This window comes from Euleptes europaea, chromosome 3 (genome assembly GCF_029931775.1).
Source record: "Euleptes europaea isolate rEulEur1 chromosome 3, rEulEur1.hap1, whole genome shotgun sequence".
NCBI lineage: Eukaryota > Metazoa > Chordata > Lepidosauria > Squamata > Sphaerodactylidae > Euleptes > Euleptes europaea.
In genome coordinates, this window is record NC_079314.1 from 83,070,320 (window position 1) to 83,214,498 (window position 144,179).

The following is a 144,179-nucleotide window of genomic DNA, read 5'->3' on the forward strand; positions in this document are numbered from 1 at the left end:
GTTGGTATGTTCTTTTCCTTTTACAAGGGTCCACTAGTATAATCACAATCATAGAACTATTGAGACACTGTTTGATAATTAAATGTTTACGCATTGAAGTAAACAAGATCAGCCTGGCTTACGTGCACATATGCAAGTTTTATGAGTCCATGAATACGTGTGTATGATTAAGTAGCTCTGGTAACTCGAGCTATCACAAATGAACACAAGAAGAGGCTGAAAGATCTTGCTCCTCTAACATCCAAGAGCAATGATAAAAGCAGCAGCTCTGAAACTGAGCTGATAATAATGCTGCAGCAGACCGAGGACCAATAGTTCATTGTAGCTTTCTAACAAAACAAAACTCTCTTCTTAAGGTCAAGGGCACTTTGGAATTCAACAGTGAATTTCAGAAATGATTCTGACCATTAAGTAAAACAGTGGCAGAGTTTAATAAATAACACTTTTTGTATCACAAAAAAGACAAGTATACACATTTCTTGAAAAAGTATTCGGACTAAACAAAAAAGAGGCAGCATCTCCTAACTCTGATAAACAATCTTTGTAGAATTCTATCACTCTGTTTTAAAAAAAAAATTGTAGTATGTCACATTGTCATTTGATAACAAAGGACACCACCAGCCATGCTACAATATTGTCGCTTCTTGAAACGCTTCTATCCACCTGTTGAAAAAGAAAACATTATTTAGGAGCAAACAGTATGTTGTCTTCAACACTTGCATAATTGATAGACAAAGTTTCATTAAAATGTTGCATTATTCAAGTTTGTCATGAATGCCCTTCAGATTTTCACTTATTTTTAGGAACATACAAGGTGTCTTAGGGCTACTATATTGCCATTAATTTTATCGATATACAATAAATGCTTTTACTTGCTAGGGTTTGAGAACTAGTTTGTTAAGACTGTTTAAGATATCTTTTGGAAAATTTTGTTTTTATCTGTAAACTACTGCCAGCGATTATTAAATGTTGCAAGTTGACTGAACATCTCTGCAAAGAAAAAAAAATCACCCCAAATAGTGATACTGAGAACCAAACTATCACTCCATTAAACTATATGATTTGCATTTTAGGGGAAAAAACTGCACTTAACTATTTTGTTTTTGAAATAAATTCAAAGATCTCCCTTTTCCAACTCCAGAAAGATCTAGTGGGAATGGGGACAAAAAAAACCCTGATCTTGTTTTATCTGAGCTACAGATAATTGTAATTCTTTACAGGAGAGGGTGTAATTCCTATGTTTCTTCCTAGGTTTTTGCAGTAGTGGTAGCAAAGCATTGCTTAGACCTTCTATGAAAGCTCAGAGGATAAACAGTAAAAATATCCCCCCCCCCAAAGTGCTTTGTAATTCATAGAGCACTCAGGAGGAATGTTGCTGTTCGGTACACAGGACAAGGAGAAGGGCTCTTACTGCTGGCAACCTGCAAGTAGGTTTCTAGAACCTCAGTTTATGCTCCAAGTGGAGACCCAAATCATAACTATACCACTATAGTACAAAACTTAAAGCAGTGTCTGTATAGTACTTATTCACTAACAGAAAACAGAACCTTTATTGGCATTAACGTATAGTACTTATTAGCATATAGATTAAATCAATACAGTAGCCACTTACTTTTGGGTTGAATGGATGTCATCTGCTTTGAATATGTAAAATAAGGTATTTTTATGCAGTAAATGGAATACTTTAGACTCTGTGTTTTCATCTCTGACTTCAGCAACTGTAAATCCCAGTAAAGGCTGACTTTCCAAAGCAGCTACATCCTAATTTTGCGAAGAAATCCAGAATGAGGCATGGCTTTCTTATAAATTCAACTTTCTCTTGATTCATAGACATTTGAAAAATAATCAGAACTCTCAATGGTATCCAATGTGCATGATAGTGTCAAATCCTTGTTCTTATTCAGTTATTTTGCTTTTGGTTAAACACCCATCTCTATTGTGCAATTCCCACAATAGAGAACACTACACTTATTGGTTTTCAGATGGCTCTTCATCAACAACTTGTTTAGGCACACTAATATTTCACAGTAGGTTAACCCTTGAGGCCATCCCCAGAAATTAACACTAACAAAGGTTTCCCCATAAGATAAAGACAGACTAGACGCAGGTACCAGAAAAAAGGGACTGTCTCTGGTAACATATAGATTGAAGTTACCTTTGGGTCCAACTCTAACATTCCACCCACTCCATGCAATTATCTACAGAACTTGGCTCTCAGGTTTTGGTTCTCACCTCACTAGCAGCATATGTGTACAGCACCTTATTTTTTATCACAAACCACAGGTGTTTCCAGGGTTTCTTACTGCCCTTTGATCTATATAAATAGCCACTCATTGAAGAGTCTTCTGTATTTGCAGTTACCTAAGTTCAAAACAAAGCAAAGTGGTGTAAGAATACATGATAATGTAGCACAACTGGTCAAATTATATAAAACTGCCAGGCAATACCAGGCTTTATATATTTCTGCTAAAAAGAGAGAGGAGCAGGTCACAACCAACTCATGGCGACCTCAGAACCATGGGGTTTTCAATGCAAGGGATAAGCAGAGGTTGTTTGCCTTTGCCCTCCTCTGCATAGCCATGCAAGTGTTCCTTGGTGAGTGCATATGAAGTGAAAATTAGTGCAGCATTTACCTTCAGAGAAAATATTCAGCTTCACAGTAAGTCATATGACTATGGAACATACATAAACACACATGAAGCTGCCTTATACTGAATCAGACCTTTGGTCCATCAAAATCAGTATTGTCTATCAGACCGGCAGCAGCTCTCCAGGGTCTCAGGCAGAGATCTTTCATATCACCTACTTGCCTAGTCCCTTTAACTGGAGATGATGGGGATTGAACCTGGGACCTCCTGCATGCCAAGCAGATGCTCTGTCACTGAGCCACAACCACTTCCCAACCTAGTGCTGCATCTTCCAGGTCCAGTTGTAACCTTTTTTGCACAGCTCAAAGTAAACAAGTGTGAGCATGTTGAGAAGCACCTCCACTTTCAATATGGCACTAAAAGGCATGCGAGAAGCTCAGCGCATATTATGGGCTAATACCAGGTGGCCAGAGGGCCATCTTTGGCTCCCCTGCTGCCGACACTTGCTCTCCCACCCTCCTAGCTGTTTCAAGAAGTTAAGAGAGAAAGGAGAGAGAATGATTCTCAGCAGACCAGAGAATGAAGAAAAACCAAAGCTAAGGCAGGAAAAGAAGCTAAGAGCAGAAGTGTGTGCCACCTTAGCAAAGACTTTGTTGTTGAGCAGGGACTTGAAGGGGAGAATGAAGCTGAAGCTAACAGCAGCTTTGATGGGGAGTTAGATTGGTAAGGAGTTAAACACTCTCTTCCCCAAGCACTACTGTTTCAAATATATTTAAAGCATCCACCCAACCAGCTGCATGAAAGTAAAGTTTAAAAAGCCCAAATCATCATATCCATCCATAGACCTCCAGGGTAACATGCATTTTAGTCCATAGGTAGTTATGGTGAGCAGTACTTAGGCAAACTGGGAGTTTAAAACGGAGAACAAAGTTCAAGAAAAGAAATTACAAGGCTGCCTGATCAAGTGCAAGGAATTTATATTCTACTTATTATTTTCTAGATAGTTCACAGTAAGAATTTTAAAGCAATGTAGAAAGCGGTATTAAAATATTCCTAAAATCTAATTAAACCTTTAGACTGTTTGGTGTGAATAAGCCTGGCACTGCAAGAATCAGACATAATTTCAGCAAACATGGCTAATAAGCTTAGTAAAGTCAAAGTGGATAGCCGTGTTAGTCTGTCTGCAGTAGTAGAAAAGGGCAAGAGTCCAGTAGCACCTTAAAGACTAACAAAAATAATTTCTGGTAGGGTATGAGCTTTATGAGCCACAGCTCACATAAAGCATCTGAAGAAGTGAGCTGTGGCTCACGAAAGCTCATACCCTACCAGAAAATATTTTTGTTAGTCTTTAAGCTTAGTAAAGCTAAGAGTTCTTTTAAATAATATATTCAACAGAAAAATCTAGCGCACACTCACACTTTTCTTGACAGGAATATTTATAACATGGACATAAGACAGATAGGCCCCGTGTCTCTGCAGCTGTTTGCAACGGCCACCAGAACTGGCATTGATTGCAGGCAAAGAAAGGTCCCTCATAAAGAGGTAAATTGGCTGTAAGAAACTCATTCTGCCATGCTTTCCACATTTCAGTTAATAACCAAGGGTAAAAAACAGGATGCAGATAATATGTAGTTTATAGTATAGTGGAACTTGGCCTGCTCAGAGATGGGGAGAAGAAACAGTTATGTATGTGGGTATGAGATTCTTGGAAGAATGATGGGATAAAAATGTGACAAGAATGAGTATAGCAGCAGGGGACAGATAAATTCAAGTGACAAGGGCTGTATCAAGAGTAACATAAACACAAGTACCAGTTACCATATCTGATCTTTGGTTCTAATCATGCCAAAGCGAACAGAAATTTCAAACTCAAAAATGTTTTTAAAATTTACTGGAAATAGTTCAATGTAGTAGTAGTACTGGAAACAGTTCAATAGCAATAAACTTTCCGCTACTAAGCACACACAACTGAATGCTAATAATGCATCACACATACTTCCTTGAGAGCTGCTGGGATCTTTTTCTGTTTTCTTCCTGATGGGATACTGTGCAACACTGTAGACAAGGCACTGGATGGCGATCTGTGGTTTACTGGAGACCCGTTTTTAGAAGGAGTGCACAGATTGTCTAAAATGCACAAGTAAAAGGTTACTTTAATTCCAAAATTTCTACCTCACTCCCTTTCAAAGCAACTTGCAACAACACATTGCAAATACAATAGTTATTGCTATTGTTGTGCTTCAGTCAAAGCTAAGTTTTCTAACTTTATTTACAAATGTTAAGCTTTAACTCTAGCAGATTACACAAAAGGCACCTTTTAGCTTCTTGGGTACTATTTGTCCATGTGTGAATAATTATATTGCAGCCTTGAATGCAACGGAAACTGGTCTGAGAGTGTTACTGTAAGATAGACTACAACTTTCACACAACCTGCAAGTACACATCTTGTACTTTAAAGGGTATTTGTCTACCCCCGGTTTTTATAAAATTGTTCCCTGCCTGGAATGGCTGCTACCAACAGAACAGCCATTTCCTCTTGTACTATTTGGACAGGAGCATTGTGCCCCCCCACCTTTTTAGGGTTCCCCCCCTTTTGTATTAAACACTCAGGTCAATGACTTCTAGGGACCTTGAAAGCTGGTACACGGCTTTGTAGCATTTTAGCTGCTCCTTCAAACAAAGGCATTATGTTGTTCTTGGAATTTGTCTTCTGAAGTAGCCACCCATGTAGCTTCTTGAAAAGAGTAACTGAAGAACACAATTCAAATAAACCAATACACTTATGAAAAAAAAAGAAATTTCAAAATAGCAAGTAGGAAGTTATGCCCCTATTATACTTTAAATCTGAAATGTGTATTTTCACAAAGTTGACAACATACAACTTTAAAATCCAGATTTGTTTTTTGCAGTTTAATTTATATCATGCTTTTCTGCAGCACACAGTTCATGGTGTTCTCAGGTGGTCTCCCAACCAGGCACCACAAGCCACAGACTTGCTTTAGCAAAGCTGATTCCAACCATAATCCAGATTGTATGTTATAAGGGAATGCATTCATAGAGCACTTAGAAGAATTCTGCTCTGTGCCAATGCAAATCCTACTGAAATTAATAGCGTCACGACCTGGGAAACAGCAGTCCATGAACAGAAGTCTAAGGCAAACAAATAAATACAGGAAACTTAAAAACATACCTGGGCAAAGCTTACTGTGTTTCTGGAGCTCTTTAAAGCAAAGATCACATACTCTTGCAGGATGGTTTTTCATATAGTCTAATCCATGCTTATTTGATGAACAAGCTTGGCAGATTATCTGGAAAAAAAGAAGCCTGTGAACCATACATACTAACACTCAAGCCTACATACACCTCTTTCAGGTTTATGTTTTAAGCATACTCAGAGATATACCTCAAAATAATCAAGAGCACTTTCCTAGAAGGACTACCCAGAACTCATTTATTCTGGATCAATTTATGTAAATAAGATTCTTGAATATTATGTTAGCGTCCAAAAAAGTTGGGGAAAAGTAGTGAAAATAAGCATGAGTACTAAAACAAATGACTTTACAAGAGCTTAACTCTGAAGTTCCAATGCACTGATAGGGCATGAGCAACATTCATCCTAGAGGAGCAGATACCCCTTTAGGGAACAACCAGGGATTTAATTCTTTCAATTTAATTTGACTACAGAAGATTAGACTTGCTACAATCTCCTCACTTCGGTAACGTTTTGCTTATCAGCTGAGCAAGCCAAACCACACCTCAAGAGGCTACAGCAGCTGGACAAACTGACAGTGGCCTGAAAAAAACCCAGACAGATAGCTCTGACTGTATACTATGTTTTCTGTTGCCCCAGAAGGTCGGACCAGAACCAATGGGTTGAAATTAAATCAAAAGAGTTTCCGTTTAGACATTAGGAAGAATTTTCTAACAGAACATTGTGCAGGGGTTGGACTCACTAGATGATCCTGGTGGTCCCTTCCAACTCTATGATTTTATGATCAGTGGAACAGGCTTCCTTGGGAGGTGGTAAGTGCTCTTACCACCCTGGAGGTTTTTAAGAAGAAGCTAGATGGCCATCTGTCAGCAATGCTGATTCCATGACCTTAGGCAGTTCATGTGACAGAGGGCATCTTGGCTATCTTCTGGGCCTGGAGTAGGGGTCAATGGGTGTGGGAGGGATGTAGTTGTGAATATCCTGCATTGCGCAGGGGGTTGGACTAGATGACCCTGGTGGTCCCTTCCAACTCTATGATTCTGTGATTCTATGAACTTATTCTTTCTAACTTCTTTTTTCCACTTCACTTTTTCCCAAGTTCCTTTATTTCTTCGACCATTAAACTATAGCTTCAATATTCATGAGGGTTAAATACCCAAAGGAAGAAGGGAGTGAGGAACAAACCAATGAAAAAGTTTCATGATAGCAATTTTTAGTCAGGTGGTAACATCTATGACCCAGATAAGAATCATTCCTACGAACTCCAATCCGCCACAAATCATATTGAACAATTAATATGTGTTTTTTTTAATCTTGGGTTTTTATGCAAGTTTAAATGAATACTGTAAATATCACCTTGAACACTCTTAGAAAGCCTGTTTAGAAAATTAAAAAAAGAAAATCAGCAGTTGAAAATTAGAAGCCTTCAACAGAGGTTTCTCCCTCACTTATTGTACTTTATGCTTGTAGTGACTTTTACTACAATAGCAGATATTTATTACATGGCTGCAGATGGTCTGACACAGTTTGCAAACTGCAGAGTGACTACCGTTGTACTGGAGTACAATCATTTTGCAAACTGCAGAGCTATGTTAACAGGGTCCAGGAACAGCCAAATCCAATCTACTGACTGAGAGAGATACAAGATCAGCTGTAAAACTTTCCCAACCTTTCCACATGCTCTACAGTGGTGCCTTCTCCATGTCAGTGTGAACTCGCTAGTACATATCATACACATGGTTGCTCTTGTATCAGGAATCCAGATGGGAGCCTTTGACCCTAAAGGACTGTCTTCCTCCTCTTTCTCTGGGTCTGCCTAAGGAAGAAAGGGAAAGATACAAAAAGCATGACAATACCTTCACTATTTACACTGGCTAGATTTTAAAAAGCCAGAATCTTTCATGAATTTCTATTTTGCTAATTAATCTATCAATGACCAACATGATTCCTATAACAAGCTATAGTTCCTGAGGCACCATTTCAGGTTTTGAGATGGAAGAAAATGACAACTACACAATTCTGATTCTGTTCCTTCTAGATACAGCACACTCCCACCAGCTATCATCCTTTCTGGAGGGAGCTGGCAGTTGCAATGTCCAAATGCAGGCGCCTGGGGCAGAGTGGAGTTTCCACCCTACAAACCATAATTCGAAACCATGTTTTAATACCAGTTTCCAAGGAGGAAACAAACTCCAAGGTGCATCTAGATGTTGACATCATGGCAAACGAGTTTGAATGAAGTCTTCCAAAGCCAGGAAGACACTGATCAGGGTCAGTATATAGGCTGGGGGGAAGAGGGACAAGGAAGGATGGAGCACATAAACCCAGCAGCCTTAATTACTCAATCTTTATGTTGAATTTGCTACTTCAGTCTGTGTTTTAAAGTTACTTTATAGTGTCTGATGGTTTAGCTTTTTACATTTTTAGAACTGTATTGATTCTGTTACTCTATTTTACCTTAATTGCTCATTTTGAAAACCATCGCAGGCAGTAATTTTTTTTTAGACTAGTAAAAAGGTATTTAAACAAAGCAAGCTACACAACTAATATTTACCCAGGACAAACATGCAACCGTTTTTGGAGCAAAGGGGAATAACTGATATATGGTCTCATTTAATTGTTTATAAACTACAGTCACTTATTGTGTAGGCCTGGAAATATAAATGCTCTGGAAAAACAAATCATATGAGGTATGAAGTCAGGTGGGACAGAGTAGGGAACCATGCTGAGCTATACTGGTGCAATAAAGAACCCACCTCTTCCAGACTTCTGCTAGGGTTAAAGGTAATTCTTTTCTTTGTATATTCTTCAATTGACCTTGAGATGGCTTCTAACCATTCATCTCTTTCTGTTGCAGAACTGTTGGGTCAAATGCATACTATGGTTAGACTCCTCAACAGCACTCTTGCTCACAAACACAACTCAGCAGCTTTTATCCCCTACTTTGGTCACAACACTTAGCTGTGCATTAAGACAAGTCTGAGGCAATAAACAGTACTTTGTGTGCTTAAGGAAACAACTATGGGCCTGATGCTTACCTGGCTGAAAGAATGAAAGATCGCTGCACGCTTTCTATGTTCAGTTCATTCTGGTAAGCTTCATGAGTTGGCTTTCTAACCTGACAAAGGAGCAGAACAATTCAACTGAATGTGGCTTGCTCTAAAAAAATGAAGCGTTGTGTCAACTTGTCATCTCACGAGGTGAAGCAAAGCGAAAATAGACTAAAACCATACAGAGAGGAAAATGAGATTTAAAGAGCAAAGGGTTGCTTTTTGCAGTAATTCAATACGCTCCAGTAAAGAACCAATGCAAACAGCAAGCCTGTTTAATATTACTTGTGCTCCGAATACCTACACAGCACCTCATCGCTCTACTATGTATATGTACTGACTGAAATATCGATATATTTAAAAAAGCATTTCCTCTCTTACGAGTATTAACTTCACTAACATGGACTAATTTGTTAGTAGAGCTGGCTATAATGAAGGTAATGGCATTACTTATATGTATATTGGCACACTTTGATATTTGTTACAGGTGGGTTTGGTGCAGGAGTGCAAACTGAATTACAAAACACGATAGAGCAAAAAATGTCATTAACTCACTTTCATTCCAGCCAGTGACAGCATGTTGTTGAGTTTGTACATTCCAGACTGAACAGGAGTAGTGTATAGCAGAGCATCATTAAACTGAAATATAAAATGTTTAAAAATGTAGCTGAAATTAGATTGCTTTCATGATATAGAAAAGGTGTATATAGCACATACCAAATAGAAAGGCCATCTTCTACCTACACAGGGATGAGTCCAGACGGCCACTTTGCACCCACCATGTTGTGCACGCAGCAATGCATGAAGGCAGACACAACCTCTCAAAAGTTCTCTACTCCTCCCTTGGGAACAACCTGGGGCCTCTTCATGTTCTGACCCCTTACAAGGCAGACTGCTTACCACAAAAATGTCAGTAAATTCCGTGCATGGAGTGAAGTAAGTAAGACTGGTCAGCATCCATTGGAATGATATTAATTTAAAAGGGGAACCCCAGTTTCTCCAACTCCCGGAACCTCCACTCCCCTATAACCATTCACAAGTAGGACTTAAAATACAAGTAGGGTTTAATTCAACCAGAAGGGATAGGAAAACCAAAGCATACACGTTCATTAAACTCAAACTTAGGCAGCACTACTTAAAGTGGGAACGAAAAGAGGCGACTGGAGTCTTTTAACTGACTCTCTGAGGCTTGTCTCTCACACACTATGCTGCAGCTTGGATGAAGTGTGGTTGTGGTGCTGCTGCTCTCTGAGGGCTTTTTTGTTTTGCTGCAGCTCTCTGAAAACTGCAGAGCTCTTCAGACACCTTCTTAGATCTCAATGTTCTGTGCACCGGCACCCAGATGGCTTCTCTCTCCCTTTCCTCCTCAGAACTCCCCTTTTTTTTTCCCCCTCAGAACCTTCCATTTCTCCAGGGTGCTCCTATGGCTTCCTCTCAGGAAAAAAAATACTTTCCTCCCTAGACTCCAACAGAGGGCTCCACAGGGTTACAACACTACTTGTCAGTATGCTACAGCCAGTAGTGTGAAATATACTACAGGTAGCTGTTTCTTTTTTCTAGCAAAATTAATCCCAATTATGCTGGCTGTATGAAGCTTAATCAAATTTGAACTTGCCAATTTGATTTCAGAAGCCACAAGCTTTTGTAGTATATTCCCAATTTCTTGGCAATGAGCAGATTTTGTATATATTTACTTTATTTGCTATAAAACCTAAATGCTCAATATATGTCTAGGCAAAACTTCAACATCTCTGAAAAAAGCAGTCTATCTGAAATCCCAACCTTGAATTTTGAACACTGAACATAACTATGTTTACAAAGAGGGCTCCAACTGGTTGAGGAAGGATGCCCTAAATGCTTGGATGGAAGATTTAGAAAGCCACAGTTAGAGCAAAAAACAGTAGCATGAAGTAGCTGCCAAGTAAGTTAACCAAAATAAGTTGCTTGCTGTTGGCATTTGTAGTGGGACTGGCTGCAGCATTATGACACAGCTTAGCCTGCAAAAAAACATTTCTGGCATCTTACCAAAAAAAACATTCGTGGCTGCATGATCTTCCTGGACAGCTTCATCAACGTCCCTTCTTTCAAAAAGATCTGGAAATACAATAAAAAAATAAAGTCAGCTGTTGAGTTTACAAACTTTCTCAAAAGGAGGAAAGGGAGCTCCTACCTTTAAAGATTTTGAAACAATAGCAAAACAAAAACAGCAGAACAGCAAAGGGCAGGAGAGAGAGCCAAAAAGGAGGTGAAACTGTCACCATGACAGCGAAGTCTGTGGCCAGGGGATGATGTTGCAGGCCATGAAAGGAAGCTACACATTTTGCGGTATCACACGGAGAGCTAGTGTGATATGGGGTGAGAAGATAAGCTGAACTGTCACAAACTAGCTCAAACTAAGCCAGCTACCAGGGTGAATGGCAAACACTAGGCTGGGGTGGTCCATGGACCGATACAGGGGGGACTGTGATAGTGGCTCCACTTTTCCCCCTACTACCATTATTCGTTTGAAGAGCTCAGCTGCCTCCACACCTGAAGATGGTTGGTGATATGAAGCCAAGAAAAACTCAAGCTTTGTCCCTCTTATGCACAGCTCCAGCCCACAGGGGGGCCTCAATGACGACATGCAGTCTGACTTTTTTTTGGTAGTATCCTTTCATAACTTACCCTTCCTGGCTGTACAATCTCATGGTGACCATTTAAACTGTACTGTATTTGCATAAGCTTCTGAAAGTTATCCTAGAGGGAGGAAGCATGAATAAGGTTACTGTAAACAAATGGCGATCTGAGAATTTTCCCAGAAGTATGGGGGTGGAGGGGAGAAAGACAGACAGGCAATTCTTTCCAAGCACTTAAAATCTGCAATTATTGCTCAAACTGGCTTAAAAAAAAATAGTTCTTTATCTTTCACATTCTATGCAACAAGTTGCCAGAAGCCAATTTCCTGAAGTGCAGAATGCGAGGACACAGGTCTTTAGGTTTAGAATTATAGACATGGTTCCATGTAGACAGAACTTGGAACATGTCCAAAGGAGGGCAACAAAGACAGTGAGGGAACTGGAGACTAAGTCTTATGAGGAAAAGTTGAAGGAGCTAGGTAAGTTTAGCCTAGAAAGGACTAAGAGGTGATATGACAGCCATCTTCAAGTATTTGAAAGGCTGTCATAGAGGATGGAGCGGAGTTGTTTTCTGTTGCCCCAGAAGGTCTGACCAGAACCAATGGATTAATATTAAATCAAAAAAGTTTTCAGCTAAACATTATGAAGAACTTCCTGATAGAGCAGTTCCTCAGTGGAACAGGCTTCCTCAGGAAGTGGTGGGCTGTCCTCCTTTAGAGGTTTTAAAGCAGAGGCTAGATGGCCATATGACAGCAATGCTGATTCAATGACTCACTATGAATTTAGGCAGATCATGAGGGGAAGGGCAGGTAGGGATGAGCCAGTATTCAAATCTTATGGCCCATTCTTATATGCCCAGGGTAATGCCAGTTGCCACTTTGGGGTCAGGATGGAATTTTCCTCCAGGCCAGGTTAATAAAGGGATCCTGGAGGGTTTTGGCCTTCCTCGGATTGAGGAGAGGTCACTGGGGGAATGAGGAGGAGGCAGTTGTGAATTTCCTGCATTGTGCAGGGGGTTGGACTAGATGACCCTTTAGGTCACTTCCAGCTCTATGGTTTCTATGTTTCTAACTTGTAATTTCACTTTCATGCTGCATTAAGCTAGCCATATTTCTCCCTCATCCCCTCTGTAGCACCCATGGGTTTCATACTCTGAAAACTCAACAGCTGGAAAGTTTTTTTTTTTTGTTTCTGAATATCGGTGACAGTTTTCATACAGATGCTATATTTCTGCAAATTCGTGAATGCTGAACTTTCAGATAAAACAGGAACCAAACATGCCTGTGCTCAAAATGTCTGCACAACAGTCAGATTGAAATGGACTATATCTATAGTAACATTATTAGCATTGTTTTAAAAATATTTTGTCCTTAAATTAGTTTTAACTTTGTGTATGCTTCCATAGTTGAGATACTTACTCCCTGTTTCATAATGTCGTTTGCATGGTTGGCCACTTCTATGACAACAGCGAGAGCATCTTAAAAGCAAAAAAAGAACATTTGGTTGTATAGGCTACATAATCAGTATTGAAACACATGCTGATTCTATAGAAAAACATATGGAATAACACTGAAGAGAAATAAGTGTTTATCATCATCATCATCAGTGTGGCACTTTATAGAGTAATGTAAGCAAAAACACGTTATGAGGTTTTAACTCTTTCAACTGGGGGAGGGGGGAAACTAAACCTACCTTATCAATAATTCATGGAAACAAGCTGCCCCAAGGCCTCATTGAGCCCAATTAAGGCTTCCCACGTGGTCAGACTCCATATATGCTTCCTGTCTGCTCCATGTTCTCTGAAAACTCACCTGTATAGTTATTCTCTGAAAACATAGCTGTACCCTGTCAGCTTCAAAGCCCACTTAATGCATCTGTTGCGAATCCTTTCTGCTTTCCAGTAGCCTGGGAGCACTAGGAAATGCTTGTACAGTACCTACACAAGCACTCCCCAGGCTCCTTCCTGATATTTCTTCCTTCTTCCACCCATATGCAGCATTGCAGTATAGTGGCAGCAGGGATTTAATTTACTTTTTTTCACAACTTCCTGCCATGAAGCTGAGAGTTTAATATGTGGTTACCTATTTTATCCTCACAACAACCCTGTGAGGTAAGATTAGGCTGAAAGATAATGATTGGCCCAAAGTCATCAAGTTATCTTCATGGCAGAGTGGAGATTTGAGCCACTTGGATGCCAGACAGAGCTCTCCCAGGTCATGGTGATAACGTCTTAGTTGTTTTAACATAAATCCTGAATCACAGAATTTATGACGCACTGGGGTTGTTTTCTGGCTGGCTGCTTACATTTTAAAACCAACTTTTTTGTTGGGCTCTGTTCAGTGACATGCTATCACTGGCCAGGCTCTGGACTCTGCCCTGGCTCTACCACAAAGACCTCCCTGCACCCACCTGACCAAAAATGTTTATTTCAAGAGTTTGCAACACTGCATAACATTGCTATGGCCAGAAAGGCTGTCATGGGGCATAGGCAAGTCTTTTCTTGATAGAGGTCTGTATACCTTTGTACATAAGCCCACTGCTTAGTTAATAATATTAACTGAATCAGTATTAATCAGTATCATTTTAACTTATACATTTTCGAGTTGAAGGTTTTTCATTAGAAGATAACAATAAAAGGCAATTACCCTGAGTATCTTTGAAGTCAGCTGAATCTTCTAAAAGGTTCTTTAAATAATCTGGGGAAAGAAAAATATTAACGAGGAGAATGAGTATGAGTATTGAGACTGATATTTACAATACTCTCAAGAAACATTTTGATACATGCTTAATTTTCAAATAATGAAGAAAAAGACAGTGGCAATCTGAATCTGCGTAAAAGGTCACTAATGTCTATTTTGACTGCTGGCAGCTCCCCAGGGTTACAAGGGGAGGTCTTGTCACATTATCTACTACCTCATCCTTTCAACTGAAGATGCTGAGAACTGAACCTGGGACCTTCTGCCTGCAAAGCAGACGTTCTACCACTGAACCACAGTCTCTGCCCTAATCTGAACAGAACAGAGTATATATTACACAATTTTCCATTTCTCACACCAAGTAGTCAGGAAAAAAACATAAAATAAATTATACTGTACATGCAAGGAAAAATTGCTGCCCTTTTGCAAGTGGGGAAATTGAAATTGTTGATCACATTTTATTGCATTCCCTTTCTATGGCGATCTCAGATATGTTTTTATTACTCATATCCCCTTGGTATATCGGAGGAATTATCTACTTTCCTTCTCTCAAACCATGAACCTTGGATTACAGATAAAGTTGCCAAAAGTTGTGCAGCCGCTGGAGTCTACTGTAGTTCTGTACTGACTTGATGAATTTGATTTGCTATTTTTATATCACCTACGTATCAGCTTTCTATGCAAATATTTTTAGTATTGTAAGCACTATTGTGCTAATCTGCGACCACAATAAACAATTCATTCGTTCGTTCACAATCCTAATTGGCTTTTCAGAGGTAAATTATTGATTGTCAGAAGACAGCTTCTCACGAGCTTCTCAGTTAAGATCTTTGGTGAAGGTTTTGCTCCATCTTCAGAGGCCAAACAGGTATTCACGAGAGACAGGCCTTTTCCGTCGTAGTCCCTCATCCCTGGAACTCCCTCCTCACAGCTGCTTGTCTGATGACTAGGTTATCTAGACTTAGGTGCTGGGTGAAGACTTTTCATTACTGTTCATTCAGGCTTTTCATGTCACTTTGTTTTGTGTTCTCGTTTTGAGTTTTGTTTGCTGTCAGCTCCATTTATGAATTTTTGCCTTTTCCACTTATTGTTACGTTAAATACAAACTGGCTTTTACATATTGTTACATTTTATTTGATTTTATGCAGCTTGCCTACTTGTTTAATTATCTTTCCTGGAAACTGCCCCAGAAGCCATTTGACTGACGATTTTTGTCTAACATAAATTAAATAAATTCTGTACAGGTGCATTACTGTAAAATAATTAAATGTTCAGGACACAGTCCAATAAAAACTTCAGTTCCCACTGGGAGAGATAAGAACATGCTTGTTTCCTACTGTGCCTAAAAACACTTCTAGTCATGTGGCTGAGTGGATCATGGAGCTGCTTTATCAAAAACAAAACAAGAACTAAGTTTATTTGGTCCATAAATAATGTTGGTTTTGGTCACTAGATGGCCTAGTAGAACCACAAAATCATTCAGCTCATTAAAAAGAGAATCATTTGACATCATGCGAGGGGTTAGGCAAGGCTGCCCTCTGTCTGCTCTATTATATGCTCTATCTCTAGAACCTTTAGCAATCTCAATAAGAGATAATAATTAAATTAAAGGCATATGGGTTAAAGGTGAGGAATTTAAATTAAGCCTTTATGCAGATGACATAGTGCTCTTACTAACAGAAACAGATACATCTGGAACTGAGATTAGAAAAGTTATCACAGAGTTTAGTAAAATATCTGGATACAAATTAAATGCAAATAAATCAGAAGTTATTTTTTTTTAATTTGACAACAAAAAGGAGAAACAAATATGGGCAGAAGATCTAAGAAAAGCAGAAAACGTTAAATATCTAGGTAGCTGGCTAAGTTAAGATAGAACTAAATGTTTAAATTTAAATTGCGGGAAAACAGCTAAAGAACTAAAAGAATATGTCCAAAAATGGCTTCCTCTAAATGTCACAGTTCTAGGTCGAGTCAATTTAATTAAAACGATAATCTTACCAAACATAAATTTTATTTTCAATAACTTATTTGTAGATATACCAAAGAAAATGATTGAAGAATGGCAAAAGATCTGTAATAGATTTGGCAGAATTAAAAAAACAGATTCAGAAATAGCAATCTATATGAACTTAAAGGCAAAGGTGGGATAGGAATGCCAAATTTACTAGTATATTATCAGGTAGCTAGGGTAAAGTGGTTAAAATCATGGGTAGTAAATGATGAAAAGGAACCTTATATTAAAATTGAACAAGACTTTGTTAAATTTCCACTAAACAGATGGCCATGGGGTATAAAAAAAATGATAGGAAAATTTTTATAATAAAGATAATAACTGCATTAATACCATTCTAAAACAATGGGAAGTATTAAGAGAGACACTAGCCCCAGATATTTCCCCACTGTCTTCCTTCCTTTGGAACATTTTAGCCAAGAATCCAGAATTCCAACTCCCTCGCAGAATAAAGACAGATAAACAGAATGATTATCATTATTGGATTAAAAATAATAATAATTTAGAACCTCTAGAAAAAAATTTGGATAAGAAAGAAGTTAATATTACCTTTATAGAATATTTACAAATGAAAAAGTATTGGAATAATTTAAAAGAAAAAGAATTAACTGAAATTAGAGAAAAAACTGAGTTTGAGAAATTAATGCTTCAAGATAAAGTTTCAACTTCAAAAATATCTGCAATTTTAGTAAAAGAAAATTTAAATTCAACATTAGGCTATAGGGACAAATGGAACATTTATTTAGATAAACCATTGAGCGATCAAGAATGGGAATATATTGGTTCTTGTAGGTTATCCGGGCTGTGTAACCGTGGCCTTGGTATTTTCTTTCCTGATGTTTCGCCAGCAGCTGTGGCAGGCATCTTCAGAGGAGTAACACTGAAGGACACTGAATGGGAATATATTTTTTCAAAGGGATTGGATTTCTCAGTTAGCTTGCAAATAAGAGAAAATCTAATTAAGATGGTATAAATGTGGCATTTAACTCCAATTAGAATAAGTAAAATCTACAAATCAATGAATGATAGTTGCTGGTACTGCGATAAAAAACAAGCAGACTTCATTCGTATGTGGTGGAAGTGTGAGAGAGCTATAACGTTCTGGACTGAAATAGTGAAACATCTGTCTATTGGAATGGGGACTGATATCCCATGTAAACCTGAGATACTTTTGTTAAATTTAGCCCCTAACCTAACTAAAGATAAATGATGTATGGGGTTACACATGATAACTGCTGCTAGAATGACTTTTGCCAGACATTGGAAACAAAAAACGACTCCTGGTTGATTAAAGTAAAAGAAATATATGTATTAATTAAGTTAACATATCAGAAAAATTGTGATACAATGAACCTAGACGAGCTATGGTTACAAACTGTAAATAAAATGGAAAATCTTATAATCAAGGGTGGGAAAGGACAACTTTCAGCGATGATAGTCTAGCTATTTTATAGAGGACTAAACCGTGAAGCTGTAATATAGAAAATCAGGGTTTTTTTAAGGTTAAACATAGCAGTAGAGAATCAATTTTTAACTGACCTATAAGAAAATCAAAATTAAATTGAATTACATTTTTACATATTCATTTTACCCACTGATTGTAACGGGGCTTAAAAGTGCTCAGCTTTCCATAGTTGTGCTCTTCATGATTAAATACACAGCATTCTGATCCTAGAGCCTGTGAATGCTTTTCCCAAATGGAGTGCTTCCCTACTACTTACAGGTAGCAAGAATCGCAATAGTGTATGATAGGTGGAGTCAGAATGAAAGAGATCGTGCATGTTTAACAGCCATCTAGCCGAAAGTTACACAAAATACCAGGGACTTGAAACAGATATAAGAGGCAGGAGAGCAAAATAGAGCTGGGTCAAATGGACAGAACAAATAGTCTTTTCAGTAAATGATCATTACAGAAAGTCATTATGTAGAGGAACTAAAAATGATGAAGCAGAAAGCTGAGATTTTCATATTCAAGCAAGGGTACAATCTAAAGTTTTAATGGAAGGGCACCATGATGGGATACAAGGGATACGTTGTATCCAGAACACCTCAGGGGGGCATCTCAAAAATGAATAGATTGATGAGTAAGGTTTTGTGGCAAGAAGCATGAACTTGTTGGTATCAAGCATTCTAATGTCTTGGGTGGGGACAAGGGATGAAAAGAAAGAAAAATAGGTGAAGAATTACAAGTACTTTAACTTTGTTTCAACAGGGGATAAGACAATAATTTTAAGACTAATTTGGAAATTAATATATTTTTACTTATTTCTCTTTACTTATTTCTCTTCCCTTGGTATGGTTGTTGACATTTTATAACTTTTTGGGATGAAGAGGAATTCAGTGAACTAATTAATATATTCTAATACTGCGATGTCTAATAAATGGTTAACCATTAAATGATAGATGTGCTCAGTATGTAAATGATTAATGATCAGTGATGATTCACAGCCAGTTCTTAAACATAAAATGAGAAGTAAAAGCAAAGGGCCAATCTTGGCTTGCCAATAAACCAATGATTTAAAAAATGATTAAGGAAGCCTGAGCAGCATGGCATTGACCAACTCAGCATAAATAATGTTCAGGGCGCTTAGCAAAGTTGACATTTCGGAAAAATATAGAAAACGTTGGCCTCTTTGATAAACAAGAGACCAGAGCACTAGTAGGGCAGTCTTCTTCCTCCATCTCCAGTTTGCACTAATCACATAGCCAAAGAAAAGCAGCAAAGCAGTAGGGTAACCTTATCCTATTGAAGAGTGTCCATTTCCCCTCCCCAAAGGAGGAGGTAGTTTACTGTGTCCTTCCACCAACAATTCTCTCTTACTGGGAGTAATACCCCCCCATTTTCCTTAGATGCTTTAAAGTTCTAATGCCCTAAGGATCCTGAAGTACCAAGAGTCCATTTAGTTATCAGAGCTTATTGTCACTGACTGATCTACCCATTATGATCTTGCTTAATTGTTTTCAAGTCCTTCCAGAGCTATCTGTTGTGTGTGCTCAGTCTAGACCTTCAAATATTGCAAGGCAGCCACATGTTGCATCAACTCCCAGGCTCTCAGGAGTCCCTTCTGATAATCCCTAGATTTGGCTTTGGGGACAAGGACAGGAAGCAGTCTACCATCAACAGTGTCTTATGCAATGGTCCCTGCATGGGGACGGGTCACTGGTATTTCTTACCTTTATTCTACCATGTACTATTGTCGGTTATTCAGATCTTGCTAGAAAACCATTCATAATGGTCACAGATCCACACAAGATAGTTTCAGAGGGTGACCCTGTCGGTCTGCAGTAGAACAGCTAGATTCGAGTCCAGTAGCACCTTAGAGACCAAGATTTTCAGGGTATGGGTTTTCAAGAGTCAAAGCTTCCTTCATCATATATCTGATGAAGGGAATTTTGACTCTTGAAAACCCATACCCTGAAAATCTTGTTGGTCTCTAAGGTGCTACTGGACTCAAATCTAGAAGATCCACTCAAGGATCACTCATGATTTTATAGCTACCTAAACAAAATACTAACATTGTCTTGAGAAACAGAAATTAAAGAGGAAAAATACACACAGCCCAAAATAATCAGATTCGTTGATGATATTCAAATATTTCTACACCACCTCACAGAGGTAGGGAGGCGTTTAAAATATGCACATAGCATAAACAAATCAATAAACCCAAAACACATTAAATCTGCACAACATGACAGCTTATAAAACAATACACCCTTCAAACAGCTATCTAGAGGCTCTTCTAAGTTAAACTTCCTTATAAGCTTGATGGAAAAACTGGCAGGGAAGAAACATTTTCACTCCTATTGGTAGCCGATTGCAGAACATCAGAGCAATCACTAAAAAAGCCCAAGAATAGGGAAGAGCAAAGAAAAATAATCTGTATAATGCATTAAATGCCTACATCCCTATATATTTAAAACAGGTGTCAAAAACCTTGGAAGGAAGCAGCATATTACTGTTTACTTACTGTTGTTAAAATAAAGAGGGGAGAGGAGGAGTGTGAGCAAACAATATATTTAAAAAACCTCTAGCTAACTTTAGCAATGTGGCCAGAATTATAATTCATGGTATAAGCATTTGGTATAAGACAAATATTTGTATTATATCAGATTGCAGACCCTCCCTCTCTTTGAAATCAATACTGTTCTATTCCAAACAACACAACCAAGCCAAACAGCTGTGGAAACATAGTACAACATCACAGGCGTGATGCTTATTACCATCAGCATTTACCTAACTGAAAATGAAGTAGAATCAACAGCATATTTCCTTTGAATATTTTATCAGCCCTGGAGTAGGAGCCAGAAGAATTTCTAGCTGCACAATAAATTTTACCACACATCTGAATTTGAGTAAAGAGTAAGCTGTGACTGCTGCATGGATGAAACAGTTTTTAGCTTGCCAAGTTTACTCTTACCTGTCAAAAGCAGCCTGTATTGAGGGATCCTCTGAACAGGCTTGAGCAAATAGTGTTTGAGTGCCAAGCTAGCACAGCGGGGGCTCATCTAGAATACAAAAAAAATCCCAGAACTCTTAAAAGGAAAGCCAACATTCTTTTAAACAGGCCAAAGCACAATGACACATTAAACCATCTTGCTACTGTGTGTCGGAGAGGTAAACATGGTACAACCACCAGGAAACCGCAGGCTGGCTCCAATTTAGTAGCCGTTCTTAACTTGGGGAGCAATCTTAAGCAGGTCTACTCAGATGTAAGTCATGTTAATTCAGTAGATCTTACTCCCAAGAAAGTGTCCTAGGGATTGCAACCACACTCTGCTAGTCAGCATGCTAGGCCATCAGCAGCTTCACTGTTCTCATCACTCCCACCCACCTGTACCACTCCTCATATAAGCCAAGTATAATTGCTCATTGCTCTGGGCTACATGCTAGGCAGACAGGCAGCTGCAAAGTATTACAAAACACAACAATTTTCTGCCTAATAAATCCAAGGTGCCATGCCTCCAGGTCATTTTATCCTCATAACTCTACATTAAGTAAACTAGGCACATCCCAATAAGAATAAATAGAGGCACAATGCCTTGGACTTGCATTTTGGCAGAAGATTTAATCCCAAAGGAACAGAGCGTTATCCAAGAGCTTGGCTTGTTTCTAGCATTCCATTCACTCCAAAACTGTGGACACATGACTTTAAGGCCAACACTTGCTAATGGGGAAAAATGATCTCTCCAGTTTACTTTCATTTTCTTTACTTTTGTTTTCCATAATTATTGTGGGTTTGTAACTCACCTTTCTGTTCCACAGAAACATCTAAGGCAATGAACAGGGTTGATCAACTTCTATTAATATAGTCATAAATGATAAACTTGGTCACAGTGCATTTGATGCATAAACAGATACACGGTTGTTACTCAGCTGTATATGATGTAACTCTGCTTGCTAGCTCTAGGGACAAGCCCCAGACTGCTGTGACCAAAAAACTTCCATGAAAATAATGATTTTTAGTCCCAAGAATAGTGTTCCTTATCAGTTCCAACAATTACCGTAGTTAAAACTCACGGAAACTTGTTGAAAACTCATGCTCACTAATGCCCCAACAGTTTTGATTCTGAGTTAGACCAGTGTTTTAAACTGGTCTTGTTGAGTAAATTGAGTTCAAGAATCATACTGGAGAAATTTTCATGAGTTTAAAACAAAAAAACAAAACTGAATTGGTATCTGTCTCCATCCTGGAAACTTAAATGAAACTAACAAATATTAATAAACACAAAACTTACATATAGGCATTTTGATTTATTATTTTCCATTTGTTAGCAAAGCATGGCAGCTTTTACGAATGACAAACTCAGTAACCAAAATTAATGATAAAATTTTAGTACACACAAGCTTGAATTTTGTAGTAAACCTCCACTGAGCGGCGAGACTTCCATAATGGATTTTCTCCTCACCTCAAAGTGTTGCTTCTGGGGGACAGGGTACCCATGGGATTAATATGAGAGGGGAGGTGGAGATCTGCAGCAGGCATCTGTCTGTGCGTGGGGGAGGAGGAAATCAGCAAATGTTCAACTCACAGATTCTGAGAAAAGTTAACTCTTATACTGGTCCTTTGGAAAGTGAGTCATTCATAATGCTTAGCTTTAGTTCAAGTTTTAGTTTTATTTCCCTCCTTTTCGCCAGGGTATTTCTGTAGTAGGCAACCTCATACTTGTAAGCCACAAGGAGAGGCAGGATAAATAAAAATAAATAAATACAAAGATTTCGTTTTTAAACTTAGGAATGATACCAAAATATAAGATAGACATGTGAAGAATCAGATTAGGGGTGCATGCGTTTGGCAAAGCTGAATTGGGGGGAAACCTGAAAAATACCTTAATCTGTTTTTTTCCAGATTTGTTCCTCCCAGCACTTTAAAGGGAACCAAAAAGCTGATCCCCAAATCATGCCAAATTTTTTCAGCATGATTTGGGCTGCTTTGGCCCCACCACCATTAAAAAAATAAGCGGGGAATCTCTTCTCTCCCCTTCCCCACTTACCTGCTAATCGGCCAGGCTAGCGCAGAACTCTCTTGCTGCCGCCTCTGGGCTCCAAGGGGGGCTCAGAGGCGGCGACCTGGGCAGAGCTACAAGCTGGTCTTGGCCCAGCATGCAGTTCTGTCCAGGCTGCCGCCACTTCCAGGCTCCACGTGGGGCTCAGAAGCAGCTCCGCGCCCATCACAGCCATGGCGGCCGGACTCCACGCGGGACTCCGAGGTGGACACTGCAGCCCTGGAGTCAAGGTAAGTGGGGAAAATGGGGAGGGGGAAATGAGGAGGTGGTAAAATTCAGGTTCGGGTCAAATAGTCCTGAATTTTTCCCTGGGAATCTGGATCTTCCCGATACGGGGTTTCAGGAATATCCAGGTTTACAAAAAAAAAATCAGGTCCATTAGACCTGAATCTGAATTTTACTGAATTTTTTCTTACATCACTACATCAGATGTCAAGCACAGACTTTTTGGGGGGGCTACGTGTCCCTTTAAAATTAATATGATCTGCTAACACAGGATGGATGAGGCCCCATTTGCTTACATTTTATAACAAGTGAAAAATGTGCATCCACATATAATAGACAGATATTTTCCTCTGATACTGCACCCATGTACAAATCATTTGCATAAAGCAACCCTTAGAAAGAACTATCTTCATAAAATGATATGACAAAAAAAATTATTACCTCAAAATCTCGAACGACAGCAGCAAAACTGGGGTTCTTCTTGCATTGTTCATCTAGGAGGGCTACATTCTTATCAAATTCTTTGATGTAAGTTGAATACATCTTTAAGTAAGGTCCTTCTTTTACAAAAATATCTGAAATTCTCTGATGGTCAACCCTAGAATTTTGTACAATGAATCGTTAAAGCTTGCATCTGCAGTATGCAGCAGGGGGTGGTTATTCCCCTCCACCTCTCTCTCCTACTAACAAGCCTCCCACCCCACAAGTGAGAAGGTTCATTTTTCAACTCCATAGCTGGAGAAACAGGCATCCTTCAAATTCTCAAGTCCAGTACCTGGAAGGACTATCTTTGGAGCCAAAGGATAGAGATTCTCTTCAGCCCAGAACCCAAAGCCTTTTGTCCAGCTGAAGAGAAGCAAGGAGCAGGATACATCTCTTCACCAAACAGCTATTTATGACCCTCTGAAGACTTCGGTGTCTGTTCATATATCTGCTAACCTCTACATTGTGGATAGAAAAACTGCTATATCACAGCAGTATTTAGGCTTTGGGATAGGGAATATTTTTGATCCCACGATTTCTAGGCAAATATGATGGAACCCGACCCTTTAGTAGAGCTTCTCTCCTATGCCCCCTTCCTTCCCTCAGTGTCTACACACTTCATTGGATGGGAAGTATATCAACAGATGATACTCTGATCACTGTAAATCACCTGGTATGTATATGTAGTAAAATTACCTTTAGCTATTAACTCCCAAGTAAAATGGAATTATTTTTTAGGCAAACTGGTGGTTTCCCATAGCCCAGTTTTCGCTCACAGGATGCTACTTTGTCCAGCTAAACATTTGTTTGGGCCACTATATTATTTAATATGCTGTAAAGTTATTCTGCCAGCTGATGTGCTAGAAGAGCCTGTTCACACTTAGCAAAACTTGAAATGCTTGGTTTCACCAGGGTTGAGGACCTGGTAAAAATCTTTGCATGTGTCCTTCAACCTTCCTATCCCTGCTTGCTGGACAGGTAAAAAACCCCTAGGGAGGACTGGTCCTTTAACTTACCGGAAGGTTCCTGGTGGGCTGCTGCCCTGGAAGGCAACTTTAACTTAGTCAGAGTCAAGTAGTCAGGGTCAAGCACAGCAGAGCAGCCGCTATGCTATTGCTAAGTCCAGAGGGGATGCTCAGTTCAAATCTGGCCAGTGGCAACAACAAACACAGGCTCACCTGTTTCCTCCTATGGTACCCCTGGGCCCAATTTAACATCCCAATCTGCCCCTGGCCAACTGATAAGGGCATTCAGGCTTATCTATCTATGAATGAGCCGAGGCTGAAGTATGGAGGAAGCGCGGAAGGGACTTGGCCTCTCAGACCCCTGTTATTTGCTCAAGTTTGTTCAACAGCCTATCTCATTGTAAACCACTAGTGTAAATACCTATGCACTTGCATATACACACACCTGATGAAAAATTCTGATTATGTAATATAGTCATTTGTAATACACCAGATGCTTATACTCAGAACTAACTGTGCAATTTTGAAAAAAAGCATGCATTAGAACTCATTGATTTTAGGACTGCCATCCTACTTCGCCCCCCACCCCCAAAAGGAAGAACAAGAATATATGTTCTATGTATAATTACCAGTGAGCCAGCCTTTCTTCTAGTTCCCTTAAGAGGTCCCGATTTAGCTCGTACAGCTGAGGTAGGTAGTACAGGATCTGGTTCAGGATCCTGTCTTCAATAACTGGCTTTCCAAGTTGCCTGGAAGCATGTGTCACTGAATCCCGGAAATCCTATGACAATACAAAGGGCAACAAACAAACCCTCTGAAAAATGGCCTCCAAAAAACAACGGATACTATAGTATTTCTCTGACACACATGTCGCAAACCCACTTGGCCAGTTTCCATAGGACTGGACACACAGTCTAAGATTAAGCAGATGCTTGAGCTTTGGGAAGAGGAAGTTCACAGAAGCATGGGTGCTTACTTGCTACTGCTGCTGCTGCTGAATAAGCAGGTGGAAGCTGTGGCCAAGAGTGGTGGTGGAAAGTTTCATCAAATCACAGCTGATTTATGGCAACCCCATAGGGGTTTCAAGGCAAGAGACGTTCAGAGGTGGTTTGCCATTGCCTGCCTCCACATGGGCTGAGAGAGTTCTGAGAGAACTGTGATAGGCCCAAGGTCACCCAGCAGGCTTCATGTGGAGGAGAAGGGAATCAAACTCGGTTCTCCAGATTAGACTCTTAACCACTACACCATACTGGCTCCCATTTATAGTATACTGTGCTTTAAATAGTTTGTTTGTCACACTGTTCTCTAATTCAGTAGTCCTTGTCCTATTACATTATTTATTGGCGGTTTTATGCAATCTGATTACACTGCTTTATCTTGGGTCTGCCTCGAGTCTCAGCGAGAAAGACAGAATATAAAGTAAATATGTGTGTTAAATGCCATAAAGTCGCTTCCGACTCATGACGACTCTATGAATCAATGTCCTCCAAAACGTCTTATCCTTAACAGCCTTGCTCAGATCTTGCAAATTGAAGGACGTGGCTTCCTTTACAGAATCAATCCATCTCTTTATAGACTCTTGTTGGGTCTTTCTCTTTTCCTGCTGCATTCAGCGTTTCCTAGCATGGTTGTCTTTTCCAATGACTCTTGTCTTCCCAAAATATATAGATATAGATATAGACATAGATATAGATATAGATATACACACACAGATGTGCAAATCGAAGAGCAGTGATTGGCAGGCACAGCAGTGATTGGCAGGCACAGTTGCATTAATACTGTTCTTCCTCTCTTACATTCACACATCAGCAGATAGACCTGGGACAGAAAAGAGGAAATGCATCTCTGTACCCCACCTTTCACGAGGCCAAAGATCAGAGAAGGTGGTACTCCTTTTGCCTTTGATGCAACAAGACCACTGGATCCTTACATTCATTCACTAAGTGGATAAGCTGGTTTTGTGTCTTTCAAGGGTGATGAAAAAGTGTCACACACAGAGAGGCAAAGAAAGCATTTATTGGTCCACATTTTCCTACATTCTTATTTTCATGCACCTCTGTCAAGACTGACTTGAAGTGACTTGGGTGACTTGAAGAAGGAATAGAAGGGGGCTTTCGACACTGGAGACTTGCTGTGATAGATTTCAATGAACACAGACGGCCTCATTCAGATGGAAATGCTGTTTTATATCTTGTGAACCAACTAGCAACACAAAGCCGTTTTTACATTCTGCCGTTTTTGTGACCTTAAAACGCTGCCTTCACATACACGTAGAACTAAAGTCAAGGGACAACTATGGCTAATAGAACCCAGGTGGAACACAGTAGCTCCACAGAGGCACTTAGGCAAAATGCAACATGCTGAACACAAGAACGCATAGAAATACTGGGGGAAATATGCTGGGAATTTGTGCACTCTTAACTTGCACAAGCCAGATCAGCATTTATGCCCCAATTCTGAACATATTTATTTATGAGTACATAAGCAGTTAAAGACTAAAATGGTGAGCTCTTTGGCTTAAGCATTACAGCAATAATTTCTTCTCTTCCTTGGCAGACATACCTTCCTGCTCCAAAAGAAAACAAAAACAGGCAGTTTTGCATGCCATGTGAAACAACAGAAGTTTGGTCTGAACAAGTTCAGATCTAGTGATCGCACCCCCTGAGGTTGTTAAGTTATACAGCAGGAGCTTTACCCCAAAACATTTAGAGTAAAATCAATCTATAACACAAGTAGGCGGACGGAGAATTTATGTTATAAGCTGCAACTGAAGGTGGACAGCATGTAACCACAGAGGTTTATGAGAGTCAGCAGACTGTCACATTGACAAAATGTGCTAAAGGCTCAAGCACAGAGTCCTAGAAAAGGCTACATTGTGTTTTCATTATTACATATCTGGAGTGCCCTCATTCTCCCCTGATAGAGGTTCAATGTTTTTAGGAGCCTCAAGAAGCAGTTTAATAACACGGCTGTCTTGTACCACTGCAGCTCCATGCCAGAAAAAGTCAGTTTAAAGGCACAGAACACAGGCACACAAATTCACACAACAGGATACTCCATCTTATTTCATGCTTCTAGTGTTAAGACCTTTGCACTGAACAAGTTTCCCTTGTAGGTCTCAGTTATTTTTAAATATTATTTCCTTCATTTATAGACCGCCTTTCTCACCGAGACTCAAGGCTAGCAAAGGAATACTGGCTGCATTCCACTAAGCTCTTTATTCAAAGACACACAGTGGTGTTTTCTACTTCTGCTCTTTAATCAGCCCTAGCATTGATAAAAGGCATAAAGAAAAGTGTCCTGAATTTATATGGTACTGCCTACCATACTATCTATACTGACCTCCATACTATGAAAAGCTTCAGCTGCCTATTGCCATACATTAAGCCTCTATTAAAGGGACAGGGGATTTTTCCTCCAGACCTGTCAGGAATCCAAATTAACAAATGCGTACAGGCACATGCACACACACAATATATATATAAGCTGCTTAGCTAGGTAAGAGAAAATTCTGAATGTAACTTGTATAGGTATTAAAAAGCACTTTTAATGGCTCTACTTTATAAAAATACCTTTCACTGACAATTACTTCAGAAGTTAATTATTTATTTGTTTTGAGTGATAAAAGCACAGCTGTCAAGCTCTGATATCCATAGCTTCATCACATCAAATACTAATATGCACGTATGGCTTTCAGGTGAGTCCCAGGAAAGGCTCAATTACTCTAATAAATGTTAATGGTGTCCAGGTGCCTCATACTTGAATTACCTATTAGCAAGATACAATTTCAGGTATTGACTTCTTAAATAATTTCTCTCTCTTCTAAAACACATGTTAGAACAGTTTTGCAGTCAGCTATAGCCTTTCTATTTTTTAAAGGTACTCTTTAAAGGAGGTTTGTGCATATATAAAGATACCAGACATCCTATGATCTGCACATTTACACACATCTTTCTCCATCATTTAAAAGTCCTTCCTAATGCCTGCAATCAGAAGAAGCCTTGTAATTTTAGAGGAATCAGCCATTACAACCAGTATCCAGATTAAGCTGCAGTCCATTTACCCCAGAGAAGCCCTTTCAGTCTAAAACAAAGTTCTGAAGGAACAGGTTTATGGTTCACTTTGCAAGTCTACCAAACCTGTTTCACCCATTCAGGCCTATACATGTAAAGTACTCCATGGCAAGACTTTCTGCCAGTAAGGTAGGTGTATAAGACAGGCAGCAAGCAATTTGAAAGGGAGACAAAGAAGAGAATGAATGGGGAACAGACTGTGGAAAGTATGTGAACAAAAGAAATATCTATAAAGTTGGAAGGAGAGAAGGAGGCACGGTACAGCCGATCTCATCAGATCTCAAAAGCTAAGCAGGGTCAGTTTGTGGAAGGGAGATCTCCAATGAATACTCTGCAGAGGAAGGCAATGGCAAACCACCTCAGCTTCTGCCTTGCCTTGAAAGCCCCTTGTTGGGGTCACCATGTCAGCTGTGACTTGACAGCACCTTAAACACACACACACACATGTAAAGTTGGAAACTGGTGAGGTGGGCCCAGTCCTCTGAACAGCTTCTTCTGGGTAGGTGGGTGAATAAAATCCAAAGTTCTCCCCTTTGGAGCCTATAATGGTGGTCTAGTTAATGCCTTCCAATGTTTGAATTACTTAAACTCCAATAAAACTCGGGTTGTGCAAGAAGCCATACACATATGAGTACCCCCCCACACTCCACAATTCCTAAATCTGCCGCAGAATTTAATACGAGAATTTGGACTTTGGAGTCTTTGTGTTGATCTATAGTTGCAGAAGGTCAAACTTTTATTATAAGACTGACAATGAAACTGAGAAGCCCTTGTCCAGGTAGCCCCCATACTTTGAACTCTGGTTGCTAAAGAAACAGCAAAACGTGAACAGTCAGATTCAAACCTGGCTGCCCAACAAGTCAAACTCACATACTTTTTGTAATACTTGAAAACAAAACCAGTGGAAAACTATGTTCCTTTAAAATCTACCTAAATAGGAACACGCCCAAATAATTAGAGTATCATTTTCCCTTACTTGGATGCTCTTCAAAGTACACTTAGAAAGAAAGCCTATACTCTCTAAGCAAAGGCAATGAAGGTAACAAGAGTGAAAACATCATCACAGCATGAAATTGGAACAACCCTCATTCGTGTACAGCAATAGGCAGCAATTTCTTTACATGCCTTACAAGAGCAGCTTCTAAAAGGTGACAGTGTCCTTGTCTACCTCATACTTCAATGTATGTCACCGAGCAATTTTTCAGTCATATAAAGCTGATAGGGTATATTATTTTCTTTCCCAGCACAACAGAATATTAGTGATGACAGCCACAAACAAATTAAATCTGTTTTATGCCAGCTTTCCATTTCCTTTGCGTTCACCTGTGCACACAGTGAAGAATCAGGAGAAAAACAAATCATGAAAGGGCACCCCTCTTGCTCTACCGCATTCTGACCTAACTGGAAATGCACATGAATTCCTGACACCCAGCCTTGTGTTTAATTTCAGTGTTTCTCTTTCTATTTACGTTGGTCCAGGCCCAGACACAAGTTGGCCCCAAAGTAATTGTTATGTTAAGAAAGCCCAATACACTTAGTGTGAAGCTTCTGGCAAAGTAAGATTTTCATTTCAACAGAAAAATTAAAGCATCTCAAACATCACTCTCTCTGTACATTATGAAGAGTTTCAAGCAGTTCAGAACATTTTAGGACTACTTAATTGGGTTATTCAGCTGCTTTTACAAGAAGACACTAATAACCTGATTTAATACAATTTCTGTAAGTTTTACAAATAAATTATTTACAAATAATTTCTCAACCAAACACATGAGCAGAATACTTACAATATGCAAGAGCTTTAGCACGTCTACAAACCTGTTAAAAAAATAAAACACGTTATTTCAACTGCAATAAAAATGCATACATAAATAATTGAATTCAGAATAGATACTTACACTTTTTCTGAGCTCATGATTTCTTTAGCAATAAGGTGAGCCTTTGTTTTTTTCCCAGCTGCTTTAGCCTAAAAACAAAATTAAACTTCACAGAATGAAAATATGAATATTTTTAAATAGCTCTGAATCTTATTCATAAAGTCTGTTACAATATTTCATACAGTTCTAACATCCATTTGAATTCAAGGGTTCAAAATGCAAGCAGACTCATGCTTAGACTATAATTGGGCAGAATTCCATTTAAATGCTAATGTTCAGTTAATTGCCAGTTGCCTTCCTTTCTACCTACTCGGGAAAGGAGCAGACCCTGCCTTAAAAATGGCATCTGTCATCTGTTGAAAGAAATGGAGTTAGGATAATGTTATATGTTGGTTCTCCAATTATGGCTCAATAAGGAGAACACAGACATTCCTTCTTTGGTTTCTAAAAGCTGATTGGAAGCAGGGACAAACACTGCTGACTCTACTAAAGGCAGCTTTGTCAGACAGGACATGCTGGGATATAAACTTTCAACTTATTTTCTTGCATTTATTTTTTTGCTTTTCAACAGCCACATGGAAACCTTGTGTCCTCTCCTTTAACCAATGGGAAGAAATACTTGCTATATACACTGTAATGTCAGAAAATCAGCAAGGTCCAAGATATTTGTTAGACCAAGCCGGGTGGGGGGGAAGACCTCAAAGAAACTAAACAGTTAACCATCTATACATGGTTTTGATTTCCTCCACAGCTGCAGATTCTTTTTGCAAAGGTTGAGGAAGAAGCAGATTGTTAGTAAATTTGATCCACCACCACCCCTTTCCAAATTCCATGTACAGGGCAAGCTGAAGCAAGGGGAGGGGGAAAGAAAGACATTTCCCATATATTAATGTAGGTGAACAGAGGTGAAACATAAAGGGCTCTGCAGCAAAGACATAAATTGTCCACTCTGACTTTCCAAGGATGTTTTACAAAAGCTAGTAGAAAGGGGAAAAAAACCCTTTGACAATAGAAAACATAGGCTAGGTATAAAAGGTAATCACCTCATGGAGGAATCTGCAATTCAAGGAAGGACTCTTTCCATGAGTGGAAGATGACCTTGAACAGAGTTGATTAATTATCAATACAAATAGACAGCTGTCAAGGAAAAGGCAGCTATATTCAGAGAAGGTGTGGGAAGTGACAGGGATTTTTTGGTAGTGGCAATGTACTCATCGAATTGCTCTCCCTATGAAGCTCTCCTGGCACCTGCCCTACTCTATTAGGCACCAAGCCAAAACATTTATTTTTACTCAGGCTGTTAACTAGGGGGCTAACCTTTAACATAGTTTTTACAATAAATTTCTAGCCTGTGGATTGTTTAAGAGTACTTTTTTAGGCTGTCAGATGTTTTATGTTCTGTGTTTAATGGTTTGAATTTTATGTTTTTATGGTATTATCTTGTTTTATTTTGTAAGCCACCTTGAGCATATCTTTTAAAGAGGCAGCATATAAATGTTTTAAACAAGTTAAATCAATGTTGTGGGATATTTGCATGACTTATGAAACCTTTACAAGATGAGAATCATGAAGCGACCAAGAGAAAAAAGGAAAAAATGGTAAGAAAAGTCAAAGAAGCAGCTAATATAGCACCATAAGGGGAGAGGATGTGAGGGGTAGGCAAAATATTTTTTGAAATTTGAATTGAAATAAACTATTTTAAAATAAAATGCGCATTTTAATACAGGCTTTTTAAGCCGACATCAAGTTGAGAAAAATCATCTATTAAAATCAATACTCCATGGGTCAGAGTGGGGAGAGAGAAGTTATAGACGGTAATACCACCAACACATTTCCTAAGATATGGGTCTTACACACAGAATGCAGCCCCAGTAGTTGCAAGCAGATTAGTGCCAAGGCTACTTTTACCAATCTTCTTGTCTGAAGATGCAGACTGGTAATAGTATTGCCTTAACATGAGAACATAAGACAAGCCATATGGGATCAGACCAAGGCCCATCAAGTCCAGCAGTCTGTTCACACAGTGGCCAACCAGGCGCCTCTGGGGAGCCCACAAACATGACTGCAGCAGCATCGTGCCTATGTTTCACAGCACCTAATATAATGGGCATGCTCCCCTGATACTGTAGAGAACAGGTATAGGATTCAGACTACCGTTTTTACAGGTACAAGGATTTCCACCCACAAAGTATGGCTTTCTTGCCATCACCCTCCTACAGCATCTTAAAATTTCTACTAAAATCCTGCTTTGGGAGGGGTGTCCCCTTTCCTTCTGCAGCAGAACACTGGGGGTATAGTTCTGGGCTGGTGTGAGAGAGGGGAGCTGAGACAGTCATACTCCATGGGTGGAACTTCTTGTGCCTGTGCAAATACTGAACTGGATCCAAGAATTACCACTAATCCCTTCATAAGGACCAGGGCTACACTCTACATATGGCTAAGGGGGAAAAGACTATATCCAACGGGTTGAATCAAAAGGCTAGCCATCTCTGATTACTGATCTCCTGCCATCACACATTGGCTCACAGATCTACAATAATATTGAACTTAAAAAAAAAAAGAGTATTTAAGCAAGATGTGCACTGTATTCATAATCAAGCAGACTCATCTTCAGGGGGGAAATTAAGCTTTTCAAAATTCAGCAAATGAACACTATAGTCCTACCTGATTATTTTCTTGGGTATCAAGTTCCCCTTTACTAGAGTCTGAATTGCTATCATCATCTTCATCTGAACTGTTGGCATCTCTTGATATCACCTCTTCATCGGAGTGTAGGTCTCCAAGCACCAAACCAGAATCACCAGGATCCTCTGCTGATGGCCTAGAAAACATATGTTCGCTTTGATTTGATTTGGAAGGAGAAATGCAACACTGCTCATTATAGAAACGGTTGAGTTTATTCTGAGCTCTGTAACATAATTCCGAGAGAGAAAGGGACAAAAATTTCCAGGAAAAAAAACCCAAAATGAAGACTGTATCTAGGCTCTCCAACCTCAAGGTGAGGCCTGGAGTTCTCTTGGAATTACCACTTATCTCTACACTACAGAAATCAGTGTCCTTGGAGGAAATGGCAGCTTTGGAGAGCAGACTATGTAGTCACACATCCCCAGCTCCCTCTCCAAACTCTGTCCTCCCCAGGCATTGTCCCCAAATCTCCTGGAATTTTCCAAGGCAGAGCTAACCAGCCCTAGCCAACTATTATCAATAGTAACAACTGGTAATAGTCGTAACTATTACCAATAGCAGTCAATTGTCTTACTATAAAGAGCCAAAATCAGTCACCATGAACATTCAAAACTCAGATGTTTTCATTAACACTGTTGTTTTCTGAGACACAGCAATGTCTTGATTCCAGATGCTCAGTTTTAAGAGGACACCAAAAAGCACCTTGGTACTATACAAGAATCAAGATAAATGCCTCAAAACACAAAGCAGTTAACATACAGATGTGTAGATGGGCTGCAACAGAAATGGAGCTTTGCTTGAGGAATGGAACCTCGCTCTTTCCCTTGCAGCCCACTGCCTCCCTTGAACTCCTGGGTTCACCGCCTCCACTGACATAAGTATTCTGCCAGTGGAAAATCACTGGATACAACCCTTTACCTATTTCATATTATATATACACACAGAAGTCAGCCATAGAATCAGCCAAAGCCTACAAACACAAGAATCTCTAACAGCTGTTATAATTGATAAAAAAGACTTTACTTCTGGGGCATAATATGGTATCGAGTTTTTATTAGACACTCCTATCTTGCCATAAATACTGAGCAGGCACGCTGACCTTGTGAACAGGCTTTGTCCAGACACCATCCTATAGTCAATGTTATAAAACACATACAAGGCTTAGGAACAAATTTACCAAATATTTTGGAGAAAGAAAACAAAGTATTGTACGAAGTAATGTATTTGCACATTAAATGGGCTTTAACTCATTGCCAGTATAGATTTATGTAGGATACAGAACAGAATAATGAAAATTAGCTAGGCTACACTGATAGTATCAGCAAAAACTCCTTTGCTAGTCCTGTTCAGTCTAAAGCTAGTCTGAGCCATGAAAACACAAAGGGTAGCTCCGGGCCCTTTTTCAATCTAATAATCCATCATGCATCTCCCACAATATCAGGTTTATAGAGTGATTGTTATAAATGAAAGCAACACCCTGGCTGCAGACCTTAGAGGCAAAGCATCTATCAAAGCTTATGTACTTCTGAACCAGTATAAAACTTACCACGACAATGCTGACAATTATCTGGCTTGGAAAAGGCCAAGTCTCAGAAATAAACTTGTAACTGCAGCAAGAGACCTGGCTGCACCCTCTTGCAAGAAGGCTCATAACAGAAGGAAACTAAAAAAGATCTTTGCCAAGGAGTTGGCAAAGCTGAGAGGCATTTTCTGATGCTACATCCCTCCCCTGGCCCTAAAAAACAGGGCACACCGCAAACAGATTCAAACAAGTTGGCTGATAGATTCAATGGGACCCTTGTCCCTATTGGCTATGCCTGACATCTGTACACTGGATGCATATAACATGCCTTGTCTGGCGTGTTGTTTTTGTCTTTTTACTTGTGACTTCGAGAATGTTTAATTATAATATTGCATGCTTGGTGGGCAGTAGTGGATCAAAGGTTAAGAATCAATTTTGCCAGGGCATATTGCTTAGGTCTCAAGGAACATATAACTGGGTACCTAGAAGCTTCTGTCAATTGAACAGGGCTGACATCAAAGCTTAGTATTGCCAGCCATCTGTCAAACTCCATAACCGACAAAGCATCCAAATTTAACCAAAGATGCTCGGCCCGTCCACTCCTACTATAAATGGAAGACTGCTCCAGAAGACCTCAGGAGCCTCCGGCGCAATCTCCCATTTTCTGCTGGAAGTTGTACCTGGAAATAGCAGAATGTAGCTCTGTATTTTGTTGTCCTCAACCCCCATATTTGGATGGGAGGCCTCCTAGGAATACCAGAGGCAAGCCATGGCAACCACCTCTGAATGTTACTTGCCTTGAAAACCCTATGGGGTCACCATAAGTCAGCTGTGACTTGACGGCCAAAATAAAAAGGTGGCTGCAGGAAAGAGTAGAGCACCGCCCTCATGCTCCTTGAAGCCCCTTCAATGCTGGGAAGTGGGAAATACATGCTCTGTTTCCTCCTCCATGTGCAAGAGCACACTGTGGGAAGCACTGGAGGGCATCTTGCACAGGGCACCCCAAAGACTGAAGGCAGCCCTGCAATAGAACCTGTCCTACCGTCGTAACCTTCTCTATGTGGATTGTTTAACAACTCCATATAAAATCTGCAGCTAAATGTTTGCCTGTAGGCCAATGTTTATGAGAAACCCTTTCTTCATGTCAATATATCCCAGTTATGCACAAGCTGTCTCAGAAATGTAATAAAAAATATTAAGAGATATGCTACGGAAATCCAGTTTGCATTTAAAACTCAGCACTCCCTTTTTATATCAGTGATTGCTACACTAAGCTTTTTTTTGAAAGAGAAACTTCTGCATTAACAGTCATGTGAAACAAGTCACCAATAAGTCACCACATTAATTCTTTGAGTAAGAATACCCTGTCAGATCATGTGAGCCAGCTGCCTCTCGGACACAAAGTGACATTTCTGGTTTGCTATGCTTAGGAATTTGAACGTCTTTGTTAATACATCAGCTCAGCAACCAAAACAGCAGCAGCATTGTTCTGTGTCCTGCTTTAATATTAGCTCACCCTTCATCTTACGGCAGGTAACGAAAATGAAAAACACTATTGCATTGTACCTTGCTTTTATTCTGTAACCCGCCTCGAGTCTCAGCAAGGCAGGCAGGCAGGCTATAAAGCAAATACATAAAAACAAACAAGCATATAACTAGATTTATCTATTCCCCAAACATGACCTATTCAGTTTTTGTTTTGAAGATCTGAACTATTAATACTTATTTTGCACTGGTGGTTCTGTTTTCTCTCTCTTGCAAAATCAAAATATTTCTTCCAAGGCTGGATCCAGGCTAGGGAGGGGGACTCTAAATGCACAGCTGTCTGTTGTTCATACACACACACCCTTCCTTATGGACAAGGAAGTAGAGTGTAACTCTTTCACATTCACTTAAGCCCCTTCAGCACAAGTAAGGCTGGAAAAAAAGTACTGAAGAGCTGCACCATTCCCTCCAGTAGGAAATTAACCCAGGAGACTATCCGAGAGGCCTATGTGATGATAATCCATTACCTATGGGAAAACAGCCAGGAGAGGAAGTAAAGCATGACTCTCTCATCTTTATTTATGACAACTGCACCAAAAGGGATTACCGTAAATTAGAGTAACAGCTGCATTCTACTGCCCTCCCTGTATCACCCCCACAGGAAACAGAAAATTTACTCAGACTTCTGAGGCCTTGTAGAGACCTCTATTCCTGGTAGGTGCAGATGTGTGTGTTTTGCCATCACAACTGACTTATGGCGACCCCACAGGATTTTCAAGGCAAGATACGTTTGGAGGTCGTTTGCCATTGCCTGTCTCCACATCAGGATCCTGGTATACCTTGGAGGTCTCTCATCCGATTATTTGCCAGGGTTGCGTCTGAAAGTGTGTGACTAGCACAAGGTCACCCAGCAAGTTTCCCACACTGGCAGAGTGGGGATTCAAACCTGGGTTTCCCAGATCCTAGTCCGACACTTTAATCACTACACCACACTGGCTCTCTCAGCAGATGGGAGCAGATGGACCACCCTTATCCAGTTGGTAGTGCGTTCTCTTGGGTTGAAGATCCTGACCTTGGTGCAGGCCCCAATTTCTTCCTTAATCTGTCAGTGGTACACAGGTACTTGTAACAATGGCCATTTTCTGTGATTCACAGAAGGAAATCAAAGAGAACCCCTAACATGAAGGCAACCCCCTATGTTTAAGTATACTAATTTACAGAGGCTTGATGGCACACCTAATACTAAATTGTATCATCATGTACTGTGTGTGATGCATCCCACAGCAGCATCAGTTTCTTTGAGTGCAGCTTTCAAGCTTTGCAGTGCAGCCTTTTAGGGCAGAAATCTCATTAGGGCTGCACCCTCAACAGGAAAAAGCAATTATTGATCAAGAAGCAATACCTGACACAGTCTGGCTCTTTTCCACCAGGGAATTAATTCAGCAGAGCAAGATACAAAATGCTGCATTTTGGACCAACTCAAGTTTCCAAACCATTTTCAAAGGCAGCCCCACATAAGAGAGTGTTACAGTAATCTAACTTGGATGTGACCAGAGCATGGATCAGTGGGAATAGATCATGCTTTGAGGAATAGCTGTAGCTGGAGAACCATCCATAGCTGTTAAAAGGTGCTACGTGCCATGGATTGAGCCCCCAATCTTCAGCCAGGATCCCTTATCTCCAGAGGTGAGGTGAGTGGCCATGAAGGACAAAACTTGCTCAGAGGTCACTCCCAGATGTGGAGTGCCCATCACCTCCCCCTATGCCTTCCACCACCCATGGATGGCTTTTTAAAAGTTTCAGCAGACTTTTTGATTGATAAGTATATGGCTGCTTCCCGGTTGTTCACTGATTTTATTGTTCATTGATTACAGGTTGATTTTATAATTGACCTGCACATGACGCAAACTGCTGTGGGAACATGCCTGTGCAGAGATAGTATAAAATAATTTTAAATAAATGATCAATTAGGTGCACTGTGCAGTCTATTTAAACCCGATTCACAGCTAGGTATTAGCTCTTTAGCCATCACTGTATAAACAAATACTATGACAGCACCTCCCAATCAGAATGCCAAAAGACCAACATGTCATGCAAGTTTGATTTACAACCACCATGGGCTTATTGTAATGGTCCAGCCACCTTCCTAAACATTTGAACCGTCTTGTAACCTTCAGAAGAACTTTGTACATTCAGGTGCAGTCATCTCAAACCCATTCGCATGTTACCATACTAGTCCCAGCAAAGGGAATGGTAATAGTAATAAGGGAAATAGGTCTGAAAGGAACTGCGATTTTGCCTGCTTCAGGTGGTTTGTAATCGCTTTGGGATTTTCTATGCGCTTCTGATAATGTGCTCTGTCTTGATGCATACCTTCCCCAGCACGCCGCATTTCACTTAATATATCCTCAATTCAACACCCTTCCCAATCTACTGAACTGCATTCTAAAGAAGTACAACACCTGAACCTTGACTGAAATGTACAGTATTTTGATTTTCCTGAAAGTCCCTAGACACATCACCATTCATGGGGCAAAACTATTTCTGGATAGTTTGGTTAATTACTACAGGCGAAATATTACATGAACTGAGAGCCAGCATGGTGTAGTGGTTAGTGGCATACTAGTATCTGGAAGACCCAGGATTGAATCCCCACTCTGTCATGGAAGCTTGCCGGGTGACCTTGGGCCAGTAGCATACTTCTCAGCCTGGAGTATCTCACAGGGTTGTTGTGAGGACAAAATGGAGGAGAATTATGAAAGCCTGTTTGGTTCTCCAATGGGGAGACAGGCGGGGTATAAATGACATGAGTAAAAATAAACACACAATGTCAGCAAGAAGTCTGGCTAGATCCACTCTCCCCAAGAACTTATTTTCATAAGCTGGATATTTTTAACAAACAAAAGCAGGGAACCATTAAAACTGAAGAGTCTAGAAACAGTCTTTACCATAGGATGACTTGCTGGTCTAGAAAGCTTCTTAATTGCACTAGTTAGTCTTAGCTATGGTTCACTAATCCCTTCTGTGTTTATTAAACAAGAATAAAACTGTATTCTTACAGTTCAGTTCTTACCATCCCCTTCTCCCCCAAGTTTTATACCCTTTTCTAAAAGTTGATTATACAAACTATTAATAAAAATTAGTCCTCCTAAGTGTATTTGTAATCTCATGATAGGAGAGAAGGAAGAGACATTTCAAACTAATTTGTATTTCCTGAGGTAGCAAGTGCTGAGAATAACATACAAGAAAAAGGCTGTTATCTAGTCATATGAATAAACCTTTCATTCATTCTTATTTTATATGGCTTTCTGATCCTCATAAATAGGGTTGCCAGGCATGGCATAGCATGGCAACTGGTAGGTGATGGGGAGAGGCAGGTACTTACTGTGTGTGTGTGGGGGGGTGTCCATTTTTGTCAGCGTGCAATGACGGAGCTTCTGGGTCACACCAGAAGTGACATCATTACACAGTGACAAAGTTCATCACCCCTGTTTTGCTTCTGCCCACGACCTGATGAGGGTTTGCGGGCATCAGAAAGAATTACCAGGAGTTTGTTCGCCATTAGCGGGCACCTGGTAAGCCTACTCATATACCATTGCACTGCTGTTACAGGAAGATTTGTGTTGGAAAACAAAAAAAGCTCCAGTCCTTCTTCCAGTACTATTTTGATGTTACCATTCCCATATTATACTTTTTGTCTGGGCTTTCTCTACACATGCTGAATAATGCACTTTCAATCCACTTTCAGTGCATACAGCAACTGGATTTCACTGTGTTAAACAGCCAAACCACTTGCAAACAATTACTAAAGTGCTTTGATTTTGGACTGAAAGTGCATTATACAAAGCACTTTTATAGCAGCTGTCATTACATAGGAGCAACTCAGTTCCTTACTGCATGGAACACGACCATGAACTGGACAGAATGAGAATTGAGAAGGGGCATAGGAAGAAAGAATGGCATCATTTTCATTCTCTAAGATAATAAAATATAAAACTAGAGGTGCAAACTAAATAAATATTTACAGCCAAATCCTAACCGCGGGGGGGGGGTTCTTACAATGGGCTCGGGGATGGCATAGCTGCACCGTCTCCTGAGCAGCTTGCAGTGGTGCAGAAACTAAAATAAGATCTCCCCAAGCCCCATGAAACTCCTCCATAGTTTCACAGGTGCCCGCCAAAAGGGGCCTTCCCAGGCTGAAAGGAGTTAGGGAACTGATTAAAGTCAGCTCTATCCCCCAGGAATGCCCTCTTGATGCCAGCACAAGGCCTTGAGCCAGAAAAATGCTGCCAGTGCCTGTAGATTGCACTGCCGCAGCATAAGTGCCCCACCACCGGCACTTAGCACAAGTGGCACTAATACCAGCACCAGAGGCTCCGATCCCTCCCCTCTACGTTAGGATTGCACAGTTAAATTAATCATTTGGCATTTAATTGATGGATTAGATTAAATAGGTTTGTATACTACTACCACATAACTGTAAGTGTCCCTGAGAACACTATTTCCCTTAATATGCAAGAAGATAATTGATCAAAAATGCTAATAATTTGTAGAGAATGGTCCATCACCAACTCTAAACATATTTCCTTGAAAACCGTACAGAGTTGCCGTAAGTCAGCTGTGACTTGATGGCACACATACACACACACTTCCATTGAAGTCAACGGCTTAGAAGGACACATCTCTTGTTCAAAATTGTACTGTAAATTATTAACGAGAGCTGAGGATAGTTTTCACTGAGTCTTATGAATTATCCACACATATACTGAAAGATCACTTCAGACATTTTAGTTCATTACTCGCTCCATTAAAAATGCTTGAAGCAGCTCACACAAAATATACATTGCTAATATTTTAAAATGCAACTGAACAAACAATATAAGTATCAGTTAGAACATTTTAGGGAAAAAAAACTGCATACGTTGAAATAATTCAAGGAGAAAACAGGATCTAAATTCAAACAGGATGACATGAGGGTCTTCGCCAGATAACCCCCCTAAAAATAAGCCATACCCACTCACCAATCTGGCACCTAACATTTAATAAGTTTTGTGCTAGATGATCCACTGCAGGGAAGACATTCCACAATTGAGGGTTCCACAGAAAGGCCTTCTCCCTAGTCTTCAGTCACTATTTCTGAAACAGGCACCAAAAAGAAGGGCCTTTGTTGCAGATCTTAATGAGAAGGTTTTATGGGAATAGGCTGTATTTTTCTATACTTTGTGAAAATACTTAGATGATGGCTCTTCATATTCATGCCTTATTCCTTCCTCTTCTGTCCTGAAAAGTGTAGGTATAGGTTAACCAAATTCTGAAAAGGAAAAACTGGCTTAAGCTGGAAGACGCTAAAAGGACAGATGATCAGCTAGCACCAATGCTGCACAGCAAAAGTAAACAAAAAGAAGGAAAGCTCAGAAGGACTGGAGTTAAAACAACATCCTTTTTCTCTCTTGGGAAATGTCCAAGAATAAACAATTCCACAGACATTTAAAAAACAAAGCTTGTCCATCCCTGCGTTGGACTTGGTCCAAATAAAGTTAAAAGGACATGGGATAGTTTGAAAACCTTTCTGCTGAAAAAGGTACACATCAAAAGCACCTCTTTCACTGGATTTTCTCCTCCATATGCCTACAAAAATTCCAGCTGGAGTAGCAGAAAAAGTACTGACAGAGATGGGGCGGGGGAGAAGGCAACAACAAAAGTTGTCCTGGGGCTGGATGCGTGAGGAGTGATGTCAGAGCGTCAGGACACTGCAAAGTACCTCCTATTCCCCCCACCATGGCCAACCTGCTGAGCATTGGTGGGGAAGAGCTAGCCCTGATATGAAATTACATTAATCTAGCAGCAAGTCTTAGTTCTACCCGTTACTTTTTCTAGTCAGAACTAGATGTGTCAACATACTATACAGAATGTATAATGATATTAAAGCAAGACCATACTATATGGTCTTGCTTTAACAGGTGCAAAGAAAGATTCTACTATTACATCATCCAAATATTCCCTAAAACATGACATGTTCCACAGTGTTTATTCAAAATTCTACATGTCCTTTCTGTTCCCAACCCCAATATATTACCTGCTAAGCTTTGAATTGCTCCTCGTGGCTTCATATAGTTCTTCCACCTCATATATGTTAGCATCATGGTCTTCAGTAGCGTCATGGTCTTCCATACTGCTGGAATTCTGCCACTCAAAACTTGCATTTTTATCAGTGAATACAAAAGGCAAGTTTTCATAGTCTGGAATTTCCTCATAATGGCTCACATTTTCATATTCTGGTGTGAGGTCATGTGAAAGAGAATTCAAGTGCCCTTGCAATGTGGATGGTTGTTCGTTTAAATACTGTGGTTTCTGACTAGCTGTCATTTCATTCCGACTCCTTGATCTTTGCTTTCCCTTTTGTGAGGATGTGCTACATTTTTCTATAGAATGTGCCTTTGAGGTTTTATTTTTTCTTCCACTGGTTGTACAAGTTACATTCCAGTTTTTGCCATGCCTTTCCTTGTTAGAAAAAGTAACAGCAGTATCATCTGCAGATTGGCTGCCTTTGGCCAAAAACCTCTGAAAGTCACTTTTTATTATACAAACAGATAATTTCATGTTTAGGAATTTCTTTAATGCATTTTTCTTTTGAGTTTCTCTTTGTGGCTTGTTTATTCTGTCCATATCAACAGAGGACAATGATTTGGCTCGTGGTTTTGTCACAACAACTGGAAGCTCATTGCTTCTTGAACTCTTAGTGTTTTTTAAGGCTTCTGGATTGCCTGAAAATGGAAGGATAGGATGAGGTAATTTCCAGACAGGCTTCTCTAAAGATGATTTTGGAACATCACAGGATAGTGATGTACTTTGTTCTTTGGCAGATAAATGTCTTACTCGCTGTCTCTCCAGAAGAGTCTCTGACAGTGTTTCCTCATTAAGAAGGTAAGTCCTTTTCTCTACAAATTCATCTGAGGCAGCCTTTTTCAACAGCCCAGCTGCAGGAAGGCTGTGCCTTTGAGGTTTTTTAGGAATGATTTTTAGTAAACTCTCACCTTTTAAGTGTGCATCTTTATCTTCTTTCCTTTGTGCAGAATCAAGGCTATTAAAGGCAGGCAAATGCTGATTGCATGACAGTTTTAATTGCTTAGGCAAACTCATGGAAAGATTATTACACCTTATAAAGCTAGTCTTGTTATCGCTAGCAGTCAATATACCAGTATCATCCACTATACTTTTGGCAGAACATACAGTGTTACAATCTATAGAATGTTTAACATTTTCTTCCAGCTGAGAGGCTTCACTTAGAACCTGAGGCAAAATGTTTTGTGGGATCCGTTCATTAGAATCAGAAGACTCTTTTGCTGGATACATTTTCTCAGCAGCGGAAGTAGTAATATCAGATTTATCAGATACAGGCAAAATTTCTTTATTGTTATAGGAAACACTTTGAACAAGAACATTAATTTTGGCTGTTTTTCTGAATCCACACTCAGAAAGCCCAGCAGAATGACACTTGGAAGCATCTAGTCCTTTTATTTCCTCAGCTGGGAGATCTACACCATCTTGTCGAACAAGACAAGGAACACGTATCTTTCTTGGTTTTGGAACTGGGAGAGCTTTAGTTGATGGAAGTACATCTGTCCCAAAGGAAGCAAGAGACACATCACCTTCTTTTGTGCAGGTATCTGGACACGAATCACCAGTATTCACCTTTTCCATAGGGGTTTCTGACATTTCAGGGGTAACCTCATTTATATTTGTATGGGTATTTGAACTGACTGTAGTTGCTTCCAAACTAGATGCAGACTGGACAAGGTCTGTCAATTCTATTTTAATGCCATTATTTTCAAGTTTATTCAAGGGTTTCTGCCTCAAATGTCCATTATTGGGGAGAACACTATGTGTTAGAACACCTTTCAGTTTTTCTTCCGTAAAATTAGCCTTTAAGACTACCCGGTTTTTATTTATAACTTTTTCATTATGGCTATCAAGTATTGTTTTAGGTTTTAAAGATGATGCTGGTTTTTCACCTATATCAATATTCTCTAGGTTTTCCAATTGTTCAAAAATGGTAGAATTTTTACATGTATTTTCCCCATATTTATGAATGCATTCAAAATTGCATGAACACACTGATATAATATAAGCAGTATTGTCATTTGGTGCTCCATTTTTGTAATTCAAATTAACTAAGTATTCAGAAGAGTCATCTTGGTCTGCTTCTAAACTCTCAGAATTTTTTGTTAAGGATGGTTGTGCTATTTTAACATCAGGAAAAGATGAGCACTTGAGAACCTTTGGCTTTGGTGCTATTGCTGGTTTTGTTTTCTTTGTGGGTTGTAAGATATCTGCAAGAACAACATCTGGCTTCGGTGCAACAGGAGGTGGCACTAGTTTGTGTCCTACCACAAATTTTGGTTTTGGGGCCACTGGTGGCTTCTTAATTTCTAGAAGGGAAAGGGGAGATAGCAAAAAAAGAAAGAGAGAAATTAGTTTCGTCATTATGATTCTAATTAACTTACTCTAAATAACAGAAATACAAGATAAAACAGAAGACCAGTAGTACCTTCAAGGCTCATAAAATTTATTCCAACATAAGCTTTTGTGAGTCAGAACTCCCTTCATCAGCTGTACATCCTTAACACTTTTTCCACTTCAAGTGACAAGCAACAGATTGGTGGTTGTGAGATGTTACAAAGAAAGGCCAATCATACAAATCAATTCAGTGTGGGTCAGTACCACTCCTAACAGTAGAAGATAGCTAGAGTAGGATAAACAAAAAAGCAAGGAAGGTACAGTGTGAAGATAGATAAGCAGAACTAATTAACAACTGCAAAGGGTGGGTCATGCTGAGCTATTAATACCTATAGTGAATGAGGGAACAAAAGCCTGGGAGATTTTACTTCTGTCTCCCAGTACTGAATCTCTTGATTATTTTGATGTAACAATCTAACATGGTTACTCTTCTAGAATTCCAAGACAATCCATGTATGTCCCCCCGAGCACCATGTAGGACGGAAAGGATAAAAGTGTAATAAATAAGAATCTGTAACTCAGTTACGAATGAAATTTAAATTTTAACTATATGCTTGAAGCATCGTGAATTTCAGTTAAGGAGATAATATAGTTCCAGTTAATGTAGCATTAGAGGTATAACATTTTAAAATTAGAAGCAAAACACCCAATTAAACATGACTTGATACATTTTTAAGTTGACCCAAATCTGAACACATGAAGCTGCCTCATACCGAATCGATCACCAGTCCGTCAAGGTCAGTACTGCCTACTCAGACTGGCAGCTAGGATTTCCAGTAGAGGTCCTTCATATCACCTATCACCAATCCTTTCAGCTGGAGATGTTAGGGTTCAAACCTGGGACCTTGTGAAAGCCAAGCAGATGTTCTACCACTGAGCCACAGACCCTCCCCTGAACGGTTCAGATCCAAAAATAATTTCTACTTACGGTAGTATGAAGCCTGAGTAATCTGAGGAACATGAAAGAACTGTCCATTAAGTGATATTCCCCAGTAAGGATTAAGCTATTCAGCATTGTGAACACCCAGTGTTCTGCTGCTGGCACCTACCCACTCAATCACATGAGATACAACATTCAAATCTACTTCTCCAACACAGGAATTCAGTTGTTTTTAATAAAAATATTTATATGTCTCCTTTCCCCCTGAGCATCTCAGGACTCAAGATGGGTAACAATATACAAACAAACAATTTATGAAAAAATTAAAATAGACATGAGTGCATTAAATCACTCTAAAAATACTTTATGCCCCCTCAGGCAGAATATTCTCCCTTTGCCCAGGTTCAGGCTGCCACAAAGGCTCTCTGGGAAAACTTCTTTTTTGCAGCCTATCTGGAAAGCCAGGAAGGTAAAAGCTCCCCAACTATTTCTGGAAGATTGCTCCAGAGGCATGAGAGCCAGTGAAAAGGATCTACATTAGACTGTTGCCAAACGTTCCTCAGAAAAAGGAGGCGCAGTACTTCCTTCTGGGAAAAACAAAACTGATGCATGGGGGATATGCAGGGAGAGGTTGTCCTTCAAGTATGTCAGCCCCAGGTCATGAAGGACTTTAAAGGTGAGCACCAACACCTTGGATTGGATAGCAAAACTACTTAGCAGCCAGTGAAAAGAGCTGAGAATTGGAGCGACATGGTCCTGCTGAGTACCTATCACATTTTGCACTACCTGCAGTGTCTAGATGGTCTTCAAGTGTTACAGTAATGTTACAGTAATCTAGCCTCAAGGTTACTGAAGCATGGATCAGTATGGCTCAATCAGGTGTCTGCAAACAGGGAACCAGCTTCCTGGGGGAAAAAATTTTTTCACTGTCATGGACACCTGTTTCTTCAATAGGATAACTCTGTGAGAGATCAAGTCAACAGAGTTTTTCAGTGAAAGCTGGACACCATTAATTGTAGTGTTTACAATCCCATATAAAGAAGTAGTCTTTCCTGCTAGCATCACATCTATCTTATCTAGATTCAGCTTCAGATTATTCTCCCTCAGCCACTCAACCATCATATTTAGATAATTGGTCAGGGCAGCGGCAGAAGCCGGTGGCTAACCCAGAGTAATGGAGCTGGGTATTATCAGCATATTGATAAAAAATGTGGTCCAAAACTATGGACAATCTCATTAAGGGGCCTTCCACAGATTTTCAGCAACAGGGGAGACAACACTGAACCTTGTGGCACTGCCCACATCAGCACCTCCCACTGCAACCTTTTGTAAACAGTCTGATGGGAAAGACCAGAACCATCTCCACACTGCTCCTACCAGAGCCCATCTCACCTTCCAGGTGCCTCAGCACCATCACAGTATCAAAGGCTCTTGACAGATCTAACAACAACAACAGAGATACTTTGTCTTTGTCCATCAGAAGATGGATAGCTTTTGGAATCTTTCAACAATTATCAGGTAACATGGTTCTCTGAATGTATGGACCAAACAAGTTCAGACATGGCAATCTTTCATCCATCTATTAGAAGAGCATTTGCCTTCCAGCCTACTCTTTTCCAGTCAAAGCAGTGACATAAATCATAATGTCTAGAGCAGCCTGGGAAAGGTTCCAAAGTGAACCCTCTGCAATGCACACAACAGCTTCCTTCCCAATTATCTGTTGGATTCAGCTTCTGTACAGCTCCAGGCTGGGCAAGGCAAAGACAAAGAGTAAGATGAAGTTATAGCTTGCAGGAGTAGGACCTCAACTGTTCAGAACAGCAAGAAAAACTGAAACAGATACTTATACCCAAGAGCTGATGTCAGTAAACTTCCTTCTTTCCCAATTCCAGCCACAACTGGGTGGTAACACGTAGGCATGCCAGTTCAAAAGTGATTCTGGATTCAAATGTTATCAGCGACTGCCTCTACGTTAGTCTCTTACAGGAAAGCAAATCCTTTTTCTGTTTTTTTTGCAATTGCACTCTTACAGAGGTTAACATAAAATACCTGCTTGCCTTTATACAAATTTGCGTCTATGACATCAAGCTTAGTGGTCACCATACACATTTCAGCAGTGTGCATGAACTCTGCTAACTGCACTTAAACTAAACTGTTATAACTTTTAACAGCAAACTGGAAAGCTTGCTGTATCTTTTCTGTAAATATTAATATCTAAACCAAACCAAGAAACAATGATTACCCTATTCACCAGCCAGCCTTCATATTTCAAAGAACAATTGCCCCTTCCTACCCAATCCTATTTTGCAGAAATGTGCATACTTGCAGAAGTCTTCATTGTTCTACTGTCCCAAGGTGAGCTGCAGACCAATATTAATTTCCACTGAGCCACAGACTTAGAATGCAGCTGTGGGTAAGTCACTGTCTCATCTTGGTTCTCCATCAATCCAAAAGAATAACCACCAATGATCTCACAGCACAGTACACTGCTTTTTGTAGAAATCCCTTCAGAATTTTTGAGCAGCCTCAGACAATTCCATTTAATCCAGGTCTAAACTTGCCTTTCGCTTTATTTATATTACGAAGTGCACTTCCCACACACAGCTTTATTTAGCATGAATCACACTCTGCCTGGGTTTCATACACCCAACCCATCTTCCCATCAGAGCACTTCAGACGCCTTGTCACAATCAGAGTATATTGACACATTCTGTTTCAGTCACTCCTCATTTGCATATGTGCCCAGGAGTTTTCGTAGTAAGAGCACCTGTTCATAAACAAAGAGAACACCCCCCCCCCAATGAATGTCTGCCTCAATAGCCTTCTGTCATGCCCTTTATCTCTGGACTTTAACTACGGCATTTCTTATCCTTTGTGGTGCAATACTAAACAGATGCTTCTTCTCTTATTCTTTAGCACCAACTTGCTATCTCCTTTAGATTCCCATTTAAAATGTATTCTTCTCCTTGTAATAGTGCAACTCTGAGTAGTTCTTCAGTAATTGTTGTGTGTCAACAGTACACTGTGCAAAAATACAATTATTCTACCTTCCCAGAGGCTTATGCTAAAACTTCTACAAACTCTTTCTTCCATGGTGCATATTGTTTGTGCAGTGGATGTGATTTTTTCCCAAGTGTTCAACATAAAATACAAAAGGAAATTACTCACAACATCCCGGAAGATTATGACAGTCATTCTTTGAAGCAGCGGGGGGTGTGGGGGTTACCCAAGCACTGTTTTAGAAAATAGCCTAATTTCATCAGAAATTTAAAAGGAAAACGTTAATTGAAAATTTTAACATTTAACTTTATCCCGAGAGAAAAATAGGAACTAAGAATAACTTCAACATGGATACAAAGGAGATGAACAGTTTCCTTAGCTCAGGTGGTGCTGGCCTTGACCTGGATAGCCCAGGCAAGCCTGATCTCATCAGATCTCAGAAGCAAAGCAAGGGTGGTTGTCATAGAATCACAGTTGGAAGGGACCATCAGGGTCATCAAGTCCAACCCCCTGCACAATGCAGGAAATTCACAACTACCTCCCCTCCACACACACCCAGTGACCAAAAGATGGCCAAGATGCCCTCCCTCTCATCACTTGCCTGAGGTCACAGAATCAGCATTGCTGACAGGTGGCCATCTAACCTCTTCTTAAAAACCTCCAGGGAAGGAGAGCTTACCACCTCCCGAGGAAGCCTGTTCCACTGAGGAACTGCTCTGTTAGAAAATTCTTCCTAATGTCTAGATGGAAACTCTTTTGATTTAGTTTCAACCCACTGGTTCTGGTCCGACCTTCTGGGGCAACAGAAAACAACTTGGCACCATCCTCTATATGACAGCCCCTCAAGTACTTGAACATGGTTATCATATCCCCTCTCAGTCTTCTCCTCTTCAGGCTAAACATACCCAGCTCCTTCAACCTTTCCTCATAGGACTTGGTCTCCAGATCCCTCACCATCTTTGATGCTCTCCTCTGGACACGTTCCAGCTTGTCTACATCTTTTTTAAATTGTGGTGCCCAAAACTGAACACAATACTCTAGTTGAGGTCTAACCAGAGCGGAGTAAAGCGATACCATCACTTCGGGTGATCTGGACACTATACGTCTGTTGATGCAGCCCAAGACTGCATTTGCCTTTTTAGCTACCGCATCACACTGCTGACTCATGTTCAGTGTTTGGTCTACTAAGACCCCAAGATCTTTTTCACACACACTACTACTCAGACAAGTCTCCCCCATCCTATAATTATGCATTTGATTTTTCCTACCTAAATGCAGAACTTTACATTTGTCTTTGTTGAAGTGCATTTTATTAGTTCTAGCCCACTTCTCCAGCCTGTCAAGATCATCCTGCATCTTGGCTCTGTCTTCTACCGTATTTGCTATCCCTCCCCATTTAGTATCATCTGCAAATTTAATAAGCATCCCCTCTATTCCTTCATCCAAATAATTTATAAAGATGTTGAACAACACAGGGCCCAGCACAGATCCCTGAGGAACTCCACTAGTCACTTCTGTCCAAGTGGATGAGGAACCATTAACTAGCACTCTTTGGGTATGATCTGTCAACCAGTTGCAGATCCACTTAACAATAATAGGATCTAAACCACATTTTCCCAATTTGTCAACTAGAATACTATGTGGAACCTTATCAAAAGCTTTACTGAAATCTAGATAAACTATGTGTACCGAGACAGCCCCCAGCCCCAGCTGCCCGGCACCACCCAGGCTCGCGGGGACCCCAGGCGACGCAGCGGAACCGGGGAGCAAACCTGCACAAGTTGCAGCGACGCCCGCAGCCGGTGGAGAGGAGCAGGACGACCCCACCCCAGGGGGAAATGTCGTGAAAGAAGGAGCGCGTCAGCGGGCCATGAGGACGTGGCGGCGATGCTCAGCTGGGGATCCACCAACCAGCTGGGAGGCGGATGGGCACGCCCTGGGCGTGGCCGCCTTGCAGGGGACACGCCAGAAGACACCCGGGTGGGGGCTGATTCGCCCTTATAAGGGCTGCAGGGTGGAGCCCAGGGGGCGGGGATGAGAGGCAGGCCCATAAAAGAAGTCGGGGAAGCCGAGGCCGAGGAGGAGCCCAGTCAAAGGTCCTATTGCTGGCTATAGACCGCTGTGTGACCCTGGCGTCTTCTGAGGGAGAGGGCGACTCAGACTGTCCCTCAGAATGGTCTGAGGCCAAGGAGGCTCCCTTGGCCAGACCCTTCCAGCTCACTGAAGAAAAGAGGGCGGTTCCCCTAGAGGCCGCTAGCTCTACACTATGTCTACAGCATTCCCTGATCCAGCAATGTAGTAACTTTCTCAAAAAAGGAGATAAGATTAGTCTGACATGACTTATTCTTGAAAAACCCGTGCTAGCTCTTAGTGATCAGATCCATCCTTTCTAAATGCTCAAGGACTGACTGTTTGATTATTTGTTCGAACACTTCTCCTGGTATAGAAGTCAAGCTGATGGGTCGGTAGTTACCCGGATCCTCCTTTTTCCCCTTCTTGAAGATGGGGACAACATTTGCCCACTTCCAATCTTCTGGCACCTCACCTGTTTGCCAAGACTTTTCAAAAATAATGGACAGAGGTTCTGAAATTACATCTGCAAGTTCTTTGAGTACCCTTGGGTGCAATGCATCTGGCCCAGAGGATTTTGTTTCATTTAAAGAAACCAGATGTTTGTGCACTACCCTAATTCTAGGCTGCAAATCCCTTCCCTCATCACATGTTCTGTTTATGCCATGTTGAGCACCACTTCCCTCACGAGAAAAGACTGAGGAAAAGTAGGAATTGAGGAGTTCTGCCCTCTCTTCATCTCCTGTTACAATTTCATTTTCAGGTCCATGCAATGGGCTTACCGTATCTTGTCCTTGTTCTTACTTCTACTCTGTACATAGGAAAAGAACCTTTTTTTGTTGCGTTTTGCATCTCTCGCTAGCCTAAGTTCATACTGAGCTTTCCTAACACTCTCCCTGCAAGCACTAGTTATTTGATTATATTCCTCTTGGGTTATAAGGCCCTCCTTCCACTTCATAAATGAGTCTTTTTTATTTCTCAACTCTTTAAAAAGCTGTTTATGGAGCCACCCTGGCCTCTTTAGCCTCCTCCCATTTTTCTTTCTCATAGGAATGGTTTGGGATTGTCCTGGTTAGTCATTGGATGGGAGACCTCCAAGTAACTCCAGGGTCACTAGCAGAGGCAGGCAATGGCAAAACACCTCTGAATGTCCCTTGCCTTGAAAACCATAAGTCAGCTGTGCTTAACATCATGTTGTAAAATCTTCATTAATAAAAATTTGGTTAAGATATAAACATTTTTTGGAAACCAGAACACCTTTATGGATCTCTACACAAGAAATACTAACACTATGACCAGTGAGACCATCTCAATTTGTAACATATCAGGACCTTCTATTATGGGAAGACAACAAATGTGTCCTAAAAGATCATGAAGACTTAAAAGAACATTTGACTTGGTTTCAATATATCAAATAAAATCTGTATATATACAGGATATGAAAACAGGTTTTACAAAAGATAAATCAATTCTACAACAAACGCTATTGGATAACAATGATCATTTAATTTCAAAGATGTACAAGTTATTGTTAACTATATATATAGAACAAGATCAAATTAAACCTACGATGATAACTTGGGCACAGACATTGGGTTACAATATTGCTTTGAATAGATGGGAAAGACTTTGGTCAAGAGATATGAAATATATACTTTCACAATCATTAAGAGAGAATATTTATAAGATGATCTATAGATGGTATTTGACACCAAAAAAGTTAGCTAAAATGTATCCAACAATGTCACCAAACTGTTGGAAATGTCAAGATGAGATTGGTTCCTTTCATCATGTTTGGTGGCTATGTGAAAAAGCTAAGAACTTTTGGGATATGATTTACAACGAATTAAGACTGATATTACAACAAAATATCCCTAAAACACCGGAAATGATGTTGTTAAGTATTATCCCGGAATCTATACTGACAGAGATCTTTTTTGATATATGCCACTACTGCCGCAAGGTTGGTTTATGCAGCAAAATGGAAAGTGTCTGAGACACCGGATAAGACTGACTGGATAAATAAAATGTTAGAACTAGCAGAAATGGCCAAACTTACTGCATTAGTAAATCAAAAGGAGAATATGGAATTTGTGGGAGAATGGGAGGCTTGGACAAAATACTGTGTAAATGAATTTAACCTAGGAAATATTAAAGGCTATGTTTTGATCTAATTCAACTGATTAAAATAGAAATAATATTATTGTTAAAAGTGATGTTTTAAGATGGTTGGATATGTAATTAAATTTATAAATGAAATATTATAATGAATTAGAATTTAAATACAAAGGGAAGAACAGAGATATTAAACAGATAGAGGAGGGGAGGGGGGGAGTCAATAAGTTAGAATTATTTACATTGGTTGAAAAGATATTGTTTTTGTTATACAATTATATTAAATGAATGATGGAATTGAAAATGATGTACCGTATTTTTCGCTCTATAAGACGCACTTTTTTCCTCCTCAAAAGTGAGGGGAAATGTCTGTGCGTCTTATGGAGCGAATGTGCGCACAGAGCCGGCTAGGCGCGCTGGAATGACGCGAGCTGGCTCTGTGCGCCCCGTTCCAGAGCGCCCCGCCGGCTCTGTGAGCCCCGCCTGCCTCCCAGCTGGCCGTCGGGGCGGGGAAAGCCAGCTCACGTCGTTCCAGTGCGCCCCGCCGGCTCTGTGCGCCCCGCCCATCTCCCAGCTGGGAGGCGGACGGGGCGCACAGAGCCGGCTTGCGCCGTTCCAGCGCGAGCCGGCTTTCCCCGCCCCGACAGCCAGCTGGGAGGCGGGCGGGGCGCACAGAGCCAGCTCGGGTCGTTCCAGCGCGACACGCACACGCCCAGCCGGCTCTGTGCAGCCCCGCCCGCCTCCCAGCTGGCCGTCAGGGCGGGGAACGACGGCTTGCGCCGTCCCGACGCACACGCGCCCAGCCGGCATTCGCTGCATAAGACAAGTTTTTAGAGGAGGAAAACAAGATTTTTTCTTGTTTTCCTCCTCTAAAAACTAGGTGCGTCTTATGGAGCGGTGCGTCCTATGGAGCGAAAAAAACGGTAACTAGAAAATAATAAAAATTTATTTTTTAAAAAAGAATTTCTCTTCTGAAAAGTGCTCTGTGACTCAAAACGTTTGGGAAATTGTTTTAAAGTAAAGAAATCGCAAGAGCAAGGTTTTTGGTTTGCTTTCTTTCTTATTAACAGACCCTGCATAGTCTCATTGCTGTTCTTCTGAGTTCCTAATTGAAAAAAACAAATTAATAAAATTTTATTGTTACAAAATCAGTGGAAAAGCTGAAAAATAAATTTATAATTATCACCACCATATTTCTGTCATTCTTTGTGTATAAAACTTTATTGCATGGGACAGTCCCCAATTTGTAAAAGTATTTCACTTAGCTGTAGATCCATTTTATTCTCATAAACTGATCCCAATGTGGGTGGGGGCTTCAAAAATTCTACCTTCCTGTCCACACAGTGTGCAGAGTAAGTTCACTGCACTCTTTCCAAGAAGATCCTATCAAGCCAGATTTATGAAAGATCACAGCAAAGCAGTGTAAAATCCAGAAAGAAGATGATTTGAAGTACAACATTTGCAGATGCTCCCAAAAAACCCACTCCAGCTTTGGATGTCAAACAAGAGCAAAATCTCTTTATGGAAGCAGCCTATGTTCTGGCAAATACACACAGGATTGAGCTGACAACTTGGGAGTAAGTGTCACTGAACTTAGTAGAAGTTACTTCCAAGTAAACAAGCACAGAATGAACCTGTTACAGCTTTACAGTACCTTTCTTAGAGTATATGTAAACAGTATCTAATTCACTACAACAATTAACACTTCACTCATGCCTGTAGACCATGTGTCAATCCGTGAACACGCAAGTAAACTTTCCAATATGATCATGTTTACACATGTTTGTTTCTGGGCATATAAGAACATAAGAACAGCCTGCTGGGTCAGAACAGAGGTCCATCTAGAGCAGCATACTATTTCACATAGCAGTCAAGAAGTTGTCCTGGAGGACCAAACAAACAGGGCATAGAGTAGGGTTGCCAGGTCCCTCTTCACCACCGGCAGGAAGTTTTTGGGGCACAGCCTGAGGAGGGCGGGGTTTAGGGAGGGGAGGGACTTCAATGCCATGCAGTCCAATTGCCAAAGGGGCCATTTTCTCCAGGTGAACTGAAGTTGCCTGGAGATCAGTTGTAATAGCAAGAGATCTCTGACTATCACCTGGAGGTTAGCAACCCTAGGAGTGAGATCTGGGCTTTAATACTGCTGCCTCCCTCGGCTGAAGATCAGTTGTAATAGCAGGAGATCTCCAGTCAGTACCTGGAGGTTGGCAACTCTAGCATAGAGGTCAAGACCCTCCACAGCTGCTGCCTCCCAGCACTGGCATTGCTGCCTCTGGATGTGAAGGCACAATTCAAGGTGCTGGATCTTACCTTTAAGGCCCTAAATGGCTTCTGACAGCTAGTAATTAAAGGGCTGTCTCCTCCAAAATGATCCATCCCACCACTTAAGAGCCCCTTTCCCAACCTTACTCTGCACTTCCACTTTATGAGGTGAGGCAGGTAGCAACTAAAAACAGGGCTTCTTCACTGATGGGACCTTGAGGCTTGTCTGGTGCCTATTTTATTGTCCTTTAGGTGCCAGGACATTTGTCTTTACTCTGGACTGTTCTCTCTTTGTTAGCTGTTTTTAGTACACTTCCAGCCTGAGCGCTTTGTGAACTGTTTTGAGAAGCTCTCTGGAGAGGTGGTATTTTCTAAATAAATGAATAGTATTACAAAATGAGGCATTAAGATGTTATACTGGTTTTGCAGCAACACTGACGCTATGGGAAGAAGTATGTGGTATCATGCTTCCTCCAATGCTAAAAATCCCCAACGCAGTTTAAGAACAGGGTTACATCCACCTGAATCTTACTTATTAGTTTTATAATCGTCTTCCAGGTTGAAAGCACAAGCTTGCTTAGTGCCAGCATCTCAGTCACAACTGAGACAGTACAGTAATTCAGAGTGCTCAGAAGGCAAACACACACCACGGATTCCTTCATACTACAGAAACAATAAAACCCTTTGTTTAAACACAAATTCAGCCTCAAGGAAAAAAAAAATGAGGATCCTAGAACTGGAAAAGGTGTGCTTCCTTCCAAGTAGTGATGGGATTTTTCTTCCAACCGCTTGCTAACACTTCCCAATTTGGTATCTACTGACCCCAAATTAATCTGCTCTTTAATATGATTAATATAATCTGCTCTTTTACTATGATTTTCTCTACTTCTGGTGTCTGCCCCACAAGAGATTTGTATGTTCCAGTTAGTACTGGGACAGAACTAAAAAAACTACTATTATATTTCAACACGAAAACAACTATGCATTTCTATCCCGGCAAGCTTGGGTGCAACACCCAGGAGGTTTTTACACCAAGCGCAACCTTAACCTAATTAAGTCTGTGGATCTCCTACAGCTTTCTATATAGGGCTTTGTCATCATGCCCTGCAACATCCTTTTAACGCCTTCTCTTTTTATGTTTTTTCAGAAGCTTGCTCGACATTTTATAACTTGTCAGGTGACTAATAAAGGCATTTCAAATGGGAAAAATAAGAGAATTTTTTTTACTAAAACAAAAATTCAAAGGGACTTACAAAATAAGATTTACAATCAGATAAACTACAGTAAAAAGGACTGAACTGCATAAAAGGAATATAAAACCGGTAGCAACATAAAGAACTAGAACAACAACAACAGCAATAAAGAGGAAGAACTCTGGCTTAGTGACAGCACCTTTGGTTGACATGCAGAAGGTCCCAGGATCAATCCCCGGCATCTTCAGTTTAAAGCACTGGTTCCCAACCAAGGGTCCGTGGACCCCCAGGGGTCCGCAAGACTAAATTAAGGTCCGCGAAGCAAAGTTATAAACCCATAATAAATTAATATTTTCAATTAAAATTTCTCTATTAGAATAATATTTGAATATATATTTTTATAAGTTTAATGTTTAACTAACAGTTATGATTAAAGTTTATTTTCAAATTCTCGGCATTTTTATTTTGAACCTTGGGGTCCCTGCACCGAACTAAAAAGTCCTAGTGGTCCCTGGTCAAAAAAAGGTTGGGAACCACTGGTTTAAAGGATCAAGTAGTAGGTAATGTGAAAGACATTATCCTGGGTCCCTGGAGAGGCAGTCTGGGTAGACAATACTGATCTTGATGGACCAATGCTATGATTCAATATAAGGCAGTTTCGTGTTCATGTGTCCAAAACCAAAATGTCAGGATTAAAAATCCCTAAATCAGCAGGGGAAAATAAAGCAAGCCTGTACCAGGAGGTTAATTAAATAACTACCACATGCCCTCTGGAGTAAAACAGTTTTAATAAGTGTCTGGGAGACCAGAAGCTAGGGGGAAGTTGAGTTTCCTCAGGTAGGGAATTCTAGAGGCTAAAAACAACAGCCAAAAAAGGCATCTCAAACATGCCTACCAATCTCAGCTCAGTTAACATGGAGCATGACAATAGCAGCTTATTTTAGGTCACAGGCTAACTCATATGGGTTGGAGATAGCCCCCCATATCCTGGCCCTATGCCATTTAGAGCTTTAAAAGCCAAATACTAATGGCTTACATTGAGTCCAGTAGCAAATCAGCAACCAATGCAATAAACATAACACTGGTTAAACATCCTCTCCCCAGAAGATTTCCTGTTGAAATTTTTGCACTTTGTGATAAAGTTTCCAAGCACTCCTCAGCACCAAATACAGCTTGCTGAAGTAGCTGAGTGAAGATATTACCAAGGAAAGTTTAACTGTGGCCGGAACCGCCTTTCCCAGGAACACCTACGCAAGGTAAACCAGTCTAATCTGGCGAAACACAGTATTGGCTACTTCTGCCAACCTGATCTTCAAGCAGCAGAGCAGGATCCCAAAGTATCATCAGACCACAAACCCTTATCCTTCAGTGAAAGTGCATCCCCATTCAAAACAGGCTGTGAATTTAAATCATGGTTCAACACTATATCCAACCAACAGAACATCCAGTTTGTTTGCCCGCTTCCATCCCTTCACTGCCTCCAATTTAATTAGGGTTGCCAGGTCCCTCTTCACTACCGGTGGGAGGTTTTTGCTGCAGAGCTTGAGGAGGGTGGGGTTTGGGGAGGGATTTCAATGCCATAGAGTCCAATTGCCAAAGCAGCCATTTTTCTCCAGGTGAAGTGATCTGTCGGCTGGAGATCAGTTGTAATAGGAGATCTCCAGCTAGTACCTGGAGGTTGGCAACCCCAAATTTAATGCTGACATCACTTACCTAGAATTAGATGGAGAGGTAAAGCAAGTTCTATTGGTGACATTGCATCCCAAATACCCAGATAACCTATCACAGCAATCTCACGCTTACTATGCTATTTGACATTGACAAAATGGGGCTTTGCAGAACCATTCAGGAAGGGGCACAGCACCAGTCTCCCCGCACCTTCTTCATGAATGATGCACATGTAAAAGCAGTAGCCAGTACACAGCAGGGCCACCAATCCCATCTTAGCTAGGCAGTTCAGAAGAATATGAAGGTTGATGGAATTAAAAGCTGCAGAGACGCCAGTGTGGCAGGGCATTCTGAAACAATCAAATCCACTGTCTGGGTTGTTTCCTTATTTCAAAGCTCAATCAATGCTTTGAGAGGACAACTAGTCATGTTAAGTGGAAACCAGTTGCCATAGACTGCCAAGAAATCAACTTGACCTTTCATTTTGAGAGGGTAGAACATTTCAATAAGCACCTACCAACCCCTGAAGTGGTTCCAGGCCTCCAAACTTTACCAGTGGTCTGTCTGTGATAATCTAAACTTTATCTCATCCAGAGAACACAAAATTCAGCATACATCCTGCCTTATACATTGGTGTTGAGTATTGATTGGAAGGCCTAGGTTCAAATCCTACTCTGCCATGGATTGTTGCTGCGTGATCTTGTGCCAGTCATACACTCTCAGTCTAACCCAGGGGTGTGCAAACTGGTTTGGCCGTTGAGTGCGGCTCTCCAAACTTGGTTCAGAGCCCTTGCTCTTGCGCTTGCTGGCGCCGGCAGCCAGCGCGCCTAAGAGAGAGAGAGAGAGAAAGAGAGAGAGAAAGAGAGAGAGCAGGCGAGCGGGCGCGCTGTCTCTCCCCCCCCCACCCGCCGTGAGAATGGCCGGGTCCCCCTTTCCCTTGCCCTCAATGGTTGGGAGGCTAAAGCCTCCCCTCCCCTCTAGCCGCGCGATTGCTGGGGAGGCTCGGCGGTTCCTGGGCCCCCCCGCCTATCAGCTGTTGGGCAGGGCGGGCTTCCTTTGGTAGACCTGGCCTCTGGCTGAGTCCCATTGGGAGGCCATGTCTACCCACTGGCTTTCTTGGCGGTAGACCTGGACTCCGAGGAGGGGAAAAAAGTCCCCCTTCAGAGGCCAGGTCTACCAATTGGCTTCCATGGGCCTCCGGAGGCCAGGTCTACGGCCAAGAAAGCCAATGGGTAGACCTGGCCTCCCAATGGGACTCAGCCGGAGGCCAGGTCTACCAATAGGCTTTTATGGCGGTAGACCACGCTTCCAGACGAGGACTCCGGATGGGGAGGGGGAAATGGCAGGGACTTACAATTTAATTTTTATCAATAAATAAGATCACTATTAAGTATGATATCAAGTTTTATTCAGTGTACCTATAGTTTAATTAAGACTTAAAACTTTAATTAAAGTTTATTAAGTTAATAAACAGTGTACCTACCTATATAGTTTAAGTTAAAGAAATTTGGCTCTCAAAAGAAATCTAAATCGTTGTACTGTTGATATTTGGCTCTTTTGACTAATGAGTTTGCTGACCCCTGGTCTAACCGATCTTACCGAGTTGTTGTGAGGATAAAATGCAGAAGAGAATTATGTAAGCTGCTTTGGGTCCCTACTGGGGAGAAAGACGGGGTATAAATGAATAAATAAATGATGCAGTGGTGGCAAAGGGAGCAAGGCAGGGAGGCTGCTGCCCCCACAAGTCTACTACCTGACATTACCACTTCACTTAATTATACAGCCAGCTCTGATCAGTGATAACCAGGGTTCATGCTAGTCAGGGTTAGCATTTAATCACAGTTTGCAACAAAGGTATGTAGGCGGTTTGCAAATCTTGGTGTCAGCTGTATTTGCACTAAGCTGGATCACAACAATATCAGTGAGCATGCAACACATTATCAAGAATTAAAGTATGAATGCTTTAAAGAAGGGTAATTATGTTTTTGTGTGTGTGTAAAGTGCCATCAAGTTGCAACCGACTTATGGCGACCCCTTTCGGGGTTTTCATGGCAACAGACTATCAGAGGTGGATCTTAGTAACCTGGCAATTAAAAGTGCAAGTGTAACACAGAAATTTAACAAACTGAAGCCTGCTATTCTATAAAAATATTTCTGCTGTGGAGTAACTACATGGACAACTATTAATGCGTACTGCTTTCACAACTGTGTGTCTTGGGTACCCTCCCTCTGACCAATATTAATTGTATCCCGCCCTTACACAAACTTCTTATGGTTTAAAATGTCTGTTTCTGCTTTACATCTGTTTGCTTTACAGTAGCTTTGGAGAGAATGATATAGCCAATATTATATTTTTAATTCAATGAAAATTGGCCATTAGTCCAACAGATGGGCAGACATCAATATGGACAATGTATCTTTGTAAGATTAAAAAAACCATAAGCATATACATTTCTAATTTTAAACCCAGAATTTACTAAGTATAGCTAAAGTGAATTATAGTGCAATTCTAAAGACAGTTACACCCTGCTACGTTCATTGATTTCAGTAAACTTAGAAGGGTGTAGCTCTGTGCAGGATTGCACTGTTAGTGACAGAAAGTCCTTATATATTACCCCTTTTGTTACTGAGTAACAGATACGAGGAGTTAGAGTATGCTTTTGGAAAATAAAATATTACTGTCAAAATAGTTAAGGCTACATAATGTGAAAAAAGGCAGCAAAAGTATTTACTTTGCACTAAAGCACAAATATTTAAGGCTGCTTTCCACACAAGAAGAAAGTTCTGCTCACCACCTCCCCACCGAAAACAAATCCAAACTTCTGCTGTGTGCTACCAAGAACGTAATGGCAGTTTTACAAAGTCCAGAGCTCAGTCCAATAGTAAAACTGTGTGTCACCAAAAGGACAACAGATAAGACCAGCCACTTGGGATTCATTTCTGCAAAGACTTAGTCACAGGATTGTTTTAAATACCATCATACATGATAACACTGGACACAGATAGCCTCACTGGGGTGCGATATGAAGGACAAAACAAGGCTCAGTAAAAAAAAACTGCTGGAGTTGAACCTCCCTAATTCCCTTAAAGGTATGCTGTCTATGTCTACCGAAGTGTTATATATGCTTTTGACTTCATGCTTTGTGTAACTCTTTTGCTCATGTACACAACATGCCACCAACATTAACACACACACTCCCATCTGGATAAAAGATGTATATACCACAGGGTGGTGTGGAAACAGCAGCAACCAATCTTTTTAACATGTAAATACATTATTTAGACGGTTCCACACATTTTCAGCATAAAGCCTACATTGTATATAACTGCCTTGAATCACAGAATTCAACTTAGAACCAAGCCTGCCTCCATCCACATAGGTTCAGCTTCATGGCCATGCCAGTACCGTGTTCCATAAACTGCCCTGAGTCTCAATGAGAAAGGTGAACTATAAATGAAGTGAACAAACAGATCCCAAAAACATCCATCCACCAATAATATTTAGCATTTCTATATATCAAAGCAGTACACAAAATATCAAGTCTAATAGCCTTATAGTATAAGTAAACATAATTAATACCATTTATATATTGAGGATTTTTGCTGCTTCATTAATGGCACTTGGACATTGCACATGTTTTTCAGTCGCTCAAGCTGTTGCCAGGAAATAGGAAATAGCTAAAACTGACCTCTTTTATTAGCCAATCTCTGTTGGAGTAGCTTGAACACGTTAACCAGTACTCTCACACAAATATAGCTGTCTAGCAAAATTTTAGCCATGCTGAAACAGTAAGTGCAATCGCATGGACATTACAGTGACGTCAATGCAGCCGTGAACCAAGGAAAATATTTTCAGGATGTCATTTAGTTACTTGCAGTTTTGTACAGTGTAATGCAAAATGTGACCACGAGAAATAGCTCAGAATGAAGGCATCAAAATAAAAGCATATTAACTAATAGCCCTCATAATAGACTAAACAAACTAATAAAGAATTGGGATTTCACAGATAGATGCAAACACTATTCAAAAACACAAACCAAACAATACACAGCATGTCATAATCCAAAACAATGCTAATGTTGTTGTCCCTGATTTAGGCTCTAGGATTAGAATAATGTTATGTTTTTGGTTTTTTTTAACATTTCCACAAATAGTTGATGTCAAACTTTAGCAAAAAGCAAGCCAAAAAGTCAGGAACCCAAACAAGAAAACCTTTATTATAAAACGTTCTATATCACTCGCCACAGCAAAAACTAAAAGTCCATCTTCCCAGGAGCATTTGCAGATTAACTGACAGTAGTATAGATCTCTGCTTCAAAAATATCAAAATTGAATCAATTTAAATCCAAAGAAAGCCTTCCACAGAATATCAGAAAGGCACTTTATCATTGCATAGCTGGCATCACAATGCATTGTATTTCACATCCTACTTTGCCTAACAGCTGGTAGTGACCTCACTCCCTCTGAGTGAGCTGATTACCCTTTTTAATGGATCCTGTTTTAAACCTGCCTCTCTTTGTAACATCCACGTGCCCCCCCCTTTCTGTTAAGGATCCACTTAATGGAGATAGTTTGCTGCATCTGATGAAGTAAGCACTGAATCACAAAAGCTTATACTGGAATAAATTTTGTTAGTCTCTAAAATCACACCAGACTCCCGCTTCATAATGCCTTCTGTTCAAATCAACAGCTTGCTGCATATTTTTTCAACAGCAACGCTGAATCCGATAAAAATAGCTGCCTTACCTATTTGTCAGCCTGTAGCTTTTTGTGCTTGACGAAACCCATGAAGTTCACAGCAATATGCACTACTACCAGAAGCAGAACATAAATGTACCAGTAAAAAAAAAAAACCCCACTATATTGCCCTCAGGAACAAATGGAAAAGGTCCTCTATTGAGTCCGCATTGGCTTTATAGGTATCCTCCTACGGGACGACCACTCTACTGCTGTTTTTTTTAAGAAGGAAGGAGGAGAATTTTCTTTCTTAATAGAAGCAATGCAGGAGTGGGTTCTTATTCCATCTGAATCAGGCAGGAAACCGGGGCTTTGTTTACAAGTTTGCAAAAAAGCAAAAAACCAGCTCAACGACACACACTAACTACCACACGCACAACAGGCGCTCTTCATTTCACCCTCGAACTACACCTCACAAAGCCATTCAGTCTGGGGGGAAAACTCTCAAAAACGTTGTCTCTGAAGACAAGAAATTGGAGGCCAGAGGGAAAATAAGAAAAGAGACTTTTTAGGCGTTCAAAAAGACCCAGGGGCGTTTATCCGCTTCCAGAAGTTAGACTCGCCCACCTATGCTGTGGAGGGGGGAGAGAGAAAAGTTTACAAAAGAGCAGAAGCAGCAAGAGATAGGAGCGCTGAGTAAGGCGAGCAGAGGAAAGAAGACCCTAGACCAACCTCGCTCCCCAGGGCTTTAAGGATGGGGGGGGGGCGATATAAGCCATTTCCTTCTATTGTGTATTCAGTGGGTTGAGGCTGAACTGCCCCCATCCTGTTGTTACACCTTAAACCAGCTGTATTTTCAGTCGGGCAGTAGAAGAAAGTCCCCAGCAAGTTCCCTTGGGCACTCACCGGCTGAGTTCATGGTGCCTCCCTCCCATGCGCCTTTTCTTCCTGTCGGCCCTGTGTTGTTGTTGTTTTTAAGACATAGTGGCTCCTCTCAGGTTCGCCGCCGAGAAGAAAAATGCCCCGGTAGGTGCCGAGAAGCGCAGCCTGCGCCTTCGGCTGCTGTGTAACATTCCCGTAGCTCAGAGCGCGACCGACTGCCCGAACGAATCGGAACAGCCAGGAGCGCTAATCAAAGCCTGGCGAATCCAGCCAGCTGCGCCACTGAGCCCCCTACAGGCCAAGAGCCGCAAGCACAGATCGAAAGCAAGAAACTTCAGGGCCGCTGACTCCCCTCTCTCACCTTCCGCTATAAACCTCCAATCAGCGCTGACTTGCCCCCCCTCGCTCGACTTTCCCCGCCTCCTTTCGCGCGGAGGCGTCTGGGAGTTGTAGTTGTTCATGGATGGCCGGTCGAGCCCCACGGAGGGATTATAGCGCGGGGGCTCGGCGAACTCGGTTTCCCAGAGTGCCCGAAGAGAGTGGCACGGATGGCGGAGAAGGATGACACCGGAGTTTGACGACGAAGTGGTGTTTGAGGTGGGTGCGGAGGGGAGAGGGCTCGGGCGACCGTTTCTGCCGGCCCGCGGGGGTGTAGTGGTCCCTTTCCTCATAGCCTCAGGCGACAGATCTGGGTGGGGCTTCGGTGAGGGCCGCGGGGGCAGTGTGTGTGTATGTGTGTGCGCGTGTGGGGTGGCCCCTACATAGAGGAGAGCCTGAGGCGTCCCAGGATTGAAATCTCACCCCTCAGAGGACCCGGCCCTAGTAGTGGGAGTGGAGGAGGCCGAGAGTAAGACAAAAGGACTGGCGAGGAGGAGGGAAAGGCGCTCTGTCCCAAACGCCTGGCAGTTGGTCTGTCCCAGTTTAAATTAAATAACCCTTTGTGGCCCTGACAAAGAACGCGAGTTTAACACTCAAGTCTAATTTGAGAGGGACGGTGGGTACTCTGCCGGTCTAACTCTTGATGTTGGCGTGGGAGAAACCGAAGGCTGCGCTGGTCCGTTAGAAAAATAAAATCCGGAAACACCAGCGGTGTCATATTTTAGGATCGGTTGAAATGCAAAGCAAGGAGCCAGGTTTCATGGTCCCCCAAGCTCTTCTTCAAGCTGGATGTTCGGTTTTTAAAAGGGGAGGGGAAAGATCTTTCAGGTCATAATGCGAAAGTCTCACAATCTGCAAGCTTCTTGACACAATTTTGAATATCTAGCCTAAGAAACAGCTCCAGGGAGCTCAAAATATTGCTCACTACTTCGTGATTTTTCATTGGTCCTAATAAAGGCTACTGCACTACAGTTGAGTGTGAATTATGAAAACCTACCATATACATTTCTTCGTGGATTTGTGACAATCTTTTTTTAAAAGTTACTGTCTACATAAATTGGTATACATACAAAGATTTAAAAAAAACTGGCTTCTAGTGAAATACTATTGGGGGGGTTACTTTATCCAAATGATTTATGTATTTGTTTTAAGCCCCCCTGGGTTTTCCTTTGCCCCTAAGGATGGTAGAGTTGGCATATATGATGGTTTATTTCCATATTATCAGACAGATTCTTAAATTATCTGTGATCTTAAAACAATTTTAAAAAATGCTTTGAGTAGAATCTCTAAAAATGTTTGAAAGTGTCTTTCTTGCATGTTGGTGCATGCAGTTGCCAATCATAAATGGAAGGTATTATTTTTCAGGTATGAGGGTCTTGAAGCAGGGTTATAATGGGTAAATAGTATTTCATGCTCCTTACTTCTTCAAGCTATATGACACTCCAAAGTTAACCTGCCACATGGTCAGATTTCTTGCAAGGATACTGAAAATGTATGTTTTTTTTAAAGTCTTTTAACCTAGAAACATACACATTGAGCACAGGGGGCCAAGTAGGCACCAAAGCAGTATCAGTTCCAAAAAAACAGCAACACAGTCTTTGACCTTCCCAAGTTTTGTTTTGCAAGTATTACAAAAATGCCTGATTCCTCTTTCTTTAAAGCTACCAAAGTATTTCCTTGGTCCTCATCCCAAGCAACTGGAGTACACCATCTCTCAAGGCCATAAAACAATTGCCTTAAACTAGGAAATAATACGCAGTATTTGAAATGATTTTTCTTGTCCAATGACAGTGCTTACAAGAATTCCAGTACAATAATCCATATTAATTCATTGTTTCCATCTGTTACGTTTTAGTAATATGCACAAATATTGCAGCATGGGTAGGGGGACAAGCAATCCATGTGGCATATTACATGGGTCATGGTATGGGAATAACTTGATATTATGAGATGACCCATAGTAGGAAACCATAGCAGAACTTCAACAATTTTATTGTGCTGTACAGTCTGTATTTGGTGAGAAAGTTTTAACTATATTAGTCCTATGATGTAGATCATGATGGGTAGCCATGTTAGTCTGTCACTAGCAGGGTATATACCCTGCCAGAAATTTTGTTAGTCTTTAAGGTGCTACTGGACTACTACTCTTTTCTAGTCCTAGGATGTGGTCTTGAAGGTACATACATTCTTACCGAAGCTACGGGAAGGCCCAGGTTTGAATCCCCACTACTCCATGGGTTCTGGGTGATCTTGGGCCAGTTATACACTCTCAGCCTTACAAACCTCATAGGATTCTTGTGAGTATGAAATGGAGGACAGGAGAATGATGTAAACCACTTTGGATCCGAATTGGGGAGAAAGGTGTGGTATAAATGCAGTAAATAAATAAATACTGGTCTGGGTGATGCCTGCAGGGAGGCTGTCTTGGTACTTTTATATTCTGCTTCCCCCCCCCCCATCATGGAATTCAATCTAATAACAGTTTCATTGTTTATTTTATTAACCCATCCCTTTGCTCTTGCCAAGATGTCCCCTATGCATTCCTGCTTGTATAATGCAAGCTAGTTGGTATCTTATCCTTTGGCCTGCCTGGTTGTATCATGTATTCTGTGTGGTACTTTTGGCCACATGCCATCTAAATACAAAATAAAATCCATATTTTACTCTTGGACATTGTTTCTAGAAGTTAGTATGTGTGTCACTTTCTCACATTGCACCCATTTTCCTCCGATGTGGGATTTGTCTCAGGCTTTCTGCAGTTCAGTTCCATGCTCCTGTGCAGGGAGCAATCCTTTTGGCTCTATTAATTGTGTCATTAGCAGAAGACTGCTGTGTTGCTTTTTTATCCACCTCACATGTTCCTTGATATCAATGGTTTGTGGGCCTAAACTCAGGTTGAAAGTGGATGCATGTAACTAAAATGAAAAGATGTTTTAATAAACATTTGTTCATATTTGGTATTCACAGCTTCAAATCAAAACAAATGGATGGCCAAGGAGTAATAAAGGTGGAAACATAGTTTCTGCTGGATACAAACTGCTTCACATTATCCTACTGATTTCAGTTGGACTTGCTTTTAGATAAATTGCAGTACTACTGTTGTTTGGAGCATAAACTCTTTAGAGTTACACGTGTAAAAGTTGCAAAGAACTATTTGTATTACCTAAGTGGCTTATGTATAACTCTTACAGTGCAAATCTAAGGAGATTTACTCCAGTCTAGGCCTATTGAAATGGATGGGCTTAGACTGGAGTAACTCCCTTTAGGATTGCAGTGTTAGGCACAAGTCATTGGCTGAGTTCAGACTTCAAAGTCAAACTATAGTTAGTCTATTAGGAATATGCTGTGGGCTCAAATGTTTTTTTTTGGGGGGGGGGTTAAAACTAGGTTCTGATTAGGCCATAGTTTGGCCAATTGAGACTTCTTGGCAAACTGTGATTACCACATATATCAGTAAGTGTGTGAGCTCAGTACACATAGACAAATTAAAGTGTGACACCGGGAAATGAATTGGGCCCTTATCTAAATGCTGGTCCCGAACATTGTAATTAATGGAACTCCACGAAGAAGAAGAAGAGTTGGTTTTTATATGCTGACTTTCTCTGCCATTTAAGGTAGAATTGTCGCGGTTCGGGCCGTTAAGTGCCTACACTCTTAGAATGTACCATTTACTGAGAAATGGAGTTATCTATTCAGCGAGACACCACTAGACCGGAATCAACGGTTCCTAGAAACTTGTTATTGCTTCTAGGACATCTTTTGAACACGCCAATAAATTTATAATAATGGACAAGAGTAGAAGTATATATAAAAACACATTTATTTACATTATACAATATATGCTTTTTGGTTGCAAAGCCTTAAAATATCATATAAGGATAGACATCATTAGTCTTAAACATGTTTATGTAGCAAGTAATCATTCACATTCTCTATGCCTCCATAAAGGAGTATCTTAGTCAGAATATACTCATAAAATATCCTTAGTGCAATGCACCTTCATTCAGAATATAAGGTTACAGAAATCCTGTCAAAATATGGTTAATTCTTTAGAGAAAGATTTGGTTAGAAACATCCTAACTTAAATCATTCAAAACATCATAACATTTCTGTACAGAAGACACACTATACCTTGCTGTGCCAATCTGTGTATGTGCATTGTGCATATCTCACAGAGTACAGAGAGTCTCCTTTCCCTTCTCTGGTCTCTTGCTCTGAGGAGGTTCAGAAGTCCCTCTGTTAAGTAGAGGACGTTCTGACACAATCTCAGAGGTCTAGCTATTATCCCTGTATTCAGGATGCTTCTTAGCATTGGTAAGCCAAATAGGCTTAGTCTGTAAGAATCCATAAATCTGATGGACTCTCAGTGTTCCAATACATGGAAAGATCACTGCACTTAGATTCCCATTCAAAGAATAGGAATTCTAAGGGTCTCTATCCTCTTCTAGGAATAGAGCAGTCTCACAAGAAGACTGTAAGTAAGATATGTTGAAATATCCAGATCTTGATATTTCAAGATATCTGAGAACTTCTGTCCACGCAAGGATCAGAGTTTCAATGTTTTACATCTCAAGCCTTTTGAGATGGAGGTGCTATGCCAGACAGCTGCAGTCTGCCAGCCATAGAACTCTAAAATGCAAGCTGGACTGTGGCTGGTATTTATACTGTTTCTAGACCCATTAAGAGTGAAGAATGTTCCTTTTCCTTCAGGAACTTCTCTTCCTTAGCCCTCGAAAGGATAATTTTATTTCCCTTTCGTATCCAAAATCAGGAGCTTTAGTGGTTTCTTTTCCTGTCTTCTGATATCTTATTGTCCAAATATGGACATCCTTCCCTTTCAGTCCTCTGTGCCCAAAGTATAAACCCTTATTTCTGAGTTACATGATCAAGTTACATATTTAATTTCTATACCATCCTCTTCGTTAGGACTATACGCATTAAATGAGACTACTTAGAAACCTGTAGCACAACGTTTAACTATATAACTCATGAAACACAACTATAGCTGACATTGTCACTTTACAAAGTGTTTTGTTTACATTAGTTTAGCAGGTTTGCATTCTGCTGCATTCTCTACTGCAAGATTACAGTAGAGCAAGGAAGCATATTATTCCTATCGTTGAGAGAACTATATTTTAAGCACACTTCCAACTATTAATGCACTCTTAGTAGATTAAGATTCTGACATCTGGTAGCTAAGGCTTTTACGCTGCCCCTTCAAGGGCAAGCCAGAGTAACTTTAGTAGTTAGCTTTGATTAGAGCTAACCTTGAGTTGCCTGTCAGCATGACACAGAGTTGCCTGTCAGCATGACACAGACTTTATACATTACACAAACCTCTGCATGTGTATGATGTGTTTAAGCCCTATATGGAATTAATTCTGCACATGTTCATAAGATACCATGATCATGTCAGAGACTGCTACAGAATCAAACTGGCTTACAATCACCTTCCCTTCCCCTCCCCACAACAGACACCCTGTGAGGTAGGTGGGGCTGAGAGAGTGTGACTAGCCCAAGGTCACCCAGCTGGCTTCATGTGGGGAAACAAATCCAGTTCAGCAGATTAGCCTCCACTGCTCATGTGGAGGAGTGGGGAATCAAACCAGGTTCTCCAGATCAGACTAAAGTCCAAGTAATACTGCTCTTGAAATTACTGCAAGATTACAAATAATTATTACAAATTATGATGTAAAGTGAATAGTAGATACTACTTCAACACTACTTTGATTTTTTTTCTATGTAATATTTTCAGTTTTCTGGAATTCAGAATCTTTTAAATTGCTGCAGTACTGCAGTCCAAGCTCTGCTCACGACCTGAGTTTGATCCCAACGGAAGCTGGTTTCAGGTAGCCGGCTCAAGGTTGACTCAGTCTTCCATCCTTCTGAGGTCGGTGAAATGAGTACCCAGCTTGCTGGGGGTAAAGGGAAGATGACTGGGGAAGGCAATGGCAAACCACCCCGTAAACAAAGTCTGCCTAGTAAACGTCGGGATGTGATTTCACCCCGTGGGTCAGGAATGATCTGGTGCTTGCACAGGGGACCTTTACCTTTTTAAATGTGTATTTTTGTGCTTTTTTGCTATGCAATTGCTATGATTTTGTAGCAAAAAGGCACAAAAAATGCACATTCAACATATGAGCAAATTTCAGCGTCTTTCCTAAAGCAGCATAGGTTTTAGTTTATAATAGCAAATTAAAATTTTTAAATGGTGTTATTTGTTTATGAAAGGTTCTCATTAGCTTAAAGGGTTTCTTTACTGCAACCACAACCTTTTTTCTTTGCTATCATTTATTAATGAAGCATATTCTGTCACTAGAAACATTTGAGTACTATAGCATTTTTTTTTTGAAATTGTTCATTGAATATCTGTTAGGGGTAATGGAAGCATTTGGAAGTAAACGATACCGGAGCCACTAGAATGAAACACATTACACAAAACTGGCAGTGTTGTCTTTCTCCTTTCCTTTTTTTTTAAGGATTCCCTGAAGTGGTTCCACATTAATCATTTAATCTGGAATTGTCATTTATTTATTCATTCATTTTTAGTAGAGAATCCAGATGACATTGTTGGCAACCCATTGCATTCCAAGGATTTCTGTCATGTATTTCTCCTTTTTTCTGGTCTTCATCTATAGTAGTTTAAAAATGCAGCTGTAACACTAGGCTACATATTGTGTTTATTCCATTAAAAATAGTCTCTAACAAGCCACACTCTGATTGGTGAGAATTCTGATGCTTCACAAGAAACAAGCAGAGATGGTTGCAGTTGCTTATTTTCTCTCTCCTTTACCGCTAAATGTCCCTGTGCTCCCTGTCCCCAAACTTTTAGGGACAAACAATAAGTGAAGATGAGCAGGAAAGTGACTCCTGCTTCCTTGTGTTTGCCTCCTGTCTTTTTCAGTCTTCTCTGCCTGTTTCCAGAGGAGATTCAGAGTTATCAGCTTTCAGTATCTGACTTGCCTATGGCTGTTACCGCACTTGTATTCCCAGCGATGTAATAAGAGTTTGAAAAAGTTATAAAAAATACTGTTCGCACTTTGTTTGGCCCCTTTAGCTGTGAAGACCTCATCCAACCATTTATTAGCCATGGTATCCAAAAACCCTTTTAAAGCGATGTTTTTTACAACATTTTCAAACTCTTAATACATCACTGGGAATACAAAGTGCGGTAACCCTAACCCCCAAAGTCTATTGTTGAGGTGATGAATGTCATGCAGGACCAAGCTGTTAGTCAAATACCCCCTGCTTGATTTCCTTCTCTCCTCCTATCTTGTTTTCCACCAATAAGCCCCTTAAAAGTAATTGTATGCCTTACATGTATATATGAGTAGGTGTATGAGAAATTTAAATGCAAAACATAGAAGTTAGACTGTTCTAGTGAAATGCTAATGGAATCATATACTGTATTATTATATGAAGAAAGAAATGGATGTAAAAAAAATTAAATAGCCTTAAAACATCATATTTAGCTCAGATGGTTTTGTGATGTGGCTGTGAGAAGGGTTTTGAAAGACTTAGCCTATTTTGAATACCTTTGAAAATACTGTATTTTGAGTGAAGCACAAAGGGAAACAAACTGATTTTGACATTAAGAAAATCACAGATCATATAAATTTCCCGAACTTCTCCCCTGAACTCATCTAAGATGAGATTTGTGAGTAATTTCCTGGATGATAAACAGGCTAAGATTATGAGCCAAGGGAATATGACTAAGACCTTTCAGACACAGTTGCTTTGAAAGCCTTTGCAAGGGATTTTATATAATATTGATGTGCATTATTTCTTTTAAGCAGTAGCTTCCTAAAAGCCTTTAAGAATTCATCATCTGATTCTCTGCTCCTCCTGTCATACAGTAGCAAGAGAAATTGCTAAGTCCTACTGAATTACCGGCTGCGTTCGCTGCTGATGCTAGGAAAATGCTACTGTACAAGAGTACAGGTGTTGTCTCCCTGCCTGATACAGTATACTTCTAATTTTCTGCTCCAGTCATCCTGGAGAGACAAGTGGAAAAAAATGGGGAGGCGGGAGAAATTATTTCAGATGCACTGGGGGCGTATCTAAGACAGAGGTGGAATCACATATTCCAGGAGACAAGGATTGTACTGCCTGTAAGTCTTTTTATTTTTTAAAGCCTATACTTTGCTTTTGTTCCAGCCACTGGCTGAGTTCATATCAACATTCGTTGTACCTCAAGGATGAAATGTTTTAATACAGTCATTTAAAGCTGCTGTTGGAAGTTGTTGTCTTTGGTTTAATTGACAGTATTTAGCTTTGCAATGTTTTAAAGCAAGGGTGTTATGGTAAATTTAAAAAATTGTACTGTTTCTTTAGTTAATTGAATCAAAAAATAGATCCGCCAAAGGTACTGAGGTGGGAAAGGGAGGAAATGTGAGAGACCTGATGAAGAAACCCTTAGTCATTTCCTTTATAATGCATCAGTAGAAATTCCTTAGGTGTGGCCTTGATTTTGGAAGCTGTGGTAATGAGCTGAGAAGGTATTCAACTTTATCGTAACAAGTAGATTGTATTTAAACCTTAGCATTTTTCCTTAAATAAGTTTTTTGCTGCTGAAAGGTTTGTCTTTGCTATTTATCATATGTTACAAGTTTATTTTGCATCATAGATCTGATCCCCCCCACTCCCGCTGGATAAGGAGGGTTTGATCTTTTCAGCAAATTAATCAGCTAGACTCCAGTGGATCTGTAACCTGTATAACACTGTATGACTTCAGTTATGAAAACAAGCCTAGAACTGGGGCTAGAGCATGTGCTGTTACTATTAACAATAACATTCATAGTAGTTTTCGCTGTATACTGTGTTGTAATAGCAAATGAAATATTATAAACAATCTGTTAAGGTAGGTTATGTGGAGAGATTATGATGACTAGTTCCAGGGCTCCATTATACTTGATATGTAGTTTAGAGGCTTTGGCAGAAGGAGAAGAGATTGGGGACAAAATGTTAACATTATCTTTTATTTTATGGAGCTGGTCAATCTTTCTGTGGGTGTTCCCCCCCCACACACACACACACACAAGTCTGGAAGTTTTTATGCCAGCACACATAATACCATATATCTGGGAGACCTCAAATAGTGGCTAGGAAAAAGCCCCTGCCTTCAACTATCAGAGCTGTGAGCCATGTATCGAGTAGGTCAGAAAATTGTTCAGGGGATGTTCACCTAGCCATTATCCCTACTACTAGGTTATAACTGCACAAGCCGAGTAGTCAGAGGTCTCCTTAGACCTGAAGCTCAGCAATCTCTGGGAGCAGCTAACCAAAGCTGAGGGGTTTGTTTGGATTGTTTTTTGGGGGGGAGTTGTGCACACAATAATCTGATAGTGTAAACATTCCTGTTTCTGTTTCTGACCGACAATCTGAAACGAGGGACTTTGTTGTTGTATTTAGCTTAGCATGTGACATTCAGCTCCCAGTTTGCTTCCTTGTTAGGATTGCTTGGTTACAATCCTGTGCTGGTAGGATGCGTCCGAATTTTCACTTCTCTGCAACTCCTAAAGGTAGAGAAGTCCTCTTTGGGTCCAGACCTGGCAATCTTGTGCCCCCTTGGCCCATCATATTTCAGCCTTCAAAGCACCTTTGTCTGCCAATTTCCTTCATGTTAGTTGCATACAGTCAGTCTTTCTATCCCAAGGCCCAGTACAATGTTTTGCTCTTGCCCCATTTTGGCCTCTCTCTTTTTCAGCTCTGTTCCTGCATCAGCCACTGTTTTTTCAGACATTTACTTTTCAGCCACCTGTCCCATTTTCTCACCTCCTTCAGCCAGCCACCATTACTCTTGGCTAGTGTCTCTGCCCACTTGTCAGAACTGTTTCTTCCTTCTGCCTACCAGCAGCATACATCCTATCTTTAGAACCTGAAAAGTCTTTTTTTTATAACCTCAGCTTAGCTTAATGTCCTGTCTCCTCCTCTGTTCCTTGGTCACCTGTTTCCTTCACACTCTGCTCACTTTTTCAGTCCCTCGCCTGCTCTGCCCTGACTTTCATTCTCCCTGCTCTTGTAGTTTCTGTTCCCTGAAACCTCTTCCCATTCAGATTTTCAGGTTGTTCGACACAGCTTATATTACCCCTGTGAGGTTCTTTCCTCTTTACTCGCAGCATTTGCACTGCGAATATTCTGATAGCTCCATTTCCTGAAAGTTGAAATGTTTGAAAACATTCTACTATATTACATCTGGCTGGCCAGTTGTTCCATGGGGATCATCATAAAATTCTGCAGTGTATTTAACTCAATTAATCCAATAGTTATAGGTCGAAATGAAAAACATTCTTCCAGTGTGCTTCTATGAGACCCAGTTTAGTAAGCAGACACGACATAAAATGTTCTTATCCTGCCACTACATTCCCAGTAGCAGCAAACTATTTTAAAATGTCACAAAATAGCAATAGGATCAACAGTGTTCAAACCCCTCCACACACCTAGCAATATATTTGATACTATGACAAAGCAAAACTATAACACATAACTGATTGGTACTTGATGGGAGTTGGAGAGTTCCATATTCTTGGTTGTATATATGATCTTGTGGAATTGTTCAAACTTGCTATGGCATTACAGGCTCCTTAGCCCATGAGTGTTGTCAGATGAGCTATCCTTATTTTGTCTCGGAGCCAATTTATACTGTGGCCTTCAGCTGGTTTAGTAGTGATTCTCTTAATCCAAGGAAGCTTTGGAATGGCGCTTTGGATGGAAGGGGCATGTTTAACAGAATTTTTTTGCACTTTTACCAAGTTCTACCAGGTTGGGGTGCACAAATATTCATCCCACTCCAGACTTAACTATGAACAGTTTGGGATGACTTCAGGTTAACTAATAAACATTTAGAGTGGATGGTAATGTTGTTCCATTTACTTTTGCGCTTTGCCAGAAAACCTTAACAGAAAAACAGCTGATTCATATGTTCTGTTTGCTACTAAAGACACAGGAGCACCGCTAAAAGATGCAGTTGGTAAACGTACAAGCTATAACATTTGGAAACCACAGATACGATCTAGGATTGCTGTATCCAAACCTAAGAGGATTCTGTATCTTTTAGATATGGGTAGAAGGGGATATTCTACTAAGTGTAGCTTCTTCAGCTATTCCAACATTATGATGAGAGAAGCCACACTTGATAAAATTATTTATTTTCTAAAGCACAGTGGCTAAGAGATTGAGCTAAAAAGCAGAAAGTTCTAGGTTCAAAGCATCTGTGCTATGAAATCAGTAGATGGCCTTATCCCATCCCCCTAACCTCAGACAAGGTCATGCAGAGTACTGCGTTTAAATAAATAAATATGTACTTTGTGTACTGGATTGTCAAGGCAGATCTTGAGAGCTGAGCTGAGATAAGCCCATGCAGAGTGCTTTGAGAACCTCAAGGTATTTTCTGAGCAGTGCAGCATCAGCTTAATTGGAGTGGTTCATTCTAACTGAAGAAGAGTTGGTTTTTATACCACACTTTTCTCTATCTTAAGGAGTCCCAAAGTGGCTTACAATCACAATCTCTTCCTCTCCCCACAACAGGCATCTTGTGAGGGAGGTGGGGCTGAGAGAGTTCTGAGAGAACTATGATTGGCCCAAGGTCACCCAGCAGGCTTCATGTGGAGGAGTGGAGAATCAAACCCAGTTCTCAGATTACAGTCTGCCGCTCTCCTCCACTACACCACACTGGTTTAACTGGAATAAGATGGGACTTTCTCCTCTATAGTGGAACAAGGGGATCAAGTGGTGGAGTTAGAATCCCTTTACCTATCCTAAATCATGCTTTATATATATCCAGCCACTTTGGACTATTGCAGATGTGATTTCTTGACATTACTTCCTGATACATACATCACATTTATATAAAAGTGTGTACTCTGGGTTGGATCCAGCCAGCCTTTCCACTAGTGAAAGGGAAGGAGTGATCACCTTTGCCCACCCAGAAACACTATGGTGAGGACTATGGGAGCTGCAAGAACAAAAGCCTTGTGGGAGGGGGCAGTAGTAAGGAGGGAAATTGGGGTGATATTAAGTGGAAAAGCTGACTGGATCCAACCCATTGAGTATTACATAAATTGAAAATAATGAATCCACACATTTAAAAAGAAGCCTATTTAACTGTGTTTTATTTTTATATATTTTTTAGAATTCACCACTTTATCAATACCTACAGGACTTGGGACACACTGACTTTGAAATATGTTCACCATTGTTGCAAAAGCCAGAAGAATGCTCATCCAAAGAGGAGCAAAAAGAGCTGGATATGAGTTCTATTCTCAAGGTAAGACCTGAGTTTTTTAATTCAACTGCTATGTAATCTCTCAGTTTAGAAATTCACCCCACACTTTTCTACATAACAATGTGTGTGTCAGCATTACTTTTATAGTGTGTACATTAATGAAACTGTAAATGGCAGTTCCTATCGAATAGACTCTTGAGGAACAGTCCTATTTTTGTTTTTTTTCTGACAGTTGTCCAGAATGCTAGCTCTCAGGGGACAACTGAGATGAGATAATGGATGGGGTTTCCTTTTTTGTGCTGTTATAGTCAAACTGTAAGATCCAAATTAGTATGTCCGTACAGTTGTGAAACCAATATTTTGGCCCTGGTTAGCCATTTTCATGTAATGTGGATAGACATTTTGCAGTTATCTAAAAACTGGCCTCCCAAATCCAGAATGTGGAAAACATCATATTAGTTTCTATTGCTTTCTCTTCAGAAAGCAGCCAGAGATTGCTAAAGGGATAAATCTGTATGGACTTCCTATAATTTTCTAGTGTCTGCTGTGATTTATTGCAAAAGGTAAAATATAATTAGCAATATGAATATCTTACATCTCCCTTACATGGTGAATCAACATTATCAAGTTGATACCTTAATATCAATTTATTTGCTACTTCAGGGTAGATATGCAAATAACTAAAAGGAATTACAACATTTTAAAGTTTTTGAAAGCCAGCATGGTGTAGTGGTTAAGAGCAGTGGTTTGAAGCAGTGGACTCTAATCAGGAGAACCGCGTTTGATTTCCCACTCCTCCACATGAGCAGCGGACACTAATCTGGTGAACTGGGTTGGTTTCCCCACTCCTACACATGAAGCCAGCTGGATGACCTTGGGCTAGTCACAGCTCTCTTAGAGCTCTCTCAGCCTCACCTACCTCTCAGGGTGTCTGTTGTGGGGAGGGGAAGGGAAGGTGATTGTAAGCCAGTTTGATTCTTCCTTAAGTAATAGAGAAAGTCGGCATATAAAAATCAACTCTTCTTCTTAACATGAATTAATCTACTAAATTTTGTTTAGTTGGTTCAGAATGATCAGTCTGCAGACAAATATAATTTATTTCCCAGGCATCAGAAATGTATTTAGTTCTTAAGATAGCAAAAGAGTGCCATGTTGTATGCAGGGAGGCAGGAAAAGAGAAAGACGCAACAAGAGATGGATTGACTCAATAAAGGAAGCCACAGCCCTCAATTTGCAAGATCTGAGCAAGGCTATCAGATAGGACATTTTGGAGGACACTGATTCATAGGGTCGCCATGAGTCGGAAGCGACTTGACGGCACTTAACACATACACACAAGACTATGATGTAATATTTGAAGCTGAATGTTGTCTAACTGCACTGTACTAGGGGAAAGATGCATCTCTTTTCCTGGTTAAAAGGAAAGCAAAGAGGCTGCTGTGACCTATTTCTTTTGCCTGTGATAAATCTCTTCCATTATATCCTATAGAGTATACCTATATGATATATACGCATCTGGACCGGCATAAATGACATGTTCATGGGGCTATCAATGGCTACTAGTCAAAATGAATTCTAATCATAATGTATATTTATTCTCTCTAGTATCAGAAGAGCATGCCTATTATATTAGATGCTGTGGAACGCAGGCAAGATAATGCTGCTGCAGTCGTCTTGCTTGTGGGCTTCCTAGAAGCTCCTTGTTGGCCACTATGTGAACAGACTGTTCGACTTGATAGGCCTTGGTCTGATCCAGCATGGCTTTACTTATTCTTATGCACTAAAGCCTTAAAAAATGAGTACACTTCCAAGCAGTCTAGAATGGATCCAGAGAAGACTAATTTTAGCATTGAAATGTCAGTGAATTGTTGAAAGATTCAAGCTGCTTGACTCCCTTAGGAGTTTTGCTCATCGCGACTTCTGGTAGAGACGCTGATCCCAGCGCCATGTCCCCCGAGATCGCTCGGAGGAACCAAGAGGCATTTTGAACCGGGGCTCCATCAAAAAGCCCCGTCTCCGATCCTAAATAGTGGATTGGAATGCAGGCAACCCCCTGCTGCCGTAGAAGAGCAGTTTGACTCCCAACCCCCTCCCGTGAGAGCTCTCGCCAAGGAGGAGGGTTGGTTGAAGTCCCGCCGGCTGAGGAGGATATCCACCCCCGCGAACTCCTCGAGGATAGAAGCTGTGATCTCCTCTACCTCACACCGAACATTGAACAAGTAAATAACAGAGAACCCCGTCTTCCAATCTCCGTGTAAGTTACATGAACTCCCTTTGCTTATCAAATCTGATTTTGGACGACTGGAACTTTATAAAATACGTTTAAGACTTTGCACCCCATTACCCAGGATTTTAAATGATTTTCCGACTAAAAAGACTGTTTAAGTAGCAAAAATTGAATTAGCGGGCAAATAAAAACAACCTGAAAGAACTGAGTGGCATCGGTAGCTTCCAGTCGGCAGCCGCGGAGTGAAGGGGAGGAGGAGTATTTCTTTGCTTTCGATTCCCCATTTGGTTATCATGGAAGAGTCCTCCAGGCACGTACTCAGGAAGTGACCCTTCTAGGACTTGGAAACCAAAGAGGATGATTGAGCCGGATGTGCCTCACTCTGTGCAGCAACAAAATAGATCCTACCTTCTTTAATTAGAGTGAGAGCGATGGAAATCTCACAACCTCGTATCTTCCTGTTCTGCCTAGCAACAGCACCAAAGCCAATAGACTCTCATTACCTCAGTAGCTTTCTAACACTGGAATGCCTGCTTACATTTACTTTCAGTCGGGGAAAAGAAGAAAAAGCCACAGAGAATCATGGAAGTTAATTATCAAAAGATACAGGAAATGTTGGCCAAGCAAAATGAATTAATAAATGAACTAGTAAAGAAGAAGTTTGAACAGGTCTCCAAGCAACAAGAACAATCAGCTACACAAATGACTTTAATTATAACCCAGAAATTTGATGGCATCATAAATGAGATCAAGGAAATAAAAGACCAAATTATAGCAATGAAAGATGGCATGAACAAGATGGAACTTTCAATTAAAAATAATACGGAAGACTTGAAAGGACTTAAAAAAGACATGAAATCCCAAGCACAACAAATTGAAGCAATACAACTCCTGGAACAAAGAATGAAAGATCAATTAGCCATTTTGGATTTACAACAAAGAGAATTTAATTTACGCATATGTAATTTACCGGAAAGACTTGGGGGTACCAGAGAGGCTATCATAAGATCACTGGCTGACATATTTCATTTAAATGTACAAGAATTGAATGATGCAATAAACAAGATATATAGAATTCCTTTATCAAAACGGGTACAGAAAACAAAAGCCAGGGAGATCTTGATCTCTTTCTTTGACATCAGGATGAAAAATATTATCATGAAATTCCAAATGGAGAATCAACTGAGTGTCGATAATACACCGCTGATAATTCTCAAAGATATCCCACGTCACCTGATTGAAAAGAGAGCCATATATAAAGATTTTGCTGAATTGCTAAGAAACAAAGGAATAAAATACAGCTGGCTGCTACCACAAGGCTTTACCTTTACTTACAAACAAATTAAACATGCTATCAATTCACTGGAAGACGTTGAAAATTTTTTGACAAGAAATAGTGAGCTGTCAATTCAAAATGTTGGAACACAAAAAGAAGATTCAACAGCCCACGGAGCTCAGAGTATTGACTGTTCTAGACAGGAGACCACTTCAAGAAAACAAGCGAATGGTGATAGAAATTCCCGACAGAAGAAAAAGTATAAGAAGAAAGGCTGAGAAAGTTGGAAGAACACTAATTTGACTTTCAATATGGGAAAAGTGGGGGGCGGAGGAAAAATATTATCAATATGATTTTTTATTTGGGATATATAAGGTCTTTTTTTAACTTTAAAAAAAAGATTTTTACGAATTATTTAGAGATGAATAACTGGAGGGAATTATGTTAAATGCGATTTGTATCTTTTTTTTTAATGTTTCTATTTCTCTTTCCTTCTTCTTATTAACACTATATGATTATTGCTTATTGAAAGTTACCAGATAAGGTGAAAGTATAATATGAATATGATGACTTATAACAAATTAGAATGTAAGAATGCAAAGGAGATTTTAGATATTTTAGAGAGGGAGGGAGACAGAGGGGAAGTCAACTATTATTAATCATATATAAATATTGGAGACATACACCAAATAATTTTTTAAGTTTTTTATTATTCTTTTATTGATATAGACTAGAGGATGTATGGTCAAATGATATGTAAGCTATTATTGAAAAATAATAATATATATATATATAAAAAAAGGAGTTTTGCTCATCGTGAATATGTCTGCCACTCCAAAGCAGCCTTTAAAACATTAGAAAGTTTTGTTTAGAATATTTAAGTTTCAGAAGAACAAATACCTCCAAGTTAAAAATTAAAAAAAACATTCAGAACTGTCAAAACTAGTAAAGAGACTTCATTTTGTAATATAAGGACTCCATTGTCTAAACTGCATTGTTCTAGAGTAAGATATATATTTTTCAAACATCAGCTGAGGCCAGATTTTTGGGATAGTGCATGTGTGAGGAGACGGTTATGTCTGCTTACTACAATTCATGCATATCCTGAGCTGAACTTTCACTGCATTCTCCTCTGTGGCAGACTGGGACAAAAACAGAGCCAGAATAACCACCAACCTATTAAGTTGCCATTATGGGGCAACTACAACATACCCACTGCAGATGACATAAATTTGACTTCTTTCTGGAAGGTCATCCGTTTTATATTTTCTTAATCAGTTAAATTATTTTGTTGGAAGAGCTGACTGATATACATACAATTTAAGTGACAGGATAAAATCCAGCTCACATAATAACACAATGCCTGCCATTCAAGCATATAAAGGCAAGATTGATGAAGAGTTGGTACAGGAGATGCCCAGTGATAGTATATAGAGATGGTATTGTTATTGGGGATAGGTCTATGAGATCCAGGATGTTAGAAAAGAAAAATGTTGGCACCTAGGAGCTGAATCAAAATGGCCAGTTTTAGTTCTTCTGCTTTCAAATCCCCCCCTCCCTTGCATAGGACTAACATTTCTCAAGGGCTATGACTCATTGTCATTGTACTAAGGATAACAGTTATAAGTTCTGAGGAAACATGGGGTTCCCAGCTTCAGATTTCCTTTGTCACACTAATGTGGGGCAAGGACAAAACTGCCTGTCAGTAAGGGCATACTCCCCCACCTAATTTATCTCTGCCAAGTCAGCTGTGACTTGATGGCACACTTGCACACACATTGCACTTTGGCTTATAAGTACAGTTTTATTCTTTTCCACCAGCTGCGCTCCAAGACTGGGAAAAGCCTGGATGTTGGGAAAGCGGATAGTTGCAAGGGCGAACTTGCAGGTGGAGAGAGAGTTATATATCCGCCCTCCTGCCTGTCATTTCCTGCACAAGCTCCTCTCCTCCCATGACTGCTTTTTTATTAACTGATAGGCATGTTTTATGAAGTGCTTTTTTACAAGTATAATGACTGTTCTTGTTCTAATCTGGATATCTTTGTGGTGAGCTTTCTTTATGAGAATCTTAGGTTCTACCCTAGATTTCAAAGTGATTGTCAAGCAAGGAACATTGTCTGCTTTCAAATTCACTTTCTGATATAAGCCTTTCTGTGGTATCTGTAGAGCAGGGGTCCCCAAGCTTTTTGAGCCTGCGGGCACCTTTGGAAGTCTGGCAAAGGGTGGTGGGCACAACTACAACATGGCTGCCACAGAATGCGGAGCCAGCCACAAAATGTCAGTGAGTGAGGGTTATGCATAACTCTAATAGTAGCTCTTCAGCATTTCTGGCAGAAGCTCTCTGTAACAAGATGCCTTTTAAATGAACAAATTGTTTTAAAATATTTTCTTGCATTCACCTTTGGTCATGCCAGCGTGGCATAGTGGTTAAGAGCGGTGGTTTGGAGTGGTGGACTCTGATCTGGAGAACCGGGCTTGATTCTCCACTCCTCCACATGAGTGGCAGAGGCTAATCTGATGAACTGGATTTGTTTCCCCACTCGTACACATGAAGCCAGCTGGGTGACCTCGGGCTAGTCACACTCTCTCCCTACCTACATCACAGGGTGTTTGTGGTGGGGAGGGGAAGGAAAGGTGATCGTAAGCTGGTTTGATTCTTCCTTAAATGGTAGGGAAAGTTGGCATATAAAAACCAACTCTTCTTCTTCATGCAGTGAATATCTGTGTGCTGTCATGGAGCTGCTGCCAAAGCAACGATTGAAAAATCTGACTCTACCCACTTTCTAAAAACACTTGGCAGGCACCAAAAAGTATGTCAGTAGGCACTGTGATGCCCAAAGTCACCATGTTGGGACCTAGCTGTATAATTGCAGTTCTAGCTTCATTGTATGTTATAGTATCCACCCTGATAGGGACTTTGCAATTATTCACCAGGCTTTTGCAATTCTGCCTCGGACACTACACTTGAGCACCTTCCAGTGGTAATGAACACAAAGAAAAATATATTTAGCATGCTCTCTGTGGTGAATTAGAGGGTAACAGTACCAGAACTGAAACGTAGTTCCTGTAATTTTAAGGAAACGCAACAGGCTACTTCCTTTTCATCCTGTAGTACTGCTGATTACATTAAAACTATTCCTAATTGCTTATTTCTAAAGGATTTGCATTTTGTAATAAGACATTTTCCTAAAATTAAATTATTCTTACATTACAGTCTTTAGCAGAGCTACATCCTTATAAGCCCATTGAGTTCAAACTGATTTAGAAGGGGATAATTCTGTTCAGGATTGCACTGTCAGTTCTGCAAAGAATATTTAGTATGACATGATGGCATTTATGAGATAGCTAGAGATTCTCTACCCAGGTCAGTATAAAACTGACACTAAGGAAGAATAATACTTTGTTCAGTTCAGATTGTACCCGATTTACACAATGAATGGTCTCCCAGAGCATATTAAAAAGGCTTCTATGTTGAGCTTCCAGAAACCATGGAAGGTAGAATTATTTCAGAGGGCTTTCTAAACTGAGAGCTAAACTTCATGATTGAGGGTTTGGTAATTTGATCGTTAATGGTGGTGTTTCCAGTTGTCAAATGTTGTTTTCCCCCCATAATTTTATCAGATGGTTTTAATATATCATTGTATTCTATGGCCTTCATTGGAGATACTTGATTTAAGAAGTTGTTAAAATTTAAATATTTTTGGATGACAGAAACCATCAGCTGAATTCTCTTTCACTGGTAAAATTGTCCAAAATGGGGCAAATGTAGATGGTTCGGATGTTTGGATAACTTCTTCTGCTTCACTGCTTAGGAAATGGTGTTTGGTGATTTTTCACCGGACTGAACTAAACCTGATCTACTTTCAGTATCCAACACACTTTGCACTAGAAAAAAATAACTGTCATCACTTTAGCTCCTCAGTCATGGTATGAATTTGCATGCTGTTTAACCTGCTGCAAAATAAAGGACTGAGTTTCAGTGGTAGATAAAAATAACTCAGTATCAAACAAGTAAAGATAAATGAAAGATGAGTATTGTGTGCTTATTTTAAAGCCCTCCTTTGCAGGCAGAAAATAGTGAATATTGTATTTTCTTTGATTTAAATCAGTGTCAACTAACTAGCTGTTCCTGTCTCAAAGGAGACTTGTTCTTATGTATTGATAGCTAAATAATACAGATTACATGTTTTCCCAAATGGGAAGTATTCAAGGCAGTATGGCCTGGCATGTTACCAGTAACATTCCCAAAGGAAATAAAATCTGATGACATTCCAAGGCACATAAATATTGTAACTGGAGGCTGAACGCTAATAGGGTACGGTTTAGAATACTGGATTGTCATACTGAGTATTTCCAGGCTTTTTTAAAAAATCTAGTATTTATGCCAATTCAGGTTTTCATTTACAACCCAAATGAAATGAGGTTTATATAAGCAGTTTGTTCAAATGAATTGTGTAACAGATAGGAAAGTACAGGAGTAAGTATGTAGATCCTACAACTGGTTTCATGGTTCTTGGATGCAGGTTTATAATTCCAGTTCATTTGGAATGGAGCCATTTCAGTTGATTTCTTGACTTCCACTTCTGCCAGTATCAGTTTAACTATTGACTCATTTTGGACACTGTCTTCCCTTGAGTTGGCCATTGTAGTTCATTACTTCTTTTAGCTGTTACTACCAGAGTTCTCAGATGGGCAGAGCAATCCTGTGTCTGTGCTACTGCGGGGAGACACTGTGCAACTATGGTGCCACTAGTCCTGTCCCTATAGGGTTTAGTTATGCGGCGGCTGGCAAGAAAGTAGTGAGGGGGGTTGTCTTTCTTTGGGCACAACCACTTTACATAAGAAATAAGAAAAGCCATGAAGGATCAAGTCCAGCAGTCTGTTCACACGGTGGCCAACCAGGTGCCTCTAGGAAGCCCAAAAACAAGACGACTTTAGCAGCATTATCCTGCCTGTGTTCCACAGCACCTAATATAAAAAGCATGCTCCTCTGATCCTGAAGTGAATAGGTATCCTTCATGACTAGTATCCATTTTTACTAGTAGCTATGAATACCCCCCTCTATCTCACTTTAGCATCCCCAGTAGCCACGTCACTGCATTCTGTGTAGGTGTCATGGCAGGGTGGCGGGGCTCTGATGGGCAGGGAAGCCAGAACCAATCAGGGGTCATTAGGCACAGGGGTTGAGCCAAGCGCCCATCACAGCCCAGGGCAGAGAGAGGTGGGACCAGGGAGGCTTGTTCACTGTTTGCCGCACCCAACCACCTCCTTAAAGGGATCAAGTTGAATCGCAAGACCCTGGGCACCTGACAGCGGTACAGGGCTCCCGGGGGGGGGGGGGGTGTCACTTGTTTTTTTCCATTCCATGGGTGCCTATGTGCTGTGCCATTTTTTCTGGGTACAACTATGTGCCTCTCTCAGGGTGTGTTCCTGGGCTGAAAGGCATTGAGGAGCTGACTAACTCCGGCCAGAGTCTTGTGCCTGAGTTGTGCCGGTGCACAGCCGCCATTAAGCTGTGCCAGTTCACAAGAGTGGTGCAGTGGCACTGGAGCCCTGCACCAGCACGGAGATCTTGGAAATACACCGGCATATGGGTCAGCTGGCTCCCTGAGCCTATTCATCCCCCCCCCCCCCGCAGAATTGCACTTTAAGAAAGTTTATAGTATGATTTTCTGCAACAGGCTATGTCCTCATAATATCTGGTTATTCAGTGAGAGGGTGTATGCTGCAAACTACCCCAGTTTTCTTGTACACCTTAGATACATCCAAGAATGCTCATTGCTGAAATCAGGCTACTAGGCTGGATGGAGCCTTAGTTTGTTCCTTTGTAATTTTTATGTTCCTAAGATAGCATTGTTACCGAAAGGCAGTGACAAGCAATAGTCTATCTACTCTGCATAAATCTACTGTCCAGGATCAGATGAGCATGCCTATTATATTAGGTGTTTTGGAACACAGATGGAACGGTGCTGCTGCAGTTGTCTTGTTTGTGGGCTTCCTAGAGGCACCTGGTTGGCCACTGTGTGAACAGACTGCTGGACTTGATGGGTCTTGGTCTTATCCAGCATGGCCTTTCTTATGTTCTTAGAATTAAAAGAGTAGCTGCACAGGATCATATTCTTCAGGTTAAGGGCATGTCGCTGCTCTTCTTAATCAGGAACTCAGGTTAGAGCTAGCAATATACCACTTTTTATTGTACTTTTCAATTGCAACCAACTTTTCATAAGCATGCTGTGTGTGTGTGTAAAGTACCATCAAGTCGCAGCTGACTTATGGTGATCCCTTTTTTTTAAGGGTTTTCATGGCAAGAGACTAACAGAGGTGGTTTGCCAGTGCCTTCCTCTGCGCAGCAACCCTGGTATTCCTTGGTGGTCTCCCATCCAAATACTAACCAGGGCTGACCCTGCTTAGCTTCTGAGATCTGACGAGATCAGGCTAGCCTGGGCCATCCAGGTCAGGGCCATAAGCATGCTAAAGGTTAAGTAATCTTGCCCTAAATTTAGCATCATGGCTCTGTGTTTGTTAAAAAGAATGGCCACATATAATTTAAACCAGATAGAGGTCATTTTAGGAGCCCTGTGGCGTAGAGTGGTAAGCTGCAGTACTGCAGTCCAAGCTCTGCTCACAACCTGAGTTCGATCCCAGTGGAAGTTGGTTTCAGATAGCCGGCTCAAGGTTGACTCAGCCTTCCATCCTTCCGAGGTCGGTAAAATAAGTACACAGCTTGCTGGGGGTAAAGGGAAGATGACTGGGGAAGGCACTGGCAAACCACCCCGTAAACAAAGTCTGCCTAGTAAATGTCGAGATGTGACGTCACCCCATGGGTCAGGAATGACCCAGTGCACAGGGGACTACCTTTACCTTTAGAGGTCATTTTAGTAAAATTTGCCGATTTGTATCATCACTGCCTTCCATGTTATGTTTGTTAAAATTTTGGAGATCTTTTAAAGCATTCTCTTGGATTTCTGGGAGTCATGCAATTATTCTATTGTTGTCCTATGGTAATAACTAATATTGTGGAGAAGGTGGTACAACATAATACTTTTGCAAATCCAAAATCTAAATGCGCAGAGTAAAAAAGCCCTTGTCTTGTATGAAAAGCTTTCTAAATTAGCTTAGTAGTCATCATCTTTGCAGTTAGATTAGACTAGAGGGAATAAATAACGCTTTCTCTGATATTTTTAGGATAATTGCTTATAAACTAGAATCACTCCTTTTTCTAATATTTTATAGCAAGACATCCTATCAAAACTAGCTGAGAGATTTAAAAGCTGGCTTCCTTTTCTACCATATAAGAAAAAAGATGATATACTCCATCAAATGGTAAGCACACTTGATTTCATCCTTTGCTTCTCCTCAAACATCTCTTATTTCTCCCCAGTAATCTTTTATTACATTTCTTAATGACACTATTTATTCCTTAATTTTTTTAAAGCTATATCAGTAAGTCACTACCTGTTCTACAAATTGTATAGTGGACTAAAGTGAGTGTTTGTGTGTGTTACAGTTGTATGCTTTCAACACAAATACTTTCTAAGTGGTTTACATAAAAATGGTAAAGTACTTAAAGTATAATAAAACAGCAGCTCCATTCAAGAAGATGGTCCAGGCAATATGGTGGGGTGTCTACCTGATGGTCCTGTCAGTTGTGGCTGAAGTGTGCCCTTTTTTCCCTTGGTTTGTTTTTTGTAATGTGATCCGCACAGAAGCAGTGCACTCCTGGGCCTCAGAGTTTACAATAGTTTTGCTTTTCCTTATCCACTGTTACAATTGATGCTTAGGCACACAGCACCAGCAATTGGGCTTGTGCTGCAAAGATATATCAGAGAGGGGCTGGAGGTCAATGAGAGGTGGATTGCTGCTACCAAGAGCTGCTGACTAACAAAGTATTTGATGTTTAAATGTACCTAACAGGAATCATACATGGAGACTTCGTAGCTGAATACTAGAGCACATGCTGTCATGCATCATGTTCTGTGTTCAGTTCAGTTTTCTTCTTCCTGTCCCAAACCCCATCTAATTTCAGGGATTATTTATTGAGTGCTATAGTAATTTATAGTGCTTTGTATTTTACAGCTGATACAGCAGGAGAGATAGTAGCTGCCTAGTGCCATTTGACAGTCCTCAAAACATAGCTAATATGTTAGGTAACTTTTATATAGATAACAGATAACTGTGCTATCATTATCTAAAAGTTTTCATTTGAAAAATGTTTGTGGGTGTTGAATGTGCTCAACTGATACTGTTTCCCTTATCTCTTCATGTTTAAGGATGTTGGTTTTCGATCGGAGGTTCTCTGCACCATCCTGCAACAGGAAGTTCTGCTGCAGGAGGATGTTGAACTGATTGAGCTACTTGACCCCAGTATCCTGTCTGCAGGACAGCCCAAGCGACAGGAACATGGACATCTTCCAACACTACACTCCTTAGCAACTCCTAATATTTGGTATTGACATGAGCCATTTATCCTATGCTTTTGTTACATACACTGTTGGATAAAGTGTCATGGTCTTTGCATGTGTGGTCTCCCAATATATAGAAATATTTTCTTCCTATCTTTATTATTTTGAATGTTTTCCCTGCCCTTTCCCATGGATTCAAGGCTGTGACATTGGCTTCCCTTGCATGCGTTCCTTGCTAACTTCCCAGGACTATGTTTTATATTCATTTGCACAGTATGCTACAGGACTACATTTTCTTTATGGGCTTTTTAGAAGACTGCTGTGAGAACTGGGAGAGGATTACCCATAAGTATATGAATCCATTTTAGTACAATTAATACTGGGCCTTTTATTTTGTCAGTACATAATTTTCAAAGAATGAGGCAGGGTCACAATGAACTTCGTGTTGTCCTTTTCCAATATGTCCACGTTCATTTAGATAGGAGAATGTATCTATACAGCCTCTTATATTTGGAGTAATACAGTTCCCTGTGGATTGTTATATGGTATGGTGCACATTCCAGAATGAATACAATGGATTTTGTGTCCCATGTCTTACATTGATCACAGTTGATATGACATAATTGAACTATCCTGAGATTTTTTATCTATGAATCTTTTCATCAGGAAATGTGTTCTGGAACCACATAACTGTGCTCATTCCCCTATCTTTTTCTTTCATCTGCCCATTTTGGAGGCTAAGAACAATCATAAATAGTGCCATACAAAAACTTGGATAAATCAGTTTGGTCTTCCCTTGGGGAAGGATCACTATACAAATTTGAGGCATTTATGGAAGATTATTTAATACCTGATTCTTTGTCTCTTTTTTTGGTGATTCTGTTCTTCCTTTTCTGTTATTGGGATCATAGATGAAATGTTATTGTAAAGACCAATTTTTTTAGAGGCACCTTTAAAAATTGTTTGTACAGGTTAAATGAGTCAGACTCTGGAAACGCAAACTGTTGTTACTATAGTAGGGTTTGGTTACACTAAAGAAACATGCCCTTTTATCTACTGTCCCTTGAACCTGGAAAAATATTAAGTTCCCACCCTTTTTTGCTGAACAGTCACTCTTCAGGTCGTATATTTGAAGGGATAACCATTTCAAACTGGTGCGTTTACAGTCAATTAGTACAAAATCCAAGCAAGTTAACACTTCATAGCTCTACAAGAGCCATTTGGTTAAACAATGTTAATGCTTGTTAATATGGTTATAAGCCATTGCTAATTAACATAAATTTTAATTGATTGTAGGAACAATTTGAATTGGTGTGACTGCTAGTTAAATGCCACTTTACTTTGACACAGTCAGTTAATGAACAATTCATTAATAAAGTAAACATTATTTAACTGACAGTCTTGCTGATGATAATCTCAGAAGTTGTTTTATATGGTAACTTATGTACATTCCAGTTTATTGGAATGTCAACAGTATTATAATTAATTTTGCAGCTTTATCTATTAGTTAACTACAAAAACATGTAGCTCTTATTGGTCTGTTGTTTTGCAGGGATATCTCACTATTGCTTGCCTTCATCAGCACACTGATTATGCTTCCTTCTTGGTGGAATGGATCCCTGGGACTGGTGTGGGGAATAGGCATGTTTGTTTACACATTTGTACGAATTTTGGACACTTTGAGGACAGCCAAGCAGCAAATGTCTCTGAGAAAATGCCAAATTCAGCTAGAAGACACAGTGGTTAATTGCCGAGCTTTCACTAACCTTGTGAGGAAAGCTTTACGACTCATTCAAGAAACAGAAGTCATTTCCCGAGGATTCACTCTGTGAGTCTAAATTTTAGGTTATTTTATGCATTGATACACCTGTTGGATTTTAGATCAATAGATAGTCAAGAAATCTTAGTTCTAAATGTTCAAGTGTCATACTGTGATAGTTAAATCTTGGTACTGAAATACACCAGATTTGTAAAGGACATGGCAGGTAACAAGGGCATGAACGGGATTTAGGTTTTTTTGTTGTCGTGACCTTTGACACATTCTTCCAAGGATATCTGTGAAACAGACAGCGGCCTAGTAGATAGTTCCTGGTATTTGAAGAAGGAAGAAGAGCTTAATAAGCCTATTTAGCAAGTAACCCTTTGAGCCAATTCTAACTTTATTTTTTTGTTCTTGAGTAGCCAGAGTCCTCAGTTTTGCAAGACCTGAGCAAGGCTGTTAATAACAGGACATTTTGAAGGACATTGATTCATAGGGTCGCCATGAGTCGTAAGCGACTTGACAGCACTTAACTCCCTCACACCTCAACCATGAAGGTTATATTAATTTGTTTTTCCTGAATATTCATTTGCATTATTCAGAACCATATTTTCTGCCTATTTATTTATTTGTACATGGTGAGATTATACAATTTAGTTAAAAATATCCCCATGTAATTTTATAAAATTATTTTCAGGATATTATGCAGTTTATGGAAAATCTGCCCCTCCCATTGTTGACTGTACAGAAGTTGAATATCCAATGTAACTGACAACTCGTTTATCTTCAGATGTTATGGGGATTGTTTAGTTTCTGACTTGCTGATGACAAATTACATACATGATCGCAGTGAGTTGTGAAAATAAGTATAGATGTTAGTGTATATGCTCTGTCCTCTTCAGATATTTCTTGCAAAAAATTTCACACAGAATGAAAAAGGCAAAGGACCATTAAAATAATCCATATTTGAGTTGTTTAAACATTGCCATATACACAGAACAGATTGATCTAAACTTGCAGAGCATATGCTTTTAGTAAATTACTGGGAAGCTTGCAAATGCAAGCTGCAACATGCAAAACTGAAACTATATCCATCTTACAGAGAGCAAATTTCCTAACCATGAATGATGAGAAGTCTGTGTTAAGCTTCTTTGGCAAAATCTCTTGTTCTCTTTTAAAGTGTTCAGGCATGTTAGAAGGCAGTCTTGACAAGGTAGCATACAATTACGAATACTTAATTTTATAGTTAAAGCTGTTTTTGAAAACGAGTTTAGTGTTAGCTGCAGTCTGGGCAAAACCCAAAGCAAATACTTTTTCCTTAATTTGAGCAGATAAACGTCCAGCTGTGAATAGAATTATCAACTCTTTAACTTTGAAAATAAGGTGGTAGATTTTATATTCACTGCTTCTGGACTCCCTTTTAAAATAATTTCATTATGGTTAAAATAACCTTTTCTTTGCTGGTGCAGTAACATTTCTGTGGTGATTTACCCCTTGTGTTCTGTGTTTTAGAATTCATCAATGTCTTAAAGTGCTTGAGATACCTTTTTATTCTCAGCAGTAGCTCGGATTCCTGCTAATAAACCTTGAGCTAGAAATCTATTTAATACATAGTCCGTTATTAACATAGTCAAACTTCTCTAATGCTTACTTGAGGACCTTTCAAGCTTCACATATTTCAAATCACCGGTGTTTGGGGGCTTATTGAATAGGCAATAATAGTAAAGGTCTGTTTTCAGCATTCTGCTTTGTTTTTTCTCTTGATTCTTGCCAACAGCTACATTATCAGGTGATGATCCACAGTGTAGTTAAGGTAGTTTATGCACTTGGCTTCATAGGTGAATGGAAGTGGCATAGAAGGTTATGGGTCTGGGCAAGATTTTGTGCTAGTGTTGCATTCTGTCTATGATGTAATGTCTCCTTTCTAAGTATCCTTAATCTTTTGAACACCCTAGACAAAGTGTGGGTCCAGAAGCAGCAATGCTTACAACTTCAAAAATAACTAAATAGTTTCCATTTCTTGATGGTCCCACCCACTCTCACTTTACTTCCCTAGCTCCATCTGAACTTCTTCTTTTTTTTAATAATTTTTTTATTATTTTTCCAGAATTATTAATCACATAGTTTAACAATTGACATAAACAGTAAAAAGTAGAAACAAATAGGAAACATTGTTAAAGATATTTGTGTATAATCAAATAACTATTGACTTCCCCTACACCTCCCTCCATCTTGTGATAAATTAGTAATCTCTTTTGCATAAAATTCTAATCCTGATATTGTTGCTAATTCTTATTAATAGTTATTACTATCATATAAAAGAAAGAAAAAAGGGAAAAGAAAATAAAAGAAAGAAGAAGAAAAATAGTGAATCTCACTAATAATAAATGGATTAGTATTACTTCCATTAAAAATTAATTATTTTGTAAGTCCTCCATTTCTCCCTAACACTCATTTAATACATTTTATATTTCCAGTAAATTAATATCATATATGGTTCTATTTCCATTATAGCCAATCCTTTTAACTGGTTCCTTTTTAATCTCATCCAAAAGAGAAACTAGACTCTTTTAAATTAGTCCCTTTGTCCGGAATTTCCAGCATTTCCTTCTTTTTGTCATTAACAGTAAGCGTCGAAGAGCATCCTCAGAAATTGTTGGTAGAGTCTCTTCTGCAGATAGATGATCTCCATGGTAAATCCACGTTGCAATATCTTGCATCTCAAATTCAAAGAAAAGGATCCTGACGGCCCCAGTTTTTCTACTCATTAAGTCCTCCAAGCAGATGTTGAAAAGTTCATCAGGCAGATTGAAGAAACAGAGGTCAAAGTCACTCACATTCAGATCCATTGTTGTCAGCTGGGCTATTGCAGTTTGTTTATTGTAGTTCTCGATTTCCTTTGCAGGATTCTTCTGTTCTTCATCTTTCTTGTCAACTAGAGGGCCCTCTAGTATCACCTCTGACCTCATTGTGATAATTTGGGTTTTTATGTCTTTAAGATCGTCTAAGATGATATCCAGTTTTTGATTAATAAGTTGGTATGAAATGTTCATCAAAGCAGAGAATTGTTCCATCTGTTTAGTCAGATATTCCATGGTTTCTTCTTCTGAGAATTTCTGTTGAAACTCAGTTGGTAAAATCCAGGCAAATATACCAGTGTAGTAAATAGAGGTGTTGCAGGAATTAAGGTTGTAAACCTTCCGTTCCTTGTGTTCAGGAACTTGGGAGATATTTGCCAGTACCCACTAATGCCACACTTCCGATTCCAAGTTCTCTGGCTCTCTCTCGATGATAGATTGTTTCCGGGAAGGACGTGGCAGGAAAGCTTTGTTTAGTTAGAAAGACAACTCTTCGGGGTGGGGGAGATTTCTCCTCCTCCCTCCCCTTTATATGTAGTAGTTCCTGATTGGTAACTGAAGCGTCTTTCACAAATCTTAGTTGTTATGTCTTCCCACTGATCAAATTGATAAGATTCCTGCCGGGTTATCTGATCTTTTCTTGTTTTTAAAGAGTCATTTAAACATTGAGTGGGGAGATACCGATTCGACAGATGTATTTAGCAGTCTCCCGGGACTTCCAAATCCAGGTAAAACAAAAGAATTCTTTTAAACTTACTCAGATTTTAGGAGAGTAGGTATTCTTACTTCTGTATAGTTGCTTAGATGGTAGTAGATAGGGGAGAGCGAAGCCTAATTCCAAAGAGATGTCTGCGGCGATTTATAACCCCTCAAGCCAGGCGGGACTGCTACTGAATCTCCGAAGTCTTAAAACTCAGAGAGTTCAGGAGTCAAACAGCTCTTCATCGGCAGCAGGAGATTCCCTGACACCCATTCCACTATTTAGGAATCGGGAGGGGCACATTAGCACCCCTATTTAAAACGTTTCTTGGTTCCCCACCGGGAGCCCCTGGGGAGATGCAGTGCTTCGCTCAGCAGCCCTAGCGGAAGTCCAGCTCCAGCTAAACTTCTGAGTGCCTATAATTGGTGGAATGATTTCCTAGATGGAATATCATAGGTTGAATTGAGACATTCCAAAATGCATGCTCGCTCAGAAGTTTATCTGCTGCTACTGTGGGTAAATCTAACATTGATTTGACTTTACTCCTGAGTTTAAAGGCCACAGGCCAAAAGCAGCTGTGACAAAAATGTCACTACTGTGTATTACTAAACATGGCCAGCCCCACCCACAATATTGTGTGAAAATGAAGTTCTTTTATCACTTCAGTAGGCAAATGCTGGACTAATAAGAAAGACACAGATCCTGTAACTTAATTCTGTCAATTCATGCTGTCAGCTCCTTGTCTCTCTCACAAACTCCTATTTATCCATTGAATGAAATCCATCTTATTTCATAATGGATCTCATCTCAACATAACCATGTTTATTGAGGTAGGATTCTTTTTATTTATTTATTTTATTTTAAACATTTTTATTTCCACCTTTCTACCCAAATAGGGTCCCCAAAGTGGTAAACATTAAAACAGCATTTAAATTAATGTATAAATTAATTAAATAAAAACATATAAGCACACAACACCAAAACCAGGAGGAGGGTCAATAACAGTTATTGCGAGTATGCCAAATGACCAGAAAGGTCTTTACTCGCTGGCGAAAGGCAGTGATAGAGGGAGGGAGACTGATTTCCCTGGGGAAGGAGTTCCAGAGTTTTGGTGCTATGACTGAAAAGGCCATGGGCGTGTGCCAAGGGCACTCGAAGCAGGGCCTCCAAAGATGACCAGAGCAGATGGGTCGTTTCATATGGGAGAAGGTTTAAAGTATGCTAGCTCAAATCCATATAGAGCTTTAAGGACCTTGAATTGAGCCTGGATGCAGTTGAGAGCCAGTGTTGATGGAACAAGACTAGAATGATATGGTCCTTATGACCCACTCCAGTCAACATTCTGGCCACAGAATTCTGTACCAATTGTAAGCATCCAGATAGTCTTCAAAGGCAGCCCAGCACAGAGTGTATTGCAGTAATATAATTTAGGATTACCATGTTGCCAGGGTGACATTAACATTGTGCCAGTAGCCGGCAGATCAGGCAGAGGTTGATGTATTTGCGAAATAAAATTGGAGACTATGAGACAGATTATTTTAATATTTCTATCTCTGTGTTCATTCCTACACTCTACAATGAAACCCCTGTTCCTCTCCAGTGTCAGAGCCAAATTGATACACATGAAAATTGTCACCTCCTCCTAAAGAACTACCTGTCCTATTTGTTGTTGTTGTTGAGCTACAGGAGAGCAGTTTTTTTTTCTTGTGGGCAACCAGCTTCAGCAGTTATTCCTGAACCCTTGACTGTGATCAATAGAAGTCTCTTGTTAAGTATATAGAAGATCACTATATGCTTACTTCATTTACCACTCTTGCTTCTGCCACCTTCTTCAAGCTGGAAGCCATTTCTTTTAAAGACCATGAAACTGGGACTGAAGTTTTCATAGGATTATGAGGACGCATATTTATGCAAAAAGCAGGTTATAAATTATTTATAAATTTTCACAAACAGTACAAAGATGCATCTTTTAAAATAGTTTTTCTTTGATTTTATTTCACATTCAAATTACACATCGGATTTTTTCCTTTAGCACTAACTTAATATTGCTATTGCCTCTGTTGGGAGTAGGGCCTTTCCTAACTGAATTTAAAAAATATTAATGGAGTATATTATTTATGTCCGGATGATAAGCTCTTGCTTGTGTTTTCCCCCAATTTGCATAAAGGTGAATTTCATGAAGAGAAAAAAACTTAAGCTAATAGTGTTGTAATTTTTATAATGCTGTAGGACATCTGTACAGTTGTATCACATTTTACTTTTCAAGTTTGCTTGACAGGGTCAGTGCTGCTTGCCCATTTAATAAAGCTGGACAGCATCCTTGTCAGCATCTTATTGGTCTTCGGAAAGCCGTGTATCGATCAGTAAGAGCCAATTTCAGAGCTTCAAGACTAGCAACCTTGTACATGCTGAAACAATATCCTTTCTCAAATAGGTCAGGTAGAAAAATGAGAGATTGTTGAATTGGTTCTTAATTCATTCTGTTTCTAACTCATGAAAACTTACAAGCCTTTGAGTTCACTGCGTCAGTGTGGCTATGACATTAATATCCTACACATTTAGAGCCTTGTTTCTGTTTATTTCATTACATTTCTCCTTGACTTTCTCCAAGCAGCCTAGGGTGGTACATGTGGTTTTTCCCTAACACGTTACGTTCAATAAACCCTGTGAGGTAGATTAGGCCGCTAGATGGTGACTGGTCTGTGGTCACCCACTGAGGGCATAGCTAAGTGGGAGTTTGAACTGAGTGTTCCAAATCCAGCAATCTATCAACTACAGCATACAGGTGAATCACAAGCGGTATCTTCTGGGACTATAAGAATTTGGTGAAGAACTTGTTTCTTTTTCCTCATGAACACAGTCCACTTGTGTTTTTTGCACCATTCCTTCTCCCACTGTTTTTCTCAATCCGCACCCATCTCTGTTTCCAAATAATCATTTTCTTTTTTTGATCTGTGTACTGCCAAATCTTAGGTATATTTGGTCAAAAGGTCTGCTTACAACCTAGTCCTATGCATGTATAATCAGAAGTAATGGGGCGGCAGCCATACAGTACAATCCTGAGAAGAAACACAAATGTTGAAGTCCAGCAAATTCAGTGGGGTTAGAAGGCTAACTGTGCTTAGGATCACACTGTTAGTCACTTAAACTCTCTTTCTGTCCTTGTCCTTGTCTTAGCACTTCTGATCTTTTCTGACCATCCATTCTTTTTGTCTTTGTAACTCTTCTCAGGTAGTCTATTCTTCCTCTAGTCATAAGGCACCACACTTGAATACAGTTTATTCTTAATTGAGCTTATGGAAAGGGAGTAAGCAGAAAAGATTACCCAAAGGCAGATTACTGATCCCTTAAAATACGAAGCAGGACAAAGCATTATTTGGAAGATGGTGTTTGACCTGCTTCATAGTTTTACAGCGCTGAGTAAGATGAATGTCTGTAGTTCAATAGAGAACATTATCTCCCTTTTCTGGATTTGGCTGGAGTTTCTGTCCCCACTTTTCCTTAGAAATAAGGGTGTTTAAGCAGGGCAGCTGCCTGTTTTGGACTATCCATATGGGATGCCTAACTATATAATGGTATAAAGTCATTTTACCCCTTTGCTTGGTTTATAAAAAAGCAGGGCTTCAAATGCCCTGCTTTTTTATAGGCCACAAACTTTCTTTTGAACATCATTCTGTTCAGCTGATGAACATTTTTATGGAACAGGTGGCGTTTACTTTTGTGACAATGTAAACTCATTGTCTATGGCACTTACTGAATTAGTTGTGTTGCAGTATTTTAGCTAGCTAGAAACAGAAACACAGGGCCTTTAAATCGGCCTTATGTGAAAACCCTGACATGGACACTTGATATCATTTAAAGAACTTGCTTGATACTTGGAAGAAATTTCTTTTGGGAGTCTGAAGAGCAAAAAATTGGATTGCAGAGAATTTTTTTGTGACCTAGCTATGTAATTAACAAATGGTCAAGGCATTGCCAAATGCAAACAAAATTTGAGAGGAGTCTTCATATGTACCACATAACATTCAGAATTTCATTTGCTTATCAGAACTTCCTATTCATTTGAAATTGTACATTGAAATTGTACATTGTTGCTTTGCTAAAATCATTCAGGCTGAGCAAGTTGTCTTGATAAATCCTAATAAATTGTCCACTTATTATGAATGGTGTGCTTTTTATATAGTTATTTTTGTCACTTTGTAATGATTTATAATGTGACTGTGCCCTTTTAAATATGAGAGTAAATAAATATTGGCTACTGCTTATTCACAAATGCTGACAGCTTTAGTTTTGTATGTAATATTAGTTTATGACTTATTGGTAAACACAACAATCAGCCACGGCTATTTCTGTGAATTTTCTGCGCTGTGTTTTTTTTTTTTTTTAGGAATGTTGCCCATTGTTGTTTTTCACTTGTGTGTCTCCATGATTCACATAATACAAATGCTTCATTGTTAATGCCTTAACCCCAGCTAAACATATCCACTGAATTCTGAGAGTGACAATGTGACAAACTACATCTGTGAGGTGCCTTTTAAGGAACTTGGCCTGGGACTGAGTGAAGAGCAAGTATCTGAAGAAGAAGCACACAATTTCACAGATGGCTTCAGCCTGCCTGCACTGAAGGTAACCCTGCCTTTTAGTCTTGGCAGCAGCCTATTGTTGTTGTTTTTGTTGTTCTTTAGAATATTTAAACGTAATCCACAAAAACAGTCCAAAATTCATTAAATTATCTGGAAATATTAAATTGTAGTAATCTTTTCCAAAACCAAAGCTTCCCTTTTGGAGACTAATGTTTATTATTGCATAAATTTATTTTACACTCAAATCCAGGCCCATTTCAATTTAACGCAAAAAAAAAAAGATTATTTTTCATCATATTTTTGTAAGCTCATTTTATCCAACAGGGTTAGGATGGATAGCGAAAAGGTCAGTACTGGTATGGCCTCTAAAACATGCATTTAGATAAAGATATTAAAATAATAATTATTGTGGGAAAAGTCATCCAGATCTCTGCGAAGCTTAACCCAGAATAATTTGTGTTTATTTAGGAAAAAATTGCTGTTTCCCCCATCATTCATAATGGTCTTTTTTTTCTGCTAATCAGATTGTTGTTGACTTACTCAAAGCATAATGTGACAAAGTGGAAAATGAAAAAAGGTGATTTTTTTAGCAATAAAGATTATAGTGACTGTTTCTGTGATTTTAGGTTTTATTTCAACTTTGGGTAGGGCAAAGTTCTGAATTCTTCAGGCGGCTGGTTCTTCTGCTGTCTCCCTCCAATGCTTCCCCCAAGAATCTTATTACGCCGGAAAGTTTGCCTCTTTGTATATTTTCTGACGTGACTCAAGGTCTGCCTCATGCTCACGCTGCCTGTTTAGAAGAACTTAAGCGAAGCTATGAGTTTTATCGGTATTTTGAAACTCATCATCAGTCTGGTCCTGATCGTTCAATCAAAACCAACCAAAAGTCACGAGAGCTAAACCATCTTCATACCGCAGTGCGTAGTTTGCAGCTCCATCTAAAGGCCTTACTGAATGAGTAAGTTGATCTCTCTGAGAGTACATCTTGCTAGTAGTCTAATTCTAGTTGTAGTTGTTGGCTTAAAAAAGTTTTAAAGAAGTTTCATGCTGATTTCTAGTGGCTGGTATTGCTGCAACTTTCCCTGACCCCTATTTAACCAAACAATTTAATTATGTTCAGTAAAGCAAAAATAGTTACAAATTAGAATTTGCTGTACCTGGGCAGGAGTTAAGTATAAAATAACATATTGTGGTTTTTTAAAATGTGTGTGACAGGTTCAATATTTGGAACTCATCCCAGAATCGTACAGAGGTCTGATACCTTTGTAGTTACTCCAGTCTAAGACACCTGGAATTGATGAACTTAGACTGGAGTTACTCTGCATAGGACTGTATTGACAGTTAAGTACTATGTATGAGAAGTCAGGGGACACAAAACTGTGGATAAGTCTGTTAATACCCTAGAAAAAATTAACTAAAATCAATGGGCTCAAGCATTCATAAGTCTTGTGTGTGCTTAATTTGGTAATCAGAATTTCCTGTTTCTACACATATTAGTCAGTGTTTATTTCAAAAAGAAATGCTTGTAGTGCACACATCTCATTGAGAGGAAAAGGGGAGTCTTCCATTTGGATTTGCCTATGTGTTTCTTTGCTGTGTGTGTGTGTTCTCTTAGTAATCTGGCAACTTTGTTCTGCTACACATTTTAGCAGACTAATTATGCAGATGCGGGGGCCTCGGTTAGCTGGTCGTCCAGGACTGTAGGTGGGGGTGCCTCCTCTTCCTCATGGCTGACTGTCTTTAATGCAGCCTGTGAGGAGCATCTGGGAACTTCTCACAAGCCTTCATCGTAGCCTCTTTTGAAGGTACCACAGAAAGCCATGCATGACTCCTTGTCATTCCTGGTTTGTTTTTTGTTTTTTTACAGGGAAAAAGGGTTTTGAGAGAGTCTGGGAGTAATTTAGACTGTTATTTCAGTCTCTCCCAAGCTGTTCTGGGATGCTGCCAGTCAGCTGAGGAGGCAGTAATGTGTATATTTTAAAATACATCAGAAAATGAAATGGTTATACCCGTTGTATGGACAAGAGAAAGAATAGGACAAATTGTCAATTGTAAACTATTATCTGGGGGAAGTATACATTATGAGGAGATTCACAAAAATTTTGATTTAGATGTTAATAAGGTCCTAACATTTCTCTTTTGTCCAGAGTAATAATTCTGGAAGATGAACTTGAAAAGTTTGTTAGTTCCAAGGAAAGCCAAGAACACACTTTAGAGGCCTACCAAGTTGTAGAACAAAAACTAAAGTTGATTCAGCCTCACATGCAAGCTAGCAACAGTTGCTGGGAAGAAGCCATTTCTCAGGTGGAAAAAATGGTTCGAAGAAATTCTGATAAAAAAGGTATGTTTTCACAACATGATTAACCAGCAGTTGAAAAATTCCATTATTAAAAAAAGTGGGGAGATCTGCAAGTTGATCCATGTATGCAGCCAAATTTCTGCAGGGCATGAGGCAAGAAACCTTTGCTTTTTGGTGGCACCTAGATTCAGTGAAAAAGGTAGGGCACCCTGCTAAATAAGGACATTCTTGGCTTCATGGTATGTTTCCATGTTATCAGACAATAGACAGTTGCCTGGTAGCAGACTCAGTGGGTTATTTACCTCTTGTTTCTTGTTTACCTCTGGTTGATTAAACATTGTGGGGAGGTTTGCACATATTGTAATCAGTTCACCGTCGCCTGTCATGCCTGAACCTGTCTGCTGTAGATACTATATTTCACAGTCATCTCATTTTAGTAGTATAGTGGTCATCTGGTGTTCTACAATATAATAATATAGTCCATTAATCAAGATGATTTGAATAGTGTACAAGAGCCTATATAGTAGTATTTCTGTCCTTGAAGAATAGATTGGAGTCTCGTGCAAATTGTATTCTCTTTAGACATAATATGCTGTCATTACTCACCATCCCGACCCCCAAAAATATATATAATTTGAGACCTAGGAAAGCTGGGTTTCGCCTGCCAATTGTACCTGGTTGTATAATAGTTTATCTCAAGTTATGTAGGTGTCTTTACATTACCTGATGCTTTCCCCTTACCCTCCCTACTGCTTAAATATTACTCCTCTTGTCATTATGCGAACAGAACTGTATTAAACACTTCCAAATTGTGCATCTGATGAAAGCAACTCTTGCCTCTTGAAATCTCATGCAACAATACGTTTATATAAATTTGTCAAAATACTCTTTGCTATAAGATTGGTCTGCTTTTGGGATTTACTCTTTAGGCTTCGTTGAACAACATCATGCCAAAGTTTAAATATGTGTATACATTCACTGTAATATTTATTAATTATATTAGATTCCCTGGAGCCTTGAAGTATAGCAACATTACCAGTGTCAATATTGATACAATAAAATCTTTGCTAACTGGCATCGTTGATGAACCAAAGTTGCAAGTTAACCAAAAATGCTGGTTAACCAAGCTTTTACTGAAACCATGACTGTGACCCACTGCCTGTTCCTCTGCAGCCTGGTGGGCTCCCAGTATGGGTGCCACCTGCTCAGCAACAGTGTAGGCAAGTGAATCCCGCTGCCGGACACACCCTCTGTCTTCATAGCACTGATGAGATGTGCAGTGGGTGGCCTGGTGGTGGAAAGGGGAACAAAGGGGGACTCCCAGCCATGTGCCACCATCCACTTGTCAGCAGCGTAAACAGGCAGCACACGTGGCTGGGACTCGGAGCCTGCACTGCTACTACTTGTTCTCCCTTCCATTCTCTGCGTCACACCCCTGGTTTTCCTTGGAGGTCTCCCATCGAAATACTCGTCAGGGTCAACGAGTATTAGCTTCTGAGATATGCTGAGATCAAGCTAGCCTGGGCTATCCAGGTCGCAGCTTGAGAACTGTACTGTACTATTATTTCAACTATTGTTTTCTACCACTCCTCTAGTATGAATAGAAAAGTTAAACCTTCTCAGGACAGTTTTCTCAGAAACTTTAAGTATCATTAGTATGTAGTTCTCATTTTTATGATATATTTTGTTATCAGTTTGGCTTGGTGCATTGGTTCTAAATGAGGGGTTCACAGGTTGTGGCTTGGTAGCCAGCAGTTAGTTTATCCCCATCATAATGGGGGTTACCGCACTTGTATTCCCAGCGATGTATTAAGAGTTTGAAAATGTTATTAAAAATACTGTTCGCACTTTCTATGTATTCCCACCGATATATTAAGAGTTTGAAAACGTTATAAAAAATACCGTTCACACTTTGTTTGGCCCCTTTAGCTGTGAAGACGTCTTCCAATCATTTATAAGCCATGTATCCAAAAACCTTTTAAACTGATGTTTTTTATAACATTTTCAAACTCTTAATACATCGCTGGGAATACAAAGTGCGGTAACCCCCAATATTATGTATAACTGGGCCTTTATACTGCGTTTATAAAAGGAAATAATTCTTAAAACTTAATTTTGTTTTTTGTTAACAGGAAGTTGGATTTAATACATAAAATGGATAGGCAAACTTCAAGTTATAAAATATAGAGATCCACCAACCAGAACCTATCCTAAAATGGTAGGCTACTGGGTGGAGCCACAAACAAGATGTTGGATAAGGGAAGTGGCTCACTCATCTTCCTCCTCACAACCTTACCATCCTCCCGCCCCCTCAGAAGTACTTATACACACTTTCCCCCCCCCCCATGATTGGTTCTGTCTTAAGGCATTCATCCTGGGAATTAGCCATAGCTAGCTATTGAATCTATGGTAGTTCATTCTTCATTTGAAGCATTTGAGGAACAGAGCATAGAGTACCAGTTTAAAGCTGGGGAACACTGAAGCTTACATGTATGGAAATAACTTGCATACGAATCCAGCAAGTAAGAGCGCAGAGAATGGCAGCTTATGTTTGAACACATAACTCCTGTCACTTCTATAAGAAAACCAGATTAATGCTGATTGTATGTATATTAATACTTGCAAGTGAGTGCCATTGACTTTAATAAGACTTACTTCCAAGGAACTGTACATGTGATTGCAGCCTTAGAAGTCACACACAAAACCAGCAAAGTTATTGTGAGGCTTACTGTCAAGAAGGAGGATGAGAGATGTTTGACAGACCAATACTGTCCTTTTATATGTGAATGGGGAAGAAAAAGTTAAACACAAAATACAGCATTTGAACAGAGAGTTTGAAACCTTCCCTTTCTGCTGTACAGCAGCCAGGGACCCACATTCTGCCCATCCTTTCAGCGTGTCATCTGCCCCAGGCAGTTTACTCACCAAGATGGAAAGGATCCTAATTCATGGCATGCATGTATACAAGTACTTTGAGGAAGGCTGCTCTCAGTAAAAGAATGTTAGGCCCACATGTTAAATTTTATCTGTATTAATTGGGGCTAATCTTGCATTATGTCAGTTTTAATAGTTACAGTGCAGTTGTACCTCTTTGAAGTTTATTCTAACGTAATGTTAATTATAATTGTTGTGGTTGTAAGTGAAAGTGATTAAAGAATGTATTAATAAATACATATCCAGCCTTTTCTTTCTTGCAGTGGCAGTTAAGTCTCACAAAGTCCAGTGAGACAGTTATTTCCCCAAAGCCATCCCATGAGCTGAACAAGAAATAGGCAGGAATATATACATTCATTTACACTAGAAAGAGCCGGTCTTCGAGTATGTGTTCAAGAAGGAACAATCTTGTTTTGAAGCTTTGTTAGGAAATCAAATTAAAACTTCCAAATACGGAGCACTTTTGCTACCATCAGTGGCTGTTCCACAAGTTTTAATACAAATTTGACTCCTTTTTATCCTCTTTCCTCTAGACAAACCAGAAGTGTCAGGTGAGAACAAGCATTGCACCGTGATACCATTACTACAGCCTGCTGTACATATAGAGGACAAAGACCCAATTCCTGAAGAACAGGTAACATCTCTATTGCCTTGAAAGAATGGTCTCTAGATTTGATGTTTTCAATACTCTTTTTCTTACATATTTCCTTATGCAAGTCAGGGAAGACCCATTTCCTTTGGAACTGTCAAATAAGTAATTATTGATAGGCTTTGTAGTACACACATAGTCCACATGGTGGAGTTTCCAGCCTCGCTAAATAAATACAACCTGATTTAATATTAAACACTGCAATATACAGTACTACTACTGGTATATGCAAGACTTTGGATAAGGCAAAGTCTGTATTAAAAAAAAAACACCTACTTGTAGTAATAGTAAAATATAAGGACTGAATAAATGATGTATTGTCAAAAGTATTGTCTATTCTGTGCAGTATAGAACAAAGTATTTAAAATACGCCCTCAAACCAGTTTTTTACTTCAAGATATTATGGGTTGTGACATTGTCCCAAACTCCCAATAGTATTGTGGCATAGCCCTCTGCTTGATATGCTAGTTTTCTGTGTGCAGGGAACTTTTGATATGGAGTAGAGGACATCGGTCGACAACCTTCTGAAGTAGTGCAGGTTGAGAAGTAAATCTCACATTTTTCTGTTCATGTGAAATGACTTTTACAGGACTGAAGGGTGTGTTTGAAAGGACTGCACTTCTGTAACTGCCCAATATTAGCTTAGTGATTTTTGTATCTTTTCCCCCCTGTGCTGAATCTTTGGCCAAAGGCACTCCTCTGCCATTCTCTCTGTAGTTTTGGGATTGTGTAGGGGGTGAGTGTCTCAGGTCTTTAAGAAAGGCAGACTATAAATGCTGTTAAATACATGTGTAGTTGCACATTTGGATTGGATTTAGATCACTTTTTGTCATTCAGTGTTTATAAAATGGCTCTTCTCTAAGCAGAAGACACTTGCCTTTGTGGAAGGACAACTTCAGATCCAGCCCTTTGTTAATTATATGCACTTTACATATACAGAATAGCTGGGACCCTGAGCTGTAAGATACCCCGTTTCTCAAGGAGGGAGAACTTTAAAAGTATTTGAATGAAGCTTATAAAAATGTGCATCAGTTATGGTGACAGTCAGTGGAGATCAGAAATATTACCACCGTGTAGGGCTTGGGTAGAAAGCAGATCCAACAGGATGTTTGTTGCCTTTTTCCTCAGGAACTTGAAGCATATGTTGATGATACAGATATAGACAGCGAGTATAAGAGAGATGACTTTTATTACTTTTCCCTGGAAGACAGAGAGAGACAAAAGCGTGAAAGAGAAGAATCCAAGAGAGTCCTGCAGGAACTAAAATCTGTGTTGGGATTTAAAGCTTCAGAGGCAGAAAGGCAGAAATGGAAGCAACTCCTATTTAGTGACCATGGTAAGCATTATTTCCAATAGCTTGGGAAAATCTTCATATATCTATCTTTTGACAGTAGTTTTGTTTGGTATGACCAGATGTAATGCTTTAGAGCACCTGTGGTCCTAGGCTGCCATACTTAACAGTATTTCACATCAGCTATGAAGAAGAGGTTTTTGTGCCCTACGCATAGGAAAACACTCTTAAGGTGAGTTGTACACTCAAGGTTTGTGTGTGTCCTTCCACAGAGTAAGTGTTTGTTCTTTGTTCCAGAGATTAGTAACTATGCATTCTAATATCAGCTTAATGATTATTTGGGTCTTTTGAATGCTTTTAACTGGTATTATTCTGAGAATAGATACCGAAAGTTTGGAAAACTGCAGAAATGTCCATGATTGATAACAGAAGATATGCAGATAAGAGAAGGAAAGGGCATTTTATTTTGAACTAATAGTTATAAGTATTGATGTAACATTAATAAATTCACATTTTTTACAGTTGTGGGAGATTTAACAAGTTGGTTATTTAGTTGTGTGTGATTCTTATTGAAAATACTTTATGGGTGGCTTGAGGCTTGCCATTTGCAATTTACTGATTTTGGTTTCTGTGCTTTGCACAATATATTTTGGAAAATACAATGTGAAAAGAAAACAAAGAGGGAGTTTAGAAGAATAAGAACAAAATCCAAACTGCAAAACGATAAGACTTTTCTGGATCAGGGCTATAGCACTAAACCTAGGTGTGGGGAAAGCAGCTCACTGGAAATTGCTTAACTCTTATTAGCATTTGGGGTCTACTTTTCAGCCTTAACAATTTTAGCATCCAGTATTCCTGCATCCATTAATCCATTAATAAAAACTTTTAACTCAGTTATTTCATCCCCCTTTTTTTAAGCTGCAGTGAAACCCTCGTTTACTCTAGAGCCAGAAGAACCTATCAATATTTCAGTATTGCCTACAAATTCAGACTCTGGCATGCAGGTTTACAGCAGAAAAGAGGATACGCTAGAAGAGACAGTCTCCAATCCAAAATCACATGCCAGTGATGATGAGGAAGGCAGGACGGAATACTTATCTGATGGGCCTGGAGTGAGGAAAGAAGCCATTGCTGCTAATGGTGACTCACCAGTGTTTGAGAAAAGAGCATGTTACCAGTGCAATGGAGAAGAAGAATCCGAGCCATTTGATATGGACGGAGTGAATGTGCTGCAGCCACCTGAGAGAGATGTGCTAAAGTCCTCCATCAAACAAAGGTTGGCACAGCTCCACATATCAACAGATTTCAATTTCACATCAGGTCTAGCAGCACAGGTTGCTGCTCGTTCACTCACATTTACAACCATGCAAGAACAGACGTTTGGAGATGGGGAGGAGGAAATACAGGAGAGTGAAGACTTGTTTGTAAAACAAAACAAAGATGAAGTAAAGGAGTGTGAAAACGAAGGTTTATAGATTGTACTTGAACGTTGCCTGTTTGAATATTACAGAAGGCTAGTGGAATAACTGAATCAGCACATGCAAAGAGATTCAGAGCTTGAAAATACTGAATGGAAATGGCAAGATACTACTTGTGCTTTTTAAAATTGTGATATCAATTTGACTTTACTAGTCTTTGGTAATATATACACATGCAAGAATAAACCAAGCTCACGGTATGTAATATGGTTCTTACATGTGTCATGGATGTCTATGTGGAATTTCTTTTAATATTTTATCTTTATTTATTTATATAACAAGGCTTTTCTTCCTAACAGGAAGAGCAAATTGTCTTTGTCACTTCCTAAATACTGACTTTAATAAGAACCGTAACTGTAACACTACTTGAAATTGTTCTTTTACAAGAATATAAATGGCATCATTTGTGTGTCTCCCTATCAGCTTAACTTCGTCTGTAATTTGTTTGGTATCAATAATTAGAGCTTTTGTTCTGTTGGTTCATCGGTCTCTCAGCCTAAGAGAGAGAATGTTTTTACATTTTTAAAAATGAAAGGTATAGAAGGTATGTCTTGGAATGCTGCTCTACACTAATACAGGGTTGCTGGCAAAGGGTTACTAAGCGGGTGGGGAGGGGATTTTGCATATCGTCTTAACTTGTAGACAAAATCTAGAAGTGATTTCTCCATATGCAAAACAATCCTAAATTGTATCTTGTGTTTACTAGTATACCCTTAGCAGGTAGAAGAAGATAAATATGTTTCAAACAGATCCGCCCTCTGGTATTTGTTTCCATTAATGTCCTTCAGTGGGTGAAACAAAATTTGCTTCTGCGACAAAATAACTGGTAATTAGTGACCTTTCAGTTTTAGTTCCTACTTTGTTTTTGTTTTGGGTAACTGGGATTCTTTTTCTGTTGTTTAATTTTCAGTCTGGTCTACAAATATGTTTTCATATCTTATGCTTCTACATCTCCTCCCTGTCATTGAAGAGCAACTGCAACTGCTTCAGTTGACTCTCCTGAGAGCTGAAGATACCATATAAAGGGTGCAGCATTATTTGCTGCAGCATGTGCAAGGGTGCTTCTACATTAAGCATTTATTTATTTTAAATATTTGTACCTTGGCCTCAACCAAACTGCTTTTCAGGGTGGCTTACAAAGAAATTCCAAAATCCAAAAAATTATTGTAGTTGCCTTAATCTTGTGCCCTTTGGGGTGTGGATTCAAGTCAACCTTTTCCCATACCAGAGGGGCTTGCAGGTGACCTAGCAAACATTTTAAAGGAGACAGTTGGCACTGTGCTAGGAGGTACCAGAAATCAAATGAAAAATTAAACAAACGAGCAAGAAATCCACAATGAGCTGAACTGGACATTAGCAGGAGATAACATTTATTTATTTGGTTAGGTTTATATTCTGAAATTATGGCTGCCCTAGCTGATTCCTGAAGGCCATTTGAGGCATATGTAAATGCATCTTACCTGAAAATGTGGGAATCATGGTGCCTGTTTTGCAGCTCCAGATGGAGCTCTCAAATGGGACTTATCCAGCACCAGAGGGACAAATTGATAGAGTGCTACTAGTAAAACAAGTATATCATTCAATGCAATAACAGCCTAAACGTGCATCTAATTATTTTCCCTTATTTTAAAATTGGCAGGTGAATGTTGTCAGAATCTTCTGATGGAAATATTTCTGCTGAATGATGCATTCCTGTTTACAAACACAATAACTGTAGAAAGCTATAGCCTAATGCCATAGGTTGTGTGGAGACAGTGTTCCATTTATTATAATCAGCTTTGACTAGAGCTGATTTGTCTCAATAATAAGCAATGTCAGTAGCTACCAAGCTCTCCAGTGCTATTAAAGTAATATATCAAATGGACTCATGATAAATTGTTCTTTAAGACAGTATGCATATCAGAATTGGGATGTGTCTCTGAAATACATTTCTTGAGCCTCCAATCCTTGTACATGAAAGTAAAGCCTCTCTGGAGGCTTTAACTGCATTTCAAAGGAAGCATGTAATACCCATTTTTAATTTGTCAATACATGCCAATTATGTCTGATCCTTTTAAAATATTCATTCAGATCCAATAGCTAGCATGAAGAATGAACTTGTACTTTTGATGAAAAGTGATAGTCAAGATATTGTTAATAAATACCAAATAGTTTCAGTATCTGTTGCCACTTGATTTTGATTTTTAAGAAAAAGAGAGGCCCCATTGCTCAATAGCTGCCTTAGACTTCCCGCCCACTAGTTATTACATTAGGGAGCAAGACTTGGGCATCTTTCTTTTAAAAACAGTAGAATGTGCACCTTACTCAGGTTTATTAACTTTTATGTTTAATATTTAATAGATAAAAATGTGGGTTCAGTGAGCAGAAGTAATGCATGAAAAATTAACATATGCTTGCTGCTGTAAAACGACAAAGAACATCAAAGAATTCATCCCTTGATTAATCACAGCAAGTATACAGTTGGGCAGCCATTTCATAGTATGTGGCAACTAATATAGATATTGACAGTTGGATGTTCTTTTGGGAAGATGAATGTGAGTTTTCTCAGCCAGCAGGGAAACTTTAGAGACCACGACAACACCTTCCAATGGTATACAAAATTGAAATATAATCTCTGTGTTCTTAATAGCCCAACCTTAACTGTACTACCTGACAAATATTAGATGTACTAAGCTGGATTTTCTGCCAGACTTCTGAAAGTGATAGAGGATTCACTGATGCAAGACAGGAAATGGGCAAATGCTGTTGCCCCCACCTCACTGCAGCTGTCTGTTTTCTGTGGCTTTTCATCCGCACAGGTCCCCAACCACCAGCTTCGCCGTTTGTGCTCCCTGGCAGTTGCCAGGGGAAGGAGGAGGAGGTAAAAGCAGTCCTCTGCCAGTACCTTCCCCTGTTGCTGCAGAACATACAATTCTTTATGTGTAACTTGGCACGTTAAATTGTATTATTTGGTATATTTATAAAAATTTAAGCATAAATGCCTTTATTTTCTTCAAGTATACATGGCACAAGAGATAAAGTCGCATCCCAAAATATCTGAATTAGTTTTTGCCAGTTCGGAAAATAGGAATAGAGTAAAAGTTTTTAAAATAAACCAGACTAACATTGTAGCGAACAAATGAAAAGCTTTAATATCTGTGCTTATAATAGTGTTTACACTTCAGCATATTCAGGCAGAAATAGAAAGAACTCGTGTTTTTATAAAAGTAAAATTCACAAAATAAGCATGTCTACAGGCTCACAGCTATGGAGCTGTCCTCTGAATTCACAGCTTTTTCATCTTTTTAAGAGCTTTTAGCCATTTTTTATTGCAGTTTTTGCCAGACTGCCTGAGAAGGAATGGGGGAGGGGAAACTGCAAGGCTGTTGAGTCAGTTAACACTTTCCTGACAAAATTCATTCTCCTTCACTCTATTCGATCACCTTTTCTCCCATGGCCCTTTCCTTCTTTCTTGTTAGCACCTCTCCCTGTTCACGTCCACAATGACAAGTGAGAACACTGGGCAGAAAAATGGAATGAGGTTTATCCTATTCTAGGGTTGCCTCCTCTGTTAGCAGTGGGAAATTTACCTCAGGAGTAGGTGGGGCATGGGGGCTGTAGGAGCAAAAATACCATTATTCAGTCTAGGTTCTTTTTTTAATCATTAACTACCAATGACCTTGCTGTAACTTGTTTGGGTGAAAGAATGTATATTTCTGCATGTTACCTTTTACTTACCAATGAAAAACCATTGTCAAGCTCTTGTCCGTAACTCCAAAATTTGGGATTAGGGTTTAAGAACTGAAGAGGCATAATACTCAGGCAGGTTTAAACCCCAAATCTTTCACTATAGAAAGGGAAGTATTTTACTATGGAAGGCCAAAGGGCTGAGGGGGGGAAATAACCAGGGCAATCTTAACCCCTTCACTTCTTACTACAGAAAAATAAGATCTTTTGGTGGGTCTGAATTCTCTGCCAAGAATAATCAATTATCTGAATGTTCAGACTGCAAATACTCTGCTGTGCATGTAACTGAGGAATCTCCCATTATAAAAAAAAAAGTTACTGCTTAATTATAGTCTCCCCTCCTTCAGCTTTCCCAACCCAGTTTAGAATTCTATTTCATTCTTATGTCCCGAAATGTCTCTTGAGAGAAAAATGTAGGTAATTTCATCAGCAAAGGGACTCCTTGTATAATAAACTACGGTTGCCAGCCTCCAGATGGTGGCCAGAGATCTCCTGCTATTGCAGCTGATTTCCAGGCGACAGATCAGTTCACCTGGAGAAAATAGCCATTTTGGAAGGAGGACTCTATGGCACTATATCCCACTGAAGTCTTTCCATCCTCAAACCCCATTCACTTCTGAGGCTAGGGCATCTTGAAGCTGTGGGTGTTTACCAATGCTCTCTGGGGAGGCAGGACCAAATCTTATTGGCTGTCTCCTCTAGGCGGGAAACAGCCCTCGGCTTCCCACTTTCCGTCCTGCCTTTGAGGGGAGAGCAGTGTATATGCTCAGCTCTTTGCTGAGTGTTATTTATTTGTTAATTAATTCAAATATTGCTTTTAGGATCTTTACTTACTTCCTTACCTTTCCTTTCCTTTCTCCACTCCACTTGTCTCTAACCTCCTGCCTGTTCCCGTTTACTTCCCCCCCCTTTTCATTCTCGGGCGGGTAAAATGGCGGACAGGAATCAGGCGACGGAAAACGATCTCCTTTCGCTTGGAGATTGTGAGAGCAGGCTGGTCCAATCCCAACCCTATCACAAACAAAACACTTTCCCCTGACTAGCTGATGTGGTGACATATCGTTTTCCCTCGCCTGATTCCTGTCCGCCATTTTACCCGCCCGAGAATGAAAAGGGGGGGGAAGTAAACGGGAACAGGCAGGAGGTTAGAGACAAGTGGAGTGGAGAAAGGAAAGGAAAGGTAAGGAACAGATATATGGCTTCTTCTAAGATTTCCTTGCATGCCTCTGTGTGTATCTACTGTAAATTAGATATGGGAGGCAGTAATCTGGCATTAACAACTCAATTATATTTTACATTTCAAACAGTTAATTTCCATGGTGTTTTTATATTTTCATCTGGTAAACAGCCCTTTTCAAACCCACATGATTGTGACTGCCCATGGATTCCATCTGGTACACACCTAGTTGTGTGTGCAAGCACTATTATTAATATAAGTATTCGATGTGACATCACTAGGCTCCACCCCATGACATCAGGCCCTATCTAATGAGTCTAACCTCCCCTTTTGGTGTACTCATCTTCCTTTACCATAACATTACTGGCTACAGGCCTGCATCTCCATAATATAATTAAGTAGCAGAAATATATTGGAAGAATTCAATGTTGTTTCATCCATCATACACAGGATCAAGGCTGGAGATGGGCAAGCTCCCTGTCTCTCCTTGGATTCAAGTCAGCCTCATGCAGATCATGAATCTAAGAGCCAAATTATGAATGCCCTTTCCTCCCAGTTCAATGGTGCTCACCCTCCCAAGTACATTCACTGGTTTTGCAGTTTCACTTACTTTCATATTTAGGAGAAGCTAAGGCAGATCAAGGAAAGGGAAACATTTGGGTTTCCTATCAAAGTCAAGCCTTGATTATCTTTTCCTCTATATTCCTCCCCTACCCATATTCCAGCAGGATCTCTCTAATATTTATGCATTAAAGGGCAAGCAAAGGAAAGGGAGGCTATCAGATTTCTTGCCAGAAAGAAAAGCTCCCATCTCCTGTGCATAATGTACACACATGAAAAGGGCTGCTTTAGAGTTACTTAAGAGCTCTTCTGATAAATAAGTGTTAGCTGTCCTTGTAATAGTCGAGTGTGGCACAGCTGAGTTTCAAGCTAGAATGTCATATGATCAGCGGCATCTCTATTTGTTGGACCTGCATATAAAATTAGCTGCCATGAACCTGTATTTAATTATTTGATTCTAATACACTCCATCTCACCATGAGCTTTCATGGACTTCAGAAAAACAGTTTGCAGAATCACAGAGTTGGAAGGTACCACCAGGGTCATTGTCCAACCCCCTGCACAATGCAGGAAATTCACAACTACCTCCCCCCCCCACATCCCCAGTGACCCCTACTCCAAGCCCAGAAGATGGCAACAAATAGAAATCAGCTTTTTAACTTTTCATATCAGCTCTTAGTGCTATTACTTTTCTTCACTTGATGTAGAAGACGAAGAAATCTGAAGCAAGCAAAAGGAGTGGTTCAAAAGAGGTTGTGTACAAAGGTCTTGCCATCTTGTTGCAGGAGCAAATATGGTTGGGATGCTCTCAGACTGGAACAAAAATCCACAAACATTATGCTTGACGTCAAGTCCTAGTTCTGGCATATAGGTACCCTTTTGGGTCAAAGCAGTCTTCAGACTTGTAGTAACTGTATCATGCTGAACAAATGTCCTTGCATGGCTTTGTGCTCTGAGAACAGCTGCCCTACAGGTTACCAGGTCAAGGAAGCCTCACCACCCAGTAATACAAAGCAATCTGCCCTGCAGAGACAGTTCATACAATCACTACCAACTTCCAACTGCTGATCATCATTGGCCAGCAGTTGGCTGACCCTGTGCTGCTGCTCCATGCCGTGGAATGGCAATTTAGCAGGTCAGAGCAAGTGCTAAGAATCCCCCCCAAAAAAAGTTCACTATTTTATAAAGAAATGTCCTTGTAAGAGAGCATTTTAAATCATCAGCTCAATTCTTCTATTATTCCAGTGGGCTGGGAGCTCTGAAAGCATAAGATACATAAACATGCCAAGAAGTTTGTGATTGACATTGGCTCTGAACAGAAACTGCTCTTGGTTCTCAGATCAAATTTCATTTTTTATTTTTCTAGCCTCCTACAACCAGCTTAATTTAAAATTTCACCTTGCTTATTTGTCATCCTCTCTAGTTACTACACACAATCACCTAGAAATGGATTCATAGGTAAGTTTGCTCTGTATGTTGAATCTGACTGGTAACATTCTTAAGATTTCTGGCAATTTAAAAACTTTTCTTTCAGGACTGTTTTTTTTTTAAAGTTTTTTGAACATCAGATTTTATATCTGTACTCATTTGTGACATACGGGTCAGTTAACAGAGGTGTTGCTAATACTTCATGGCTAAAGGCAAGAATCTTCAAATAACATGTCCTGTAAAGTCCAGTGAGTCTTTGTGGTTTTGCTTTGGGCACTGGCCATTTTTCTCACTGACTATTTTAGCTCCGTCACAGCCTGCAAGTTCTTAGCCTTCCGCAAATACATTTTCAGTTAATATAATCAGAGTACTTACGAATGTTCAAAGGGTTCTGTTTGAATTATCTCAGTAAATTTTACAACAGCCCTGTAAAGAAGGCTAGTATGGTGACTATACCGGAAAGCTAAAAAAAACAGGCTTGCTGACCTAAAAACTAAGAATCCATTTAAACTGGTTACTTCATATATAATAAACAATGCAAATTGATATACTAGTATTGTTTTCAATAGAATTTAGTTAAGTGTCATCAAATGCACACTTCTATTGAAGCCATTGCAATAATCAGTGTGAATAAAACTCCAAAGGCTTTACATATTTCGTAAAGGTTTTTAGTTTGTTCACTTTCTATAATACAGGACTCAGCTAAATTTGTCCTGTTCTGTTGTACATAACTATTTTTTAATAAAATTTTTATTACTTTTTCCATAAAGTTGATACAATAATCCCATTCGATATACCATCTAGCTTATTTTTCCATATATAAACAATAATAATACAGTGCTGAATGGATATCCTCATAGTAAAATACATATAACAATTTGAACTTCGCCCAACTTCCTCTAAACCATTCTTAATCCAGTCACTTCTTTGTATTACTCTTTGCCTATCCTTCTAGAACATTATATATTTACTTTTATTTATGTATTTCTTTCTTATATCCATGCATACGCCATAACTTTGTAACCCTATCTGATATGATTAATTAACATTGAAAGTAATTAAAAGTGCTAACAGAGTATAAATTATTCCAAAAACTAGGATAGAACTACTTATGTAAATTTAAAAAAGAAAAAAATTATAATTATTTCCCTACACCTCCCTTTATTCCCATTATTTTAATACCCTTTAACCCTTCATCCTTTTTAAAAGACTTCTTCTGTCGGGGGTTTCTACTGTTCTTTTCTTGCTTCCTCGGTATAGTCTCTTGAAGTCGATGGTGTCCAGTTACTACATCTTGCCCAGTTGAGTCTTCATCCCGTCGCATTTCTTCTTGGTCTTTTCCTTGAATTGGATCTGTCAATTCTTTGTGGCTTAATAAAAATCTTTCAGCCTCAGCTGGTGAATTGATGGCACATCTGCTCTGTTTATAGATGAACGTAAGTCCTTGTGGTATTAACCAGGCATACTTTATTCCACTTTTCCTCAGTATCATTGTGAAGTCTTTGTAAGCATTTCTCTTTGCAACCAAGTGGCAAAGTATATCTTTTAGCATTATTAATGGTAATCCATCTACCGAAAGAGGATTATCATATTGGATTTGCATGATTGGATTCCTCATTTTGAGATCAAAAAAGACAATCACAATCTCCCTGGGTGTTGATTTCTGTATGTTTGGTGACAGGGGAACTCTGTAAATTTTATCTATTGCATAGTTTAATTTTTGATCACTTAAATGGAAAATGTCAGCAAGTGACTTTATCATAATCTCTCTGGTATCCCCATATTTTTCCGCGAGATTGCGTAATCGTAGATTTGATTCTCTCGATTTCATGTCCAAAAATGCCATCTGGTCCTTCAAAATTTCTCCTTGTATGTGTAGGTTTTCAATTTGTTTCTCATTATCTTTAGTTTCCTTGTAAATTTCCTTTTGTTCCTCCTCCACTTTTGTTATAGTAAGTTCCATCTTATTCATGTCTATTTTTAATACCTTCACTTGTTCTTTAATTGACTTAATCTCATTCATAAGATTGTCAAGTTTCTGGTCGAGTAGTTGAGTCATATGCTGTATTTGATGTTGAATTTGCTTGTAAGTTCCTCCACTCTTTTGTAATCCATGGTTCCCTGTAGAATCAGTTGCATAGGCGGGCAATATTGATGTAACACCCACCATCGAGTTTCAAGAGTCTTCTAGTTAGGTCTGTAGGGACATCCGGTATGTCTCACTGAGTCTCCTCACTCTCACAATTAAACGTGGCAGGAAGACTCAAAAGCGAAAGTATTTCAAATCGGAAATAAATCTTCTTCCCTCCCCCTTCTGACTCGGAGTCTTCAGTTGCTGCATACAATGTCACTCAAATCCTTAGTTGTTATGTCTAGCCGCAAGAAAGATTTATGATCCTCAGTCCGGTTGGTGATTTGCTCCACGTTCCACCTTTTAGGAACGTGGTCGAGTCACTGAAAGTGACTCGCATCCAAAGCGCCTCCTGGTTCTCTCAAGAGCTCTTGAGAGAAGTTGCGATCAGATCAGCCATCTTGCCGGAAGTTCTGTTGTACTCTCATAGAAAGTCCTTATGTTCTTCCACTTCAGCTTTAAAGAAAATCCCTTTGTAACCTAATAGTTTGTTGCTTGATACTGGTTTATGCTTTCATTTGTCCCTCCTTCTCTAGCAATCAGTGCTCATATTACTCTAGAAGACCTGTATTTCTGTCATGAAACTAGATATTTTTAGTCCAGTTCACTGTAAAATGGGAAGGGGCAAGTAGATCTGCTTCATCAGTGCTGCAGTTTTGGTCTATTTATACAGATGGTTGTTTATAACTTTACTTTCCTCTGAAGATTAATTCCTTGCTAAATTATTTTGGCAGTAGCTAGTTTCTGCAGTATACAGTACTGGCTCACTGTTGCAAGCACTTTACTAATGAACACTGGTTACTCCTGTTCATATACCTGCTGACTGAAATAAGACTGAATATGCATTCCCCACCCCCTCAAGCATTAGCTCTTTGGGACACCTTTAGTGATTCAGATTAAGATCTTAATGTCTCTGCTGTAGTAATGCCTCTGCCAAGAGAGCCCCCCCCCCCCATTAAACGAATAGCTCCAAGTTTAACTGAAGAGGGAAGTGGGTGCCAGCGGAGGAAGCTGAAGGAGAATATTGGTAACATGGAAAGAATGGTCTGTAAAGAATGGTTTTTGTCTCAGTTGGTTTGTGGAGAAGTTATATTGTCCCAGACACACATTGTGAGCTTTGGATGGTACAAAGAGGCCGGGTTGGACATTTTCATATGAACTCAGTATTGCAGCATGTGTACAGACAGATCTTTTCTGCAGAGCAAAGACCAGAACTCCACAGTATCACCCTGAAGTATCTGAAAATTTGTCATTTGTACAGCCTCACTGTGGGGGCTTGCATGATCTCTGCATGAAGACATCTCTCTGTTTCTGCAAGCTCACTGTAAGATTGAACATTAAAATCCTGCTTAGGAGACATTTCTTACCTTTATGTGATTCTTGGGCAATATCCAATCTCTACCTCACTATTACTGATACTGGTACCCAGGAGTGAAGTTCAGTGTCCAGTTATGTCAACACTGACGGTGTTGGAAGTAGGACAGTTTATTTTAACTAATAACCAGGGAATAGATGTGTGGCATCCAAAGCAAACCATCTGAGCGTTTTAATTAATTCTATTTGGTAAGTTTGTTTGCTTAGGAAGTCCTTTTCAGTTTGTTGCCTTTTGCAGCTAGTTTTGAATGCTTGTCTAATATATTCTTACAGTTTTCACGGACAAATATAAATATCCTTTGACTGAGGCATTATATCACCAGTCTGTACTGTCATTCTTTCCTATGTAAAGAAACATACTTCTCTTCTGTATGTAACAAGAATGTATTCTTACATATAAAGATTTGAGATTGTAAATTTTGAACTAGTAACTTCTCTTTGTGTAATAAAACTTCTTTCCTGTTTCTGGATTTCTTTATTCTTGAGATGCTTGACTTACTAAACTCTGTACTTTTATAATGACTTTCTGAATTTCTCCTTTCTCTCATTAAAAGCTGTATTTCCCCCCTCTTTCTTCTGTGTTTGTTATACCAATTTTTGGACATGATACTGATTCACTCCGTTGATTACACCTTTTTTCTCCACATTATTTTAAACCACAGTTATGACCAGTACCTGGCTCAATATGCTAATATAGGTTCAAAACTTGATATCATGTTGGACTTTGTATTAAAAAATAGGAATAAATCTACTCTTTAAGCCTTTAACTAGCAAAGTATGCAAGGTGATTAAATTGCATAAAGTGGCAACCAGTTTGCTTTCTCATGGGAATATACTGAGTTTCAGCTTATTTCAAATGTTTCTAACACACAATAAGGGCAGTCTTTGACAAGAGCAGAGCAGAGTTAGTTTTACATGACTGTAACCAGTAGCTAATACTGTCTTAACACCACCAATCAGATCTAATTATTTAAATGTTCATGGGTAAGACAGAAAACATTAAGACCTTGTAAATGAAAGGTGTGCAACAATTTTCTAAATCTAAATGTCAATAAGTCTGTCAGGCAGACTACTGAATGACAGGCAATATTACAATGGCATTTCTATCTAGAAGAGCGCTAAAAGGTTACCTTTTCTGCCAAGACAATGTCTTCTGCAGATGGTTTGATATACAGACAGATATCCTTCATTCAGATAAGAACAAGCATCTGACATCCTCAGGCTTGTCTGTTTTCCCCTGCTCACTGGTGCAATTCAGACATTTAAGACTTCCTAGCTTGTCATGGCATTTGATTCTAACAGACCAGAAAATGCAGTCTCTACTTGTGCCTATAAACCATTATTCTAAACCATGAATAAATGGCTTGAAAATGATGATGAACTCCCGTTTCTCCAGAGCCAGAAAATCTTCAATAACCGAACTGCAGGGGAAGGGGGGGAGTGAGAAGGAGAGGTAGTATGCATACATGCATGCCAGAAGGTTTCTTGTAACCACGGTTATGCTCATATCTAAACTGAGTGACAGATACTGCTTGTAAAGAAGGATAAATATATATATATCAATATATCTGATTCTCAATGTTGCCAACTCTGTGAATATGTAAATCCAATAACTGGAGCCATGAACAGTCAAGACAGAGGCTTCTGTTTTAAAAAATCCCAGGTTTGCAGAAAAATATGAAATCTAAACAAATTAAAAAAAAACAAACCACAACATTGGGGGGTTAAAAATGCAAAATAATAGAAGCAGCAGTTTTGTCAGCCTTCAAGCCTTGGTTTCATCAGTAAACGGCAAGGGGAGGGAACAAGGCCTTTTTCAGGACTCTTGGCCAGGCCTGGCTGCTCACTACTATTCAACAGCAGCCACGGCTAGAAAGCCCATGAGCTGCAATGGCTAGCATTTCAGAGTAAGATCTGGGAGACCCAGGTTCACATCGACATTCTACCATGGAAGCTGAGTGGGTGACCATGGGCCAGTTACACAGCCTAACATACCTCACAGGGTTGTTGTGTGGATAAAATGGAGGACAGGAGAAATAATGTGAACCACTTTGGGTCCCCATTGTAAAGAAAGTGTGTGTGTGTACCAACAAGTCACAGCTGACTTATGTTGACCCCGGAGGGTTTTCAAGGCAGGATGTTCGGAGGTTGTTTCCCATTGCCTGCCTCCTCGTCACAGCCCTGATAGTCCTTGTAGGTTGCCCATCCAAATTCTAACCAGGGCCGACCCTGCTTAGCTTCTGAGATCTGACGAGCTGAAATGGTGGGCCGATAAAAGGCTGGTTGGTTAGTTAGTGGAAAGGAGAAAAGGAAGCAGGGAAAGGTGAGTGTATGTGGGTTGCCAGGATGAGGAAAAGAGGAAATAGTCTGGTGAGGGGGTACAAGGGAAATTGAGGTGCCCCCTTGCAAGTCCTTGCGATTTCCCCACTGTGTGCTTGGCCAGGCCCAGCAGTCGGCAACACACACTTGGGCTGGACCCAGCAGCTGGTAACCCAAAATTTGGCCATAATTTTACCAGGGAGAGGCTGCTAGGGGAAGGGAAGGAGGAAAAGTTGGTCAGGGGGCAGACAGAGGTAGATTGGCCAGAAGGTGTGAAGAAGAGAAGGAAGCAGGAAAAGCAGAGTGGCTGTGGGAGCTTTCAGGGAAGGAACAGTGGAAATAGAGGAGGAGGAAATGAGATGCCCCCCCCCCCGCACAAGTCATTACAGGACCCGGGCTTGTAAAGTATAATACCTGAATCTATAATCCATGGGTAAACAGTATCCTCTATGGTAGTTGCTCCTGGTTAGTTCAATTTGTTTTTGAAGGTTGTTGGCTGATCGGCTGTATCCATTGAAAATGTAGTTGGCAAAGAGCAACTTTCCACGAATGTACATCTGACAAAACATATACAAGACTGTGAAGTAAATTGAAAGGAAAAGCCACCTTTCGCAGAAAATGAGGATGTTAGGTTATCGGCAGAAATTATAACCAATGGACATGTTAATCTTGAGACATTCAGAGGCCTAGAACTTAGTCCTGATTAGTTGCCACATTGTCGATTTTAAATTGGACAGAAGGTGATGCCAAAAAGCATATAGTACTTTTGCTCAGAGACATGCAACCCCGCTCATGTGTGTTCAGAACTGAGCATGGAACTACAGATAGCACTGCTTTTCTCAACAGATGTTGCTTCCCCATAGGTTTTTTTTGCCCATGAATAGAAAGCAGCTTGCTCCCGCATGCTTCCCTTTGGTGCCCCCATGCGGAAGTAGCCATAGAGACTACTTTTCACCTTCCTGGGCTATGATGCCAGTGTGATTAAAGTGGTTGTTTGAAGTAGCCATTTGGCAGGGGGCATAGGAAGATGAGGCGAAAGGCATGGCTTGCTCATGGCATCACTGCTCAGCCTGCCCAGCCCCAATGGCTTGGGTGGTGCAGTAGTCATTTCAGACTGCAGTATGAAGGGGGAAGTGGGAAAGTCCCGCTCTGCTGATGGAAACCTCTTCCATAAGCGGAAATTTGCTGCCTGTGTCTTTGAACAGTCTGCAAATAGTGAGCTGTGAAGAAGAGTTGCAAACCCACCAAAATCATGCCAGAGCCAATGTTGTGCTTTTTCACTAATAATGCTCCACAGTGGTCTGTAAACTCATCTGCAGAGTTGATGTTGTATTTCAGCAGGCGAAAAGAGTCCAGGCAACCCTACAAAACAAAGGAAGGGTCATTATAGGAATATGTCAGCAATCTTATTTTATCAGTTGTCAGAGCACAATGTTCCCATTGAACAAGTTCACATTAAAAGAATTGGATTAGTCTGCTCTTTGCTGCTTAGACTGGAAACTGTCCCAAGTACATTTAACTTAGTGAGGGAATTCCTAATTATCAGATTGTCCCTCTGGTACATTCTTCCTTTCAAAATGACAGAAAAAGAGTCGTTCCTGCTTGTTTATATCTAGACCAAACAAGAAGCCTCACCATTAATACCCAGAAAAGGTTCCTTCATCTGGATCTCTTAATCTTTAATATCCCAGTCCTAAACAAATTGAAATAAGATTAATGAAACAAAAATCAAGTGCCAGCTACTACATTTGTTTGTACTTGTTAAGAGACATGAAACTCCTGCCTAGCTACTAAGGAAAAATATCCTTTTGGACCACGAAATTCTTCGTAGTTTTGCACCAACTGTTGGGGATATCAGTGTGTGGTCAGGAATGTACTCTATGTATTCTAGACATGTGTCGGTATGAATGAGGCCCACTTTCCAATTTGGCGCAAATGCACACTAAAACGACCTTCTGCTGCCTTTCACTAATATGTCAAAGGAGCTCCTGTCTTATGTTCTGCACCCAGCTTAAGGAAAGCCCCTAATTTGACTAGTGACCCACACAAAAGGCAAAATGATATGCTGACAATATGGAGAAGCTCCTCTACAAGCTTGGAAGAAATACTTAGAATCTGGATAGAATGAAAGCTAACTGAGGGGAATAATATGAAAAGCTTGCCTAGAGAATTAGCAAAATCAAGCAGTAATATCAAGCATACAGTGATGACAGCCAAATCAGAACGCTCATGTTAACAGCCAGATCTTCCAAGCATCCACACACACCATGTGAGATGTTCCACTCAAGATCCTAAAGCAAAAGGCCAGAGACCCTTTTAAGTCTACTGAGGTCAATGGGCTTAGAAGGGTATACTCTCCTTAGGATTGAACTGCATGGCATACGTCTACCTCATCTGCTAGTCCTTGGTCTTGAGATGCTGAGAGCCAGAAAACTGGTTTCTGAACACCACATGAGTAGCAGACAGAAGCTGGTCCCATGATTACAAAATGGAGGGTGAGAAAGAATAGCAAGCAGAAATGGTGGCAAAACGCTGGTTGGGACACCAACACCAGAAAAAGACTCACCTGTTTACAGGGCATACTCCTGTTCTTGTTCATTCTCTCATACAGCTGGTCGAGATGCTTATCTGAGCTTGGACCATAACCTGTTGCCCTCAGTGAAGATGTCACACAAACCACAGTGATTTGTTCTGGAGAAGACATCTGGTTGTTAACAATGTGATTGTACTCCAGGTCTGTAACATAGGGGATCTGATGATTGCTACACCGACATATCTTCCTTTTATCTCCCAGCATTGTTCTTCGAAGGGCAACAGGACATGGAGTATGTGATGAACACCATGAGTTTTCACTGCCATAAGAATGATGTAATATAAGGAAGCACAGAAAAAAGTAGGAAAGTTTTACTAGGAACATTTGCCTGAAAAGTGGAATCTATACCCGCCGGATCCTCAAAAGAAAGACTCTTTGCTTTCCAGCTAAGTCAAAAAGGCACTGTCTTAATGATCTCTTCCTCTTTCCTATGTTTCTATCTCACCTGCCCACATAACTCATCAGTGTTATACCGCTTTAACGGTCATGATTCCAAACTGCTCTTCTTTCTTAGGCTCTTCCCAAGGTCTTCTTTCCTTAGCTTCAGTAATTAAACTGCATCATGTGTCATTGTAAATTGTAGTTTCAAGATTTGCTCAGTCACTGTTGTTAAAGCTACCCTGTCACTGCTCTCCAGAACTACTATTCCCGGGACTCCCTGAGAGGCTGACATGATGGTACACTTTGTAGTACAGAAATGCTGACTCTAAATACACATGAAAGAATGTCAAATAAGAACAGAATCCCAGGATCTGCTAACTGAAATCTGATATCAGATTCTGAATTCAAAAACTAGAATAATCTAATTTGGAAATGAATATTTTCATTGTACTAATTTTCAAAGCCAATGCATGTCTAATGCGTATTCTTCTGGCACCCAAAATTTAAAAAATGTCAAGTTCAAGTTCTCATTTCCTAGTTAATTGCCAGTGGGGAGGATGCGATCTATGAAGATTAGGTGTGCTATTTATGTGGCATTGAACTATCTAACTACAGAACTGGTCTTAGTGGATTCAGACGTACCTTGTTGCTAAATTCAGGAAAACCATTTTTATTTTTGAACCTGAACCACTTTCCAACAATCTCCCCATTTAAGGCAAGAGGAGCAAAATTCACTTTTGCTTTTCTTCTTGCATTAGCAGAAGTTAGTAAGAACTTTTTTTTTTTTAGTTTAAAGAACAAAACTGAAAATGTAGCCTTACAGGGACTGATCACAGAAAGATGATTCTTTAAAAAAACATTTTGTGCTGATTTTAATTGAAATTCATGGTTATCAGAAGGTCTAATATGTATATGCAGTATTTATGTACTGTTGGTCCTGTACAGCAGAGGAACTCGCCAGATTAGGACTCACTCTTTGGGTAGTTAAACTGGTTAAACCAGTTCTAAAGACAGCTTAAAACTGAGTGCAGTCAGATATGGGTGACTTGTCTATTTCATTGCGTAACCAGGGATAACATCTCCAACTGCTATTGCTTGTGATTTTAAGGCACAAATGATTATTTCTACAGAGCAACAGCAGCAACTTGCCCTAGGTACTACCATAGCACTACCCACTATTACCCTGATCCTGCTTCAGGAGGCTGATAATTTTACAAATGCAAGGTATGAGAGGGGTGGATTTCTATGGGGGGGAAACAGGCTGGTAAACTTTCCTAGTTGCAGTTTGCCACTTCTCTGGTCTCATGCAAGTAAACCGAGGAATAAAATCTAGTTAATCAGATCACAAGAAACACAGTGCTAATCGATTTTACTCCACAAGGAAATGGGGGTTACCACACTTTGTATTCCCAGCGATGTATTAAGAGTTTGAAAATGTTGTAAAAATCGCTTTAAAAGGGTTTTTGGATACCATGGCTTATAAATGGTTGGAAGATGTCTTCACAGCTAAAGGGGCCAAAGTGCGAACAGCATTTTTTATAACGTTTTCAAACTCTTAATACATCGGTGGGAATACATAGAAAGTGTGAACAGTATTTTTTATAACATTTTCAAACTCTTAATACATCGCTGGGAATACATGTGCGGTAACAGCCGATGTTGCACTGGTTTTCTTTCTTTGGTGCTGACAGGAATACATATTTTTTTCTAAAAAAATAGAAATAATCACAAATAATCCAACTCAGGATCCGTAGATTAAATACAGAAAGTGAAGCCAAAAGAAAAACCAGTAGTGACCTCATGAACACATGAATCTGCCTTGTGCTAAGTCAGACTGTTGGTCCATCTAGCTCAGTATTGTTTACTGATACATAGAGGCACTCCAGCCAGTGTGGTTAAGAGTGGGGGTTTGGAGCAGTGGACTCTAATCTGGAGAGCCGGGTTTGATTCCCCACTCCTCCACATGAGCAAAGGACACTAATCTGGTGAACCGGGTTGGTTTCCCCACTCCAACACATGAAGCCAGCTAGGTGACCTTGGGCTAGTCACAGCTCTCTTAGAGCTCTCTCAGCCTCACCTACCTCACAGGGTGTCTGTTGTAGGGAGGGGAAGGTGATTGTAAGCCAGTTTGATTCTTCCTTAAGTGGTAGAGAAAGTTGGCATATAAAAACCAACTCTTCTTCTTCTTCCATGATCTCAGGCACAGAAAAGTCTTTCACAAACACCTGCTTCTCAAGACCCTTAACTGGTTATGCCAGCAGGCTGTAACAGGGCGGGGGGCGAGGAGGGCAGCCGCCACCCCGTGGCATGCAGAGAGGGCGGCAGAACTGCCTCTCCTACATGGCACAGAGGCACCTAAAGGAGAGGCAGTTCTGCCTCCCTCTGCATGCCACAGGGGTGGTGGCTGCCCTCGCCCCCCCCCCCCAGCTATGGCCCTGTATGCCAGTGATGTATCCCAGAACATTGTGCATGTCAAGCAGAGCCACAGCCTAGACTGCCTTGGAAACATCCTGTGTAGTTAAGAAATAAGCGTGTTGCTGAAATGCAAAGCTATTGACTGCATTCAGACACCACCACAACCTGTGATTAAACAGAGGCAAGGCGTGAACATAACTTGCTATTATGTTCATGCACCTACTTCACTCAAGAGCCCCAGTTCTTTTCTCCCTGTGTGAACAGAGTCTTGTGCAAAACTTCCAGTTCAAACCATAACATCCACACAAAGGCCCCTTCATTTACAATCGGGGATTGTAGGGAATAAACAAACTCCAGTTTGACAAACAGCTCCATATTGACTTGGAGCTTGATGACACCAGGAAGTTTTGAAAAGCTCCATAGGAGTTGGAAGGGGCAAGGGGAGATTATGAGAAGGGCAACAAGCTGTGTTTGTGCTCAATCTCAGTTTGTTGTGATGTCTGAATGATTCATTATATTCTTGTTACATGAAATGTATCCCGTTGTCTTATTTCAATTATCCATCCAAGATATAAATGCTGTACAATTATCTGAAGAGGTATTTGAGACAATAGGATAGGAAAGGGGAAGAGCCTGCTAGCTGGTAAGCAGCAGCTAAGTAACACTGAGACGACTTCATTCTCCTCTTGTCCCACAGATCTGGGAATGCCCAGAGATGCCAGCCCAGAGTTCCTCAAGACTGGGAGTGCCCAGAAATGCCAGCCAAAGGGCTCTTGTCCCTTGGCTGTTAGCTTGAGGATCACAGACTTGAGTTGGCAGGATGATCAGTTAGGAGTGGCCGGAAGAACTGCTCTGTTCTCAGAGTTTATTGCTATTTTATTTTCAGGGTTTTTTTTATTGTAAGCTGCTTTGGGTCCTCATTGGGAAGAAAAATGGAATAAAAATAAATAAAAATAAAATAAATAGTAAAGCATATGTTCTATACACGAAGGGGAACGGCAGACCTCATAACCTCATGGTTCTGAACTGCAGAAAATCTGGCAGCTGCAGTCATAATTTTTAAGAGACAGAACTAGCATGATAACAGTTTGTTACCTGCATTTTGAAAAAAGCCAATAAAAAAATTACTCCACACAAAGTTAAAATTATCCTTACAGTTTTGAACCAAGTAGGGAATGTTATCTTTGCCAGCACAATCTAAATTCAGCATGATGCTTAAGCCTTTTCTCTCAGCTGCAGAGTCTTTTGGGGGATAAACATACATTAACTTCTTTTGCTTTTACCTGAAGGCCCCAGCTGAAAATTCCTGTATTAGGCTGCAAACAGTAGCAGATCGGAACTGAAGGGGGTGTTCTGACACAGAGGCCTTAGTGTCATTCTTCTTGTCTTCTCTTCCCTGTGCCATTCGGATGTCTAGGGAAGCACCAGCAAGTTGCATTCTGTGTAATCTGCCAGCTCTCTGAGGAAAGGCCAAGGTTTGGCCTGTATGTGGTAAGCGGATTCCTGAAGTGCAACAACACACCGATAAGAGGTCAATCCAGGTAGCTAAATATAAACAGGACTTTAGTTTTGTAACTAACAGCCCATTCCTGACCTTGAGGGCTGAAAGTCCTTAGGAGGAGCGCAGGGACCCGTGCTGGCGTCCGTGCCACTTGCACCAGCAAGACTGGCACAGACGCCAGCGTCGGGCCTCTAAAGCTGTCCTCCCTGCGACGCTGGCTCAGCCTCCCACCAGCTCCCTTCCCTGCACCGTCTTCCCAGAGGTCATTCCTGGGGAAGTCCAGGGGAAGAGCCGCCTTTAGGTGGCCTCCTAAGCCCTTTTGGGCCGGGAACACCCCCTTTGCCCTTACTTTGATGTACGCCACCTTTTTAGGTGGCATATCCCTGTGGAACCCTATGGAGCAGTTCCACGGGGCTCGAGGGCAAGGGCAGCCTTTTGGCTTCGGTGGGGGAGGAGCTGAATCCTCCTTTGGAGGCGGCACAGCGGCTCCACCTCCAGCTGCCAGCTCAGCCCTCTTCCTCAGGAATGGACTGTAAGTTTGCTTAATTTGGGAATTTGAACATCTGTGTGCATAATGGCACAGCTGAAAGTTTAAAGGGGAAAAATCCCTTCAGAAAGAGTCTTTCCCATTATGGATATTCCAACACATTTTGTTTTTATACCATAAGAACATAAAATATACATTCTGAATGAAGTGTACAAGAAATCATTACAATTTGTTTCATAACATACAGTAATTCTGTTTCATAACGTATACTGGTCCCTCTCGGTGATTCCTTGCCCTGCTTGCCAATACTACTGTCAATACTGTTTTGTCACAGGACTGGAAAGCAGCTTAAGAGAAAATGTTGGCTCCCAGAAAAAAAAATCCACAGTCCATTTACCATATGTATTCTGTTTCCCTTTTTGTCCCAAGCTCCCAGGCAATATCTCCTCCCTGCTCATATGTAGGGAACCTATAGCAGAGCTTACCCTGTAACTCATGCCCCAAGGAAAGAATTGCAAACATTCTCCAGCCAGGAAATATGGAACCAGGAAATCATCCACCCCTCCAGCCCTGTCATAGGTTTGGGGACCAAGGTAAGAGGAAACTGCTAACCAACACACTGGTTTAGTTCTAGGATGTGCTTATATCATATGACTGCTCATTACTTAATCATTCAACACATGATGGTTCATAGTGGAATGGATGACCCCTGTTCAAAAACTTGTGTTGGGATTATTATATTTTTATCCTTTGTGGATAAAAATGTTCTTCCACAGTAGCCCACAGCAATTAAAATTCAATACACACTCTGCCACATGTATATAGACGTGTACAGAAAACACAAACCTGTGTAAAGGCTAACAAAAAGTAAGGTGAGAAGTGAGGAAAGGTATCTGAAGGACAGTGCTGGAACAAAGGTTTGTTGTTAGCAAGCATATACATATGTTTGGAATCCACTGGATCTTTCCTTGCGGGCGTTCTCGCTGGGATGGAGGTAGTGCAACTACCCTGCAGGACTTGGACCTCTAACCAGGGACTGGGGGTAGAGTGCCATTTCTCTCACCTCTGCATTTGTAGGGCATCTGACAGCTAGCAAAGGGCAACAGTCCAATAGCGCCTTAAAGACTAACAAAATTTCAGGTGGTCCTTAAGGTGCTATTGGACTCTTGCTCTTTTCTACTGCTAGTGACAGACTAGCACGGCTACCCATCGTGATCTAGCAAAGAGTTCTGGCCCAGGAGATAGGGAGAAAGCTCTGAAGTCACAGGGTAACATCATGTGTGGTGATCCATCTGGGATGGTTCATTTGCCAATACAAGTAATCTGCCAACAAATGATGAACCTGCTTATGTGAACTGGTGCATAGTCACTGTCAATGAAGCACCTTCGAGGCCTAACTACATGTTATATGCTTTCCCTAAGTCTGTTCCTGGGTTGGGTTGATAGACTTGGACTGGGAGTTCTGTGCTTCCCAAGCATGTGTGGGCCCAATTCAGAGCAGCCTCAAACCTCCCTGCTGCATCATTTTCCCATCCTGAAATGGCCCTGGTGAATTGCTGCTTGCCCCATTAGCGAAATGCACATTTAATAATGGGCTACAAATTAAGTTTCACCAGCAGGGCAAACAGCAGCTCCCTGAGGGTCATTCCAAGCAGGGAAAATAGCATGGGGTAGAATAAAGCCCCTCTCCTTGTACACCAAAGTCCCAATCCAAACTGGGCCCACCTCATATGCCTGGGAAGCACAGAACTCCCTCATCTACCAGACTCAGGGAAGGCCCTAGGGAAGTGTACTGTCAGGAGAGGGCAATTTTAAGTGAAGAAGGGATGAGAGGAAAGTCTGAGGTCAACACAGCTCGGGAAACCTGCAGGTGGGGGTTGTGGGAGAAAGGGCACGGTAAGGGAAATTTCAAGAGAGACTATCTGGCACCCTATCCCATCCCACCCTGTTTCCCCTGCAAACTGCCTCCTCCTGATGGTGATTTGCAAAAGGAGAAGTAGCTAACATTATGAATAGGGGCCCTGTAATATTTAATTTGGACTTTTAATGGATCAGTATATATAGATCATTATGGCATTTAATATCAGGCTGCAATATTTGTAAACCAAACTCACTCCAATCAAATGGATGACAAAATAAAAATGGCTTTAGAAGCATTTAACATCGTCCTCCAATATTTATGCTGCTAAATTAAGGGCTAACCTAAAGCAATCCGGTAATATTCCATCCAGTTTTCCAGGATATTCTTGATTTTCCGCTGTAGAATTTTTAATTCTTTGGTAGCTCTGAAGTCTTTGAAATGGTTTAGCTCTTCTTCTAAAATTCCATGTATCTTTGTCAACCTTGGTGATTTTGACTGCATTTTCAAAAGACAAGCAACAGGCAATGCAAATGTTTTCTTAAAAAAATAGATACCCACATAGTTTCTCCCTTGCCATGAGCTCATTAAAAACAAGGGATGGACTAACGGCATCATTTTATCACACATTCTCCCCAGACTTCAGTACCTGATCTACACTTAAACCCTCATTATCACTTGGTTGTATACCCAGGGCCAAATTGCTCTACTGAAAAAGGGTTCCCCTTGTGGTATTTGGGTTGTCTGTTGAACTTATTATCAGCAGATATTTATTTTATTAAAACAACGAGACCGAAAGTGGAGTATAGTAAAAATTAAAATCATATTCACAAGACTAAAACAAGTCAACAACTAAAACAACACTAGACCATACCAGCCATCCTCAAATGTGCATTTGAGTATCTCAGTTGTACAGAACTTTCTAAATGATAGTGGAAGTCCTACACCAGAACTCATGGCTGTGGCTGTAGTTCACCATTACAGTCCATGTTAATACCACCTGCCTCTTTTCCTAAGCAAATAATTATGGCTGTCCCTTCCCCTGGAGTTTCCAATTCCTCATCTGCCTCAGACAGTTACAGTTGTGCCTGTTACTTTTTCTCCTATGACATACCAGTAGTGGAATTAATTACTGTAATCAATGATTTGCCATATGTAAGTCATTCTTGGAGGTTCAAAGTAAAGGGAGCAACTTTATTATTGCTGTATGGACACTTTGCACATTCCTTTGCTAAGAGACATATATTTGAAGGAACAGGGTGTCTGCTGTTGAGCAATCCACCCATATCTCTAATACCAAAAGGCAGTTGGGCTATTTGGTCTTAAGAGATATGGCTTCAACACAAGGCTACTTGAACGGAGTTTTCAAGACCTAGAATTCGTGTCTGAAGAATGAAGGATAGCTATGCCGTTCTGTTAGTGGCGTTTTTTCAGGGTGTCTGACTAAATTTCAAAAATAGAAAACCATTGAAGTTGGCTGATAGAGTCTCATCATTAAGCATGGCTTACACTCAGATGTCATGGATTAGAATGCTAATGAAGAAAATTACAGGACTATAGTTGTTACCCTAGGGAACTGCCTTGGGGGGGATAGTCCTTTTTCTCATATTTTCATAATCATCTGAGCATTCTGTTGCTGAAATCCTGTGCTGTATTGTTAATGAAGTGCTTTGTGTGCGCGCACGTGCACGCTAAGTGCCATCAAGTCATTTCTGACTTATGGTGACGCTATGAATTAATGACCTCCAAAACACCTATCGTTATGATAGCCTTGCTCATGTCTTGCAAACTGACGGCTGTGGCTTCCTTTAGTGAGTCAACCCATCTCATGTAGAACACAAAAGACCATGCCATGTACAAAGTGAAAGAAAATATAAAGTGCTCATTACAGTTCAAGAACCCCTTAAGTTAAGCTACAGAATATACAGACACACTGAAAATGCTATTATTTCATCAGTGTGATAAACATTAACACTACTTGCTAATGGGAGTTTTATTTCCATGCCAAAACATGGAGAAAGAAATATATTTTGTAGGCAGTCATACATAGTACTATATGGATGTGAATTGGTATTTTAATACAAGGCAGTTAAGGAATAGGATTATTTTGATAGACAGTGGTCAAGCACTGTAAAAAAAAGAAAAAACCCTATGTACTTAGCAACATACATAAAGGAGGATTAACATGAATTTCTGTGGCAGTCCAATGATACACTCTAGAACAGGGTTGTCAAACTCCATTGTTACCTGGGCTGGATATGACATAAATGTCACTTGGTCGGGCCATGCCATGCCATGCCTCGCCAGCCCAGATCAAGAGTGGACTTACTAAAGATAACCGCAAACAAAATTCTTTACACTGTCCAATGGGCTGAAAGTGCTCTGGAGGTGTGACCCCGCCGTCAGCATAAGTTACACTGTCTGATGGGCTGAAAGTGCTCTGGAGGTGTGACCCCGCTGCCAGCGTAAGTGGCCTCTTATCATAGAATAAGAGGCAATTATGCTGGCAGTGGGGGTAGTTCTGCCAGTGCCTGGGTGCCACGGAGCTGTGTGCTGCTCCTCTGATGCCGCAGTCTCTCCGAGACCTAAATCCCAGAAGAGAAATGTGGGGGGGGGGGATTCCCTGGGCGGAGCTGACAGTAGTCAGCTTCCAAAGCCCCTCCAGCCCAGGAACACTCCCTCCAGCTACAGCGTTGCTGCACCAGGTTTTTCCTGGTGCAGCATTACTGTTTTCTATGAGGCAAAAAAGCCCCATTTTCTTTTTTGAAACTTAAAAAAAAGCTTTTTTAAGGCTTGCGGCAGTTGGGGAACTTTTTTGGAGGCACCACGGCAGTGCCTCAGCTACACTGTCCCCAGCCGCCACAAGGCTCAGGAATGAGCTGTTTGTCAGCAAGGGATAAAAATATTAGAGACAAAACACTATCTTTTCAAAAAGAGTTTTTTCCATTACTTATATTTCCTTCTTTTATAAAGCACAGAGTGTTTGAAAGTGCTGTGAAGAAAGAGCAGTATCTAGAAGGGGTGAAAGAATCTTTGTTAGATTTCCCCCCCTTCCTTCTGACATGATGATAAATCGGTTGCTGCTGTGCAGCAATGAACCACTTTATATGGCTTTACTGTAAGCTTGTCTTTAATTATCCAAATTGATGACAATAAGAAAAAACCCAGCAGATGTTATAAAAGAGGAGAATGTTTGATTTTGTTTTCCCTTTGGTCAGGGGAAAACACCCACTTTTTCTCCCTGATCCACATTAATAAAATCTACAGGCCTTTTTACAAAAGATCATGGGATACCCACAAATGGTAGTAATGTGTACAGAAACATTACCATAGAGCTGAATGAACAGATCCGTTCCAGTCCCTGCTGCCCTTGCTCATTCCTCACTACCATTGCCTAAGTCACATGGTACAAAGTCCATGTGTTCCCCACATGGAACTTGTACAGACATGTTCTGTGAGTTGTAATTGGAAACTTACTTCCCAGTTGTACATGAGTTTTATTTGATTTGTGACCACAGCACACAAGAGGTTCAGCTCTCCCCCCTCCCAACACAACCTAAAATGGGTCTGGGGAGCCACTACATTCCCATTGGGGAAACCTATAAGTATACACTGAAGACTATACATAAATGTTCTCAACGGAGCAAATAGTGGCTCTCCAGGGTCATTTCAGGTTGGGACAGTATGGAGGAGGGGGAGGCTGAAACCCCTCTTCCTTGCATGCCATGGTCCCAATCCACAGTGCATCCCTGGGACTGAGTTCCTAGGACAGGATGCGAGGGGTACGTCTGACCCAAAGTCTTTGTGACGGTCACATGCACCTTTTGATGTGTGAACAGGCCTTTTGATCCATTTCCCTTATTCTCACTCATTTTCCTTCATTGTCAGGAAACTACCCTTTGGCAACTGCTTTCAGCGAACCACCCTTCCTCGTCTCATCTATTCCTCAATACCCTCACATCTTATGAGACCTGCCTCCTTTCTTTCTCAATCATTCTCAGCTACACCCCATTATAATGAACCTGAAATGACAGAAATGAATACTACAACATGGACACAAACATGGCCAGAAGCTAAGTGGGCACATGAGCAGCAATAGCAATTTCCTTTGTTGAGGATTCAGTGCGAGTTCCATTTCTGTCAGGGCAGTTAAAGAGTTAACTTGTTTACATTAACAGTTTAGATAGTCTCAAGGTAATGATAAAATGACAGATGTAAGTATTCTATTGGCTAGGGAATCGCCATTGCAAACGTGCAGAAAGGCACGGAGTCAGAATGGTTTATTACCCTGTTCCTTTGTTAAAGGTGTGAAATTTTGGGGCAGGATGTGCCAGTTGCTTTTTCTTAGCTCTCCTGAGCTGGGACACAGACAAAAGGGACTTAAGCCTTAGTACCTGCTAGCATTTCTAGCAAGATTTATAGGGAACTAGATAGAAAGACTGGTATTTGTTTTTACTCCATGTAACCCTCCCTATTTAGGAACGTAAAGGATTTTTGTTTAAGAGAAAAGTCTTTGACACTGTTTTTGTGTGTGCTTGACTTGATTCTTTCTAACCACAATCACGATCCATTGGGTCTTGATTAACTCAACAGGTCCCAATCCACAGTGGGGCCCTGCATCCCTGGGACTGAGTTCCTAGGACAGGATGCGAGGGGTACGTCTGACCCAAAGTCTTTGTGACGGTCACATGCACCTTTTGATGTGTGAACAGGCCTTTTGATCCATTTTCCTTATTCTCACTCATTTTCCTTCATTGTCAGGAAACTACCCTTTGGCAACTGCTTTCAGCGAACCATCCTTCCTTGTCTCATCTATTCCTCAATACCCTCACATCTTATGAGACCTGCCTCCTTTCTTTCTCATTCATTCTCAGCTACACCCCATAATAATGAACCTGAAATGACAGGAATAAATACTACAACATGGACACAAACATGGCCAGAAGCTAAGTGGGCACATGAGCAGCAATGGCAATTTCCTAGCGGGCTTCAAATAATTTTCCTTGTACTTGGTCACTGCTCTCTCTGGCTTTTAGTCTCTTTGTCCCTGATACTTCCCCATCTTTCTCCTTTTCTTAGACCTGTGCCACCTCCCCATTTCCTTACTCCTGTTTCCTCCAATGTTCCTAACCTCCTCAGCGGATGTTGTTCAAGCTCCTTTTCTCTCGTCCTCCATTTCCTTTAACCCTCCTTTTCCCAGCTGCACTCATCCTCCATCCCACATGACCATAGTCCCTTTACCTACAACATCTGCTGCCTGTGCCCCTACACTTACCCCTAATCTCTTTTCCTTCTTCCTTTCAGGACTGTTCTTAAGCTCTAACAAAAAGGATTATGCTTGGAGCATCATTGATCTGCTGACCGCGCCAGCAGCCCTTTCTGACCCCAGGAAAATTTATTTCCAGGGATGTGTGATTCGTGTATCTAACAGCCGTGTGGGCTGGAAGGGGCTACACTAGGAAGGGGGAGAGAAGGTGAAATCACCCCTCCTCTGACCCACGTGGGTATTAGTTCCTGGGGGTTCACATTTCCCAAGGCTGGAAAGGGCTGCTGGGGGCAGGGGAACAGGGAAATACTTGCATCTGTCAGCAACTTCTACTGATGGATTGCTGGATCCAACCCCTTGGTTTCCCCATTTCTGCTATGTATGGCAATCATTTCCCTCTATGGTTGCTTGCTCTCCCACTTTGTTCATATTAATTAATGGTATTAATAATCATTTCTGATTATGTACCAATCCTTTTCTCCCCAAAGGGCCCAAATGCTGGGCAGATACATAAGATGCCATCACAGATCAGAGTCCCAGTGGAACCCAGATTCAGAACTCCGTTCTGGCACAAAGCTCTCTTTGTGATTTTGGACCACTCACTTTCAGCCTAACCTTCCTCTCAGGGTAGGGGAGAACCACTTATGCCACACTTGAGCTAATAGTAGGAATAGCAGGATAAAACGTGAATGAGGGAAGGTAGAGAAAATTTTAGCACCTCTCTCTCCCCACAACACATGCCAGAAGGTCCTTTTTGTTGCTTAGCAACAGTTGCTTAGCAACACTGGAAAAGGCAGGTGTTGTCATAAAGACAATAAAGCCTGCATAGCTAAGAAGGTCTCTTTCTCTTTTGCACCTTTCAAGACTGCAGGGATTGGGGCCCAGGAAACTTGAAGAGGAGAGGTTCTGCCACCCTAAACCAACAGAGTATCTTCCCCTCACTCTCAGCAGAGGACCAAAGTATTTTTTATGTTCAGACTGGATTATCTGCCATGATTTTTGAACCTACTATGCATTTATGAAGGATGCTCTGTGCTGTGTGTGTGTGTGTGTGTGTGTGTGTGAGAGAGAGAGAGAGAGAGAGAGAGAGAGAGAGAGAGAGAGAGAACGCCCACAAATGGTTTTCTCACTGAAACCATTCTTCCACTTCCTCTCTGAGCTGCAACATAGCCCTGGTAGGCAAAAACAGAAAGAATAATTGTAGCCAAAGGCAGGAGGAATTTTCAATCATGAAAGAGTTAAACTACACTTTGCCAAGTGCTACAACCCCTGTATGAATAATACCCATACCCTCATGGCTGCTTATTAAAGTAAAAACCACACCGGGGAACCCAGTTATTGATCTCCTTCACAACATTGTATTTGGCCCCAAGACTGGTGAAGCAATTCAGGAAGAAAGGGCAGGAAGGCAAACGGGTCACTGCAGACATGTGAAACAACGCAACAGCACCCAAGATCCCAATGCAAATAGAAGCAGCTCTTGCACAATTGTATTTATTTTTCTGCTGGATTTGCCAAGAACAAGTTCCTAGACACTTGCGCAGAGAAATAAAAACTGTATTAGCTTCGGAAATATTTTGCTTACAGTTTTACAGGATATAAAAATAAGCTAGAGATAGTATTGTTTCAGTGTCTAAATGAATAGAGAGCAGGAAGAAAATTGCTAGAAAAAAATAAGTTGCAACAGTATGGGAATAACATTACATTTTCTTTTTTAATACTGATATCTGCTTACTGGGATGTGGAATGGTATTAGTATAGCCCGATTTTATCAGCTCTTGGAAGCTAAACTTGGAAGCTAATCTGAGCCCACCAAGGAAGACGTTGCAGAAGAAGGCACTGGCAAACCACCTCTGCTTAATCACTTGGCTTGAAAACCCTATGGGCTCGCCCTAAATTGGCTGTGGAATAGCGGCCCTTTACACACACACAGCTGCTTGCTTCTTTTCTTTGAGATTTCTTTGCTTCCTCGTCCCTTAATGTTTTGCTGTGCAATTTAGAAAATCCTTTGACGAATTTGGATGTTAGTTGAGCTTCTGTTAATATCTGATCCTAGAATTGTAAGAAAGAAAGAACAAGCAAGCAAACAAAGCAGTTTTGCTTATGGGCAATGTGATTATGTGCAGAAGTGGAATTTTCATCTTTTTTTCCCCTGGCGAGTCCCCTGAGCTTTCAACAGCGGCAATACACACAGCTCAAAGGGGGAATGTGCCTGGTATGGAGGTGCCAGAGCTCATTTCAGGTGCTGGAGCCCCTCTCAGCAAAATGCCTTCTGTGGCAAACTAATCCAATCCCACTAAGGGACCACCATCACAGACAGCAGCTCCTCCACCTTCGCCCCCCCATTGGTTGGGACGCAGCCACTGCCAATCACTTGCCCTCCAGCTGATGTGCTACTTTAAAACACCAAGGAATACATGGTGAGCTGCTGCACATGAATATCTCACAGCACATCTTTATCGTTACATTTATATCCAACGCTTCCGCCAAGTGGCCTAGATTTCAAACTGCTACACAGTGCTATTGTGCATGAGAATCTGTGCCGGGGGGGGGGGCGCTACATCAGATAGAGGCTCATCTTATAGGTAGAAGAAAAGAATGTACCACCTTCTGCGTATCCAGGTGCAACATCCAGGTGCATTTAATCCAATCTAGGACTTTCGGGATTTATACACAAGGGATGTTCTAAGAACTCAAGGGCTTCTCCATTGACTTTTCTATCAAGGGCAGAGCATTCCCCATTGCAGCATGGAGCTAGCCTCAACACTGAATTAAATGGTGAAGACTCTTTTTCATGGCAGCAATGTGTGTGCAAGAGGGCATACAGAGCTGTGCATGGAAGCTCTTTTCTATGCAGATTAACAACTGGGAATTACAAAGATTTAATGGAAGGTGGATGTATGTGGGAGCATTGGTTGTGAGAACATATGGAAAGAAAAACAAGATTTGTGGTACAGTGGTGTCAAAAGCCAGAGCAAGCTGAATGAGAAAAAATTACAGAATCATAGAGTTGGAAGGGGCCATACAGACCATCTAGTCCAACCCCCAGCTTAATGCAGGATCAGCCTAAAGCATCCCTGACAAGTGTTCGTCCAACCACTGCTTGAAGACTGCCAGTGATGAGGAACTCACTACATCCCTAGGCAGCTGATTTCACTGCTAAACAATTCTTATTGTAACAAAAAAAAATCCTAATATCCAGCCAGTACCTTTCTGCCTGTAATTTATACCCTTTATTGAGAGTCCTACCCTTTGCTGCCAACAGGAACAGCTCCCTGCCATCCTCTAAGTGACAACCTTTCAAATACTTAGAGAGCAATCAAGTCCCCCCTCAACCTCCTCTTCTCCAGACTCAACATTCCCAAATCCCTCAGCCTTTCCTTGTAGGGTTTGGTCTCCAGGCCCCTGGTCATCCCTGCCGTTCTCCTCTGCACCCACTCCATTTTGTCCACAACTTTTTTAAACGCCCCCAGAACTGCACACAATACTCCAGGTGTGGCCTGACCAATACGGTGTACAGCAGGACTTTGACATCTTTTGATTTGGATGTTATGCCTCTGTTGATACATTCCAAGATTGCATTAGCCTTTTTTGCTGCTGCATCACACTGGCTGCTCATATTTAACTTACAGTCCACCCATACCCCAAGTTCTTGTTCACACACACTGCTACCCAGAAGTGTATCCCCCATCCAGTATGCATGTTTTTCGTTTCCAGTTACTCAGTGGTTGAATAACAAGGGGTGTCACCTGAGGACATGTCCCCTTGCAGCCACTGCCTGCCTCCATACCAAATTACCCAGGAGCCAGGGCAGGTGACAGCTCTCCCCTTCTCACTCCCCAGGCATCTTTAAACACAGTTCAGCAAGCTGTGCACATCCAAAAAGGCTTCCTGAGCTCTCACAAGAGTTCCAGAAGCATTATTAGGCATGTTCCCAAACCCCATTGTCCGAGACACTGCTTCCCCTCCCTTCACTGCAGCACCAGCCATGCAGATACCACATAGCAGCTGACATGCTGTATGGTCTTTGACAACAAGCTCTATGCATCTTACCAGATTTTCTAAGTATGGAACAGCCACACCTTGCATTGGAGACAAAGACAGCTGGACACTTTTATGTTGCCACTTGTAAACCAAACAGACAGCAAAGCGTCCTTCAATCTTCACAGTGATGTATTTGTTAACCTAGATTAAGGCAAAAGAATGCTCAGGGGGGAAAGCAAAGTAAAGGAGATTGCAATATTTAAATGAATAGGTTATGGGACTTTGCAATTGCTTAAAAATAGCACATTTTAATTCTTATTTACTGCTATTGCTTTTAGGGTTCCCTTTTTGAAACAAGATTATCAAAGATGACCAAATAGGCAGCCCAGATGACCAAAAGCAAAGGAGCATTGCCATGGGTGGGTGCTTGTTGTGTACATACAGACCTAGGCTTGCATTAAGAAAAAGCCCAGGATCCTCAGGTTTGTACGGATGTTGCACAAGCAGTGATTGGTACTGTTGCATCAGCAGAATGGGTGGTATCAAAATGAGAAAGCAGGGCAGGAGCCCACTGGGAACACGGTCCCTTTACCATGACTGTGTAGCATCCTAACAGCTTATTAGCTGCACTGTACATGGGAATGGCAGAACAAAATTCCACACCCTTTAAAAAAACCACTCCCTTGTGCATGTTATAACTTGGGCACATGATGAGGTCATGATGCTTTTATATATCTTGACAGTATGGGATGCTGCAACAGCTGCAGCAGTGCAGGCAGCTGCTGGTTGCATTACAACTATCATAGCTGGATGGGGTTCAGATGCCAGATACGCTTTGACCTGTCTTCATTTTGGAATGTGTGAAGAGGAATCAATGTAAACAGAGCTTCCTTCCACACAGCTTAATCATTTTGTGTTTCAGGAACGAAGGAGCAGAAACAGAGCCAAGCAGCCGTGATTTCCTTCTCCTCCTTCAACACCATCAGTAATGATCATGTTGTTTCATGGTGGGAGGAAGAAAGTGGATTCCCAGCTTCCCATTCTTTAAGCAAAAATTAATTCTATTGTGAACAAGCACAGGTAGATAGCTTTCCTTCACTGTAAAAGAAGCTCAAGAAAATCTTACCCATATAATTATTGGGTCATCAAGTTTTCCAGCTCCAAGCCATTTCCACTGGCGTGGCATTTCTCCATCTTTCTTAGTCACCATGCCTCCTTCCTGGTTAAAGATCACTGCTATGTTGTTACTACAAAAACCAAAAGCCAGTTTTTCATGGTATCATTTAGTAAAACATAATTAGTAACCCAAGCACTTTACTTTGATCTGAGAGGTTACTTAACATAATAATTTACATGTACATCACCTTATCATCATTTTTTCCCCCACACGTATGCAACACAGGTGTGCAAGATGGATAGAAATGAATAATCCAGCCTTGGAGATAAAGAAGGCAAAGAGTCATAGACTTATTTCATAATGGAGCAATTATTTTGCAATTTCAAAATGGGACAGTCCATGAAAGTTGCAAGTAGCTAAGATTCTTGCAAGCCTTTATTTTAGAGCACAGTTTGCAGGGATCAGCTATATATTCCATTATGCAGTTATCTATGGCAAACCCCCCAAACTGTGGTCTTATTTTCTATGGCTGCGATTCACAAATCAATTATGGAGTATTTACAGTAAGCTAATTCATGCAAAAGATCCCAAACTCATTGGAACTGTGAAAGTCAGAAGGACTATGCTTGCTGCTGCACTGTCTGAGTTAACAGTGTTGAGAAAGATTAGAAATAAAGGTGATTTGCATTTGTTTAAAACTTTACATGGCACAAGATTCTGTTTCTCCCAAATCACACCACTTTCCTTTTCCGTACTTGTCATTCATTAAAACCAACCCAACCACAACTTTGTTCCAAGTGCTTTTGCTGAAGCAGTGCAACGGATATCTGAAAATCTACAAGGGGGTGTATCTATGGAGGGATAAACAATATAGGCTACTGCTATCTACAAACAAGAATAGGTTGTGAGTCCACACTGAAAAGCACAAGCCTATCTCATGATCTGAGTTCTCAGTGATTCCGCTCATATCACGCAGTCTGATCCCTTGATCCACTTTGCAAACAAAATAGACTCTTACGAAAGCGTGTAACGACGGCTGTGTCAACACAGCACCACCACCTGTTCTGTTGTGGTGTGCTGTGATGCAACCCAAAGCGCCACACAGGAATAACCAGATCGATCAGTGCAGTTACACCATAAGCAGCCACCATCGCCAGGCAGAGTTAGAATGGATATTGGCACAGAATTGCCAGAATCAGGGCTGCCTCAAGATTTTTGTGCTGCCCTAGGTGTGGTGAGAAAATTTCCATGTGAACAGAAGGTTCTGAGGCACATTCAACACAAAACACTGTTCCCAGGTATGTTCCCTCGTTCAGCTGACACGTGCAGTCTCATAGTCCTGGGTTTGGAATGTGACAGTGGCCATTACAGCCAGGACAGTGGAGTGGTTAGATTGCTAGACTAGGGTCTGGGAGACCCCAAGGCTGAATTCCCACTTTGCCATGGAAGCTTGCTGGATGACCTTGGGCCAGTCACACACTCTCAGCCTAACCCACCTCACAGGGTTGTTGTGGGGATAAAACGGAGGAGTTGGGAATGACGTGAGCCGCTTTGGGTCCCCATTAAGGAGAAAGGCGGGGTATAAATGAAATAAAATAAAATAAAGACTCTCCCCACATGGCTGTCCCAAAACAAACTGGGCTCCTGCACATCTGGGAATCAATTTCTGAGCACAGAACCCTGTCATCTGTTGACCATACCCAGGGACATACCTGGGGAAAGTGTATTGTGTAGTCAAGCCCAGGTCCAATCAGTTCACACTGAGAGACAGTCAGGTTGAAAGTAACATGAGAGCCTGGATTCACGGGCCGTGTCCAGCAATGCACGTGCCCTCCCTGTGCTGCCGGTATCATACAATCTGTCCTTTCAAATATAGGCAGGAAGCCCTCTAAAACATTTCTTCCTACCTGTTGGGAAAGTAAATGCTGCCATGTTCAAAAGGAGTAAAAGTTCCAAGTAAAGCTCGGTCAGGGAAATCATTAAAGAGGTTGGTATACATGCCTCCACCAGGAAGATCAGAACGACTCTGGCAGACCGCACAGTGGCCAGAGGGATAAGTAAACAGTCAAGGAATCTCTAGCATTTGTCTGAAATGTTTCTTTCCAGATGTTTAAAAAGAATGCATTTTCACCTTCCTACTAAAGTGGGAATGAGCCTTCATAGTGCTACCAGAGGATGGAAAATTTTGCAGCAGAACAGATTGTCAGATTGTGAAGGGATCTTTGGTTTGGTGTAATTTTTCTCTTCGGTAATGAGAGTGCGTTTGCATTCTCTCTCTGGAAAAGGACAATTAATCAGTCAATCAATCAATAAAGGAAAAAGCATGGAGAAGGCAAACACATGGGTAGTCAGTGTGGATTTTGTTAAGTACCTTGACAGGTACAGTTGGGTCTACTCAGTTTATAAAACATTAGGGAAAATATTTTTAAACCTCTGTAAAACTGCACAGCCACAGGAAACACAAGTATGACGCTGATCAGCAGATATATTAGTAGCATGCCTGTGAGATCCACATGAAACCATCACTTAAGCAATTCTACTAGCAGAACCTGCTTCTTGTCTCCCCAGAATAAACTATGGAGAACTGAATTTAAAAAAACTAAGCAGAGAAGTCAGTGTGGGGTTGGATAAAAATCAGTGGCTGTTATGACGAAACAGTAAATTACTCATCCTTTGGACTTCTTATCTATCCTGCATCTGACTGTAGTTCAGATTGGCATAGCGTAGATTCACAGAGCTTTCTAGCCATAGTTTTAAATGCTGCCAAGTTATTACCATCCTCTGTACTTATACAGCGACAACCTATTCTGAGCTAAAATGGCTGGCCTCAGGCTTTCTATGTCCACCTCCATATACAGAGGAAGCACACCTCAGGATGCCAGTGCTGGGAGACAGCGTCCAGGGAAAGCCTTGACCTCTACGCTGTTTGTTGGCCCTTCAGGGCACCTGGTTGGCCACTGGGTGATGCCAGCTGGACCACTGGCCTAGTCTTGCAGAACTCTTAGGTTCTTATCCTGTAGACAAGAGGATTTTTGCCTGCATATTCTAATAGACTGTCCTTTTAGAAATATCATAATATTACTTTTGTAAACTTGGTAAACAGTTGCTAAGCACCCTCAGGCCCAGTGACTTCAAGATGAAAGGTAACGAATCCTATCAGCTTTTAAAATCAGCAACAGATCTGAGTTCTGATAAAACCATTTTTATTCCTTATTCGTTTGGCTATCTCAGAAGTTGCACACTACTTTTTTTACAAGTTCCAAAATATATCAACTTTTCTATTCCAGGCTTACCTGCATACAGTTTTACATTGTTATTTAGAAACAAAAAGAAAAAAAGATAAACCAATGGGTATAATCTTAAAATCCTAAAATGATCTATGACTTAGTGGCTTAATTCTGAACTTTTACTCTTCATCTAGTAATAGAAACCACTTTCAGCTAACTGGAATTGCATTTTATTTTATAAGCTCAAAGGATATTAAATGAAAGATGATCCATCAGCCAGTCTGTAGAGTAGCTTTTTAAAAAATGGCTCAGCCTGCTTGACCACTGGCACCTGAAGTTTTTCATCCAGCACCTCAGAAGAGAAGGTCCATCCTCTGATGTTCTTCCTAACATCTCCATAATGATGGAGAATAACCGGCTTCTCACAGGCTTCTCCTGACTCTTTCAGCTTAGGCAGCTGATCGGTTCTGTTTGGAAGATCGGTACCTTCTTAGGATTACTTCCTACCATTTTTGCCATATAAAATGTCAATAAATCAAAGAATAGTTGACTTGAATTAGAGCTTAAGGGTGTACTTCAGTACAGCACTTGTTTAGCCAATCTATAAGATTTGCATAACCTGCTAGTCGCAGGTTCTTCAAGGCAGCAATCTTCTAATCAACTGAGTAAAAAAACAGTTTAGCTGAACCCCAACCCCAATGTCTGTTTTAAATCAGTTAAAACAGGTTGTGATCTTAAACGACCCTGAAGTTTGCTGATCAGATTATTTCCCGGTGTCCTAACAGATCAATGTTTAAAAAGGCTCCCCAATCCAGACTACAATTTGATTGCTCTCTCTTTTTTTAATTGGACTTTCACCATCCGCATCTTGAATGCTTTGCCTCTTAAATTCAGTGCACAAGTAAAGAAACATCAACCACAACCAGAGCCAACTCCCTGACCCAGACTTGCCACAGATACAGCTGCCAGCTTTGTTACACCAGGGCTGCCCAGTGTCGCCTCTTCATACATGCTCATTTGCACACCCCTTGCAAAGGGAGAGGAGCCATCTACAGCTGTGCAAAAACAATAATCCCAATGGATATTCAGGACGCTAAGCTAAATGGGGAAGGAAGTACAACGAAGCTCCTAGCTTTCTCACTGTGAAGATGAAGAATGTTTGACTGACTAAACTTTCAAGCATATGTGCTGTTTTGGCTTCCAGCAGCACAAGCTACTACCAGGGCCTCTCCCATTAAAGCAAAAACACTGGACTGGACTGTAATTTCCACTGGGAGACAGAATCTTTGCATGCTTCATGTAGCATTGTTTCAGTAGTTTTTAAATGTTCTCATGCATCCACACTTTGTTGGATATGGCACTATCATTGTCATACAGCAGTTGTTTGTGACTGGACTGGCTTGTCCACACAGGAAAAACCTGTTGAAAATTATTGCTTCAGTACTATGATAGTGCAATATTCAGTGATGTATGGATACGGTATTAATCTGCCCCATATATTACACATAGCTGACTCTGAAAGACACTCAGAATCAGTAGAATACCCAAACCATTAACTAAAAAAAAACCCACCAGCATTTAAGCAAGAAAACATCCCAGAAGCTTGTAAGTCTAAACATTAAGGAGAGGAAATCTAAGGAGAACCCCTGACTGCAAGCCAGCACTCCTTACATCTTAAATTGTGAAACAAGGTATCATTGAGGACACCTTTTTGCTGACCAGGCTAAGCGTAAGCATTCAATGACACTAAGTCAAGTGCTACAGTATTGGCAGGGAAACCTGGCAACAGTCAGCACAGTAAATACCAAAATGAGGCTCCAGGTTTCAGTGCCAGGTCTGTGTGTGCCAACAGGGATGGTAACGCTGAAAAGAAAACATGCTCTTCTCTCTGGGGTGGGCTGATTTACACAAGTTTTGCCTATAAAATTATATTTTAAATGAAAATACATTTCATATAATAAGAAGAAAACAGTGCATAAACAGCTCTAGATAGTACAATGAAGACATTTGATTCAGAACCAACAAGCCTGATCAGATTATTGAAGAGGGAAATACAGGCCATAAGATAATTTAAGACTACTAAAGAAGCTAATCATTCTTTTAAAAAGTTTAAGATTAATGCTGATTGGGGGGAGCTACACTGAGGATAACTGTTTATTTCCAACATATAATCTGTTGAGGTTTTTTTTAAAAAAAAAAAAAATCTTCATTTCCCCCGTTAAATACTGAATATTGTATCTATAGTTCGAACACTGATTCCCCGCCCCCCAGAAGAATCACATTTCTATGATCTGGCTTGGGCACTCAGTGTTCTCCGTGTGA

The 144,179-nt window shown here is 40.4% G+C and overlaps 2 protein-coding genes across 2 annotated transcripts; one reads left to right on the forward strand and one right to left on the reverse strand.

Annotated features, from left to right (window-relative positions):
* Positions 1-603: 603 nt before the first annotated feature.
* FGD6 (FYVE, RhoGEF and PH domain containing 6) lies at positions 604-44,659 on the reverse strand. Its single transcript, XM_056847277.1, has 21 exons — positions 44,539-44,659; positions 42,067-44,419; positions 32,963-33,119; positions 30,320-30,387; positions 30,209-30,239; positions 24,981-25,132; positions 23,345-23,501; positions 20,593-20,680; positions 14,110-14,160; positions 12,883-12,941; positions 11,514-11,585; positions 10,875-10,943; positions 9,405-9,488; positions 8,838-8,917; positions 8,556-8,658; positions 7,469-7,615; positions 5,779-5,896; positions 4,585-4,715; positions 2,233-2,361; positions 1,613-1,761; positions 604-663 (listed from the first exon to the last, which is right to left on the reverse strand). The coding sequence occupies exons 1-21, from the start codon at positions 44,549-44,551 to the stop codon at positions 627-629; spliced, it is 4,248 nt and encodes a 1,415-aa protein (XP_056703255.1). The 5' UTR covers positions 44,552-44,659; the 3' UTR covers positions 604-626.
* Positions 44,660-63,722: 19,063 nt separating this feature from the next.
* Positions 63,723-106,710, forward strand: VEZT (vezatin, adherens junctions transmembrane protein). Its single transcript, XM_056847010.1, has 12 exons — positions 63,723-63,852; positions 75,764-75,898; positions 86,593-86,682; positions 87,630-87,805; positions 89,314-89,589; positions 95,345-95,494; positions 97,557-97,704; positions 98,288-98,619; positions 99,809-100,002; positions 103,428-103,528; positions 104,672-104,879; positions 105,753-106,710. The coding sequence occupies exons 1-12, from the start codon at positions 63,817-63,819 to the stop codon at positions 106,307-106,309; spliced, it is 2,403 nt and encodes an 800-aa protein (XP_056702988.1). The 5' UTR covers positions 63,723-63,816; the 3' UTR covers positions 106,310-106,710.
* Positions 106,711-144,179: the final 37,469 nt, after the last annotated feature.

Excerpts from the sequence above, each read along its gene's own strand:
- FGD6 (XM_056847277.1), bottom strand. Across the intron at positions 20,681-23,344 it reads CTGTCGTTCGAGATTTTGAG|ATGAGCCCCCGCTGTGCTAG; the intron begins GTAATAATTTTT and ends TTTGTATTCTAG. Across the intron at positions 664-1,612 it reads GACATCCATTCAACCCAAAA|GTGGATAGAAGCGTTTCAAG; the intron begins GTAAGTGGCTAC and ends CTTTTTCAACAG.
- VEZT (XM_056847010.1), top strand. The coding sequence starts at position 63,817 with ATGACACCGGAGTTTGACGACGAAGTGGTGTTTGAG. Across the intron at positions 75,899-86,592 it reads ATATGAGTTCTATTCTCAAG|CAAGACATCCTATCAAAACT; the intron begins GTAAGACCTGAG and ends AATATTTTATAG. Across the intron at positions 98,620-99,808 it reads CTAAAGGCCTTACTGAATGA|AGTAATAATTCTGGAAGATG; the intron begins GTAAGTTGATCT and ends TCTTTTGTCCAG.